Source organism: Tamandua tetradactyla, chromosome 4, assembly GCF_023851605.1.
Source record: "Tamandua tetradactyla isolate mTamTet1 chromosome 4, mTamTet1.pri, whole genome shotgun sequence".
Taxonomy (NCBI): Eukaryota; Metazoa; Chordata; class Mammalia; order Pilosa; family Myrmecophagidae; genus Tamandua; species Tamandua tetradactyla.
The window spans coordinates 13,145,076-13,266,971 of NC_135330.1; the positions used below are offsets into that span (position 1 = coordinate 13,145,076).

The following is a 121,896-nucleotide window of genomic DNA, read 5'->3' on the forward strand; positions in this document are numbered from 1 at the left end:
GGTCGGTGCCCTGCAGTGGGATGAGCAGAGAAAGGAGGAGGGAAGTCTTCAGTGAATTTCGAGCCAGGCAGAGCCACGAGGCAGGCAGGGGACCCGGGCTTGCAGAAAGTCAGTGGGGGGTGGGGGTGAGGGGGGGTGCAGCAGCAACCATGGGGAACACAACTGTGGCCGCGCTGGGCTGTCACTGTGCAGTGACCAGCTGCTGGCTGCCCTCCATGTACTGCCAGGGGTGCACATACGTCGGACACTCGTCCTGTGTTTCACATGCTTATTTTAATTCATTACCCCTCAAGATCATGTGTGTACAAGGCGCTGAGGTGGTACTGAGGTGGCATGACTATCGCTAAAGATAATTTAGACCAACTCTGTATCCCAAAGCAGTTAATCTGGCTGAGATGGCACAGTTAACGGTTGCCATGGAGACAGGGCTATCAGAGAGAGGGACACCTTCATAGATAAGGCACTTTTTTTGACCTGTGCCAAGTACGTAACTCAGCCTCATTAAGTCCTCACCAGAACCTTGTAAGGTTCGTGCTATTAATATTCCCCCTGAGACGCTAAGGGACTTGTCCAACATTAATGGGCTCATTATTGCCCAAACTTGGATTTGAACCTAGGATTGTCTGTGGATTATGTGTTTCTAACCCCTGTTATCCTGCTTCTCAAAGATAAACATCACTGGAAACTAAGTTAAACATGGACACAGCACACACAAGTACACGCTGAGCTGCGGAGGCAGGTGTGGCCCTGGAGACAGGGTGACAACGCCGTCAAATAAACAGGGGCACATACTACCAGACAGACGTATAGAAATGACTCAAACCTGCCTGAAACACTCAGCTTTCTCTTCCCAATATGTGTAAATCCCAGCTTGGTGGGGAGCTAAAGATCACACACGAGAATGACCTGTAATTTTTGTGTGCTTATAAAGCCTTGACCCGTACTGCCCTGATGAGCCATATTTTCCCATCCTCCCACAGGGAGAAGGTTCTCTGCTGCGTTGCTGAGAGGATCAGGCGAAGAAATAGAGGCTGAGGTAGAGCCAAAAACCTGCCCTCACCCTGACCATGTGCTTAGCAGGAACCTGCAGAAACAGAGGTGCACACCTGGGGACCAGGCACACAGGAAGATAAACACACAGACCTGTGCACACCAAACACGCTCACAGGACCACAAACCATCCCTTTCACACACATGCACATACATACATTCACACTCGATCTTCTCCTTCCTTCCTCCCCGGTGGACTCGTGTGTGTGTGTGTGTGTGTGTGTGTGTGTGTAGCTACTCCCTGAACCCACCTCTTGCCCTGGCTGAGCTTACTCTCCAGCCCCAGCTCACAACCCCCATGCCAAGGGGACGGCACAGCAATCCAAGGATGGGGTGCCATGGTGCCACTGCTGGCCATGACCTCTGAGGAATCAGAGGCCCAGCCTGGCCCTGACCTCTGAGGAATCCTATGCCCAGGATTCGTGTTAGCTGCCACCCACTCTGGAATGCCAGGGATGGGTCCCTCTGAGCCAGAACCCCCTTGGCCTCCCTCCCCTGATGAATTCCCCCATCCCCAGCCCCATCGGGCTGGGAGGTTGGGCTCCACCCCAGGTGCTTCCCCATCCCTCTCCTCCAGTCCCAGCCAGGGCAGACGGAACTGACGGTGCAGATATACATCTAGAGGGTGGTACAGGGCCAAGGCAGTCCACACAGTGTGATTTCACTTCTCCCCGAGCCTGGGGTTCGGGGATCAGTCGAGGGCAGGAGAAGGCATCGGTGTGTTAGGGTGATTGATGCGAGGAGCTGTGGGGGACTGGAGGTGGTTAGCACAGCTGCTGCCTCTGAGTCAGTAAGGCTGAGCAAGAGACAGATTCGGGGGCTGGGTCATTTACAGGTTGTCTGCACCCAGCTCCGAGTGAGGTGAGAGGGAAGCAACACTAATTACTAATACTACCAAACACCTACCCTCCACTAGGCACTTCTTAGCACTCGGCACGTGCTCACTCAGTGTTCACAGCAACCCCACGAGCTAAGTACTATTATTATCTGTGTTTTACAGAAGAGGAAACAGAAGCACAGATAGTTATATAAACTACCTAGGGCTACAGAGCTAGCAAGTGGTAGCACCTGCCTTCAAGCCCAAGCTGTTTGACTCCTGAACTTAAGCTCTTAAGATTCTTCTGCCTCTTGCTTCTCTAGCCAGCTCATACTTTCTCACATATGCACATCCACCCACCCACCCACCCACACACACACAGACACGCACACAACTGGTGACTCTGCAAACTTATGAAATAACAAATGTATCTCCAGCTCCTGGCACATCGCGGATTTCCAGTATATGTTTGTTGAATGAATGCAGTGCTGGGTCCCAGGAAAAGAGGAAACAATGCAGAGGTTGCACGTGTGTATGGTGGAATGGGGGGAGGGGGAATGAAGGGAGATTGACAGTAAAGCCCCGTTTACTAAATTTACCTTGGAGGCCTGGGGCTGAAACTGTCTGATGGTTGGGCGCACTTACACACGCGTGTACACACTACACACACATACAGCCCTCTGCTGCAAACGATATAGAAGACTCACTTCTAACTCTGGGGTCCCAGCCCTGGAGGGTGCCTCGGGTGGGGAAGGAGGAATGGAGCTGGGGTGAGAGTGGGTTGAGGTGGGAGAGTGCCTTGACTCTTCTCTCCGATGAGAGCACAGGACAGGGGAGGGGGTGGTGAGGTGGAGCTCTGGGAGGGAGGTCTTGGGGGGGCATCACCTCATCTCTGGAAGCCAAGCTCAGTTCCTCCTGAGTTTTCACCCCTTCCTGCCCCAGCGCTGCAGGCTCTTTCCGCCCCCCTCCTGTCTGCACCTGCACTCCCCAGGAATCTGGCACCCTCTGGCTATTCTGGCTAAAGAGTGGACGATTCTCCTCTCCCTTAGTCCAACTGAAACAAGGGTGGAATTTTTCCAAAGACTCTCTGTGAGGAAAGTGACGGAACAACAAAGCCAGAAATAAAGACTACTAAAACAAAGAAACAGATGGAGCAGTGGGGGTGAAGGAGCTCACCACGGGAGAGAGTGTGAGCACAGATTCCCTCCCCGCCCCGCCCAGCACCCTGACCTCGGGCCTCTGCCTACAACACAGAGTTTCCCACTCTGTATTGTAATTACAAGGTTTGTTTACATCTGCCTCTCTCCGCTGGGAGCAACTCAAGGCTACTTGAACTCCTTTCTGTTCTGCCCCCATGCCTAGCACAGTGCCTGGCAAGGAGCAGAAGTCCAGCAGATATTTGCTGAGAGAGTGAGCGAGAATGAGCAAGTGAGTGAGTGACAAGAGAGGGAATCTACTCCTTTCTCTGGTGGCTAAAACACCTCCATGGTGGGCACTAGTCCCCTCTGGAGTCCATCTGATTCTGGTCATTTCCGTCCATAGCTGGTGGAAACATCTTTTTAGAGTCTGGCTTCCTGGGCAGCCTGGGAAGGGATGAGGTCTGTCCTTTGAGGAGGGGAGAGTGCTGGTGATCACAGACAGCACACAAGGAACTTGCAGTCCCAAGGCCAGGACATTGGAAACCAAGGATGGTAGCTAACCATCACTGAGCACTTTTGTACTCAGAATGACTCTCTGAGTTAGAGATGTTAAGGAACTGAAGGTCAGAGAAGCTAAAAAATCTATCTAATTAATGGTGGACTTAGGATGTCATAACCTGGCATTCCGACTCCATAGCGCAAACTCTTAGCCGTGTTGCCACGCTGCCTCTGTGTAGTGTAAATGGTCACGTAGGGAAGACACGCGTGGCTGGGAAGTGACAGGGTGTGTATGGATCCACCCACCTGGCAGGACAGAGTGATGGTGAGTCCGCGTGAGCAGGCGTGCTCACTCCAGGTCTTCAGAAAGACCCTTGGCATGGAGGATCCCACCTCCTGAACCAGAGCTCCTGGGGGAAGGGGGCTGGACAGAACAAACCTAAAAATTAGGACATGAGGCAGGTTACCAATCCGGAGCTCAGGTGAGGAAATGAAATGGAAGCTTCTTGGTCCCAACTGAGTCAACCATTTGGGGCTGGGATTCCAACACCAGACGGCACGCTTTGGCTTCAAGCAGACTTCTATTTACCCACTGTGTGGCCTGGACCTTGCTCCTGACTTTCTCTAGCCTTGGTTTCCTTGGCTGTAAATAAGAATTATAATAGCACCGGCCTCGTCGTTTTTTGAAGGTTGTCGTGCAGATGAAATGAGAATGTACATGTGCTGGTTTGAAAGGATATGTACCCTAGAAAAGCCGTGTTTTCATCCTGAGCCATCTTGTGGAGACAGCTGTTTCTTTGAATCCCGATTCAGCACTATAGGTTGGAAACTTGATTAGATTATCTCCATGGAGATGTGACGCACATTGTGGGTATTAACATTTGATTAGAGGGAGCTGTGACTCCACCCATTCCAGGTAGGTCTTGATTTGTTTACTGGAATCCTTTAAAAGAGGAAATATTTTGGAAAAAGCTTCAGAGCCACGAGAGCCCATGCAGCCAGAGACCTTGGAGATGAAGAAGGAATGCGCCCCCAGGGAACTTTTTGAAACCAGAAGCCTGGAGGCAAAGCTAGCAGATGTCGCCATGTTTGCCATGTGCCTTTCCAGTTGAGAGAGGAACTTTGAACTTCATCGGCCTTCTTAAATCAAGGTATCTTTCCCTGGATGCCTTAGATTGGACATTTCTGTAGACTTGCTTTAATTTGGACAGTTTCATGTGCAACTTAATAATTCTCCTTTTTAAAAGCCGTTCTGTTTCTGGTATATTGCATTCCTGCAGCTAGCAAACTAGAACAGTATATATCACTGTACTTCACTATGAGTAAAGCTGGGGCATGTGTGCAGAGACCAGGGAGATGGGGCGGGGGGAGGAGAGGGGAGAGCAGGGGAGGGGTTACCTGCTATCTTCTTTCTTCCTTCCATTTCCTTCAGCCCTCTTGAAAATGGGCAACCCATATCCCTGCCTCAGGTTCCTCACCACGCACTCCTTAACCCTTCACAGTCCTATTTCCAAACTCAACACTCTATGAAAATGGTTTTCTCAAAGGTTACACAAGTAACCTCTGAAATGACAAATAAAGTGACCAAAAGTCAATTGTCATTTCCCTTTGGCCTCTCTGCGGCATCTGGGGCTGTTAGTTTCCTGTCCCTTTTAAAACTTTTTCCTCACTCAGCTTCCAGGGCCCTTTACTTGGCCAAGTTCTCTCATCTCGCTGGTTGTCTGCTTCCCCATCGTCCAACGCCTTTTCCTCTTCCCTGGTGTAGGGTTGCCCAAGGGTCTGTGCAAGGCCCTGGGCCCTTTGTCCCCCCCTCACTCCTCTCCCTTGGGGGTCTCCTTCATGCTCCTCTGTGTAGGTGACTCCCACAGCCCCTCCCCACTCACAAGCTCCAGCTGCCCATTCTCTAACACCCACCCAACGCCTTTACCTGGACGCCCTGCCAGGAGCACCGCAAACGCAATAGGCCTCAATGCCCACTTGTGACTTCCCTCCCAGACAAGCTTCTTTCTTCCATACCCTTATTTTAGCTAACTTGTCACCACCATGCTCCCATCTCCAGCTCCTTCCTTTCCTGCATCCCCATATCCAAACAGTTATCAGATCCTGAAATTCTACCTCACGAAGATCTTTCTCACTGCCACTGCCACTCTCTTCCTTCCAACCTTTAACCTCTTGGCCAAATTCTTGCCACAGCCTCCTACCCATCACTTCTTTCCAGTCTAACATCCTCCCTTCCTGCAGTCAAATGAGGCTGCATTTTAATGAGATCACTCCCCTGCTTGGAAACTTTACATGGCTCCATGTTGTTCATGGTGATGTTTCTCAAACTTGCTGGGCAGTAAAAATGCAGCTCCCTGGTCCCTACTCCAGCCCCCATGAACCAGTTTCTCAGAGACAGGCCTGCTATTCTCTATTTTTAACAAGCACCCTGGTGACTCTTTTCATTGGAACTTTTTAGGAAATGCTGGAATTTAGAATAGCGTTCAGTCTGGCATTCAAGGCTCTCTGTGAAATGCCTCCAACATCCATTTCTAGCTCTGGCGTCCGCTTTCCGTGTGCTGGGTGCTCCTGCCCTCTGTGCCTGTGCTTACATAGTTCCCTGTACCTGGAATATGCTCTCCTTTGCCTCTTCAAGCCAGATCCTACCTGTCTGCCAAGGACCGCCCAGAATGGCCTGTGCTGTGCGAAGGCCTAATTCTTCCACCTGAGAACCACCTCTCGCTCTGAACTCCACAGCCTTCTAAGTGTGCTGGTGTGCAACCAGCAGCCAGCAGCACTTGGCTCAAGGCCTGTGCTCAGTGAGGGCACTTTTTCTTTCCCTTCACCGCCTGGGGCACTTGTCGCCTTCACCATTGCAACCTGGGGATCGCTGCGCATGTGCTCCTGGAAAGGACACAGAGCAAAACTTTCTCAGTATCCTTACAGCATGGAAGAGAAGCGTACAGGGTCTGGCATCAGACTGCCTAGGTTTGAATCCCACCTCCCTCCCCTACTTGGTAAGCTCTTTAGGACCTTTGTGCCTCGGTTTCCCCCTCTGTAATGTAGCGTTGTTAGGAAAGTGACACATGCAAAGGGCTAAAGCGTCACATACTGCCTCCTTAACTGGTAACCACGATGAGTAAAAGATGTTAGAGACAATCTAGTGCAGGTGTTCACAAATCTCACTGCCCGTTAAAACAGCTGGGAAGCTTTTAAAAAATAAATACTGATGCCTGGGCTCCACATGAGACCGATGATAATATGATCCCTGGGGGTAAGGCCCAGGTATGAGATGTTAAGATGCAGCTGGGGATGAGAACCGCTAGGTAGCCCAAACCCCTCACTTTACTCATGAGAGGTTAAGGGACTTCTCCAAGGTCACACAGCTGGCTACTGGCAGAACAAGTCCTCCATTGCCAGCCTCTGCCCCCCAGTCTAGCCCAGAGCCATTTCCAGTGTGCCGTGCCCCAGCCATGCTCCTACAGCAGTGGAGTGAGAGAACTGCCCAGGCCCCACCAATGTCACTTAGCAGGAATGGAGGTTGGGCAGCAGGGAAAGCTCAGGAAAATGGAGGGTAACAGTCCCCAAGGGATTTGAGCTCTCCCTGGGGAGACGGGGTCAAGAAATGGAGAGATGTGGTGACTAAATGGCATGAGATTCTGAGCAAAAGAAACATGAGCAACGCGAGGGTGAGAACCTGGTTTGCCTTGGTTGTAACTGTCTCCCCAGCGCCTGGCAAAGAGCACACTAAGCGCTCTACAAATCCTGGTCCAACGTCTGAATGATGTGATACCATGAAAATGTTATTGAGTCAAACCAGCAAGGCACCCACATTCCCCAAGGAGGTAGTGCTGAGAACATCCAGGCACAAGCACAGAGTTGAAAGGGCCTTGGACTTGTAGAGAAACTGAGGCATGGAGCAGGCCGAGTTCCCTGAAGTCCCAAGGAGAGCCCGTGGTGTGGGAGCGAGGCTGTGGCCCTATCTGCCAGATGTCTGAAGGGCATCCTGTACTAGCTAGGCGTCCAGAACGCCAAAGGGGACAGGCAGACAAACAGAGCTGTGTCCTAACCAAGTGGAGGGGGCTTGGTAAAGGAAGAAGCGGGTAGGAAGGGGGAGGCAAGGGGCCCAGCCAGGCCGCCTCTTGATAGGGGGAGCAGGGGGGTGGAGTGACCAGGGCCAGTGGTTGGGTCAGATCTTCCGCCAAAGCAAACCTGCCTCAGGGGGGCTGGGGGGCTGCTCCCTCCCTGCCAGATGGAATCAAAGGCAAACAGGAACCCTGGAGGGCCCAGCTGTGACCCCTGCTCCCCACACTCAGCATGGCCAATTAACTCCCTCCACCCCACAGCCCCTATTCCCAGCCCAAACAGACCCATCTGAATTAGCCGTGCAAATACCAGCCAAGAAATGTTGGGTTGACCCCAGCCACGTCCCAGCCCTGCCTTTCTCCCCAAAAGAGTCCCAACCCCTGTCCTACCACTCACAGTAGCTTTCTGGAAGGAACCGTCGTCTTTGCCCAAACCCTGAACTCTTCCCTGTTTCTATGCCAAGAGTTAAAGGGATTGGGCCCATTTCTGGGATCATACCAAGACAAAGCAGAAGTCCCTATTCGATGTTAATAAGCAGAGAAGGAGTACCTACCACTTTGGATCTCCTCCTGAAGTCAGGTTTCCAGCCGGTGGTTTCAGAGCTAGAAGAGGACCTCAGATATTTTCTAGTCCTGCTCCTTGTTTTTCAGATAAAGAAGCTAAGACCAGGGTGGGGAAGCCTCTAATCCAAGGGCACACAGGTAGTTAGTGGCCTGACAAGGCCTGATCTCAGCCGACCTGACTTGCAGCCAACTGCCCTTCTCATTAGACCACGGTGGGGACCTCGGGCAGGGGCAGGTGGGAAAATAGATGCACAGAGAAGCCCTGGGTCATCATGCTCAAGGAGCAGGGGTTGGCACAGGCCCCCTTTGGTCCCGCAGACTTCTACCTGTGTGTCTAGGTAGGAAACAGAAATGCGGCCGCATGCAAACCTGGAGAGGAGACGTAAGAAGAAGTGGGGATGAAAAAGAGGCAGAGAAGTTGAGGAAAATTCTAGGTGCTTTTTCCCTCCTCTGTGTTCTGAATTCTTCAAAATATGGTTTTAAACATAAAAAGGTAATAAAATAATCTGAGGGAGAGATTAGAGATGATAGATTTAAGGAGAGATGTAGGAAGAGGTTTTCAGAATCTATTTTAGACAGACTTGAAAAGAAGACCAGAAAGACAACAAGGAGTAGATGCCAAGGCAAGGCTAGAAAAGAAAATTCAACATGGCACCTGTGGTCTAGTGGGGAAACTGAGGCAGCAGCAGGATTTGGACAGTTACTGTGCGGCTCTGAGCCCCACCGTGCTACCTCAGGGTCACAATGGGAGGGAAGTGGTGGGGGGCGGAGAGGACTGGAGAGAGGAGCAGTGGGGGCACCTGTCTGGGGTGCTTGTCACTGCCACCCCAGACTGTCCCCAGGGCCCCCTGCCGTCCTATCACCCCGAGACCCCCCTTATGAATGGAGAAATCTCTCACCCACACCCCTTCGAGGCCCTGGAAGCCCAACAGTGGTCACAAGACCAGAGGCCCTGGAAAGGAAGGGAGAGAAGGGCGGGAAGGGGTGGCAGGTGAGCACAGGGAGGGCTGGCAGCTCGGGAGGAGGGGTGCAAACAGGTCCTCGGAGCTGGGCCCAGACATGGGGGGAGGGGACGGGGGCGGGGCGGCGAGGGTGCTGGAGCTTCCCAGCTCTTCCTTCTCTCCCACTCCCCCTCCCTCCCTCTCTTTTATGATCTTGAAACAACCTTCAAGTCTGGGCTGGAGGCCCCAGGGGACCAGTCACTTAGGAAACAAAACTGTTTCTTGGCGACCTTGAAAGCCCATCTGCAGCTGAGCTGTGTCCCCACCCCCGGCCTCGTGCACACATGCATTCTCCCACGGACTCGCACGCACACCCACTCCCAGCTTCACACAGCCCACCCCGCTGCCCCCCCACGCACGCACACACACACACACTCACGCGCACACACGCACGCTTATGCACACCTGTGTACCAACACGCGCTGGCATACAAATAACTGAGTTTTAATAGCTTGACCACACGCTGACATGAGTGCTGCCCCCTCCTCTTTTGAATTGCCGCTTGGTGCGGTGACACTGTCCCTGCGCAGTCCACACAGTCGTGTCCTCCTCGGTCATAACTGGCACACATGCACACACATGCACACACATGCACACGTGCATTCCTCTTTCACCTCACACCTCTTGCTTGGTCTGTCTCTGCTTCTCTCTCTCTCTCTCTCTCTCTCTCTCTCTCTCTCTCTCTCTCTCGTATCCCTACTTCCCCGATGTTCTCATACTGAACAGATATTTGATTCAGAACCACCGCAGCCTCTTGCCCTTTGCTGATCCCTCTCTCATTGTGACTTTGCATCCAACCCACTCCCCAACCGCTTACCCTGGCCTTCCTACCTCCTACTTTCAAGTCCTTTTCACCCTCCCCTTTGCTGCTCCTACCCCACGGGCCTTGGTCCAAACTGGGATCACTGGTTGTGCTCAGAAGAAGCAGTAGCCCCGGCTCAGCACCCCGCAACGGCCTGGTGTTCGCGTCCTGGCACGTGAGCCTCACGGTGGAGGGGGAGGAGCAGGTGGCCTCCCAACGCCTCAACTCTCACCTCAGCCACGAGGGTGGTCAGCACAGCGTGGGTGAAGAATGACCCCTGAGTGTCCCGTCCCCACGCCCCCAATCCGGGCCTCCAGTGGGTGAGCAGAGTGCCCGTGGGGCTGTGCTCGAGCCCCCGGGCAGGGCAGGGCAGGGCAGGCAGCCCCAGCCAGGCTGTGTGGGCAGAGGACGGGCTCCGTCCCTTCCGGTGTTGAGTCTGGCTGCAGGGACCAGTGCCAGGGCCTTGGAAGCACTGGGCAGTCCTGGGAGGTGCCAGCAGGATTGGGGGTAGGGGAATGAAACTGCTAGAGCCCAGTCTTGAAATCTACACACTTTAGGTTCTGGGGCTGCAGCATTCTTTCCTGTCTCCCCTTTTGTCCTGGGAGAGGGCTGGGCAGAAGCAAACCCAGGAATTCTTACCCGAGAGCCTAAGGATCAGGTGCTACCTAAATCCCAACTTATCATCTCATCCATTTCTAGACGCAGGACTAAGAAGCCCGTCAGCCGCCCCACTAGTGGATGCCCCAGCCACCTTTGAGCCTCTCTTCTAGTGACTTCTTCCCTAAACAGTCTCTCCTGATGCCTAACCACAGCCTTCTTACTACATCTTCAGCTGCTTCCCTCTCACTCTTCTCTATCCACAGGAGCTTGAACCTGTATCTGTTTCTCCATCAGCCTTTCCTCCCACTGCCTATTCGCCCCCAGGTCCCGATCCAGGGCGAGCAGAGGAGCCCATGGAGAGCAGCTGCTGTTCCAACCCACTCATCCTTTTTGCCCGAGACTCAGGATGGCAGTAACGGGATGTGACCTGCCGGATCCCCGGAATGGAAAATCCCAACTGCAGGTCCAGAGGGGGGCAGCTATTTGGGGAATTCAGAGCCCTGTGCCCTGGGTGTGGATTTGCTGGAGGAGTGGCCGATAATCCCTCTGCAGGGAGTTCCCTCCGCACCCCCTGGGCCAGAGCCCCCATTCCAGCCCTCCTTCCCTCCTTCCGTCCTCTCTGCCTTTGGGCTCAGGACTCCCAGACCTGCCCACCCTTCCTGGCTGGCTTCCCTTCACTCCATCTCTTCACTCCTGGACACACAGTCCAGGAGAACCCTGTCCCCTGCCTCCTCCTCAGAGTAGGGGCAGGATGTTTCCTTCTCTCTGCTTCTTCTGATCTCTCTTTCTTCTCGTTGACTTTTTGTCAAATGAGCAACCAACACCACCCGGAGACCAGCTGACCCTCTCTGGTCATCTCCTCTATACCAGGTTCTAATTGGTATAAAGTTAAAGGGGCCCCTTTCAGCCCAAGGCAAGACCCCTCCCCACTCCCCAGGAAGCTTCTTCCAGTTTCTCTCATGCCTCCTGCAGAGAAGACTCTCCTCTGTCTAGTCTCCATCCTGGGTGCTACAAGTTTACCTTCCCGGCCCACCGGAAGAAGGAAACATTGCTCTTGTTTCCAGTCCACATGATATTTATCATGACATTGACCTCCACATAAGTCTAACGAGGAGACTTTTCCTCTTTTGTGTTCTCTTTCCACTCCAACCCTCTACCCCAGGAAGAGATTTAGCCCAGAGCTTCTCCATTGTGACAAAGGGAATGCCATGTCCTTTCTGTAAACAGAGGTTAACAAAACCCAGCAATGCCATCACGGATGCCACTGGGCTGGGCCCAGAGCTTCCCTCCTGGTTCCGTCTGGTCCCCTCTGTCCTCCGCCTGCCCCTTCCCAGCTGCCTCCCGAGTTCCCGAAGCCTTGATTCTCCTCTGAGACCTAGGAGAGACTGCATCTGTGAGGACTTGGGGGCCTTCTCCCTTTCACCTCCAGGCTCACGCTGCCTCTTGAATCATCTTGGAGCCCGACCGGTGGCACTAGGAGGTGTCTCGTCTGCAGGGGTGGGCCCTGGGTGCAAACGCCAGTGTCTGTGCTTTAGTGTCACTGCAACCTCTACAGCAGAGGGAATAACCTCAGTTTCTCCTTCTGGGAGGTGGGCTGTAGACTCCGGAACCTGGGTTCAGGTTCTGTTTCATCAGCTCAAACTGTTCAGTCTCTCTGGGCCTCAGTTTCCCCATCTGAAAAACAAGAGGAAGGACCCAGCTCCTTGGCCCCTCACATCCTGGGATTCTGAGCTGACAGCACCCCCCTTCCACAGGTTCCCACCCCCTCCCGCCCCCTCTGCAATCCCCCGCTCCCACCCCCTCTCCTTGCTACCCACTCCTGTGCCTGCCACAGACCAGAGGGAGGTTGGGGGGGGGGCACTCACAGGGACAAGTGGCCAGTTGCTAAAGGGGCGGGAGGGGAGGAGTCCTCTGAGATCCTGTTTCAACAAACGTTTCTTTCCCGAGGAGGGAAAGGGGGAGGAGGGGAGAAGGACCTATTTAAAGCTACCCTGTGGCTTCGCCTGTCTCTGTCTGTCTGCCGGGGTCTCTGGCTGTCCCTGACGGGCTGGTGCGAGCTGGGGGTTCCCCCGGTGGCTACTCCAGCCTTGGTCCCCTTTGCCACACTGCCCCAAGATGGGCCGTGGGGTGAGTATCCCCAAGATCTGGAGCTGCTCTGTGGGGGCGGAAGGGGGGTCTCCGGCCAGCGAGGAAGGACCAGGCGGGAGGGGACGTGGAGTGAGGGGCAGAGAGCAGCTGGCCCAGGCGGGCGGTGAAAGTTGGGACTAACAGCCTCCAGAGGACACACGTGTGCCAGCGTCCGCGGCACCCACGTGCCCAAGCCCCATCTCCTTCACTCTGTGTCCCCCACCCCACTAGCTCTACGGCCCACCACGGACCCCCTCCAGCCCTCCTTCCTCCCCATCCCTGTGTCTCCACCCCCGTTCGTCCCCCCACATCCCAGGACGGTCCCCTGGCTTCTGTCACCGCATCTCTTGTCCACACTCTCGGCCTCTCAGCCAAAGGGATATTTGGTCCTGTTTGTCCTCCCGGCCTTTCTCCCCTCTGGGATACCCAGGCGGAGGGATGGAGGCCCCATCTGAGGTCGTTGGGGGGTCAGTGGAGCATCCTGCTCCCAGGGTCACCAGGCAGTTCCGGACACCAGCCCCAGGGGCCCTGAGTGCCAGGGACAGCTGGGGTGGGGGAGGAAGGGCGGGTGTGCCCCCAGCCCCCAGCCCAGCACCCCCCCTGGATGTCCTAGGTACATTGTCCTCAGCTGGTGAGAGCAGCCTGCCCCCGCCCCCCCGCCATCCAGCGCTGCCCGTGTCGGTGGCATCTGCAGCCCTGGGTGTGCCAGGGGGAGATTAACAACCCCAGGGCGGGCGCGGGGGGTGGGAGAGGCAGCGAGAGGGCTTCGAGGTCTTGAAAATGAAATTTCCATATGGAGAAAAATGACCCAGTCCCTGTACACACTGGGCCTGGCTGCTTTCCTTTTGCGGAATGCTGGCAAAGGAGGGCACCAAGGGAAAGGGCATGGTGAGCAGTGGGCGGGCTCCAGGGAAAGAGAGTGCCTTCGGGGGGCCGTGGGGGAGTCTCTGGGCCCAGGAGAGGTCAGACAAGGACATGTTATTGCACTGAGTTTAGCAGCTGGGAAAACTCTGAGCCTGGACACCAGGGTTCCTGAGCTTGGGTGGGAGCTATAAATAGAAATTGAGTGCGTGCGTGCGTATGTGTGTGTGTGTGTGTGTGTGTGTGTCCGCAACCCATGTGTTCTCCACAGGCTGGAATTTAAACATGGGTAAGCACTTGAGTCCATGTCTCAGCAGGCAAATTTGCAAAAGAGGTTTGCAGAGCCTTGGAGCATGCATGAGCACAGATATGAGTGTGTAAGCCTGTGAGTGTCTGTGAGCCCTTAGGAGGTGTAGGTGAGGTGAAGGTTTACGAGGAAGAAGAGAGCACAACTGTGGGAAGATATGCTGTCTTGGCACCTTCAGTAGCTCCTTGGTTGTCCCCAGGAGAGGGTTTCCCCTGCTGAGGTGTGGTACCTCTGAGGGAGCCACCAGGTCCGACCTGATGGCCAGCTTTCTTCTGCCCCACCCCTAGTGGAGAGAGAAGGAGAGGAGGTGGACCGCTACCCTAGCCCAGCCCAGGACAAGGCGGACCTGTGCAAGAGGTCCTGCCTAGGAAGTGATCTGACCTTGATTTCTCTAGGAGACTCTAAGGTGCCTGGTCTGTTCTGCTCCCCCACCAACCCCTGAAATCCCCTTCACTCCTGCCCCCAGCGGTTATGGGTGAGGCAATTGCAAGGAGGGCAGATCTGGTTAGCTTGGGCAGGGAGGCTCAGTGAATCAGCAGCATGTAGGGCCTAGAGCCCAACCTACCAGGAGACCCCTAAGAGGGAAACACCCCAACCCACATCCATTTCACCTCTTCTTCCTTTTTCCACCACAGCTTCATTCGCTGCAAGGCCTCACTGTCACCCATCACCCTGTGGCCGAGAAGGGCACCGTGGGAGCTGGGGGAAGGGACGACTCTGGTGGGAGGGCGCCTGGTCCTCTCCAGCTGCCACGAGAGGCTGAGGTGGGGGCTGGGTTGGCCGATTTCCAGCTGCCCCCACTCTGTCCCAGCTTCTGGCTTTCTCAGAAAGAACTCTCTGTTCTCCTTCAGCATTCAAGACCCAGAGAGGGGAGCTAGTGGATGGGGGAGGGAGGGGCAGAGGGAGAAGAAGGGGGGTCCTTGCTTCCTGTCTTTCTTTCTGGCCTGGGCAGCCACTGGCCCCAAATCTCTGCAGGCTCCTGGCTGCAGAGCTGGAGATTCTTGCCAGGACAGGAGGAGGGGAAGGGGCAGTAAGTCCCAGGCCCATAGAAGAAGAGAGTGGGAGCTCGGGGAAAGAGGGAGCTGCTTGGTGCTGCTTAGCTCAGCTGCAATCCAGCATGCCAAATGCGCTTGGGCCAGCAATTTTTTTTTTTTTTTTTGCATGGGCAGGCACCAGGAATCGAACCCGGGTCTCCAGCATGGCAGGCGAGAACTCTGCCTGCCGAGCCACCGTGGCCCGCCCGCCAGCAATTTTTTAAAATATAAATATGCTTTTGATCCTAATTTCCATGAACTTTCTTTCACATTTAAATGAGCTTTGCCCTTGGCCCTTTCCTGTATGCATGACCTGACCTTGTCCTTCCCCCAGAGGGCAGGATTAAGCTTGTCCAGCCTGATCTCTGGCCCCTGACCCCTTCATTGCTTTCATCTTTTTCTCAGCTCTGGCCCACCAAGGGAAGAGTTAGTGGTCCCAAAACACCTCAATTCGTTCCATTAAATGAATCCTCTTAAGAAACCAGGGAAGGAAGAAGTAGAACTATTCCTTCTGGTGGTCTCCCCAATATGATCAGCCTTTAGGGAGCTGAAAATATACTTCATTCATAGACGCTTCCGAAGGAAACAAATGCCAGGTTTAGTGGTCACTTTTACTGAGACAAGCACTTCTGAGCAACCCCTCCTCCGAAGGCCCATATCCTTTCAGCATGCTTGTATGTCTGTAACAACACTGTTCACCTTCAGCCACTGCCTCCTGTTTCTGATTTCACAGCTCCGACTTCCTCTACCTCTCAGGGTGCTAGATCTGAGACTTCTTAGCCACAGGCAGCTGCCACACTCCTGGGGTTGCTTCTGACTCTGACGGGAAAAAAAAAAAAAGGCAAACACCTCAGCTATAGACGCTACACAGATATCTACTCTTTATGGAGAAAATTTGCACTATAATATAGAAAAGTTCATCCCTGAAAGCCTAGCACTGCCCTTAGGGTCCAGTGGGGAAACTGAGGCACTGGGCAGAAATGAGCAGCACCTCTGTGACAAGGATACTATGTCCTGGGGGAAGTCGAGGAGAGAGGACTGGAGAGGAAGGAACAATGAGAGGGCACCTTTCTGGGGCGCTAGTCATGTCCACCCCAGTCCTTCACCCAAGCCCCCTGCTCTCCTATCACCCCCAGAGGCCCCACCCTTTGGAGAAATCGTTCTCCCCACCCCCAGAAGTTCCTGGTGAGGCCCTAGAATCTGGACCACAGGCCCTACAGGATGAGATAAATGGGGGCCTTGTGAGGCTACAGTAAAAAAGTTCATCAAAAGAAGACCTAGAAACTTCTTTTGTTGAGAAGCAAAAAAAAGTGCTTTTGAATGTGAGCACACCAGAAAGATGAACGTGCCTTTCATACCACTCTCCTGAGGGTAAGGGGGCAGTGGTGACATCTCTCGGAAATGCCAACCTCGGCATCTCACCCACCCTCAAGATCTGATCTTACCAGATGACCCAGGACAGCCCGGACCTAGGAGCCATATGCATCTTATGTCTAGATTTATTCTCAGAACCAATTATATTTCTTGCATAAATGGGGCCCAGTTGCCTTCTTAGCCAGTTGTGCTCTGGGGCCTCATGCCATGTGAATTGGCTTTTGCCCCATAATGGACAGACCTGCCCGGCAGGTTGCAGAGGGTCTCCAGCACATCTGAGGCTCCCATTTTCAGAATACGCTCCTCCTCTCCAAGTGCTCTCAGATTACTAGCCCTGCTCATTCCATGTCCGCCACTCCACCTCCGTACCCTATTGCTCCCTGTTCTCCTCCAGATACTTCCCTGGTCTCAGCCCCGGCTCACCAAGGACTCTCACTCCCCCAATGGCCTCATCGTCTCTATGAAAAGTAGCCGTGGTGTTGGGGCAAAGGCATTCCGACAGAACGTTTCTACTTCTCCCCATCCACTCCCATCCAGAATTCTCCTAAATAATCAAAGAGGGTGTTTTTGAAACTTTTTGTTTGTTTAACTCTGTATACAGCAGCAAGGCCCTTTCAACAAACAAAATCTTAGCAGAAACCCAAGTAAAATCAGTGAAGAGTGGTGCTTCTGAGTCCTGAGCCCCTTAGCTTGCCCTGTCCCTCCTGTGGAGCCCCAGTGGCTAGGCAAATAGTTTGCAAACTGAGGACCTGGGGTCCCCTCTTCCCTCCAATCTCTCTTTCCTCCCTGGGGATGATCTCTGCCTTTGAACCCACGGACCCCACACTCAGTGCCCGGGCTCCCCAGCTGTTGGGTGGGAGTGGAGGTTGCAGCCCCACTGCCTCTGTCCTCCCCGACTCTCTGAGCTCTCCCTTCCTCCTGCAGGTCGGCCGCGAGTACTCACCTGCTGCCACCACCGCGGAGAATGGGGGCGGCAAGAAGAAACAGAAAGAGAAGGAGCTGGACGAGCTGAAGAAGGAGGTGGCCATGGTGAGGACCTGGAGGAGGACCCCGGAGAGACTCAGAGAAGCTCATGGCCAACCTCCCATGCCCTCGCCTCCGTGCCCTCGCCTGCATTCCAGATGCCTTCCTCCCCAGCCTTTTTCCCCAGAGTAACACTGTTTCCTTCCCCAGGATGACCACAAGCTGTCCCTGGATGAGCTGGGCCGCAAATACCAAGTGGACCTGTCCAAGGTGAGTTGAGGAGCTTCTGGGGAGGGCACCAAGGAGGAGAGAGAATCAAGCAATATAAAGGCAGAGGAGGAAACCAAGGCCCAAGTGACTGCCTACAGTTGATGGCGGAGGCAGAACTCTAACACAGATCCCCTGCTTCCTGGCCCAGAGCTCTTTCCCTGTGTATCCTGGAACCCAGGACTTTTCAGAGTTTCTCAGGGCTCTTTCCTCCTACTCTGAGCAGCTTCAGTGATACACAACCTCTCACAGAACCAACACATAGAACTAGGGAGGTAGCCCATTACTATTATGATCACTTATAGGGCCCCTGCTATGTTCCCGGCACTGTGATAGACATTTTGCCACACATTTCTCTAATGCTTTCCACAATCCTGCGAGGTACTTTAAATCTGTTTATTAAAGCAAGAAGACTCATCGAAGGAAAGTAACTTCCCAAGGTCACATAAATAGTACATAGCATAGCTGGATTACCAAGCTCATCATTTTCCGAAGGAGGATCATTAATCAAAAATTTAATGGATGTTAGTCTCCTTCTACAGGATTTCCCCTACTGTCCTTTCTAAAGTTCCTTGCCCCAACCCTTTACCTTACTATATTTTCCTTAATGACACTTTTCATTATCTGGCATTAATGTGTATTTCTTTATTTGTTCATTGTAGTGTCACTTCATTAGAACATAAGCTCCACGAGGGCAGGGATTTTATTGGTCTTGCCCATCTCTGGCTCCCTAGAGCCAACAATAGTCCCTGGCATGTAGAAGGGGCTCAATATATGTTTATATATAATAAATATATATAATAAATAAATGAATGGACACAAAGATGAGAAGTGGTCCCTGCCTTCAGAGAGCTCAAAGTCTACTATTTGAATGAAATATAAACACAGAATTCCAATGCAGTATGGTGAGTGCAGCTCTAGAATCAGGCATGGGATACAATGGGGAAACAGTCAAGGGGCATTTGAATGAGTCTGGGCTAGGGAAATAGGGCCAGGTGAGGACTGCTGAGGGAAAAAGCAGGTTATTGCCCAAACTGTGTGTCGCTGACTATCAACAATACAAGGCCTGTGTTAGTCAAGGTTCTCTAGAGAAACAGAACCAATAGGAAAGATCTATAAATATGAGGTATAAAGGTGTATTATAAAGGTGTCTCACACAACCTTGGGAATGGAAGAGTCCAAAATCCATAGGGCAGGCTATGAAGCTAGAAGCTCTGAAGAAGGGTTTGGAAGAACTCCACAGGAAAGGCTCGCTGGCTAATGATGCAGTGAAAGAGTCTCTCTTCTTCCTTAAAAACCTTCAACTGATTGGACTATGTCATCGTGGAGGATATGCCTTAGTTGATAACAGATGTAATCAGCCACAGATGCAATCAACTGACTGATGATTTAATACACCAGCCTTCCGGTTTCTCAACTGCCACGAAATATCCTTGCAATGGTCAGGCTAGTGCTTGCCTGACCAGACCACTGGGCATAATCACTTGGCCAAGTTGATACCAGAACTAACTATCACAAAGCCCTTCTCCAATCCTTGGGAAAGTAGGAATCTGAAGTAAGGAAAATGGGGGAGTAACTGGTTGAGGTGTTTTATTCAGGCTGCCTCCAAAGGAGACGCTGCGTCCCTAACCAAAATGTGTCTCAATCTGATGATAATTAGAGGTGGAGCCATGGTCAAAATCCTCTTCAGTAGTAACTTTGATTCTTGAAGATGATTGTATACCTATATAACTTTTACAGTGTGACTGTGTGGTTGTGAAAACCTTGTATCTGTTGCTCCTTTTATCCAGGCTATGGGCAGATGAGTAAAAAAAATAAGGATAATAAATAAATAAACAATAGGGGGGATAAAGGATAAAAAACTGGGTAGATGGAAATACTAGTGGTCAAGGAGAGGGAGGGATAAGTGGTATGGGATATATAAGTTTTTTTTTTTTTCTGGAGTGATGCAAATGTTCTTAAAATGATCATGGTGATGAATACACAACTATGTGATGATATTGTGAGCCATTGATTGTATATACATGGATGGGCTGGATATGTGTGATGATTTCTCAATAAAAATATTTTTTAAAAAATCCTTCTCAACCCTCAAAGGCCTCCAAGTCCTGTCCCAAAAGCTACCTTCTCTAGGTGGCCTCCCCTGGTTGTCTCCCACCCCTGCCAACCAGGTGGGGTCTTCTACCCCTGTGAAGGAGCTGATAGGAAGGGGTGAGGGGCTGGGACGGTTCCAGCAGTGCGTCCACACTTTGCCTTGCCTCCCTCAGGGCCTTACCAATCAGCGGGCCCAAGACATCCTGGCCCGGGATGGGCCCAACGCCCTCACCCCACCGCCCACGACCCCTGAGTGGGTCAAGTTCTGCCGCCAGCTTTTCGGAGGCTTCTCCATCCTGCTGTGGATTGGGGCCATCCTGTGCTTCCTGGCCTACGGCATCCAGGCTGCCATGGAAGATGAGCCGTCCAATGACAATGTAAGTCAGCGCCCCTGACACCTGGACCAGCCCAGGACCCTGCCCTCCAGCCCCAAATCCCTGCTAACGTGTGTGTATGAGGGGGAAGAAGGCAAGGAGAAAGGCCCCAAATCACACCCACAGCCCCCGCACTAAAAGCTGAGAAAGGGTGAGGCTTGTGTTTATATCTGTAAAGTAAACCACTCTACAGACTCACACACACACACACAGACACAGGTACACTCATTAACAAATGATACTGCATCTCCCACTTAGGTGGGTTTGGCTTTTCTGCATCCCTGAGTCCACACTCCCTAAAGAAAGTCAAAGCCCGGGAGCTCTCTAAGCTTTCCCCAGTCTTTACTGTCTTAAGAGGAGTTGGAAGATTACTTAGAGAGTAGGACTTGGTCTTACCACTCTTGACTCCAGTTATAAACAAAGGTCTAGGCTTTCATCTAGGATGTCATTGAATACCCATCCCAAGTCTGAGCTGCCCCTCTGAGTTTGGGAGAAAGCAGGGCCCTCAAACTCTTTCTCCTTATCAGCTCTATCTGGGTGTGGTGCTTGCAGCTGTGGTCATCGTTACTGGCTGCTTCTCCTACTACCAGGAGGCCAAGAGCTCCAAGATCATGGATTCCTTCAAGAATATGGTGCCTCAGGTAGATGATGGTAGGACTGGATCCGGGCTGGGCATGTGCTTTCTGGGAGACTCCAGCATATCCCCTCTCATCAACTTGTGCTCTAAGATGGCAGCTTGGAGCAGAAAAGACTCGCTGGCTCTCAACACCAGGATCTAGTTTTGTTGCTTGGCTAGAGTTGGGGGAGAAGTGGGAGACCAGCAGGACAGGAAGGCAGGGGTAGAGATGAACACTTAATGAGATCCCATGGCATCCCCATAGCAAGCCCTTGTAGTGCGGGAAGGCGAGAAGATTCAGATCAATGCAGAAGAAGTGGTGGTGGGAGACCTGGTGGAAGTGAAGGGTGGAGACCGCGTCCCTGCTGACCTCCGGATCATCTCTTCTCACGGATGTAAGGTAAGAAGGTCATTACAGAGCAATTGTAGTCTAAGACTCTGGCTTTTAGAAGATGAGCAGAGGGTGGCCCAATCAGAGGTTTAAAGGTTGGGAAACCCAGGTCCAAATGTAAACAGCCCCCCATGCCCTCAGCACATAGTGCTTATGCACTGTCTTCTTGTATCTATGCATTAGGATTGCTCTGTGTCCAGGGGTATTTCTTTGACATCCACTTTATAACAATCTGCATTGCATATCAATTGTGTGCCAGTGCCTTATATATATATATATCACATATGCTATCTAATTTAACTCTACAAGAATGGCATAATCACGCAGGGCACTTGTATGTGGCCGCACAGGTTGTGCTCTGGACAACCCTAAGAAGTGCCATTTTCATAGACTACAAGGTTAGTGGCATCCCCTGTAGTTGTGCAATGCAACTATTCTGGTTACATCCCCCATTCTAGAGATGAGTAAATGGAGGCTCTGTTGGTTAAGTAACTAGCCCAAGGTCACGTAATGAGTCAGTAAGAGCCAGCATTCCAAACCAGAGCAGGGGCAGTAGATGAGCAATGCTATAAATATGTGACAAGGGCAAGTGTAATTTTGTCCCTTGTGTCATGGAGATGAAAAATGCGATTGGAGTCGGGAGACAGCTGTTTGTGTGCAAGTGCCTCTGCCAGTCTGATGACTGCACATCCCCTTCCTCCTCAGGTGGATAATTCCTCCCTGACAGGCGAGTCAGAGCCCCAGACTCGCTCCCCTGAATTCACCCATGAGAACCCTCTGGAGACCCGCAATATCTGTTTCTTCTCTACCAACTGCGTTGAAGGTGAGAAGTTAGCCTGCAGGGATGTTCTGCCTCCTAGTTCAAACCCACGGAAGAGTGAATCCTAAATTCCCAGTCAGAGGGGAGGCTGTGGTAGAGCTTACTTGGCAATAGCCCTGCCATAGATGAGGGAATTGAGGGTTCCAAGAGTCCCAAATAGTACAGAAATGGTCTCTTCCAGATAGCAAGGGGCAGCATGACTCTGAGAAAGTTCTCCCTCTATATGAAGATCCTTACTCTGTCTACCTGATGGCTAAGTGGATTCTGAAGCCTTCAGATGTTGGGCCAAGATCTCCACCCACCCCCATACCACCCCTACATAATGATGCCCCAAACCAACCTTGACTCCCAGGAGCCTTTGGGTTTGATAGATGCCTTCCATTCTTCCTGGCTCTGGGACTAGTTGCTTCCTTTTCCGACCCTTTCCTGTCCAGAGCCCCAGGTGGCAGGAGGATCAGGAAAGCTTTCAGGTCAGATGAGCACTTGAACCCTCCTTTAGGCTGTATCTAAGCATGTGCTACACCAAAAGGAATTGTTCCCTTCATACAAGCTGCCCAGCTTGCCCCTTTCCTGCCCTGGGTTCTAGAGATGAACAAAGACTGACGAGAACTCCAGTACTGCCATCACTTAATGGCAAAGATCCAATCATTTCTAAAACCCATAATCTCTGTGGTCACACCAGTAAGCCAAGACAGGGCTGAACTGAGAAGGAGGGGGATCAGAGATGGTGGGACAAACGGACCTAATAGACCACAGGCCTATGAAAATGGGCAAAGGAGTCTTAATATCCCAACTCCACATGTTCCCCTTCCCTTTACTCATTTCTCTTCTATATATTGGGTTTAAACTTTTTATCCTAGTTGGAATTATAATACCACACATTAAATTTTCGTGTACTAACACGCTGAGATTTATTCTTCATTCCCTATACTTTGTACTTATTCAGAAATGCTTGGTAAAACACCCCCATGGCTTCCTCTGAAATTGGCTTTGAAGAAAGGAAAAGGAAGTGAATGGAACTAACATTTGTTGAGTGCCTACTGCATACCAGGCACTGATCTAAGAGAATCACAGCACTAGCTCACTAGATTACTAAAATAGCCTGTCAGTGAGAATTCAAACAAGGATTAAGGCCTAGGTTTGCTGGCTCCAACATCCATGCTTTTCGCATTAAGCTATACTTCCCTGAAGACCCCTGCAGTGTCCCCATGGGTACCAATAATTGTCTAGCTTCTTCTTTAGAGATTTTTGCCTGATGCTGAGAAAGAAAATCTTAATATTATGTAGAAAATCTATAATGAGTGCTTTAGTTCATGCTCATAATATGCTTTTGGATGATATGTATGAGACTGACTGAAAAGATACAGGTGATATTTTGATTTCATTTATTGAATCTCCTCAATTTGAATTTTGAGATGACCTGCAGGCCTTCTTCCTGGGCCTAAGTATAAGAGAAAATAATTTTCTGTTGATTGAGTTGTGCCATTTGTATGAGTGCTGCACCGGCAATCGATGAGGGAGGGTAAGCCCAAGTGAGGTGCAATCTAAGGAACGTGACCTCCAGGATCTGGGTCATTTTACTCTCCGGTGATTTTCCTTGCTTGGGAAGTAGAACCCTCTGACCCTCCAGTGCACCCAGCCCAGTGTCTTCTCCTTTGTTGTAGGCACTGCCAGGGGCATCGTGATTGCCACAGGGGACCGGACAGTGATGGGCCGCATAGCCACTCTGGCCTCGGGCCTGGAGGTTGGGCGGACACCCATAGCCATGGAGATCGAGCACTTCATCCAGCTGATCACAGGCGTGGCCGTGTTTCTGGGTGTCTCCTTCTTCGTGCTGTCCCTCATCCTGGGCTACAGCTGGCTGGAGGCTGTCATCTTCCTTATCGGCATCATCGTGGCCAATGTGCCTGAGGGGCTGCTGGCCACGGTCACTGTGAGTGGGATGGGCTAAGGTGCCATCAGGAGAAGGTCAGGTTAACGTCTCCTCAAAAGTGATGGAGGCACAGTTACTTCCTGCTTTTCAGCAAGTTCTTCCCTTCCAGTCCCTAAAATCACATATATGATGACATACTCAGAAATTAATTAATACGTGGCTCAGAGTTTGAGCCTCTGAAAAATCTATTCTGGCACTCAGTTTCCCTTCTGGAATCTGTGGTCTTCATAGTCACCCTTTCCTCACCACTGTGTCCTCTTCTCCCTGCAATCTGGCATCATCCTGGCCAGCTCTACTGTAACGGTTCTTGCAAAGGTCACCAGGGACTAACTACAAATCCAGTGACATTTCTCACCTCCCATCCTTAGCTCTGCTGCTGAACTCAATACTGCTGCCCACTCTCCTAGACTCCTTTCCTTTGTTGGTATCTGTTACAAGTCATTATCTTGGATCTCCTGGCAGAATCTCCTCCTTCTCCTCTAACACTGATTCTTAGGCCTCAACTCTCTGCACTCCTGCTATGTCCCCTGGAGTGAGCCCATCTCCCTATGCAGCTTTCTGGGCCCCTTCTGTGGGGATGACTCCCAGATCTCCTGCTCCAACTCTGGCCCTCCCTGGAGAGCTAGTCAAATATCTTCGGCTCCTCAATGGACATCTTCACCTTAACATATACCCATAATCTCAATTTGACTTGTCTAAAATTGAATGCATTCACTATTTACACCTTCATCCCACCCATTGGTGTTTGTGTTTAATAAGATCAAAGGAAGAGGGATAGCGCCATGGTCTGGGTGAGGTCACAGGCATCTCCAGCTCCAGGCCAGACCCTTTTTGGATTCCCCTCTCTCTGTGCCAGGTGTGCCTGACGCTGACCGCCAAGCGCATGGCACGGAAGAACTGCCTGGTGAAGAACCTGGAGGCGGTGGAGACGCTGGGCTCCACCTCCACCATCTGCTCCGACAAGACGGGCACCCTCACCCAGAACCGCATGACCGTCGCCCACATGTGGTTCGACAACCAGATCCATGAGGCCGACACCACGGAAGACCAGTCTGGTGATTAAGCCCTCCAGAAGGGTGTGAGGGGACTGACGGGTGCTAAGGGCTCTGCAATGGGGGGAGGGTGTGAGACAGGGGCTCTATAGGACATCCAAGCTCTTGGTTCTCCCTCCTTTCCTTCCAGGGGCCACTTTTGACAAACGATCGCCCACGTGGACAGCCCTGTCAAGAATTGCTGGTCTCTGCAACCGTGCTGTGTTCAAGGCAGGGCAGGAGAACATCTCTGTGTCTAAGGTAGGAGATCAGAGCACAGAATGGGTGTGTCTCTAGGTGTCTCCAAAGCCTGCCCACTTTCTGCTATCACACCCTATGGTTGCTTTGGGGCCTTCAGTGGTCACCTGTGTTGGTACTCCATTCCCTCCCTACCTCATGGCACTGAATTCTCTTCTGCAGCGAGACACAGCTGGTGATGCCTCTGAGTCAGCTCTGCTCAAGTGCATTGAGCTGTCCTGTGGCTCAGTGAGGAAGATGAGGGAGAGGAACCCCAAGGTGGCAGAGATTCCTTTCAACTCTACCAACAAGTACCAGGTCTGGTTGAGGTGCCAGGACAAGGGAAGAGGGAGGATCATGAATGATGGGTTGGGTGGGGAGGGTACAAATCCAAGGAAGAATCACCAGGGAGTGGGATTATCTGAGGTTCATGTCTCCTCACCTCTACCTCTTCCCTCAGGGAAACCTGTAACTACATGTCTGGTTGGCTCTTATCCCCTAACTCCCAAACTTTCATTCCTTACTAAAAACCGATCACCCTCCCGACTCTTCTTCCCATAGCTTCCCATCCTCTGACCCTGTTTTCCTGTCTTCCACCCTTGTATTGAACCATACTTCTGTAATTGCCTGATAAAATCCTTCAGTGTTTACCCTGGGATCGACAATGCCTGCCTGACCAAATGGGGGAAAAGAATTAAAACAAAATAAGGTATCAGTGGCTGAGAGAGTTCAAGGAGAGTCAAGAGGCTATTCTGAAAGCTACTCACACAGCTTCAGCTAGATATTGCTATAGACCATGGTTTGCCAAACTGCAACCAAAACCATTCTTGCCAATCCTAAAGAACACCTAGAGCTCTAGCCGAGCTTCTACAAAAGTTCCATGCACTACGACTATTGTCCAGAAACCTACAACTTCCAGATGAGTTCCTAGGTCAGATAAGTCCTGAAATCCACAGGGGCTAACCTCTCCAGAACATCAGCTGGTTCCATCCTCCTCTCTCATCTTATCATCACCCCTTTCCAACACGAAAAAGTCAGAAAGAATGGGCATAGCCCCAATACCCCTAAAGTTTGGGAGAAAGATCAAAGGAGAAGGAGGAGTCATAACAGAGAAGATGGAATTTAACAAATGAGTATGATTGCTGAATCATTATATCTGTATTTCTTTAGGAGCAGCTAGAAGAAGAGACCTGAAATTGTGGATCTCTAACCCAAACTCTGAAATCTGTTCTGTAACCACTTGTTACAATGTACTTTGAAATTTATTGCTTTTTTGAATATATATTTCACAACCTAAAAAAAATCTTTCAGCCTTTAAACATGTGTTAATGCCACTCATAGCTATGTTATGTACAAATCAGAGAGGTAAAGGAAGATCGGTGTTCCTGAGGCCAGTATGGTGAGGGAATGCTTAGGAGAGAGCCATCCTGTCCCTAACCTCCTGCTTGGCTCTTAACTGCCCTTAACGAGTATTCATTGAATGAATGAGTGAACATCCTATGAGAAGGTGACTAGCAGGTTTCAAGAGTTGGGACCATGAAGTCCAAATACCCCTCTACACGTGGAAATTCTGCTTATGTTGACAACCTTTGATGGAGCAGGGGTTGTTTGTTAAGGGACATTTTCTTGCCAGCTTCTGCTCTGTACCAGGCCCTGTGTCAGGCACGGGGGCAACTGAGATGACTATGTTCCCTCTGGCCTCCCATAACTGCCTGTCCTCTCTTCAGCTGTCCATCCACGAACGAGAAGACAGCCCCCAGAGTCATGTGCTGGTGATGAAGGGGGCCCCTGAGCGCATCCTGGACCGGTGCTCCTCCATCCTGGTACAGGGCAAGGAGATTCCTCTCGACAAGGAGATGCAAGACGCCTTTCAAAATGCCTACATGGAACTGGGAGGACTGGGGGAGCGTGTGCTGGGTGAGTGACCAGAGACAGGAACGGGGCTGAGAAAGGGGCCCCCAAGCCTCCGTGGCATCATCCACGGGGTGAAGGGCTCGAGGGGCGTCTAGACAGCCCCCTCCCTGTTCTCACGTCTCCCTTCTGCCCCCCTTCAGGATTCTGCCAACTGAATTTGCCCTCTGGGAAGTTTCCTCGGGGCTTCAAATTTGACACGGATGAACTGAACTTTCCCACGGAAAAGCTGTGCTTCGTGGGGCTCATGTCCATGATTGACCCTCCCCGCGCTGCTGTGCCAGATGCTGTGGGCAAGTGCCGAAGTGCAGGCATCAAGGTACCGGCCTTCCCCACCCCTCCATCCTATCTTCTCTCATGCCAAAGATGAGGGAACTGCAAGAGTAGCTGCCCTGAGGGTGCCCAGGTCATTGGTGGCCTCCTTCCCACTGACTCAAGGGACAGACTGCCCATGTGCAAGGAAAAATGGAAGCTGACCCCTGCCTTTGAGCTCTCACCCTCATCTCTTTTGTTGAGGGTGATCAGTTTCCCATACCCAGCTCAGCTAATGGTCCCATCTGTATGTGCACCCCTCCAGATTTCAAGCATCCTCTGGTATCCCTATTTTGGAGACCTGTGTTACCCTTTCCAACTACTGTCCACTCTCTCTAACCATTCGGGATGGGATTAGCAAGCTCTTGCTGAGACTACTCACTGTTCCCATAAGCCCTGGAGACTGGCTTTGGTACTCATTACACTCACATGCACCTCTCCTAGGTTCTCTTGTCCAACTGCAATAGCTTCTCATTGACTACTCCCTCGTCTGTGCTATGCTTATTCTTCAACAAATATTTATCGTTTAACAACTGAGTACCAGGTACTCTTCAAACACCGCTTCCATCCTAGAGCTTACTTTCCTGTGTCCAGGACACTGCTCTTTACCTTCTTGCTTAACCTCCCTGGTCACCAATTCTTGTGATTACAATTGCTCCTCTTTGTTCAATATCTCACCTGTTACCAGATCAGTTCAACTCAATCAGCCTGTCTACTGAGGGCCAGGTACTGAGCTAGGCACTCAGGATACAAAAATGAGTAAGATACAGTACCCGGCCTCTGAAGTTTATGATGCCTTTACAGTTAATCACAGCGCAATCAGAATAGCCATCGTCATTGAGTTCCTATTATGGGTCACCTACTGTAATTATAGAAACAGCTAATATTTCTTTGAATTTTTATATGAATCAGGCACTGTTCCAAGCACTAAACCTGTATGATCTCATTTAATCTTCACAACAGTCCTACAATATAATAAGCAGGGAGTATTTTCTTGTTTTTTAAAGAGAGAGGAACCGAGGCACAAAGTAATATGTCCAAGGCTACACAAACAATAGGTATTAGAACCAGAACCAGAACCAAGGCAGTCTGCTGTTTCTTAACCATCACGCTAGAGAACATGGTGCTTTATATGCAAGTAATTTTTGAACTTCTCTTTAAGGTAGACACTATTAGTTCCATTTAAAGATAAAGCAAACAGAATGAGTAAGTACGTTTCCTAAAATAAAACTGCTAGTAAGAGGTGGATTGGGCATGTGAAACCTGGTGCCCTTGTCTGGGGGCCCATGGTCTTCTGCTCCATCAGGTAGCTTCTCACTGTGATGAGAATGCTCACAGAGGCATGGACAACGTACCTCTTTGGGAGCTCAGAGCAGGGAGCAGTTAATTCTGCCTCGGGGAGCTGGACAGTGTTTTCAGAGGGGATGATATTTGATCTGGGCTTTGAAGGTTGCAGGGGACTTTGTGAGGCAACAAGGGAGAGGAAGGCAAGTGAAGATCAGGGAACAGTGTGTACCCTGCTGTGGTTAGACTGTCCGGGTGTGAGTGTGTGTGGCGGGGGAGAGGTGGCAGAGGAACACTGGGAATTGGGACTGGAACGTTGGGTCAGGGCCACTTGGCCTAAGTGCTAGACTTGGGCTGTCTCCTCCTGTCCACAGAGAGCCCCCAGGTATCGCAGGGCTGATTTGGCTTTTCAGATGATACCTGGATGGAAGAGGGCCTGGATTTGGGGAAGGAACAAAGTCAGGGAAACAAATTAGAGGCTATTCCAATAGTTCAGGCAAGGGTGAGGACCTGAACTAAGGCAGTGACAAAGGGAGGAGGAGAAAAGTTACATTCGAGAAATGTTTTGAGAACTTGATGACCTCAACCTGGGCATGAGAGGTGAGAAAGATATAGGAGACAAAGTGACAGAAGGAATAGAGAGGAGAGTATCTAAGGTGGAGAGTAGAAAAGGTTTGGTGGGAGTGATGGAAAGAGACAGCTTTTTTTTTAGTTCACTTTTGCCCTTAACTTTGAAGTGTCTATAAGATTCCTAGGGAGAGATGTTCCAGGGGAAGTTGGGATTTGCTTTAGAGCTCAAGAGAGAGTGTCAGAATTGGAGATTTGAGTCTCATTAACACATGGTGCAAATTAAAGACATACTAGTAAATTTTACTGTATTTACCAGGAAGAGGACATGAGTCAAGAAAAGGAGACTGAAACCCTAGACCACACCAATATTTAGGAGCAAGTAGAAAAAGAGGAACCAGTGAAGAAGGGGGTGGGTGGTAGTACATAGCTAACATTTATTGACCGTCCACCTGATGCCATTTCATTGAGAGGAATAGTCTTCTCCATTGTGCTGAGATTCAGAGTGAATTGACTCATCCAGGGCCCCGTAGGTGGGGTCAGTGTTCAAACCTTGGTCCAGTAGTCTGACTCCAAAGCTAGAGTTTTCCTTACTCTCTTGGCTGCCATCCTGAGGAGGTGGCACTCAGAAGAACATGAAGAGGGGTGGAGAAGAACCAAGGATAAAGGAGCACATGGACACTAGGGGTGGGGAAGGTTTCAAAGAGAGGAGGGTCAACAAAACCCAATGTCTCAGAGAAGTCAAGTAGGATGAGATGCTGCAAAGAAGCTTCTGTTTTCCCATAAGGAGGCCCATGTGGCCTTTGGGAGCAGTTTCAGTGGTGTGGTGGGGATAGAACAGAGGGAAGTAGGGCCCAAAGAGGGCTCCTTCTCAGTATCTGTTGGATTTGCCCCATAAACCCACACATGCAAGTGCTATCCGAATTCAGCTTTGATCACCTTATACTTGTAATAACCTCTCAGTTGTCCTCTAAGATGGCAGTTACCCCTTCTTCCCTCAACCCAACCCATCTATTCTTCAACAACAATGAACATCATCATAGTTAACACAGGAACCACCCTCTTCTGACCTCATGGAGGGATGGCAGAGGCAAGCAAGGTGGCTGGGAGGCAGGGGTGGGCTATCTCTGTCTCATCACTCTTGTTCAGTTAGATGGCCTGCAGCAATCATATTGGACACTAAGAAAAACATGTGCTAGCACTGGGTCCCTGGGACTTTGAGCAAATCACCTGACCTCTGTAAGCCTTGGTTTTCCCATCTGTAAAATGAGGAGATTGTTAAGGGTCTTTCCAGCTCTGAAAGCCTAATATCCCACGAAATCCAAACTCCTAATCTTCAATGCTTCTCTTCAAAGAGGCCCTCATTATCTTGTTACTCTGTCATGGATGCTTTCTTCCTTTTAGGGAAACTATCTCTTATCCTCCGAACCCAACCTGTCATTGTCATTTGCCACACACCCATGCATGGATTCAAGATTTCATTATTTTAGTTGGAATCTAACAGCCTGAGACATCTGAAAGTCTGGATTTTCCTGGTTTTGGGAAAAGAAGGAGGAAGAACCCTAATACTGCTTCCCTTTTCTTTTCTCCTTCCCACTAGGTGATCATGGTGACTGGGGATCACCCCATCACAGCCAAGGCCATTGCCAAAGGTGTGGGCATTATATCAGAGGGCAATGAGACCGTAGAGGACATTGCAGCTCGGCTCAACATCCCTGTCAGTCAAGTCAACCCCAGGTAGGGCCTTTCCAGGAATTCCCTGTCACTGATCAACCCATCCTCACCCACAGAACACTTGAATATCCCCTGCAGATCTGTATTTGGGACCTTTATAAGCCTTTCCTATGATGCCTCAGTGACTGGTTACTCAGCCCCACATTTGTGTCCAGGCCATGGCACTAACTAGTACCACTAGTTAGCTGGTTACACTAACTAGCGTGTAAACTTGGGGTTGTCACTTTACCTTTCTGAGCGTCCATTTTCTTCAACTGTAAAATTAGGATCATATCTACATTGCAGGGCTGCTACAAGAATAAGACACGTATAAAGGACCTAACACATTGCCTTGAAAATTGTGCTTTTGACTGTGATGATGCCCCATGGTGAGAGTGTAGTGTCATTTCCTCAAAGAGAGAAATGAAAAAAAAAGGTCACTGAGCATTGAGGGAAATGAAAATTGAAGCAGTGGGGGAGCCCAACCTCCTGGGGAGACTGGAGCTCTGGAGGTGGTGAGGAGAGGCAGCAGGGCTGGTCCAGGTGCCAGAAATCAGTTGCCTCCGCCCCATCTTCCAGAGAAGCCAAGGCGTGCGTGGTGCATGGCTCTGATCTCAAGGACATGACTTCAGAGCAGCTCGACGAGATCCTCAAGAACCACACAGAGATTGTATTTGCCCGGACCTCTCCCCAGCAGAAGCTCATCATCGTGGAGGGATGTCAGAGGCAGGTGAGCAAAGCAGGTGGGAGCCAGGAGTGGGCTGTCAGAAGTCAAGGTGGAGGGCAGAGCTTGAGGACTTGGGAAAGAGAGAAAGGATAAGGAGCCCTGGCTTGGGGCCAAGGATGTGCAGGGACTTCATCCTCAGGTTCCGCTTGTATCTCCTCCCCAGGGAGCCATTGTGGCAGTGACAGGGGACGGGGTGAACGACTCCCCCGCCCTGAAGAAGGCGGACATCGGCATTGCCATGGGCATCTCTGGCTCTGACGTCTCTAAGCAGGCTGCTGACATGATCCTGCTGGATGACAACTTTGCTTCCATCGTCACAGGGGTGGAGGAGGGTGAGGAGGCTGCTGGGAAGCCCAGCCTATCTGATTCCCCTGCCATTTACCCCGAGTCAGGCTAGAATTCCAGGCATCCGCAGCCTACCTTAGCTTCCTTGACACATAGAATCATCCTCTCCTAGGAGGATGGGGCTGCCACACTTCAGGGGCTGGGGGTGGGGTAAGGTCCCTCTAAGCTCCCTCATGCCCTCAGAACCTCCCCACAGGCCGCCTGATCTTCGACAACCTGAAGAAGTCCATCGCCTACACCCTGACCAGCAACATTCCCGAGATCACCCCCTTTCTGCTGTTCATCATCGCCAACATCCCCCTGCCTCTGGGCACTGTGACCATCCTCTGCATTGACCTGGGCACAGATATGGTGAGGCTGGGGCTATGGGGAGGGGACAGGCAAGGCCATCACTTGGGTGCAGTGGGTGGGGACGGGCAGCAGATGGAAGGAGGGGTGCATCAGGGGCCGCTGACCAGGCTGTGATGGGATTCCTGTTTTAGTTAAAGGGAAGACAAGCATCAGCCTTAATGTTTTCATAAGTGATTGTTGAGTTAGGTCAAAGATTCTTCACTGCTTCTCCTCCTCCTGTGTTTTCCCACGTCCCTGCCCATGCCCTCCTCTCCCCCATCCACACAGGTCCCTGCCATCTCCTTGGCCTATGAGGCAGCTGAGAGTGACATCATGAAGCGGCAACCACGCAACCCCCAAACAGACAAGCTGGTGAACGAGAGGCTCATCAGCATGGCCTACGGACAGATAGGTGCGGCTGGGGTCCTGGGCTTGGGAGGGAACCCCAAGAAGGTTCTTTCCCCAGCTTTTGGAGAGATGAGCCTCCAGTAAAATTCCAAGACAGGGACATGCTCCTGGCATCAGAAACGTCCACTGCTGGCCTTTTGGGGCTGGCACCACACTACTTCTTCCTCTGACCAAGGTCCTCTGCCTTTTGCCTGCTACCCACAGGAATGATCCAGGCTCTGGGTGGTTTCTTCACTTACTTCGTGATCCTGGCAGAGAATGGTTTTCTGCCATCGCGGCTGCTGGGAATCCGCCTCGACTGGGATGACCGGTCCAAGAATGACCTGGAGGACAGCTATGGACAGGAGTGGGTGAGTGCATGGGTGTGAGGGGGTGGGGCAAAGTGCCTGGCAGGAGAGGGCAATAGTGGCCAACTGGAGCACAGAGCTGCGAGTGTAATTCGGTACCCAGGGTTTAAACAACTGCCCTTGAACCATGCTACACTCTAGTCGTACTCCTTTCTTGGACACTCTCATCTCCTCTCCCCCAGACCTACGAGCAGCGGAAGGTGGTGGAGTTCACGTGCCACACAGCCTTCTTTGCCAGCATCGTGGTCGTACAGTGGGCTGACCTCATCATCTGCAAGACCCGCCGCAACTCAGTCTTCCAGCAGGGCATGAAGTGAGCATCCCACCTCCACCGGGCACCCCTACCCAGGCAGAGAATGATCTGGGCACACTCACCAACCCAGACCACCTAGGCTTCCAGATCCAGGGCACCCCAACCCACCCTGGGCCCAGATCTGCTGGGGTTGGGAGGTGGGGGAGACGGAAGATAACATTAGATTTTATTTACCTAGCTGTGCATCCAGAGCCAGGTTGGAAAATGGCCTGGTAAAGAGGAAGTCTATTTCTGTTTTAATTTTGCTCCATGTTAATGGTTCCCTCCTTCCACCTTCCTTCCTTTGCATCTTCTTTCCTTATCTCTTTTCATCCTCCTTCCTTACTGCAACTCGTATTCCAGTGCCAACAGCCCCATCCATTGCCGAGCCCTAAATACAGGCTGTTGTGTGTCCCTGTAGGCTTGGTGGGCAGCGCTGGACTTAGTACCTGCCCTGTGGTGCTGTGTGATCCGTGGGGGGGCTGTGAGCTGCTCAGGCTCCCATCCAGTGGCCCCCTATAGCGGGAATTCCCACAGGTCGGGCTCTGTGTTAAATGCCTGAAAGGCATTGTTTAGCCTCCCAGCAGCCCTGTGAGGCAGATGTTATCATTTTCATTTTATGGCTAAAAGCCCCCAAAGGGTAAACGATGTGCCTAAGTCCACCCAGTTGATAAAGTTTCATCCAGGTTCATCATTACCTTGTGGGGGCTCACCTGTCACTGAGCCAGCACCTCTTAGGTACCCAGTATTTACCGCAGGTGAATGTTGAAGCTGATCATTTCCGTCTTCTTTATTTTCTTCTACTATAAACCAAAGGCCACAACCCCCGACTGAGTTTTGTCACAATTTCTCAGTTTGGAAAAGAAGAAAAAGATGCCAAAACCCTGGTGAAGTTAATAGCATTTAAGATCCTGGGGAGAGGAAAGTGAAAAGTCTGTTAAAGAAAATTAACACAAAGGAAGGAGATTCCAACAAACTAAAGATTCTGATGGGAAAATGCAGTGAGAAAAAACAAGGAGCAGAGAGTTCAAAGACATTGGATACAGTTCTGGGGCCGGGGACTTAGTATGCAGTTCATGGAGATACAGGAAGATGGGAACATACCAAGCTGGCTAAATCCAGTCCTCTGAGAGACAAGTGGGAAAGAAACAAAGTGAAAGTCAGGCTGGGTACAGACAAGAAGCATTCATCCCTACAGCCCCTGTCCCCTGGCAGCCTCAGAGCACCTCAGGTGCCACCTGGGATCCCAGGTCCTTAAGGCTCCTCAGCCACGATATTTGCATTATTTCAAAAAGCTTTATGGAAATCGAGCATTTACCTATGAGAAGTCTCCCTGGTTTACTAAAATTTTACCATTCTTAGACAAAAAGGAAGAAAACATACCACAAACTACAGTATAACAATATTATAAGATAGTGTAAATCATGTGCTGATAATCCTCAAATTCTTTTTGGAAGCTATATATGTTAGTAATTCATTTTAAATGGGGAAGTATATTTATTACTCATTTACAAATGCAGCTTGAGAAACAAAAATCATGTTAAAATGTGGCCTTACAGAAGAAAACAGAGAGGTGTCCTTAGTGGGTGAAAAATGTAGAAAACACCGGCTTACACTGTACCGAGTTGCAGCATATAAGAATATAAAAGTCAAGCAATAATACGGCCTGAGCATTTTCCACGTTCACGTGCTTTCCGTGCATTATCTTCCATGGTTTTCATGGTAATCCTATGACATAAAGGTTATAATCTGCATTTTACGTGAAGAAAAAATGAGGCTCAGAGAAATTAAGTAATATTGCTTAAAACCAAAAGCTAATAAGTGGCAAAGCTGGGATTAGACTCAGCATGTCTGAGTCCGGGAGTTACCCTCATAACCTTAGTCCATCCTGCTTTCCAATTCTGACATCGTGCACATGTGTTAAGCACTTACTATGCAGTGAGCTTCCCCCGTGCTAAGTCCTTCACAAACATTCTCTTCTCCATTGAACATGTACAATGAACAACTGCAAAGGTGTGAGACATGTCCAGGCCCTGCACTGACAGAGCTTCCAAAGTGTCTTGCTGGGAGACACTTTCACAGACCACGTGGTTTGGTCAATAACGTGATTATAAGCTGCATGAGGGCAGCCCCGCACTTCCTCCACTCCTGACTCTGGACAGATGCTGGCTCTGACCATGCTATCCTCAGCACACGGCACCTTACCCAACATGTACAAACATTTATTTAATGACTATGTGCCATAGACAACTATTGGAGGTGAAATCGCTAAGCAGAAAAGGAAAATAAAATCTTTCTTGGGTTACATAAAGCAGGAAGTGGAGAAGACGGAGGATGAGAGCACTTATAGTTCTCCCTTCCACCATGAGGGGTCTCCCTGGCTCTCTCCCTCCTTGGCTCTTCCAAATGGAATGCCCCTCCCATTGGCTTTCCAGGAACAAGATCCTGATTTTCGGGCTCCTGGAGGAGACGGCGCTGGCGGCCTTTCTGTCCTACTGTCCGGGCATGGGTGTGGCCCTCCGCATGTACCCCCTCAAGTGAGTGCCTCCTAGCAGAGCCAGAGGGAGGGGCACCGAGGGCATGGGAGCCCCTTCTAGGAGCCGAGTTCTGGTCTATTTGAATCCTATCTTATGTGGTCGCTGGGTCAACGTCTCAGGCTCCTGACACTCTCTTTCTCCATTTCTTTCAGGGTCACTTGGTGGTTCTGTGCCTTCCCCTACAGTCTCCTCATCTTCATCTATGATGAGGTCCGCAAGCTGATCCTGCGGCGATATCCTGGTGGTAAGCAGCTCTGCAGCACCCCAACTCCAGCAAAGTTCAGCTCCCCCACCACTAGCTACCCTCCCAGGGCTAAACACCCTTCTATCCATGGCCCCAGCTCACCAGATCTGCTTCCTCTCCCTTTTCACCTGCCTGTAGCTACTTCCCTCAGCCTCCCAGGCTTCTGGTCCCATGGAACCGCAACTCCCCAAACCCCATTGGGGATTTATCTCCTACTTTCTTTTAAGCTCACTCTGCAATCCCCCACCCCCAATCTCTCTTAACAGGTTGGGTGGAAAAGGAGACGTACTACTGAGCTCATTGGAAGAAGAACCAGATCCTGGAAAGATGGGGTGCTCTAGAAGCATTGCAGGGATAGCCATGTGGAGGGGTAGAAAAAAATGGGGAAGATTTAGGGAGAAAGAATGAGGCAAACTGGTAGGCTAAGTGGGTGGGGGACAAATAAGCTTAGGGGGATTGCCCCATTGAGCTCACTGTGAACAATCAGATTAGACACTACCTATTAGGGTTCTCTCCCCAGACCCTGCCCTACCCCACCACATCTGTTTTTTTCCTGAGGAATTGAGGGTCACCCCAGTTGCCTCCCCATTCCCTATCCCTTCACCCTCACTACTAGGGATCCTACTAGAACAGACCAACATCCAAAGGCACAGACCTGTCTAAATCAGGAGGTTAGCCCTCAGATCACCAAGTGTCCCTTTATCTCTCCAGCCCTCTCCTTCACCACTCCCTTCACCTCCCCCTCAGATCTTGCAATCACAGACAAATCCTGCTGGTGAGTGCAAGGGTCTGAGGCCAGGAAAGGAAACTCCCTGAAAGAGGCTAGTTAGAAACCTCCTAAAATCAAGAGGAGAGTTGGGCAGCCAGGTGGGTGCTGGGGTACAACCAGAGGAGGAAAACAACAAAGGAAGAGCGACAGAGAAGAAGAGAGAGCCAATGACAGAAGACCATTTGACATGTCTTGAATCTCCAGATAGATGTTGTGGGCTCCAGCTCTGGGTCCTGTCCCTTTAGAGTACCCTGCCATGAGACCAAATTCAAATCTCATCACAGCAGCAGTGGACGCAGGACCAGAAGGCAGACCAAGGAACTCCCTGAGATTCCACATGTGTTTGACACAGAGTTTCCCTCTAAGCCTTGGTTAGTTGTCCATTTAGTCCAGGAAGCCCAGATGTCACAGAAGCACAATCATGTGCTTGATGACACCTCACCCTTTAGAATGCTGAATCCTCAAAGGCTCCCCACATTTTTCCCCTGTGAGAGAGCTGCTAGTTCATTGCCAGCCCTTTTTCCTTTATGCCCATCCTAATGAACCACTGTCATTCCCAGGCATCACCAAACCAGCCCTGGAAAAGGAGTTCCTTGGCCATCCGCTGGAATTGGGTGGAAAAGTTCTTGGAAACTTTCTGTCTTCCAGGGCCATGCAAAATCAGCTTAGGTCATGAATGTTTTCCTTTGGTAAACAAGAGGAAAAACATTGTTAGAAGACTCATCTTTGACTTCTCAGATACCAGGACTGCTTCTCCCAGGCAAAAACCCTTCATGCTGCTAATCATTGTGCCCAGTTTCCCTGCGATAGGGAGCTGGTTTTAGGTCCCTTACCCCCACCTAACACTGTACTCTACAAGCAGCTCTGCCCATTTTCTAGGCCTGACTTAGAAGGCAATGGGAGTGTTCTGCAGAGACCCAGATGAGTTAAACAAGTGACAGAATTAAGGGAAACAGAAGGCCTAAGCCAGAAAAGAAAGAGCACGAAAAGCAAACCTTAGGTCAGACCCATCAGCAGTTTCCCAGGGCTGCTATTTTATTGCACTGGAATTTTGTATTATCAGAAGGACCTTGAAATAAGCAAGTCATTGCCTTGGGCTTGGAAATACAAATGGGAAGCCATGTTAATTTGGACCTGATTCATTTGAGATCATTGTCCGGATGAAATTTTATCTTTGCACAATCCATAAAAATGGTGTTTGTTTAGTAAATTAAAAAGATAAACACTATTGCTAAGGATGGTATATTTAGTCTACCCAAAACACATACTTTTTTGGGCACTTTAGGAATATCCATTTAGAAGTAGAGATTGCATGGGCTAATCATCACTGATCCTTATATATTTGTTAAAGAAGCATCTACAGGACCTTTTCTTGGTGACCGTTTCTAAGAGTAGTTTGAGGCACTACATATGTACTTGAAAATAATAAAGTTGCATTTCTTTATGAAAAAAAAAAAGAAATCCCTTCCATAATTCAGATTCCTAGAATTCATACTTTGCTCCTTCACAAATTGTGGTAAATATTAAAATGTGTGCTGGGGCAGGCATAGGCTTGTAAAAGATAGAACTTGAGGAAAAAAGGTCAGGTTGGAGGGACAGAAGGGAAAATAATCTGGGAGCAGATGATGGTGGAGAAAGTTAAAGGGGAGGAAGCTAGGTTGACAAGTGACCTAGAGAAAATACACTAGAGGCCTCTTTTCTCCTGGCTGATCCCACAGCTCCAGACAGGGAAAGGCCTGTGAGTCCATTTGTGTCCAAATCCATAGGACCACTTATGTTCTTATGTGCCAAAGCAAAATGAGACAAGCTGAGAAGGTGGCCTGAGGGGCACAGTAGTCAACACTGACAGTCCATATTATGTGCAGAAATGAATTCCTGGAAGCAATGTGATAGGCAGTAGGAGACAGAGGGAGGGAAGCTTGTATCTTGGAGATGGAGGGGCAGGTGGACGCCATGCACTCCTCCAGAGGCCTTTGAAAATAGGATAGAGGGAAACACCAACTCACACCACCCCAGGCTAAGGTCTCAGGGTATCGGGCAGACATCATTTCTTGCCTGGGCCATCTCTTGGCCTCTTCATTACGACTCTTACAGCCGCGGCGACAGTGGTGGTATCAACCAACAGCTATAATGTCAGTACTGAGTGCTCACTTTGTGTGAATAATGCTATTATGCCCTTATTTGCATAATCTCACCTCAAAGCCTTTGTTCTTGATGGTTCCTCTGCCAGGAACACTTTTCTCTAGTAAGTCACATGCCTGGACGTCCTCACTTCATCCAGATCTCTCCTTAAACATGACTGCCCCAGAAAGTCCATCCTAGATCACCCCAAATAAAATAGCACCCCTGGCACCCCAACCCCCAGTTCTCTTTGTTTTCATTGGTAAATACTTATTACTATCTGAAATTACATATGTGTGTGTAATACATACAGGTAATTAAATATGTACACATATATGTTTATTTACATATACTTTTTATTTGTTTGTTTGCCTGTCTCCTCCTCCAGAATAAGTTGAAAATGAGTTTTATTCCTTTTGTTCACCTGTATTATCCTCTGCAGCTAAAACAATGTCTGGTGCATGTTAGGTAATTAATAAATATTTGTTGGAAGAGTCCTCATAATAATCGAGTAAGATGGAGACTGTTGTTCTCTCCAATTTATAGATGACAAAACTCAGGCTTATAGTGGTAAAATTACATGTTCAGAGTTTCAGCTGTAATAATCATTAGAATCAAGATTCAAACAATAGGTCACTCTGGCCCCGGAGCGAGACCTCTTAACCCCTGCACCACACTTGTCTGCAACTGTAGGGACAGAAACCCACGGGCGTTGAGGAAACCCCATTGGCCCTGTGATTCAGTGAACTGGGGAGGCTGCAAAGAGAGCCAGGAATTTGTGCACAATGGACATTTGAGCAGTAGGGGCTTAAGAAAAAAGGATAGGAGGAGATTTAAAAATCTGCTAGATGATCTCACAAAACGGTGAGAGAATCTTACTATAGCACTAACCACTAGAAATTAAGGCCGAACTCTAACCCATGTAGGAATACTCTCCGTGGCATTTCCTTTTCAGCTACAGAGTAGGAAATGTGATAACCTATCAGGGAAAGATGCATAAATAAATGTAATACTAAGAATGATGCAAAAGAAATAGGGAAAAAATGACTAGCTCAACATCAAAGACTGAATTCAAAATTAGTTCTTTAAAAATGTCCTTGACTCCAACGAATTCAGTGGAGAAAATTTTCCCAATTCTTCAAAGAACATTCTTATATTACTTAAACTATACTAGAACACAGAAAAGAATTGTGTGCTGCCCAGGAGATTTAAATGCAGTTTTGATAAATTTTAATAATAAAAAATGCAATAACTTGACTGTCACCAAATAGTGGAATGCAGTAAAAGTATTTTTCTCAATGTCCATGTTTATCTCTTTTTTATTGACAAAACAAAACAACAGACAAGCACGAACATTCCTAACGTATGAACATTCCATACTTGATGTACAATCAGTGGCTCACAATATCATCACATTGCTGTACATTCATCACCATGATCATTTCTTAGAACATTTGCATCAGTCCAGAAAAAGAAATGAAAAGTAAACAGAAAAAACTCATACATTCCATACCCCTTACCCCTCCCTCTCACTGACCACTAGTATTTCCCTCCACCCAATACACTTTCGCCTTTGTTCCCCTTATTTTTCCCTCTACCCCTTACCACTCCCTTTCATTGATCACTAGCATTTCAATCTACTAAATTTATTTTAACATTTGTTCCCCCATTATTTATTTATTTTTTATTCATATTTTTTACTCATCTGTCCATACCATAGATAAAAGGAGCATCAGACACAAGGTTGTCACAATCACACGGTCACATTGTGAAAGCTACATCATTATACAGTCATCTTCAAGAAACATGGCTGCTGGAACACAGCTCTACAGTTTCAGGCACTGCCCTCCAGCCTCTCTAACACACATTACATTAAAAAGGGGTTATCTATATAATGAGTAAGAATAACCTCCAAGATAACCTCTCGACTCTGTTTGAAATCTCTCAGCCACTGACACTTCATTTTGCCTCGTTTCTCTCTTCCCCCTTTTGGCCAAGAAGGTTTTCTCAATCCTTTGATGCTGAGTCCCAGCTTATTCTAGGATTTCTGTCCCACGTTGCCAGGGAAGTTTACACCCCTAGGAGTCATGTCCCATGTAAAGATGGGGAGGGCAGTGAGTTCATTTGCTGTGTTGGCTGAGGGAGAGACAGAGAGACCATATCTGAGCAACAAAAGAGGTTCTCTGGGGGTGACTCTTAGACCTAATTTTAAGTAGTCTTAGCCTGTCCTCTGCAGGGATAAGTGTCATGGGAATAAACCCCAATATTGAGGGCTCAGCCTATCGATTTGGCTGTCCCCACTGCTTGAGAGAGTATCAGGAATTTTCCAAATGGGGAAGTGAATTTTCCCCCTTTTTCACCATTTCCCCAAAGGGACTTGGCAAATATTTCTTTATTCACTTTTTCAAACCACTCTGGGATTTATCGGGGCATCACATAGTAAGAGTATTTAACAAGGAAAACTAACAACTATCATTAACTAGAAAAATGATTAGTCATTTCAAAGATGTTGAGGAGATAATCAGTAACCTTCAAATTTTAGTTCTGCTTAAAATGTTGGAGGAAAAAGCATACAGAAAAACATAATCATGTTCAGAAAACAGAGAAGGGAAGTGGTGAATCTAGAAAATTAATAATAAAAGCAGCTAGAGCAAATACAATAGCAGCAACATTTGAAATCCTGGGGAGGGGGTTGTATTCAAAAGATCTAAGGAGATAAACTAGAAGAAATCAAAATTTGCTTTTGGGGGGGTTTAGAATATGATTAAATAACTTAAAAAATTCAAGGAAGTCAGCCAACAAAAGGCAACAGAGATAAAAATATCTTAGAGGCACTGAATTCAAAGTAGCAAATTATTATAGATAATAATTTTAAAAAATTAAATGTATCTCTAAATATTAATTAGTGAGATAGAAAGTACAGTACAAAAAGTTTCTGTTTACAATAGAAACAAAACAGATTACATGTAAGCTTTAGTATGTGAGATATATAATCTTTATTTAAAGAAAATATAAAGGTATCATGAGGGAAATAAAGAGAAAACATGAATACATGGAGAGCTAAACTTGATTCCTGTTTGGGGAGACAGAATATAGTAAAGATAAAATAAGTTACTACAAAGACTTGATCCAATATCAACTAAAATCCTCATTATATAGGACAGTGGTGGCTCAGCAGGGTTCAGAGTTCTTGCCTGCCATGTCGGAGACCCGGATGGCAGGAACAAACAAACGCAAAAAAGAAAAAGAAGATGCAGGAGGCTCTTCTAGTTTGCTAGCTGCTGTAATGCAATATACCAGAAATGGAATGGCTTTTTTAAAGGGGGAATTTAATAAGTTGCAAGTTAACAGTTCTAAGGCTACAAAAATGTCCCAATTAAAGCAAACCAATAGAAATGTCCAATCTAAGGCACCCAGGGAGAGATACCTTGATTCAAGAAGGCCAGTGAAGTTCAGGGTCAACAATGGACTATAGTTAATAGCACAATTATAAAAATGTTCTTTAATGAATTGTCACAGATACATCACACTAATGCAAGGTGCTAATAATAAGGTAGTATATGAGAACTCTATACTTCATGCATAATTTTTCTATAAACCTACAATCTCTGTAATAAAAAAGAAAACAAAACCATAGGATTGTAGCCACAGTGAAGCCTAGTGTAACTATGAACTATGATTAATAGTATTATAATGATATGGTTTCATCAATTGCAACAAAGGTGCCACACTAATGTGGAGTGTGTGTGCAGGATAGTGAGAGGGTATATATGGGAACTCTGTGTTTATGCATGATTTTTCTGTAAACTACAACTTGTTTAATAAAAACTTAAAAATAAAAGGAAAATATCCCATAAATCCATGATTAGTCGGAATGACTGAATAAACTATGTCAATATGGAATGTGGAATGCTGAGCAGCCACTTAAAAAATGAGCTTTACATATATGGCATGTTGAATAATGAATGGAGAGTGTTGGATGATTCTATAAAAATAAAAATGTATCTCCTATATGATATCTATTTGTATAAACAGAAAAAAAAGACTGCAAGGAAATGCAGCATACTGCTATTAACAGTAGCTTCAACTACGGGGAGGCTAAAGCTGGAAGGAGGGGAAGTGGGACATTCAGTTTTTGTTTTACTTTAAAATTTTAAACTTTTTAAAATTTACTTTTAATAGAGAAGAAAAATCCAATCTACTAAAGAAATATACTACCATTTATCCCATCTGGGAAGGGCAAATTTCCATTTCCTAATATTGAAAGAGGATTGCATCAGTGCCAAAACAGATACTTGCAGATACATTCATGTTTTTGAAACACATGCATAACCAAAATGCAATTAAATAAATATCAAAACAACAAAATGGGAAATGTATGTGACAAGCATCACTGAAAATGTATAAATGATTAATAGAACTATCCAGCTGCTTCAGATTCTTTTTTGGAGGAGTGGGAGTATAAATTACACACAAAACATATAAAATCAATACAGTAAAACCACTTACCAAGATGCCAGGGAAGGTGAAAGAAAGAGATATATGTATCCTTTAGAAATGAGGAAATACAGTGTTATCACATGGAAAAGCATATTTTTATTCTCATGAGAAGACCTACATATTAAGAAAACTTTCAAATAGCTTTATTCACAAATAAAATATACTAATTGAAGCTATTTAGTGAATGCATACTATGTCTGTGATCATGGTGCTAAGTGCTTTACAGAGAACCTCTCACTGTAATCCTCACTCTCACCACGTTACAAGGTAAATGGTCTCCCTTTACAGATAAAGAGTCCCAGAGAGGTTAGGTAACTTGTCCAAAGCCACACAGCTGGTAAGCAGAGGAGCCAGGATTCAAGTCCAGGATGAATTCCAAACAGGATGATCTGAACTATTCTTCTATATGAGCTCCTGATATTAATAAAACAAGGCTCAATGCTGGTGAAGAAGTGTGCTTCACTGAAAACATCCTCAAATATAAAGTACCTACTTTATTTTTTGAGTCATCTATTTTGGGGGCCTCTAAAGCTTGGATGTCTGTCTGACTACGGATTTGGTTCTAGTTTTTCCCTCAGACTGAAACTCTCTCTTCAATAGACCCTGCTCCAGGCATCCTCAAAGCCACAGGCTGAGATTCTGGATTCTCTGTTGGAATCGCCAGGATGCCACCATGCCTTTGTGATGACAGACCTGGGCCGTTGCCGTGGCACCCATCAGACCTGGGGCTGGGAGGCCTCCAGGATGACCTGAAGCCCACTCTGGCCTCCTCACTCCCACCCCACTTCCCATCCACTGAGCATCTGTGGCATCTTCATCACTTAGGCACAACATTAGCCTCCACGCTTGCTTCCAGACCCTCCACCTTCATTTCCTCCACTCCATCTCTTCACCCTTCCGCCTTCATTTGAACTCTCCCATCACCCCACGCACCTCCCATCTCGTGGCTCCCTCATTTCTAACGGTTCCTCCTCCCACTTTTTACTGATTTGTCACTTCACTCCCCTCACTCTTTCTCTCACTTGTCTCTCACCTCTGGCCTTTTCACTCCTCTCTCCCTCAGGCTCTCCTTTTTTGCTCCCCTTTCCCTTTCACATCTTTAACACCCGACTCCTCCATTCCCTTCCTCTCTGCCCCCTCTTTCTCCACCATTTTATTCTTCTCATCATCCCCATTTCCTTCACCCCCTTCTCCCTTGCTCCACCATTCCCCCCCTTTCTCCTGCCGCCCACCTTTCACCCCCTCACCTCTTCCTTCCTCCTTTCCCACACCCCCCTCACGGCCTTTGCTTTCCTCCCGCCTGTTGAGCTGGGTCATCTATACCCAGGGGTAGCTATGGGGCAGGGGGTTGGGAAGCAAAGCACTGTGACTCTTCCTGGGAATGAGCAGAATCCAAACCTAAGTCCTAGTGAGGGTATGAAAACAAAGATGAAGAAGAAAAAAAAGAAGGAAGATATGGAGGTGCTGAAGAAGGAAGTCATCATGGTGAGAACACCCAACACGGGTGCTGACAATTGCACTTTGGAAACGCTGCTCACCTTAATAGCTTTACTATTTTTTTCAATTTTAGATAATTTCATTGTTCCCAAGAGAAAGATAACCAATAAACACACCCTCACCAAGCGGGAAAGCTAAACCTCCCCTTAACTCTGGTCCCTCCCCCCATTATTTACCTCTGCTATTTCTGTGGTAGTGCTGATATTTTCTTGTTAAATATAGCCCATAACATACAATAGCCGTTTTTCCCTGTACCCTGGACTTAAACACTCTTTGTACAAGATTCATACCTTTACAGTAGTGCGTGCAAAAACTTATTTGTATTTGTAGTGTTAATCGGTGGGACATATGGGTCTATACAACTTTCAATCATGTTCACCTTCGATATGGTAGTATTACTTGTAGACCCACTAGGAACTGCCTTCACTTTTGTCTATTCCCTTATACTTAAGTTCAACATCATTAGCAGACTGTTCACCCATCTCCAGTTTCCGTGTTTCTCTAGGTCCCCGATATTCTGTATGATAAGCCTCTGATTTTACCTTTACCATGGTCATAAAAGCGGAGTCACATAGTATCTGTCCTTTTGTGTCCGTCTTATTTCACTCAGCATTATATCCTCAAGGCTCATATATCTTGTTATTGGTTCAAGATGGATATTTTACCCTCAGAATTAATCAACAGGCCAGAGCCATCTCTCCTTCCAGTACGTTTCTCCTCCTCCCCCTGAAAATAACCTGAGGTCATTTCATCTCCCTCAACGACTTTACTGTCTTTTCAGGATGATCACACACTAACGTTGGAAAATCTGAGCACCAAATATTCAGTGGACCTGACAAACGTGAGTGAAGGAACCCCTAAGGGAGCCAGAGGATTTCCGACTCTGACTCTGAGGCTACCAGAGCAAAAGTGGAGCCAGAAATCAAGTCTCCTAACTTTCCCCTCTTAAGAGAACAAGAGTGAAAAAAGGCAAATACCAATTTGGCATTATTATAAAAATTGTTCGACGTTGTGGATCCCCTGAAAGGGTCTTGAGAGCCCAGGGATTCCCAGACCGTACTTTGAAAACCACTGATACAGTGGCAAAAACCACTATTACTACTATTTGGTTCTATTGCCACTTCCATTTACAGGAAACAGCACACAAGTTTGGGCACAAGTCTAGAGTAAGACTGTGCCCTCATTTCTTTAGCAAGAATTTTTCCCACTATTCCATGAAAGAGAGAGCCAAAGTGTGACTGTCCATAATGCTATCCACATTAGGTATTATTTTCATCATTATTTTGTCCTTGCACATTGTATTATAAATATATTACACACATTAGATTACTACCTAAAAAAAATAAAGAACACTAGAGTTTGAGCCCCTTAAAGGTAGGGACCATTCTTGGTAGCCTCAGCAACTACCACAATACCGAGATAGGTGCACAAAAATGTTTATGCATCAATTCATAAAGGAAAGATGCTCCAGTGAAGAGCTTCCAGACTGAACTTGAGAGAACTTCTCTGGCTCTAGTTCCATCCTAGGGCTATAAAGAGCAGATCTCAGATTTGATCCCAGGTTCTCCTCCATTGTCGTTTCTTTCTTATTGTTCTCTATCCGTCTCTCTTATTTCTCCACACAGGGCCTTTCCCACCAACAGGCACAGGAAATACTTGCTCGAGATGGACCTAACACACTTACCCCACCCCCCACCACTCCAGAATGGGTCAAATTCTGTAAACAACTGTTCGGTGGTTTTTCCATCCTACTATGGATTGGTGCCATTCTCTGCTTCATGGCTTACGGCATCCAGATATATTTCAATCAGGAGCCTGCCAGAGATAATGTGAGTTTTTTCGATTAATACCGCCCAGCCCTATATCTCAATCCTTGATACTCTTCTGTTTAGCACCTTCACACTCCTGAAGTTCTCTGGCCCAAATCCGTAATCTTCCTAGAATTTTCTAAAGGGAGCTTCTCATCCTCCTTAACCCTAGCATTTTATCTACAAAGCTGCTGGTTCAGCTCCCTGAGATGCATTTCCTCCTGAAACTTGCACCCCTTTCATTATCTTCCTGATTGATCATCAAAGTATTATGTTGTCCCTTTCTCTCTTGCCCTGAATTTAACTCTTTATCTCCTCCCTCTCCACCTCTCCCTTCCCTTCTCTATCCGCCCCCCACTCCCCCATGGATCAATAGCGCCCTTGGAGAGGAAGATACAGTTTTGATCAGGGATTTTGCTGCCACCTAATTATAGCTCAGGGCTCCTTCACTAGGGAGCCAAATGTGCCAGCCCTGCACATGCTTTTATCCTTGCAGCTGATTTTCTGAGGATGAAGAGGCAGAGAAGGACGTGCTGACAAACCCTTTCTCTCCCCACCCCTAGCTGTACCTGGGCATCGTACTGTCTGTCGTGGTCATCATCACTGGCTGCTTTTCCTATTATCAGGAGGCCAAAAGCTCCAGGATCATGGACTCTTTCAAGAGCATGGTGCCGGAGGTAGGGCTGGTGCCATAGGTATACTATGATGCGTGAGCTAACGGAGGTTGACGATAAGGGTAAATTACTCTCTCAAAGGCCTCAAAAGTGCTTAGAAGGCCTATAAAACCCAGAGAAGGACCGAAAATTACCTACAAAATTATTTGTAGGGGATGTGGATAGCTATGGTAGGGGGCCAAACATCAACTTAGGGTTCTGTAAGGATGTGGGCTCAATTAAAGAAAATATGATTTCTCATTCAGAACCTTCCTACAACGCATACCCTGAATCTAATCATGAGCAAACACCATACAAACCCAAATGAGAATATTCTATTCAAAAAATAAAAAGGGCTGGGGAGGGGGCTGGATTCCTCAAAATGTCAATGACATAAAAGTTAAAGAACAGTTGTGAAAGTATTCCAGATTAAAGGAGGCTGAAGAGGCATGACAACTAAATTCAACACTTACCCCTAGACCGAATCCTGTGCTGGAAGAGAAAAAAAAAAAATAATGCTCTAAAGGGTATTATTGGGTCAATTGGTAAAACTCAAATATAGACAGTAGGTTAGATAGAAGTTTTCTATCAGTGTGAAGTTTACCGAAGTTGATAACTGTGGTTATATAAGAAAGTATCATTTAGTTCTTGGGAAATGCACACTAAAGAATTTAGGGTAAAAGACCACGATGTATATAACTTACCCTCAAATGATTCAGAGAAAAGAATATACAAAACAAAACAAAATAAAAAAAATTTTTTAATAAAAATTTTAAAAGTATACACACATACACACGGAGAGAAAGTTAACGATAAAGCAAATTGGATAAAATGTTAATAGGTGAAACTGGGTAAAGGCTATATAAGTGTTCATGATACTATTTTTATTCTTGCAGCTTTTCTGCAAGTTTGAAATTATTTAAAAAAAAAAGTTAAAAAAAAAAAAAAAACAGGACCTGGAAATAACATGACAGTAGATGGGGGCATGGGGCTGGAAACTTGGAAAGAGACAGGCTCTAAAATTTTTCAACTGCATGACCAGGTTATAGCTGATATTTTAGCCTAGCATTTTTGTCTCCCTTTGGTGTCTGCATAACCTAATTCCTTCCTTGAGTAAGAGCTTGGGAGCAAAGTGTTTTGGCTGAATGAACTGTATCAAAAATTGCCTTTTGCTGCCTAAACAGCACCCAAATTTAGCGGCTTAAAAAATCTGATCTGTTGTTCTAGTCTGAGCTGGCCTCAGCTGGGGTTGGATGAGTTCTCACTGGGACAGCTTGGGCCTTTCTCTCTCCCTCCGGGAGGTTAATTCAGACTTGTCTGGGTGGCGGCAGAAGGATTCCCAGCAACAAGAGGGCAATTGCCCACGTGCAAGCATCTTTCAGGCCTCTGCTGTGTGACATTTGCTACTATCCATGGGCCAAAGCAAGCCATGAGGCCAAACCCAGATTCAAGGGATAGAGAGATAGACTGAACCTCTTAATGGGACAAATATCAAAGTCACATTGCAAAGAGCCCTACAAACAGCAGTGGTAGGAATTTACAGTCTACAGAAGAGAACTTGAGGGATGATGTGGTGGGTGACACCGTAAGAAAGGAGGGAGAAAAGGAACAGGAAGTTCTAGGCCAGAAGCAGGATGGGGGAGCAGAAAGCTTTGGAAATGACCCTCTACTGTCTTTCCATAGCAAGCCCTGGTAATTCGAGGTGGAGAGAAGATGCAGATCAAAGTCCAAGAGGTGGTTGTGGGAGACCTGGTAGAAGTGAAGGGTGGAGACCGAATCCCAGCTGACCTTCGGCTTATCTCTGCACAGGGATGTAAGGTGAGGGGGTGTGGATAGCTACGGGAGGGGCCAAGCATCAGCTTAGGGTTCTGTAGGGATGTGGGCTCAATTAAAGAAAATATGATTTCTCATTCAGAACCTTCCGAGCTAATGAGTGTAAAATTCGAGGTTATAGAGAATAAGGTCTCTGGTATATAGATTTAAGTTTTGCTTTGTACAGCAATGATGACATTGGTTTCAGATAAAGATGTGTCATCTTTATAAATGAATCTGCCTTTTCCCCCGTGCTCACCTTACCACCCATCCTGTCTCCCATCCCAGGTAGACAACTCATCCTTGACTGGAGAGTCAGAGCCCCAGACCCGCACCCCCGAGTTCACCCATGAGAACCCTCTGGAGACCCGAAACATCTGCTTCTTCTCCACCAACTGTGTGGAAGGTGAATATCACGTTTTGAGTAGCCTAGATCCAAAAGCAGAGATTGAGACATAAAGATTTCAAGAACTATCTTCTAAGGAAAATGGGGAGTAGCCAAGCACTTAGGAAAAGCATAAAACCATTAAGCTTTAAGACCAAATACACACTAAGGGAGATTGCAACTAGAAAATTAAAAAATACTTATTAAAACTAAAGAAGCAGATTTGATTGGACAAAAAAAATGTGAATGCGCAAGCTTTCTTCAAAAACACTAGATTTCTATTTTTAAATTCTAACAGGCATTCTATGTTCTCAATTACTCTATCTTCCAAAAGCTGCATGACCTTTGGTGAAATGACATCTCAAAGACACCATTTCCACATGTGCACAATGATGGTGTGTATTAAAAGATATGTGTATATATATAATGCTTAGCACAAGACCTAGCAAGGTCTGTAAGTGCCCTATAATATTTAGCTATTATTATTTCTAGCTAGTGAATGGACTCTACTCTGTTAGTTGAAAATGGCAGAAAGGGAGGAGAGTTATTCAACATTTGCTAGCTTATTCTTCTCCTAAATTAAGCCCTAACTTCTGCTTATTCTCCTTTTCAAGAGAGGATATTGGCACTGGAATTTGAGGTACCAGAGGGGTCACTCAGGCTTTGGCTTTGCTTCTAGAATCCCATACATCCTTGAACTAGAAGGTAGTTCTAGCTAAAGTGGTAACAAGGACTCGTCATTATGTCAAACTCTCCTTAATCCTTTCTCTTAAAGGAGACTTGCCAGGCTTCCTAGAATACACTTAAAAACCTTATTCATGCTTAAGAATAAATATTTTGCTGTGGTATAATTAATGCCACTGAATCGTATACTCGAAAGTGGCTAAAATGGAACTTTATATTGCATATATGTTACCATAATACATTTTTTAAAAAATAAATATTTCAGGCATCTAAGATATATTCTTTATTTTTTATTGAATGCCTAATATATGTCAATATATTATATGACATATATGATAATATGTGATATGTGTCAATATCACAGATATTATCTCTGGTCCTCACAACACCAAAAAACAGATATTATGCTTATTTTACATAGGAAGAGACTATTATGATTAGCGGCATCATTTGGATATGATTAAGCATTGTATTCAAGATCCTAACAGAAAAGTGGAGGATCAGGGATTCTTGTTTCTAAAACCCACACTCTTTTCAAAGACCCCAGTCTGGACTAAAAGATTGCTAATGACCTTTCCAGTAATACAATAAGTTAATTTGAAAATACCTTAAAGGAAAAGCATAAAACCATTAAGCTTTAAGACCAAATACACACTAAGGGAGATTGCAACTAGAAAATTAAAAAATATATATTAAAACTAAAGAAGCAGATTTGATTGAACAAAAAAAAATGTGAATGCGCAACTTTCTTCAAAGACACTAGATTTCTATTTTTAAATTCTAAGAAGAAATTTGCTCAGATTTTTCCTTCCAAAGTAGGTTTTTTATCAGCTACGTATATGTTTCAGCTAAGGGAACATGGGAGGAATTGGCAGGGCCATTCCCTCTTGAAAACAAGGGCCTGCTGGGCTGGGGGAGGGCTTAGCAGGAGACTAGGAGGCTGAGGAGTTAAAGTAGGTTGAAGGGAATCAGGAATGCTATATTGAGTAATTTCTGTGCAAATATCACATTAGTGGCGTATCTTTAACCTTTACCTTAGACCCTGTCTCCCAGCTCTCATCACTGTGGAATTTAACAGGACTGCTAGTAAGAACATTTCCCCTGGGGCTTAAGCTACTTCTCTGGTGATATACAGAAGGTATAGGAAAGCACCAGTCTGGCCTGGAACAAGGAATGCTTGGCCCTCTCAGCTTTCCCAAGGTTGATGTTCACCCACCAAGTCTCTAGATACATTGAGATTAGTTTTTAAATCTTGTCTCTCCAAGCATGGGGAAACCATAGCAGAAAAGTAAGAGTGAAGGATTAGATGAAACTTTGGCACAATATAAGCATAGCACCTACCAGTTATATTAGCATCTTCCTTTCTTGCCTGAAGAACACCTCTGGCAACCAGTCTCAGGCTCATTTGTAGAATGCCTCATACTGTGAAACTTTCCAGAACTCTTCCTCCATATAAATGTTGACTTCACCATCTGCTTTATGACTGTGACCCTGCTCTCAGGCTCAGAGCTGATGGTGACCTTAGAAATGAGGCTCACCAGCTGCTCTGTGAGAAGATGTTTGTAGGGCTGATAGATTAGTGCTATTCCTACTAAGTCACCTCTGTGATTTTTTTTTTATCAGTTCTTCTGGAGACTCTAAATTCATAAATGAAAAGAAAAAAGGAACTAGTGTTCAAGTCCCTTTGGTGTGTCCAGCACTGTTTTGATTTCTTTTAAAAACATTCATTTTCTCCTCACAGCTTTGTAGTTGCTTTTATCCCATTTTAAATATGAGGAAGCCAAATTCCAGACAGTTTAAGTAACTCGCCCCAGGGCAAACAAGTAGTAAATTGGAAAGTTCAACTTCCTGCTTTGAGCCTTTCTAATTCTAACATACTACCATAATATGTTGTTTTTCCTAGTGATTCTGATTGTAACATTAGTGGTAGGAACTGCAGTCATTATAGTAGAGCAGGAGGCATTATTTTGAGCAAAGAAATTTGTTGGGCTCCTTAGTTCAAGCCATGTAGCTGAATGACCTGAATTTCTGTTAGAGCTAGACATGATGTCCAATATCCTCTCCTGACCCTGGGGGCTATGCTGGTGGAAAGAAAAGGAGGACTTTGATAAGCACGGAAGCCCAGCTGTTATGGCCTGTGCTACCCACCAGAGGTCAGACTGACTCTAGCTAGAGCAATAGGGGTATGGGTTAGGGTAGGGTTTCTCAACCTTGGCACTATTGACATTTTGGGCCAGAGAAGTAATTCTTTGTTGAGGGGGTAGGGGACGGTCCTGTGTGTTGGGGGTTGTTTGGCAACATCCCTGACCAGCACCCACTTAATGCCACAAGTAAACCCCTACGACTCCAGTTTGACAACCAAAAATGTCTCCAGACATTGCCAAATGTCCCCTAGGGAGCAAGCCACCCCCAGTTGAAAACCACCAGGCTACAGGATAAGGAAATGTTGGAACATAGGACTCTACCAGAAGGGAGTCCGGGATGCCACTATTCTTGGAAGTCTAGAAACTGTTCAGCAGCTGAGCACGAAACAAGAGAAATATGTAGAAAATAGAAGATATTTAGATGCGGTATGATAAAGACCTTGACAGTGAAGGTATTTGAGTATCTCTGAAGAACTCAGAAAGCTAGTCAGAAGTTTTTCAGACGAGGAGAACTTTATCTGTATAAACCAAATATGGGTCAACCTGAAGGGAAATAGAATAGAATTACTTCTCAGAGGGCCTTGAGTTTCCACCTTGGTTTTGACCATTGACAGCTTTCTTTCCATAGGAACCAAACCCAGCAGTCTTTCCCGTTCAGACTTGAAATATGTTGGGTGATGTTCTTTCCGCCCTTGTCCACAGGAACAGCCCGGGGCATTGTGATTGCTACAGGAGACAACACAGTGATGGGTCGCATTGCCTCACTGGCATCGGGCCTGTCGGTTGGCCTGACCCCCATCGCTGTCGAGATAGAACACTTCATTCATCTAATCACGATGGTCGCCATCTTCCTGGGTGTCACTTTCTTTACACTCTCAATCATCTTAGGCTATCACTGGCTGGAGGCTGTCATTTTTCTCATTGGCATCATTGTGGCCAATGTGCCTGAGGGACTGCTGGCCACTGTCACCGTGAGTAGACAAGGTGGAGGTGGCCTCGGGGCAGACAGAACACCCCAGGGAAATGAACTTAATAGTATTTCTTCTGTCATTGAAGCTCCCAAGTGAAGAGTATTCTGACATGTGTACAGTTTGCCAAAAAAATTTAGTTCCCCCAATTACATTGAGTCTCTCATCCATGCTTTCTGGTGCCTCCTTTTTCTTCTCAATGAGAATGGAAGCAAGTTGTGATGGAGAAAGCATTGGATTATGAATCCCAAGAGCTGAGTTCTAGCCTTAGGTGCAATGGCTGGTGAACTTGGCCAAATCATCAAACATGTCCAAGTGTTGATTTACTCATCAGTATATAGAGGAATGTTAACTGAGAATTACAGAAACTTATTATTGCAAAGGACTTCCAAGACCATATAAAAATCTGTTGTAGGAGATTTTTATTTCTATCATGGGTAAGCCCACCACTTTTTGTCTCTGTCTCCTTCATTGGTGGGCTGCTTTTGTTAAATTTCATTGTGTTGAGTGGAAATATGATTCTCTTTTTGACTTTAGTTTTCCCATTTAAAGAAACAAAAAATTAGTCAATTCTCGCTCTTCCATAGACTAGCACTTCCCTCATACTCTCCAGGAGGGAGGTGAAAATAATCTCATTTCTCTAGCCAGTTTTCATGTGACATGGTCTTCAGACCCCTTGTCTTGATGATCATGCATTTGGATTATGTTCCAGTTTATCAATATCCCTCTTAAGATAAAAATGGGCATGATACTCAGGGGGTGGTTTCACTAGCATATAAACATTACATGTTATGTCAATACAATGTAATCCCATGATTAGAATTCTGTACTTATGTAACCATAGGCTAAGTATCTATTAGTTTTTAAAATAGCCTTGCCACACACCTGACTTACATTGAATTTATAACCAACAAAAATCTTTGGGTTTTAGATGATTTTTCAGGTCCATTCCAGTGATACAATATTACTTCCCAATTTTATCACTCTCCTCTCCATTCTTTTTTAAAAAATCAATTGGTATGATGCCTCCCCCACCCACCACCTTCACACATAACATCTCATATCACCATAAAAGTGTAGCTACCTACGTACCTGGAAAGATTAGACTTAAGCAATATGGCCTGCACTTGAATGGAAAGGAGGCTGCTGAATAAAAAAGATGAAAGACTTATGGGGAAAAGGAATATGTCAGGGGGGATAAAGAGGATGAGTCTCTACGATGTCCTCTTCTTTTTGAAACACTTCCATGAAGCACAACCCAAAGTCCCCTTCCTAATTTCGTTTATAGGCACACATGGAATTTCTAAAGGCTAGGAAGAAACGAAAGGGAAATAAGAACCAAAAAAGTGAAATAGTGATAAAAATGATCCATTCTCCAGAAATAAAAGTGGTGCGAATGGTCCACCTTTTCTCTCCACTGATTCTCTCTCTTCCTGTGGCCTCAGGTGTGCCTGACGCTGACTGCCAAGCGCATGGCACGGAAGAACTGCCTGGTGAAGAACCTGGAGGCAGTGGAGACGCTGGGCTCCACCTCCACCATCTGCTCCGACAAGACGGGCACCCTCACCCAGAACCGCATGACCGTCGCCCACATGTGGTTCGACAAGACCACACACGAAGCCGACACCACGGAGGACCAGTCTGGTGACTACGGGGGTGGGTGGGCCACGAGTGGAAGGATTAGGGGGAAAAATGAGCTGAAAGGGAGTGGTGAGTCCAGACCAAGAGAAGACAGACGGGAAGTGGAGTAGAGGGAACGGGAGTGTGGAGGAAAGGAAAGGCTACCTCTAAGAAGTATTTGGATAGGAAACAGGATGCAAATAAGTCTCTGCTTTAAACCCTCCTATCTCCTGCTCAAAATTCATCTGTTTTATTTTCTTCCTAGGGAATACATTTGCCAAAAGCTCTCCTACCTGGTTTATGCTAGCCCGAATCGCTGGTCTCTGCAACCGGACTGACTTTAAGGCTGATCAGGAGGAACTTCCCATAGCTAAGGTGTTATGTCTAAGGGGAAAGGGTACCTCCATATCCAGGGTATAACCTGCCATCTTAAAAAAGAAAGAAATCTCTTTCCCGGTGTTCAGTGACTTCCAGCACACATCCCTTACCCAGTCTGCCCTCTCCTTGTCTCCATGGGTAAGCCTGATGCCCAGGTGCCATGCCTTTAGGACTTACACAAATCCCATCCTGGCAGCGGGAAACAACAGGCGATGCTTCTGAGTCAGCCCTCCTCAAGTTTATCGAGCAGTCTTACGGCTCTGTAAAGGAGATGAGAGAGAAAAGCCCCAAGGTGGCAGAGATTCCCTTTAATTCTACCAACAAGTACCAGGTACAGAACCAACAAAGGTAGGAGAATGGTGGGGGAGATGGGCTCATCACCTGGGGAAACACGAGCTTTGCTTGTGCCTTCAACTTCTTCTCTGAGCAATGGAACAGTGGAGGCAGTGGACAACCATCCTCCCAATCAAGAAGAAGACACACTTCAAGAGAAAGTGACAAACAGGTGAAGACAGGAGTAGATGATAAAGGAAGAGGCGTTCAGCCCTAAGCAGAGCTCTGGACCGGGGCCACTTGTGGAGAGAGTAAGTCATAAAATGCTCTCCAAAATGCCTGTGAGTAACAGAAGCTGGCTAGTGAAAGAGTCATGTTAAGGTCACTTGCAGCTGTTAGGAGGCTTCTGTGTCAGCTGTGAGGTTTGCACTGCTGAATAAGGTTGGATTTGCAAGACACTTCCCCAGAAGCTCCTTATTTCATTAATCATCAACCATTTCCTTTCACTTCAAGCCTGAAATTGTGGTCACTCCTTTCAAGTAACGAGGGGTTTCAATGTGTTTGTGAAGTGTTTCATTTCCCGGGAGCATTAGTCCATGATCTAGAGAGGAGTGGACAAGAGAAGGGGAGATGCTGAGTCAGGTGTGGTGGTGGCATAACAATAAAATCCACGGGAGGGACAGGAAAGACAGTTATTTCTCTCCCGGGTGAGAATCCTAGCAAACTCGGAAGGGGCTTAGGGCAGAAAGTAGGAATGGTGGCGTTAACATGACTTGAGCTCTGCCATGTAAGAGTAGAATTCTTCTGGGTAATCATGGTTTACTTAGGGGAAGTGGATTCTCCAATCCCATACATGATACATGCCAGACACTCAGGTATGGGCTACAGAGGTGAAACAAGATCCCCAGGTAAGTTAGTCTTGCTTTTCTGTTTTGAAAAACATGCAATGAGGTAACAAAATCTATCTGGACAATTTAAAAATTACCTATGCTTTCAAATTGAAAACAGAACAATGAGTTAAAGAAATAGATCTATACTTTCAACAAACGAGCTTTTAGTCCGTGTAATTAAATAGGTTTCCTAGGTCCAAATTGCAATCTTCTTCTCTTTTTTTTTTCCTTTTCTGATGTCCAGTAACCTTACTGACCAGATTGGAATTTTGTGCTTGGCAGGATCAATTCAGGACTTTGAAAAACAATGAGGCGCCTCTTCTTCCATGTGATTCGAAATAAGAGCAATACGAACCCATGACATAAGGGAAGGGACGCCCTTCAGAGTTCTGATGTGCCTCCTTTAGTGCCTTTTCTGAGATACGGGCGATCAAATTCAAGTGGCAAAATCATCCTTTGAGGTGGCACCAAGTGTGCTCAGCCGTTTGGCTGCCGGACCTTGGGTTCCTAGAGGCTCTGAGAAAAGCCCTCGGCCACCTCGCTCTGCTCTTGGACCACTGTCTTAATGAGGTTGCCCTCAGGGTATTTGGAGGCTCCCGCATTTGCAAGGGGCAGCTTAGCCTGCCTAGTCTCTCTGTGTGACTGAAATGAAAGGAAGAAGATTCTTGGTTCTGGCATTTCCAGATTTCTCTCCCTACCTTTTTTTAGCTGTCATTTTCTATCAAGATAGGATGCTCTGTGACCAAGTTACTAGCTATAGTAGGCTTTACTATCACCTCCTGGGCCCTTCACTCATTCGACAAATATTTATTAAGCCCTGAGAAAACTGAGCTTTCAAAATTTTTTTACAGCTTTTTGCTTACACAAGTTAAGGTTTCCCCCCTGAACTATTTAAGCATGTTTTGACCGTAACTGAGCTTTCCTTTATTTTTAAGTTTGTTTTAGAGCAGTTTTACCGACGGTTTTGCACACTGCTGTCCCACCTGGCTTACCCTTTGAGCAGTGCAATTCTGCGCCCCTCCCCACCTCACTGTCATTTCTTTTCAAGGCATCGATTTTGTTACTGGAAATGTTATAAGGAATTTTCCATCATTAGAGGAACCCTATAGATCTTTTTCATAGATCGTAGATCAAGGGGGAAATATAAAACCTAAACTGATTTTATTTCTCTCCCCTTATTATGTGTTGTCCCATCAGGTTCACTTAAAAAATCTGCCCCTCCCCCTCCCTACACCCCCTCCAACGGGCTCCATCTGGACCCTCTCAAGGGACTTTTCTGGCTTTTAGGAAACAGTGACCAAGGGACCAGAAAGACAAATCTATTTTTGAATAGTGCTTCACAGTTTTCCAAGTATTTTTTGCAAATATTCTCTCGTAAAAAAGAAATAAAGTGGTGGTATATGGGGACTGTGTATTTTATATATTTTAGGGCTAATATTTCTGGTAAACCTACAACTTCTCTAACAAAAAATTATTAATTTAAAAAAGATCAGAGATCTTTTATTATTAATTTAATTGATTAATAAAGATTAATTAATTAAACCATTAATTTAATTATTAATTTAAAAAGAACAGAGATTAGCGCCACAAATGAAAAAAAAAAGCAGTTAAGTAAGCAAGACAGAACCTCTTTCATTTTAGTAAAGGAACTAAGATTTTGAGAAGTTAAATAGATTGACCTGAGGTCATAAAGCTAAGAAAGTGGTCCTGCCCAGTCTTGGACTTCATGGGACAGCAGCAGTAGAAGCCTCTAACTCTGAGATGGTGTGTATCCCATGTTTCCTAGGTCAAATTCTAACACTCGTTTACAGCTTCATAGATCAGATATTGAAGTCTTCCATAGATCGGATGTTATTTATATTGGATATTCTGGATCACCTGCAAATACTGGATCCTAGATGGGGGAAGGGTGTAGGTCAGAATGGACATAGAGAAGAGGTTCTAGGAGAAATAGCTACCATCTGTTGGACATGGCTTTATATTAGGCCTTTTCCTGTTGGCAGTTTGTCTGAAAGTCAGCCTGCACCATGCTGAGCTCAATGATCGGTCCCTGGAATAGGGACCAAAGAATGGGGTATAGGAAATTATTATGAGCAAATAGTCACCACATTGCAATATGTTTGAGGTGGTTTAGTTCTCTGCACAGATCGTACTATGGCACATCTGCTTAGGAAAACCAAATTATCTGGATATCACCCCACAGTTGTGTAAGGCACCACGCCATACTGTGGGAGACGAGAGGAGATGGGTGTTCATTTGAATACTGTGAACCCTAAAGAGGGCTGTTGGAAACAGGAATGACTTTGTGGATGTGGTCTAACATGTAGCTCCTCTGGGAGTATATGGACCCCTTAAGCAAGAAGAACTCTCCCAGGGCAAAAGAATTATGATTGTGCCTCCAGGTAGAGAGGAACCAAACAGGTCTTTGGACTCTTAAGTTTGCTTGCTTTTCCTCTCTACTCTGCCGTCTTTCTTTGCTAGCCTCATTCTGCTGTCTAAGCAGAAAGTAAGCAGGGGAAAAGTGAGAGTGCCTGGATCTGCCCTCCGAGAGCTTCTGATAATCATAGGCTGAGGCATTTTGGAAAGGAAGAGAGGCTTGGAACAGCTTTGACTGGGGTTAGAGGGCCAGGTTGGGGCTGGGGAGGTAATGGGATTTTGAAACAGGTTACCTATCTCTTTTACCCTCAAAACTTTTCCCTTGTTTTTTTTTTTCCTTAACCCATGCCCTCTCCTGTTTTGGATGCTTCCTCTCCTCTCCCTAGATGTCCATCCACCTTCAGGAGGAAAGCACTCAGACCCATGTACTGATGATGAAAGGGGCTCCTGAGAAGATCTTGGACCTCTGCTCTACTTTCCTTCTGAATGGGCAGGAGTACTCAATGGATGATGAAATGAAGAATAACTTCCAAAATGCGTACTTGGAACTGGGAGGTCTGGGGGAACGTGTGTTAGGTGAGGGGCTATGGGAGAGGGCTTTGAAAGAATGACACAAAAACTATATTATTTGTGAGGTGGGAAATCTAGGAGGTTGGGGTGAGGGAAATAGAGAAATAGATTAGTTGAATGACAGCTAATCCTTTCTTTTCTCTCTTCCCAGGGTTCTGCTACTTGAATCTGCCCAGCAGCTACTCCAAGGGATACGTGTTTAATATAGATGAAATTAATTTTCCCATGAAGGACTTTTGTTTTGTGGGGCTCATATCCATGATCGACCCTCCCAGAGCTGCAGTGCCTGATGCTGTAAGCAAGTGTCGTAGTGCAGGGATTAAGGTAAAAACCCAAGTTCCACAAGTTGGAACCACTAATGGAAAGCCTTGCACAGAGTGTACTTAATAATGTTGGTTGGATTGAATTGATTTCCACTTACTTGAGCTTATGATGTTTCGTCTTAAGAAGTCTCCAAGTTAGGAGCCAGTTGACCATAAGATGCTCCAACGTACTGTTCCTCCACAGACTATGAACAACCAGCAAAAGCTGGCTGAGCCATCTTCCTCCAAACTCTGGGGGAAAAAATTAGAGTTACAGTAACTAAGTGAGGGCCAAATCAAGAAAACACAGATTTAAAAATGATAGATATTGGGCGGGCAATGGTGGCGCAGTGGCAGAGTTCTCGCCTGTGATACCAGAGACCTGGGTTCGATTCCCAGTGCCTACCTTTACGAAAAAAAAAAAAAAGGTAGGTGAAGCTCGTGCCACCTTTGCTAGCCCCTTTCCCTCCCCTTCTCAGGCATGGCATGGAGCCACCCTGCACTACCATGTGAGTTCCCAGCCATATTCCAAAGGGAGCAGAATAACCCCTATGTGCATACTGGGTAACCATATGCCAGTGCCCATTTATCAAGTAGAAGGATGAAAGACTGAACCAGAAAACCTGTCTCTGGCTGCCCTCCCCAGAACTTGTCCTGTAGGCAAAGCAGCTTTCAGACAGCTATAGCAGCTGAAGAAACAAGTCAAAGCATCCTGGAGCAAAAAACTACCTGCAGTAACATGCAATAGAGCACTCAGTAAGGGAAGAAAACCTATTTCATAGGTAGCAGAGTGAACATTTTAATTCCTATACATGGGAAAATTCCTAAGACCAAGAGCAACCACAAACCAAGGGCAAGAAATAGGCTCCAACAAGCCCAGATAAAACTGCGAGGACTCTGCATTTCACATTTGTCTCAGATGATAGGAGGGCTGAACTCTGAAGAGATCTCCAGCCAAAGCAGAGTCAGTTTTCAAGGCTATAGAAGGTGTTTTTTTGTGTTAGTTTGTTTTTGTGAATTCCTGGCTCTCAAGGAAATCTCTGTCATATCACTAACTGGATACAAATTTAAGGAACAGACAGCTCAGGGGCAAAATCCCAAAGTTAACATGTACAGTTTGAAACAAAATAGTATGAGACAAAAACACAGGGAAAGATGACCTGTGCAAAGGAACAAGATGGAAACCATTAGCAAAGAAGACCAGGCTTTGGACATACCAGAAGGAGACTAAAAAAAAATGATCTTCAATATGCTCAAATAAATAAAAAGAGAAAACATAGAAAAAAGAACTAAAGGATAATAGGAACACGGTGAATGAGTAATATGAGAATTTCAATAAGGAGATAGAAATTTTTTGGAATCAAACAGAATTACTGGAATTGAAGACCACAATAACTGAAGTGAAAAATTACCTCGGTTTCAGCAGCAGATGGGAGCTAGCAGAAGAAAGAATCAGTAAATTCAACCTGAGGAGCAGAAATAAAAAGGAATGAAAAAAAAGTGAACAGAGGGTGCATAGGCAGTTCAGTGGTAGAATGCTCACCTTCCATGTGGGAGGATTGGGTTCAATTTTTGAACCATGCATCAAGGGAAAAAAAATATGTATATATATATGTACTCTTTGGGAGTACCAGAAGGAGAAGAGAGAGAGAAAGGTGCAGAAGAAAAATTCAAAGGAATAGTGGCAGAAAACTTCCCAAATTTAATGAAAGACATAAATGTACACATTCAGGAATCCCAATGTGCTGGTTTGAAATGTTACGTACCCCAGAAAAGCCATGTTCTCTTAATCCTAATCCAATCTTGTGGAGTCAAGCCCACTGTTTGGATGGTGCCTTTTGATCAGATTATTTCCACAGAGATGTGGCCCCACCCATTCAAGGTGGGTTTTAATTAGTTTACTGGAGCCCTTAAAAGAGCCAACACAGAGAGCAGACACAGATGTTTGAAGATGCAGACAGAAATACCCTGAGTGCTAAGCAAGGACTTACAGAAATAGTCAGAACCTGGAGAGAGCCAAGGGAAGATAAGACATGAAATATAGAGTTTGACCCAGAGGAGCTAAGTGAGGGCCCACAGATGCTTGGAGAAAAAATCACTGGAATCAGGAGCTGAAAGCAATGAACTGGGAGCAAGGAACTCAGATGCCAGTCATGTGCCTTCCCAGCTGACAGAGATATCCTGGCTGCTGGCTGCTTTTTCTCCAAGAAGGTATCCTCTGTCGATGACTGTCATGGTCAGCTTCATGTGTCAACTTGGCCAAGTGGTGGTACCTGTTCATCTGGTTGGGCAAGTGCTGGCCTGTCTGTTGCAATGAGGACATTTCATAGAATTTAATCATGATCATGTCAGCTGCAGCCACAGCTGATTCCATTTGTAATCAGCTAAGGGGAGCATCTTCTGCAGTGAGTGATGCTTAATCGAATCACTGGAAGCCTTTTACAGGGGATTCAAAAGAGACAGGCTCTCTTCCTGCTTTGGCTGGCGAGCCTCTCCTGTGGAATTCGTCCAGAACCTCCATCGGAATCATCAGCTTCACAGCCTGACCTGCAGATTTTATACTCTGCATTCCCACGGTCACGTGAAACACTTTTATACATTTTATATTTACGAGTGTTTCCTGTTGATTCTGTTTCTCTAGAGAATCCTAACTAATACAACTTGGTACCAGGAGTGGTTCTTAAGAAACAGAACCTTAAAAATGGGTTTTTATGAATGGCTTTCTAAACTGACTGGACTAATAGGCAGTAAGGACTCTGATTCCCATAATCAGAATGACACTCCAAACCCATGAAATGAGTTGGTAAAAGAGATAGTCAAAATATCACCAATTGATTATCCTAATTCTTCGCTTGTATGAAGCCAGGCTCTGGATGATAATGTTTTTGACACCTTTACAGAGTTTTGCAGAAATAAGAGGTATAGAGATGTTGGCTGTGTTGTTGTTAGATACACTGGCTACATTAAAGAGTGAAAGGGATGGGTTTAAGGCTTCAAATGAGAAGCTTAATCGCCATCTGACAGATGTAGAAGTTTCTGTGAGTATCCTGAAGGAAAATCTTATTTTCTGTAGCCATAGACTTGAGATCTCTGAAAATCAGACTCAGAATCTTACTGTTAGAGTAGCAACTTTACAGCATAAACTGAAATCTCAGTGTTGCATGTTGTCTGCCATTAAAATGAGGGCATTGATTGGAAAGGAGTGGGACCCTGACAAATGGGATGGTGACGTATGGTTTGATAATGATGTCAGGGGTGAGGTTGAAACCCTAGGTCATGCTGAATCTTCTCTAGATAACCCTGTAATAGTCTGCTCTGAGGAGTTGGCCACCCAACCTCCTCCTGAAGGGATTAGCCCTAGAGTGATTAATCCTGTTTCACCAGATGAAACTGCAAACGAAGGCCCTGAAACAAATGGCTTGGAAGATATTTCTAATTCTTTTCATGACCCACCCCCACCACCCCTCATTTCTTCCAGACCTATAACTAGACTAAAGCCCCAACAGGCCCCTAAAGGTGAGGTACAAAGTATCACACATGAGGAGGTATGTTATACTCCAAAGAACTGTGTGAGTTTTCCAATTTATACAGACAGAAATCAGGGGAATATGTGTGGCAATGGATTTTAAGGGTGTGGGATAATGGTGGGAGGAATATAAGTCTGCATCAGGCTGAATTTATTGATATGGGCCCACTAAGCAGAGATTCTGCATTCAATGTTATAGTTTGAGGGGTTAGAAAAGGTATTAACAGTTTGTTTGGGTGGTTGGTTGAAACATGGATCAAAAGGTGGTCGACATTACCTGAGGATGAAATGCCAGAACTTCCCTGGTATAATGTAGATGAGGGGATCCAGAGGCTTAGAGAGATTGGAATGTTAGAGTGGATTTATCATGCAAAGCCTACTCTTACACCCCAGGAATGTCCTGAGGATGCACCTTTTACCAGAACAGTGAGAAATAAATTTGTGAGACTAGCGCCATCATCCCTGAAGAGCTCTGTAGTTGCACTTCTCTTTAGGTCAGATATGACTTTGGGAATTGCTGTCACTGAGCTGGAATCCTTAAACACAATGGGGATGACTGGATCCCAAGTTGGCAGGAGCCAGGTGGCAGCACTTAATCACAAAAGACAGGGTAGACGTGGCTATTATAATAGACAGCAAACTCAAAGCAGGAGTCAAAATTACATGACTAGCAGAGATTTGTGGCATTGGCTAGTAAATCGTGGGGTACCTAGAAATACAATAGAAGGGTAGTCTACTAAATTCTTGTTTGAGCTGTATAAACAAAAGAGTTCTAGGTCAATTGAACAGAAGTCTAACCTGAATTACAAAAAGACAGAGTCACGGCCCCTTAATCAATTTCCAGACTTAAGACAGTTTACAGACCCAGAGCCCCTTGAATGAAGGGGAGGCCAGGTCCCTTTGAGGGAGAACCCTGTTACACTGCCACGAATTCATACTGTTAATCTTCCTCCAAGCTCTCCCCAGGGAGACTGACGGCCTTTTACCAAGGTAACTGTGCATTCGGGAAAAGGAAATGGACAGATATTTCAGGGATTATTAGACACTGGTTCAGAAGTGACATTAATTCCAGGGGACCCAACACATCACTCTGGTCCACCAGTCAGAGTCGACGCTTATGGAGGCCAGGTGATCAATGGAGTTTTAGCTTAGGTCCATCTCACAGTGGGTCCAGTGGGTCCCTCCCCAGACTCATTCTGTAGTTATTTGTCCAGTTCCAGAATGTATAAGTGGAATAGACATACTGAGCAACTGGAAGAATCCCCAACATTGGCTCTCTAACTCATGCAGTGAGGGCTATTATGGTGGGAAAGGCCAAGTGGAAGCCACTAGAACTGCCCCTACCTATCAAAATAGTAAATCAGAAGCAATACCAGATTCCTGGAGGAATTGCAGAGATTACTGCCACTCTTAAGAACTTGAAGGATGCAGGGGTGGTGATTCCTACCACATCCCCATTTAAATCTCCTATTTGGCCTGTGCAGAAAACAGATGGCTCTTGGAGGATGATAGTGGATTATCGTAAACTCAACCAGGTGGTAACTCCAATTGCAGCTGCTGTTCTTGATGTGGTATCATTGCTTGAGCAAATCAATACATTGCCTGGTACCTGATATGCAGCTATTGATCTGGCAAATGCTTTTTTCTCAATAGCTGTTAGTAGGGACCACCAGAAACAGTTTGCTTTCAGCTGGCAAGGTCAGCAATATACTTTCACTGTCCTACCTCAGGGGTATATTGACTATCCAGCCCTATATCATAATCTTGTCTGCAGGGATCTTGATCATTTCTCCCTCTCACAAGATATCACACTGGTCCATTATATTTATGATATTCATGTTGATTGGACCCACTGAGCAAGAAGTAGCAACTACTCTAGACTTACTGGTAAGGCATTTGCATGTCAGAGGATGGGAGATAAATCCAACAAAAATACAGGGGCCTTTCACCTCGTGAAATTTCTAGGTGTCCAGTGGTCTGGGGCGTGTCAAGATAGCCCTTCTAAGGTGAAGGATAAGTTGCTGCATCTGGCCCCTCCTAAGACCAAAAAAGAGGCACAATGCCTAGTTGGTCTCTTTGGATTTTGGCGACAACATGTTCCTCACTTGGGTGTGTTACTCCAGCCCATTTATCGAGTGACCAGAAAAGTTGCTAATTTCAAGTGGGGACATGAACAAGAGAAGGCTCTGTGACAGGTCCAGGCTGCTGTACAAGCTGCTCTGCTACATGGGCCATATGATCCAGCAGATCCAATGGTGCTGGAAGTGTCAGTGGCAAATAGAGATGCTGTCTGGAGCCTTTGGCAGTCCCCTATAGGAGAATCACAATGCAGACCCTTAGGATTTTGGAGCAAAGCCTTACCATCTACTGTAGATAATTGCTCTTCTTTTGAGAAACAGCTTTTGGCCTGCTACTGGGCCTTAGTAGAGACTGAATACTTAACCATGGGCCACCAAGTTACCATGAGACCTGAGTTGCCTATCATGAGCTGGGTGTTGTCTGACCCACCAAGCCATGAAGTTGGGCGTGCACAGCAGCAGTCTATTGTAAAATGGAAATGGTATATACGCGATAGGGCCAGAGCAGGTCCTGAAGGTACAAGTAAGTTACATGAGGAAGTGGTCCAAATACCCATGGTCTCCACGCCTGCCACATTACCATCTCTTTCCCAGACCAGAGCTCTGACCTCTTGGGGAGTTCCTTACAGTGAATTGACTGAGAAAGAGAAAACTCGGGCCTGGTTTACAGATGGTTCAGCACAATATGCAGATACCACCCAAAAGTGGACAGCTACCACACTACAACCTCTTTCTGGGGTGTCTGTGAAGGACAGTGGTGAGGGGAAATCCTCCCAGTGGGCAGAACTTCGAGCAGTGCACCTAGGTGTTCATTTTGCTTGGAAGGAGAACTGGCCAGAGGTGCATTTGTATACTGACTAATGGGCTGTTGTTAATGGTTTGGCTGGATAGTCAGGGACTTGGAAAGACCATAATTGGAAAATTGGTGACAAAGAGGTCTGGGGAAGAGGTATGTGGATAGACGTTTCTGAGTGGGCTAAAAACATGAACATATTTGTGTCCCATGTGACTGCACACCAGAAGTCACCAGAGGGTGACTTCAGCAGAGGAAGTTTTTAATAATCAAGTGGATAAGATGACCCATTCTATGGTTACCAGCCAGCCTCTTTCCCCAGCAACTCCTGTCATTGCCCAATAGGCTCATGAACAAAGTGGCTGTGGTGTTAGGGACGGAGGTTATGCATGGGCTCAACAACATGGACTTCCACTCACCAACGCTGACTTGGCTACAGCCACTGCTGAGTGCCCAATCTGCCAGCTACAGAGACCCACACTCAGCCCAATATGGCACCATTCCCCGAGGTGACCAGCCAGCTACATGGTGGCAGGTTGATTACATTGGACCACTCCTTTCATGGAAGGGGCAGCAATTTGTTCTAACTGGAATAGACACATACTCTGGATATGAGTTTGCTTTCCCTGCACACAATGCTTCTGCCAAAACTACCATCCATGGGCTTACAGAATGCCTTCTCCATCATCATGGTATTCCACACAGCATTGCTTCTGATCAAGGGACACATTTCACAGCAAATGAAGTGCAGGAATGGGCACATGCTCATGGAATTGTCTGGTCTTACCATGTTCCCCATCATCCAGAAGCAGCTGGATTGATACAACGGTGGAATGGCCTTTTGAAAACTCAATTATGGTGCCAACTAGGTGGTAATACCTTGAACAGCTGGGGTAATGTTCTCCAGGAAGCTGTATATGCTCTGAATCAGCGTCTGCTTTATGGTGCTATTTCTCCCATAGCCAGGATCCATGGGTCCAGGAACCAAGGGGTGGAAATGGGAGTGGTACCACTCACTATTACCCCTAGTGATCCACTAGGAAAATTTTTGCTTCCTGTCCCTGTGACCCTGAGCTCTGCTGGTCTACAGGTTTTAGTTCCAAAATGGGGAGTGCTTCCACCAGGAGAAACAACAATGATTCCATTGAACTGGAACTGGAATCTAAGACTGCCACCTGGTCACTTTGGGCTACTTATGCCCCTGGATCAACAAGCCAAGAAGGGGATTACATTAATGTCTGGGGTGATTGACCCTGACTATCAGGGGGAAGTAGGACTGCAACTACACAGTGGAGGTAAAGAAGAGTTTTCTTGGAATATAGGAGATCCCCTATGGTGTCTTTTAGCACTACCGTGCCCTGTGATTAAAATCAATGGAAAACTGCAACAGCCCAATCCAGGCAGGACTACCAATAGCTCTGAAACTTAAGGAATGAAGGTTTGGGTCACCCCACCAGGCAAAGAACCATGGCCAGCTGAAGTGCTTGCTGAGGGTAAAGGGAACATGGAATGGGTAGTGGAAGAAGGTAGTGATAAATATGAACTATGACCACATGATCAGTTACAGAAATGAGGACTGTAATGCTGTTTTGTTCATGTTATACTGTTTAAGTTGTAAGATATCAAGTTTAAGAATGAATATTACCCAAGGACTTGCACACTATTCTGGAGAGACTTAATGTGTTTCCAGGTATATGCAGGACAGTTGAACATTGTTAGGTGAAAGAAAAAATGTGTATTTTATTGCTTTTTATTTAGAAATTAGGTATGGTTTAAGGTGATATGTATATTTTCCAAGGGGTGGCCTGTCATGGTCAGGTCTATGTGACAACTTGGCCTAGTGGTGGCACCTGTTTGTCTGGTTGGGCAAGTGCTGGCCTGTCTTTGCAATAAGGACATTTCATAGAGTTAAATCATGATCATGTCAGCTGCATCCACAGCTGATTCCATTTGTAATCAGCTAAGGGGAGTGTCTTCTGCAATGAGTGATGCTTAATCTAATCACTGGAAGCCTTTTAAGGAGGATTCAGAAGAGACAGGCTCTGTTTCTGCTTCAGCTGGCGAGCCTCTCCTGTGGAGTTCATCTAGACCCTCCATTGGAATTGTCGGCTTCACAGCCCACCCTATGGATTTTGAACTCTGCATTCCCATGGTTACATGAGACACTTTTATAAACTTTATATTTGTGAGTGCTTCCTGTTGATTCTGTTTCTCTAAAGAACCGTAACTAATACAGTGACTTAATTTGGACATTTTCACAGTCTTATAATTGTAACATGTGACTTAAATGTTATGATTTAAGTTACCAATCCATTTCTGGTATATTGCATTCTGGCAGCTTTAGCAAACTGAAACACTCAGTGAAGCCCAAACTGGATTAGCTTGAAGATAATAACACCTAGACATACAGTAGTTAAACTGAATGTCAAGGACAAGAAGAGTTTTGAAAACTGCAAGGAAAAAACAATGTGGTATGTACAAGGCAGCACCAATAAGATTAAGTTCTGATTTCTCATCAGACACCATGGAAGCAAAGGCAGTGGGATGAGATACTTAAAGTGCTTAAAGAAAACAATTGCCAGCCAAGAATTTTATAGCCAGTGAAATTTTCTTTCCAAAAAAGACATTACCAGATAAACAAAAGCTGAGGGAGTTTGTCACCACTAGACCTACCCTAAAAGGAATTCTAAAGGGAAAGCTTCCAACTGAAAGGAAAGCACACTAGATAGTGAATGGAAGTAGCGTAAAGAAATAAAGGCAAAGGTAACTATGTGGATAATTATAAATGCTAGTAATATGTATTGTGTTATTTGGCATGTAACTCAATTTTTTATTTCTAAAGTGTTCAAAAGTGCACATACATAAAAGTAATGAGAAATCTATAGTTTTGGAATACTATGTATGGAGATATAATTTGCAATGAGTCCATCAAAAAGGTGGGGAAATGGAGTGATATAGGACAATGTTTGTGTATGCTATTGAAGTTAAGTTGCTAACATATCAAATGTGGTTGTTATAGATTTAGAATGTGAAATTTAAGTCCCATGATAACCACACACACACACACACAAATCTGAAAAACACATACAGAAGGAACTAAGAAGGAACTCAAAATAGCACACTACCAAAAAAAAAAGGCAGTAATGGAAGAACTCAGGGACAAAAATAGCATAAGATTTAGAAAGACAAAATAGCAAAATGTCAGAAAAATGTCTTGCCTTATCAGTAGTTACTTTAAATGTAAATTGATTAAATTCTCCAGTCAAAAGGCAGAGGTTGGCAAAATGGATATAAAAAAAGGTATGATGACTATATGCTGATTATAAGCAACTCGACTTAAATTCAAAGACACAAATAGGTTGAAAGCGAAAGGATGGAAAAAATATATACCATGCAAATATTAACCAGCTAGGGTAGCTATACTAATATCACATAAAAGAGAGTTTAAGTAAAAACTGCTGTGAGAGACAAAGAAGATCACTATATACTGATAAAGTGGTCAATTCAACAAGAAGACATAATTATAAAAACATATGCACTGAATTGTGGAGCCCCAAAATATATAAAGTAAACATTGACAGATTGGAAGGGATAAATAGAAAACAATTCTACGTTGATAGCAGAAGACTTCAATACACTACTTTCAATAATGGATAGAACATCCAGACAGTTGATCAATGAGGAAATAGAAGACTTGAATGATACATAACAAACTAGACCTAACACACATATATAGAAACTTCACCCAACAGCAGCAGAATACACATTCTTCTCGAGTGCACATGGATCATTTTCCAGGACAGACCATATGTTAGGTAACAAAGACTGTCTCAACAAATTAAAAAAAAAAATACTGAAATCATGCACTGTATCTCTTCTGACCACAAAGGAATGAAGATAAAAATGAATAATAGATGGAAAATTGGAAAATTCACAAATATATAGAAATTAATCAACACGTTTTTAAACAACAAAGTGGTCAAAGAAGAAATTACAAGAAGAATTAGCAAATATCTTGAGGCAAATGAAAATGAAAACTCAACATATCAAAATTATATGATGCAGCAGATTGTGCTGAGAGGGAAACTTATAGCTCCAAATGCTTACATTAAAAAAAGAAAGATCTCAAATCAGAGACCTAACCTCACAACTAGAGGATCTAGATAAAGAGCAAACTAAAATCAAAGTGAGCAAAAGGAAGGAAATAACAAAATTTAGAGTGGAGATCAATGAAATAGAGATTTAAAAAATAATAGAATAAAAAACACAGAAGTTGGTTCTTTGGAAATATCTATAAAATAAACAAATTTTAGCTAGATCAACAAAGAAAATAAGAGAGAGGATACATAGAACTATAATCAGAATTGAAATGTAGGACATCACTATAGACACCATGAAATAAAAAGGATTATAAGAGGATGCTATAAACAACTGTATGATAACAGATATCCTAGATGAATTGGACAGATTTCTAAAAATGCATAAACTACAAAAAAAGAAAGAAAATCTTAACAGATAAATAAAAAAGAAAAAGAGAATGAATCAGTAATCAAAAACCTCCCAACAAAGACCAACCCAGGTGTGGTAGTTAGATTCAGTTGTCAACTTGGCCAGGTGAAGGTACCTAGTTCTGTTGCTGCAGCCATGAGCCAATGACACGTGAACTTCATCTATTGCTCATTACATCTGCAGTCAGCTAAGAGGTGTGTCTGCTGTAATGAATCGTGTTTGATTTGATTGGCTGGTGCTTAAATGAGAGAGTTCAACGTAGCACAGCCCAAGCAGCTCAACATACCTCATCTCAGCACTTACAGCTCAGCCCAGGCCTTTGGAGATATAGAAAGAAATCACCCCAGAGAAAGTTGTTGGAACCCTGAGGCCTGGAGAGAAGGCCAGCAGAGATCACCCTGTGCCTTCCCACGTAAGAAAGAACCTCAGTTGAAAGTTGGCTGCCTTTCCTCTGAAGAACTAATGAAATAAATCCCCTTTTATTAAAAGCCAATCTGTTTATGGTGTGTTGCATTCTGGCAGCTGGCAAACTAGAACACTGGGACTAGAAGGCTTTACTGGTGAATTTTACCAAACATTCCAGGAAAAATTAACACCACTTCTGCTCAAACTCTACAAAACAATTAAAGAGAAGAGAACACTCCCTAACTCATTCTATGAAGCCAACATCACTTTTCCTACAAGAAAAGAAAATTATAGACCAATATTCCAAGTAAATATAAAGGCAAAATTTCTCAATAATATGCTAGCAAACTGAATCCAATAGCACACTAAAAGAACTCTACATGATGATCAAGTGGAACCTATCCATGGTATGCAACAGTCATTCAACATAAGAATATCAATTGGTATAATATACCACATTAATGGCGTGAAGGGAAAAAATTATCATCTAAATGTAGAAAAAGGATTTGATAAAATCAAGCACCCCTTTTTCATTAAAAACTAGGTATAGCTGTATGGACTGTACATGTGTGAAGATTTCTCAATAAAAATATTTAAAAATATATCTCGGGGATATGAGATTTTGTAATTTTCCTTTTTCTCTTAAATTCAGAGAGAGAAAAAAATAAAACAGAGGAAGAGGTTCCCCTCTCCCCTACTTATGGGCTAGAGGTATTGCTGGTGGTGTGCGTGATTGTGTACACATGGTGTCAGCTTTCCGGAAACCAGACCTCTTGCCACAGCAATTCCAATACTCATAATGTTAAATTCACACTCACACATGCACACACACCCAGCATGTTTTACTCTTCAGCTCAGCAAAACTATCCAGCTTCCTGGGCTTTTTCTATAAATGCAAGCAAACAAGGACTCCAGTTTGGTAAGGGAGAATGAGGCCCAGGATAAGAGAACCTATCTATTTGATGCACTGTGGTTGATTAATTATAAACTGCACAGCCTTACCTGGTTAGAAAGTGAAGTCTCTAATGGACTGTCAGCTCATCACTAGATCACTGCCCATCCTATTCTGGTGAGTGATCAGTTGAGGTATTCTTAAACTTTGAACATTTGCCATCTGAAAGATAAGAAAGAAAAAAAACAACTAGGTATAGAAGAAAACTCCCTCCACATGATAAATGGCATATATGAAAACCCCTCAGCTAATATCATGTTTAATGGTTAAAGACTGAAAGCTTTCCCTCTAAGATCAGGAAAAAGACAAGGATGCCCACTGTCACCGCTGTTATTCAGCATTGTACTGGAAGGTCAATCCAGAGCAATTAGGCAAGAAAACATAATAAGAGACATCTAAATTGGAAAGGAAGAAGTAAAACTTTCCCTATTTACACATGACATGATTCCGTATATAAAAAATCCTGAAAAGCCTATAACAAAGCTGTTAGAGCTAGTAATTGAATTCAGCAAAGTGGAGGGATAAAAGATTAACATGCAAAAATCAAGAATATTTCTACACATTAGTAATGCACAATGAGAAGAGGATATCAAGAAAAAATTCCATGGGCAATAGCAAACCAAAGGATCAAATATCTATGAATAAATTTAACAAGGATATAAAAGATATGTACATGGAAAACTACAAAACGTTGCTAAAAGAAATCAGAGAAGACCTAAATAAATGGAAGGACCATCTGTTAGAATGAGATACCAAGAGTTGGGGACCGTCAAGGGGTCTGACTTTGAGTGACTGGCTCCCCTAACAGGCATATGTCCAGAAGAAAGAGCTAGAAATCAAAATGAATTGGTCCAAGAATGAAATGTAGGTGCAGAACAAACCCGTAAGTGGGAATTCCTCTTTGGTTGGGGTGGACTTTGGACTTCATGGGATGCCAGCAGTAGAAGTCCTCTAATTCTGATAAGTTGTAAATCCCATTTTTCCTAGGTCAAATTCGAAGACTCATGTATGGCTTCATAGATCAGATGTTGAAGACTTCCCTGTTTATATCAGATCTGATATAAACCAGAATCGCCTACAGATTCTGGATCCCTGTTTATATCAGACCTGATACATACCAGAATCGCCTACAGATTCTGGATCCTCAATGGAGGAAGGGTGCAGGTCAGAGTAGAGGTGGCATGGAGGTTTCTAAGGAGAACTAGCTGCCATCTATTGAAGTTGGCCATTTATTAGGCCTTTGCCTGTTGACAGTTTGTCTGAAAGTCAGCCTGGACCATACTAAGCTAAATGACTGGTCACTGGAATGGGGACCAAGGTACGGGTATAGGAAATTACTGTAAGCGAATGCCCTAGTCACTGTATTATGAGATGTTTGGGGTGGTTCAGTTCTTTGCACAGATAGCATTATTATAGCACATCTGCTTAGGAAAACCAAGTTATCTTGATATTATCCCAGAATTCTTTTAAGCCACCGCATTATATAGCCTTAAAGTGGGCAGTTGGGATGAGGAATGACATTGTGGATATATTCTAAAACCCCTTTAGCAAGAAGAACTCTCCCAGGGGAAAAGAATTATGATTGTGCCTAGGTGGGGAGGTGCAAACAGAAGACAGAGGAGTTTTAGTCAGAATGCCCATCAGATCAGGATACTTGGTGGCCTGTAGGGGATCACGCTGGAGATGAGAGCAGAAGCAAGAAGCTTCAGTGATTTTTAGGCCAGTCCTTGCTCTGACCACAGGTTTGCAAGTCCCATAATTTCTTACCTTCTCTTGCACCTTAAACAAACAAAAACTTGGCACATTTCGTGAGGTATTTTTGCCTAATTACCACTTCCCTAAAGAGGTTGTTCTGTGGAATGGTTGTAAGACACACACAATAACCATCTTCCAATTCTTGGAGGACCAGTTGTAATTCACATAAAGGAGGTTGTTCCACAGGAGAGACCCTTTCAAAGTCAACTCTGAAATGTGGTTAAGATTTATACAGAGCTGCTGAGTGCTGCAAGGCTGCTGTATGAAATAGATACAGGGTAAGGGTTGCATGTCAGCAAAGCTGTTACAGAGAAATGACAGTGAAACTGGTGTTTCCCAGGTAACCATGCATTCTGGCCTTTGGAATAAATGCCATTAGAAAAATTAAAATAAAATTATCCCATTATATTTGCCACCAACTGAAGCTTTAGTAGCATGAAGATACTTGATCCTTGCTGAAAACCTGGCCCCCCTCCAAGAACGGCAGTCAAGTTTTGAACACCGTCATGAGATCTACAGTAACTTCACCAACACTGAAAAACTCTTAGCTTGGCCTGATGTGGGGGGAAGAGGACATGTGGGCATAGAAGGCAGCTTGCGAGACTGTGTGGGAACACCATAGGTATAGTCAGCACCAAGAAGTTGGAAATGAAATTCCTTTAGTGCTTGGCAAATTCCAGAAATGGCTAGATGCCCTTTACTTCAAAGGGAGCCATTCTCTGTAGAACTGCACTTCTACTGTATGTATGCCTCTCAGTGTTCTGGGAAATTGCATACTAGGAATTCACTCTTGGGGAGATTGACTTTGTGTTTTTATTTCTCCCTCTTGGCATGATGGTGATACTGCCAGAAACTTCAATAGCTTAGTCTATTTCAGTGGCCAAACTGGGCTAGGTGCCAGGAATGTATGAAGATGTTACCACACCTATTCAGTAGGCCCTAGGTTACTATTGGTGAGCCATTGGAAAGCTTTCAGGGCAGTGTAAATCTGAAAGACATCAAAAAAATGGCTCAGACCTCCTGAATGACTCTGGAAGACAGCGTTCCCAGATCCTGACCAGTTACCAGGTGCTTCACAGGCCAAGTTTGGTGAGGATCCAGTGCTTCACAGATGAGCAAATACGCTTGGAAACAGCTCAGAGTGGGATTATACTGAGTCTTTAGTAGCCATAGTTAAGTCAGTACTTTCTTGTGTTTTTTCAAAAAGTCAGGGGTGGGTCAGGGGTATGGAATGCATGATTTCTTTTTATTTCTTTTTCTGGAGTGAAGCAAATGTTCTAAAAATGATCGTGGTTATGAATACATAGCTATGTGATGATATTGCAAGCTATTGATTGTATAATATGGTTGGACTGTACATGTGGATATATCTCAATAAAAATATATTTCTTTAAATATGATGGGTACCAGTGTGGAATGATGGGAGTTGGTTCTTTGGGACAATTCCCTCAAGGCTACTTTCCATATTTTGAAAGTAAATAACTCACCTTTTTAGAAGCCGTGCTCCGGGAAGCATTTGGATAATTTAGTCATAGTCACAGTTTCTCTCTCCCTCCGACCAAAGCTTGAAAAAGTGTGCTTAGAATGCACTTGGGAGCCAGAAGCAGTGCTTCCCTGGAAGTGATTATTCCTTCATTCAGTAATAATTTATTGAGGGCTTATTATGTGCTAGGCATCGTATAAGGCAGGAAATACAACAATGACCCATAGACATGCGGGTGAGCTCTCTCCTCTCACAGGGCACTCAGTCCAGTGGGCGAGAGAGACAAACAACCATTCACAATACAGAGAAGTGATAAACGCTCTAATATGGAAAGAACAGACTGCTGTGGAAGCACAGAGCATAGGCAGCTAATCTTTGGGTAGGAATGGGACAACACTTAGAGATAGTACCTGGATTCCAAAGTGGGTGAAAACCCAGTGGTGGGGTGAGGCAGTGGTAGGAAGAGAGGGAGAGTGAGGATCGAATTGTACCTGGGCTTAGATGAAATTTTGCTAAGCCGGTGGATTGTTCCAGATATGTCTTATTACCACTTGTTCTATGTGTAGGTGTTTTTGTCTTTGAACTTAAGAAAGTAGAGTAGCTTTTGGAACAATTAAATGAAATTGTGATCATAGTAATACATCCAGATCCCTGACTTATTCCTGGGAAATTTAGAACCTGAATGGTCCGATACATTATAGTCCAATGATCCTGATCCACTCTTAAGGGTTGAAGCCACAGAAGCAAAATTTTTGCTCTGTAGCCAAGTGCCTGGGAATGAGCTACTAAAAACCCTGTTGGATGAATGTGGTGGTCTGTTAGTTCTTAGACGAGAAAGGGGGAGGATCTAGAGTCTCCTTGAAGATGGCTCTTGACTCCTCTTCCATCCTCTCCCCAATGCAGGTGATCATGGTAACAGGAGATCATCCCATTACAGCCAAGGCCATTGCCAGGGGTGTGGGCATCATCTCAGAAAGCTCTGAAACAGCTGAGGATATTGCTGCCCGGCTTAACATCCCCATCAGCGAGGTCGATCTCAGGTGAGACCCTTAAAGCACTCGGAGATGCCTCTTTTTTCCTCCATCTCTAGCCTGCCTCACACAGATCCAATTGATTAAAGTTCTAGGAGGTCTCTTCAGAGGGTAGGATGTCCAGGGTTTACATATTACAAAGTAAAACACAATAAGTTGACCACAAGTGAGTGTGTCAGTGGATTTTCAGAAGAAATTGGGCAAGAAGAGGTGTAGAGAAAAAAGGACTGGTTGGGAAAGGGGGGAAGGTACAGAATGTGTCAACTTGGGGACAGTGTATGGCTGGGATAAATGAGGAGATTGTGTTGAAAGGCAAAACAACAAGGAGGTTATAACAAAGTTTGAATAGAGGGCACCAGCACCCCGAATGAACTAGCCACTGGATATTCTTTTCCTTCAGGGATGTCAAAGCCATTGTGGTGCATGGCTCAGAACTGAAAGATATGTCATCAGAGCAGCTTGATGAGATCCTCAGAACCCACGCAGAGATTGTGTTTGCGCGGACCTCCCCTCAGCAGAAGCTCTTCATCGTAGAGGGATGTCAGAGGCAGGTAAGGAAGACAAAGGATCCTTAGGTGGCCTAGCAGAAATCATGTCTCATAACCCAATCCCCAGCCAAGTAGAGGAATATGTAGGCTAGGCCAGAAGAGATTCGGGAGAGTATTCCATCCTGGACCTCTGAGATGAGCTTCAGTTTGGAGACTCCCTGAAAGTTTTAATATCTCAGTACAAGAAGGAAAGGGAAAGGCCAAGAATCTACAAATACATCAAGAAACAAGGGGTGGGGCAAGATGGCAGCAGAGTGAGGTGTAGAATTTAGCTCATCCTCCAGAGCAGCTAGTAAATATCCAGGAACTGTATGGAACAACTGCTGGGAGGGACATCAGTGACTGGACACACAGTGTATACCAGTCTGGAATGGGTGGAACAGCTGAGATCCCACACAGAACTGTAAGTCTCCCCAGCCATGGAGGCTGGCACCCCTCCCCACTGGCACAGCATGCTAATTCCCTGAGGGGAAAGGAAACAGATTTTACTAGTAGCAAAGGCTTTTTAGCTCAGCCAAGCTTCAATTGTGGAATTAATTAACAAATTCTGACTTCCGGGACCCGTATCTCACACCCTATACAAAAGTTAACTCAAAATGGATCAAAGTTCTAAACATTAGGTCTAAGACCATAAAACAGTTAGAGGAAAATGTAGGGAGATATCTTATGAATCTTATAATTGGAGGCGGTTTTATGGACCTTACACCTAAAACAAGAGCACTGAAGAAAGAAATAAATAAATGGGAGCTCCTCAAAATTAAACACTTTTGTGCATCAAAGAACTTCATCAAGAAAGTGAAAGGACAGCCTACACAATGGAAGACAATATTTGGAAACGACATGTCAGATAAAGGTCTAGTATCCAGAATTTATAAAGAGATTGTTCAATTCAACAACAAAAAGACAGCCAATCCAATTACAAAAAGGGAAAAAGACTTGAACAGACACCTCTCAGAAGAGGAAATACAAATGGCCAAAAAGCACATGAAGAGATGCTCAATGTCCCTGGCCATTAGAGAAATGCAAATCAAAACCACAATGAGATATCATCTCACATCCACCAGAATGGCCATTATCAACAAAACAGAAGATGACAAGTGCTGGAGAGGATGTGGAGAAAGAGGCACACTTATCCACTGTTGGTGGGAATGTCAAATGGTGCAACCACTGTGGAAGGCAGTTTGGCGGTTCCTCAAAAAGCTGAATATAGAATTGCCATATGACCCAGCAATACCATTGCTAGGTATCTACTCAGAGGACTTAAGGGCAAAGACACAAACGGACATTTGCACACCAATGTTTATAGCAGCATTATTTACAATTGCAAGGAGATGGAAACAGCCAAAATGTCCATCAACAGATGAGTGGCTAAACAAACTGTGGTATATACATACAATGGAATATTATGCAGCTCTAAGACAGAATAAACTTATGAAGTATGTAACAACATGGATGGACCTTGAGAACATTATGCTGAGTGAGACTAGCCAAAAACTAAAGGACAAATACTGTATGGTCTCACTGATATGAAATGACATTAATGAATAAACTTGGAATATGTCATTGGTAACAGAGACCATCAGGAGATAGAAATAGGGTAAGATCTTGGGTAATTGGAGCTGAAGGGATACAGACTGTGCAACAGAACTAGATACAAAAACTCAGAAATGGACAGCACAATACTGCCTAACTGTAATGTAATTATGTTAAAACACTGAATGAAGCTGCATGTGAGAATGATAGAGGGAGGAGGGCTGGGGACATAAATGAAATCAGAAAGTAAGATAGATGTTAAAGATCGAGATGGTATAATCTAGGAATGCCTAAGGTGTATAATAATAATGAAATGTACGAAGTACAAATTTTAAAAATGTTTAGGCATGAGGAAGAACAAAGGAATGTCATTATTGCAGGGTGCTGAAAATAGATGATAATACTTAAAAATGTCACCTTATGTGTGAGACTAAAGCAAAAAATATTTATTTGTTACAAAATTTAGATCTTGACTAGAGCATTTCCTAATATAACTCATGTAGATAGTTTGATTGAATGTCATAAGTACTTGGAATCTCAGGTAGGACATGAGATTTTGTTGGTTTGTCCAGAGTGATCCCCCGATGAATCCCAGAATGATTTGATGAGTGACTGGAAAAGTATTTGCAAGCCCCCTTCGGGGAATGGTGAGAGTGGGGAGAAATTCAACTTCCCCAAGTTGAATTCTTGATATTCTCACAAGCAGTGTGGACAACCAAAGCTATAGGCTGAGCCCCCAGTCTTGGGGTTTGTTCACATGAAACTTAACCCCACAAAGGATAGGTCAAGTCTACTTAAAATTTAGGCCTAAGAGTCACCCCCAAGAGAGCCTCTTTCGTTGCTCAGATGTGGCCCCTCTTTCCAGTCAACATGACGAGCAGTCTCACCACCCTCCCCCTCTCTGTGTGGGACATGACTCCCAGGGGTGTGGACCTTCCTGGCAACGTGGGACAGAGATCCTGGAATGAGCTGAGACTCAGCATCAAGGGACTGAGAAAAAAACTAGAATGAGCTGAGAATTAACATCAAGGGATTGAGAGAAACTTCTCGACCAAAAGGGGGAAGAGTAAAATGAGACAAAGTGTCAATGGCTGAGAGATTCCAAACAGAGTCGAGAGGTTATCCTGGAGATTATTCTTACGCATTAAGTAGATAGCACCTTGTTGTTCAAGATGTAGTGGAGAGGCTGGAGGGAATTGCCTGAAAATGTAGTGCTGTGTTCCAGTAGCCATGTTTCTTGATGATGATTGAACAATGATATGGCTTTCACAATGAGACTCTGTGAATGTGAAAACCTTATGTCTGATGCTCCTTTTAGCTACTATATCAACAGAAGAGTAGAACATATGGAATAAAAATAAATAATAGGGGGAACAAATGTTAAAATAAATTCAGTTTGAAATAGTGGTAAATGAAAGTGAGGGGTAAGGGGTATGGTATGTATAGTCTTTTTTTTTCTCTATTATCATTTTATTTCTTTTTCTGTTGTCTTTTTATTTCTTTTTCTAAATCGATGTACTAAGAAATGATGAATAGGCAACTATGTGATGATATTAAGAATTACTGATTATATATGTAGAATGGAATGATATCTAAATGTTTTGCTTGTTAATTTTTTTAATCAATAAAAAAAGTTAAGAAAAAAATTTCTGACTTCTGAAAACAGGCCTGGAGCACAGATAAACCTGGAGTAAGCACTAAAGAAACCAGGAGTTTTTGCCCTGGAAGAGGGGGCAGGGCTGATGAAAAAAAGAAAAAAAAAAAAAAAAAGAGGCTTTTTGAGTTGGACAGCCTAAAATACTGGAAAAGGGCTTGACCCCAAGAAAAGTGGGCATACACAGCCTGGTGATGCAGAGAGCCACATACCAACTGAGGCTCTTGATTGGCAAACCCAGGGAGCAGGATCCAGTTCTGAAAAGGCTTTTTGCTCTTTTTTTTTTAACTTCTTAAAAGCTCATTAGATAGAACTGTGAATGCTCTCAGTCTGTAGCAGTGCTCCAAGGCAAAGGCAGAACTAAAGTGTATCTGAGAGACAAAGTAAACTAGTCAGGTGGAAGGGATTAATTCCCTAAAGGGCACATCTTTTCCAAGAAAAGCAGGTGGGGCCCAGCTCAAGTGGAAGCCCTCCTTTAGGGAATTCATGCCCCAGGCTGGAAAACAGAAGCAGCCAAAGCCCATCTGATGCCCCAGCCTTTGTCTCAGCCATACCACTGGCGGGGAGAGGCTGCTGAAATTAAAACCACCACATCACTTTATGCTGGTGGGAAGCTGTGGACACACAGCTACCACATGCTGGGTGGGATAGGAAAAGCACAGACTCTAGAGGCTTCATAGAAAAGTGTGACAACCTGCTGGGTCTCACCCTTAGGGAAAACTGATGCTGACTACTCTCTCCTCCTGAGATGTGGGCCTGTATGGTCTGGGAAAATCTGACTGGAGTTGATAACGTCTGAGAAGACCCTCCTCAAACAAACAAACAAACAAAAAAAGGTCCATATAGGCAGGGCAAGAAATAGAAAAACAAGAACTGAAAAAATCTGATCAGTTAAATAGAATCTATGCTAGCAGTGTAGAATAAATTGAATTGAATGCCAAAGAACACATAGAGAACAATGCCATCTAGCAAGAATATCCTAGGTGAAAGAGTGAAAACAACTTCCAGAATAAACTAATTAGGGAAATCAAATGCCTTGACATCAACAAAAAACAATGTCATACTAGGAAGATCAAAGATATGTCCCAGTCAAAGGAATACAAATCATTACTTCAAATAAGATAAAGGAGTTGAAACAACTAATTCAGGATGTTCAAACAGACATACAAAATCTCATCAAAAATCAAGTCATTGAGCTGAGGGAGGATATAAAGAAGACAGTGGACAAACATAAAGAAGAACTTGTAAGTTTAAAAAACAGAAATTGTAGAACTTATGGGAATGAAGGTCACAATAGAAGAAATGAAAAAACAATGGAAACCTATAACAATAGATTTGAAGAGGCAGAAGAAAGGATTAGTCAACTAGAGGGCAGGACATCTGAAATCCAACATACAAAAGAAAAGAGGGAAAAGAATGGAAAAATATGAGCAGGGTCTCAAGGAATTGAATGACAACATGAAATGCATGAATAAACATGTTATGGGTGTCCCAGAGGAGAAGAGAAGGTAAAAGGAACAGAAAGACTAATGGAAGAATAATCACTGAAAATTTCCCATCTCTTATGAAACACATAAAATTACAGATCCAGGAAGTACAGCATACCCCAAGCAGAATAGATCAAAACAGACACGTTCCAAGACATTTACTAATTAGATTATCAAATGTCAAAGACAAAGAGAGAATTTTGAAAGCAGCAAGAAAAGAGCAATCCATCACATACAAAGGAACCTTGATAACACTGTGTGTGGATTCCTCAGCAGAAACCATGAAGGCGAGAAGGCAGTGGTATGATATATTTAAGATTCTGAAAGAGAAAAACTGCCAACCAAGAATTCTATATCCAGCAAAACTGCCCTTCAAAAATGAGGGGAAGATTAAATGATTTTCAGATAGTCACTGAATTTGTAACTAAGAGACTGGCTCTGTAAGAAATACTAAAGGATCTTGAATAGGGCATGAGATTTTATAAGTTTGTCCAGGTTAGTGTGATGCCCAGATAAATCCCAGAGTGATTTGAACAGTGAATAAAGAAGTATTTGCAAAGTCCCCTTGGAGGAATGGGGAGAAAGGGGGAAAATTCAACTTCCCCATTTGGAGAATTCCAGATATTTTTGCAGGCAGTGGGGACAACCAAATCAATAGGCCAAGCCCTCAATCTTGGGGTTTGTCCCCATGACACTTATCCCTGAAAAGGATAGGCTAGGCCTACTTAAAATTAGGCCTGAGTCACCACCAGAGAACTTCTTTTGTTGCTCAGATGTGGCCTCTCTTTCTCTTAGTCAACACAGCAAGTGAACTCACTGCCCTCCCCCTCTCTACATGGGACATGATTCCCAGAGGTCTAAACCTCCCTGGCAATGTAGGACAGAAATCCTAGAATGAGCTGGGACTTAGCATCAAAGGATTGAGAAAACCTTCTCGATTGACAAGGGAAAGAGAGAAATGAGACAAAATAAAGTGTCAGTGGCTGAGAGATTTCAAACAGAGTTGAGAGGTTATCCTGGAGGTTATAGATATCCCCTTTTTAGTTTATGATATATTAGAGAGGCTAGAGGGAAGTGCCTGAAACTGCAGAGCTGTGTTCCAGTAGACATGTTTCTTGAAGATGAATGTATAATGATATAGCTTTCACAATGTGAAAAAAACCTTGTGTCTGATGCACCTTTTATCTACAGTATGGACAGATGAGTGAAAAATACAGATAAAAAATAAACAAATAACAGGGGAAACAAAGGTTAAAATAATTTGAGTAGATTGAAATGCTGGGTGGTCAATGAAAGGGAGTGGTAAGGGGCATGGCATGTATGAGTTTTTCCTTTTTTTATCTCTCTTGCTGGAGTGAGGCAAATGTCCAAGGAAATGACCATAGTGATGAATGCACAACTATGTGATGATATTGTGAGCCACTGATTGTAACTATTTCAAGAATGTTTGTATGTCTGTTCATTGTTTATAATATATAAAGAAGTCCTAAAAGGAGAACCACAGGCAAGAAAAGACAAGAGAGAGAGGTCTAGAGAAAAGTGAAGAATTGAAGACTATCAGTAACGGTAAAAAGATTAAAAAAAAAAAATTAGACATGGCATATGCCATGGTTGGGTTCATGTGTCAACTTGGCCAGGTGGTGGTGCCCCTTTGTATGGTTGGGTGAGTGCTGGCCTGTCTGTTGCTACGAGGACATTTCATAGAATTAAATCATTATGACTTTGGCTGCATCCACAGCTGATTGCATTTGTAATCAGTCAAGGGGAGTGCCCTCTGCAATGAGTGATGTTTAATCTAATCACTGGGAGGCTTTTAAGGGGGGTTCTGAAGAGACAGTCTCTTTTCCTGGTTTGACTGGTAAACCTCACATTTGGAGTTCATCAAGACCCTTCATCAGAGTCATCAGCTTCACATTCTACCCTACAGATTTTGGACTCTATGTTCCCATGGTTACGTGAGACACTTTTATAAATTTCATATCTATGGATATTTCCTGCTGATTGTTTCTCTAGAGAACCCTAGCTAATATAGTATATAAAATTCAAAAGACAAAATGGTAGAAGAAAGTACTGCCTTTACAGTAATAACATTAAATGTTAATGTATTAAACTCCCCAATCAAAAAACATAGACTGACAAAATGGATTTAAAAACAGGACCTATCTATATGCTGTATAAAGGAGACTCACTTTAGACCCAAGGACAAAAATAGGTTGAAAGTGAAAGGTTGGGAAAGATATTTCATGCAAACAATAACCAGAAAAGAACAGGGGTAGCTATACTAATATCCAACAAATTAAACTTCAAATGTAAAACAATTAAAAGAGACAAGAAGGACATTATGTATTAAGAAAGGAACAATTCAGCAAGAAGACACAATAATCATAAATATTTATGCACCGAGCCAGAGTGCCCCAAAATACATGAGGCAAACATTGGCAACACAGAAGGGAGAAGTAGACGCTGCTACCATAATAGTTGGGCACTTCAATTCCCCACCTCTCATCAATGGATAGAACATCTAGATGGCAAATCAATAAGGAAAACAGAGATTTTGAATAATACTATGGATGAACTAGACTTAACAGACATTTACAGAATATTACACCCCACAACAGCAGGATGCACATTTTTTCTCCTTAACTGCTTAGAAATTATTCTCAAAGACAGACCATGAGCTGGGTCACACAACAAGTCTCAGTAAATTTTAAAACATTGAATCATACAAAACACTTTCTCAGATCATAAGGAATGAAGTTGAAAATCAATAACAAGCAAAGGGTCAGAAAATTCACAAATATAGGGAGGCTAAACAACACTTTTAAACAACCAGTGGGTCAAGGAAGAAATTACAAGAGAAGTCAGTAAATATCTTGAGGCAAATGAGAATGAAAACACAACATATCAAAACTTATGGGATTCAGGAAAGGCAGTGCTGAGAGGGAAACTTATTGCCTTAAATGCCTATATTTAAAAAGAAGGGCAAAAATTGAGGAAGAACTAAAGAAAGAACAGTACACTAACTCCAAAGCAAACAGAAGGAAAGAAATGATTATTAGAACAGAAATAAATGAAATTGAGAATATGAAAACAATCAAGAAGATCAACAAAGCCAGAAGTTGATTCTTTGAGAAAATCAATAAAACTGATGGACCCTTAGGTAGGCTGACAAGAGAGAGAGAGAGAGAGAGAGAGAGAGAGACAGAGAGACAGAGAGAGAGAGAAAGGATGCAAATAAATAAGTGACATAACCACTGACCTGCAGACTTAAAGGAGGTAATGCAAGGATACTTTGAGCAACTATATGCTAATAAACTAGACAATGTAGATGAAATGGACAAGTTCCTAGAAAAACAGGAACAATCAACATTGACTTGAGAAGAAATAGATAACCTCAGTACACCAATCACAAGTAGAGATTGAATCAGTCATGAAGAAGCTCCCAAAGGGAATAGAATTGTAACAAATAAGGTATCAGTGGCTAAGAGAATTCAAACAGAGCCGAGAGGCTGCTCTGAAGGTTAATCTTATACAAGCTTCATCTAGATATTGCTATTTACCATGGTTTTCCAAATCCCAATCAAAATCTTTCCTGCCAACCCTAAAGAATATCTAGGACTCTATCTGAGATTCTACAAAAGTTCCATGCACTATGATTACTTTCCAGAAACTAACAACTTCCAGATGAGTCCTGAAATCTGGAAAGCCCAGACTCTCCAGAACATCAACTAGTTCCATCCCCTTATTCCATATTATCGACAGCCCTTTCCAACATGAGAAAGTTAGAATGGGCATAACTCAAAAACCTTAAAGATTGGGAGAAGGATCAAAGGAGAAGGTGGAGTTATAATAGAGAAGACAGGATTTAACAAGTGAGTATGACTGCTGATTCATTATGTTGATTTTTTTTTAGTTTCCAGTGTCTTGGAGCAGCTAAAAGAAAAACCTAAAATTGCGGAACTGTAACCCATACCAATCTCTAAAATCTGTTCTATAACTAATTATTGTAATGTGCTTTAAAATTGATTACTTTTGACTGTGTGATTATGAAAACCTTGTTCGGATGCTCCTTTTATCTGTTGGATGAACAGATGAGTAAAAAGTATGGATTAAAAATTTATAAACAATAGGGGAAACTAATGCTAAAATTAATTGGGTAGAGGGAAATACTAGTGCTCAATCAGAGAGAGGGGTAAGGGATATGAGTTTTTTCTTCTTATTTCTTTTTCTGGAGTGATGTAAATATTCTGAGAAATGATCATGGTGATGAATATACAACTATGTGATAATATTGTGAGCCATTGATTGCACACCAATTATGGAATGCCTTGGCATCAAATGCCAAGCATGCATGAAAATTCAGCATGCTTTTTTTCATTTTTTAAACTTTTTTATTCTAAAATATAACATATATACAAAGCAAAGAAAGAAAAGAGCAGTAATTTTTTTCATTGCATAGTTGTATATTCATTATCATGATCACTTCTTAGAACATTTGCATCAATTCAGAAAAAGAAAACAGAAAAAAATATCATAAATACCATACCCTCTACCCCTCCCTTTCATTGATCACTAGCATTTCAATCTACTAAATTTATTTTAACATTTATTCCCCCTATTATTTATTTATTTTTAATCCATATGTTTTACTCATCTGTCCATAAGGTAGATAAAAGAAGCATCAGACACTAGGTTTTCACAATCACACAGTCTCATTGTGAAAGCTATGTCATTATACAATCACCTTCAAGAAACATGGCCACGGGAACACAGCTCTACATTTTCAGGCAGTTCCCTCCAGCCTCTCTGTTACACCTTAGCTAAAAAGGTGATATCTATATAACACGTTAAGAATAACCTCCAGGATAACATCTCGACTCTGTTTGGAATCTCTCAGCCATTGACACTTTATTTTGTCTCATTTCTCTCTTCCCCCTTTTGGTCAAGAAGGTTTTCTCAATCCCTTGGTGCTGAGTCCCAGCTCATTCTAGGATTTCTGTCCTATGTTGCCAGGAAGGTCCACACCTCTGGGAGTCATGTCCCACATAGAGAGGAGGAGGGCAGTGAGTTTGCTTGTCGTATTGGCTGAAAGAGAGAGGCCACATTTGAGCAATAGAACAGGTTCTATTGGGCCTAATTTTAGTAGGCTTAGCCTATCCTTTGCAGGGTTAAGTTTCATATGAACAAACCCCAAGGTTGGGGGCTCAGCCTATTGCTTTGGTTGTCCCCACTGCTTGTGAGAATATCAAGAATTCTCCACTTGGGGAAGTTGAATTTTGCCCCTTTCTCACCATTCCCCCAAGGGGACTTTGCAAGTACTTTTTTATTCACTGTTCAAATCCTTCTGGGATTTATCGAGGCATCACTCTGGACAAACCTACAAAATCTCATGCCCTACTCAAGGTTCCATGTACTTATGGTATTCAATTAAGCTTTCCACATAAGTTATATTAGAAATGCACTAGTCAAAATATAAATTTTGTACCAAATAGATATTTTTTGCTTTAGTCTCATACATGAGTTAAAGTTTTAAAATATTAATTGCCATCTATTTTCAGCACCCTGCATTATTGACATTCATTTGTTCTTCCTCATGCAAAACATTTTTAAATTTGTATATTTAGTCACTATCTTTATACACTCTAGGCATTCCTAGATTATACCATCTCAGTCTTTATTGTATATTTTTCCTTCTGATTTCATTTGTACCCCCAGGCCTCCTCCCTCTGTCATTGTTCAGCATACTTTCTTGATTATAAAGTACTTCAAAGGATAGGAATAGAAAGGAACTTCCTCAACATGACAAAGGGAATAGATGAAAAACCCATACCTAACATCATAATCAATGGGGAAAGAATGAAAGCTTTCCCTCTAAAATCAGGAACAAGACAAGGATACCCACTGTCACCATTGTTATTCAACATTGTTCTAGAAGTTCTAGCCAGAGCAAGTAGGCAAGAAAAAGAAATAAAAGACATCCAAATTGGAAAGGAAGAAGTAAAACTCTATTTGCAGATGACAAGATACTATATGTCAAAAATCCCGAAAAATCTACAACCAAGCTACTAAAGATAATAAATGAGTACAGAAAAGTGGCAGGGTACAAAATTGTGTTTCCATACACTAGTGATGAGCAATCTGAGGAGGAAATCAAGAAAAAAAAATTCCATTTACATTAGCAACCAAAAGTATAGAATATTTAGGAATAAGTTTAACTTAGAACACAAAAGGCCTATACACAGAAAACTACAAGAAATTGATAAAAGAAATTATGTAAGATCTAAATAAATAGAAGGGCATGCTGTATTCATGGATTGGAAGATTAAATATAGTTGAAATACCAATTCAACCCAAATTGACTTATAGATTTAATACAATGCCAATTAAAACCCCAAAAACTTACTTTGTAGAAATAGAAGAACCAATAACCTAATTTATTTGGAAGGGCAAGGTACCCTGAATAGCTAAAAATATCTTGAGAAGGAAAAATGAAGTGGGAGATCTCACACTACCTGACTTTTAAGTATATTACAAAGCTATAGCAGTCAAAACAGTGTGAAACAAACGGGCATGAAGGTAGATATACTGACCAATGGAATCGAATTGAGTGTTCAGAAACAGACTCTTTCATCTATGGACAATTGATCTTTGACAAGGCAGTCAAGCCAACCTGCCTGGGACAGAGCAGCCTCTTCAATAAATGGTGTTTGGAGAACTGGATATCCATATGCAAAAGAACGAAAGAGGATCCATATCTCACACCTTTTATAAAAATTAACTCAAAATGGATCAAAGACCTAAATATTAGCATTAAGATCATAAAACTTTTAGAAGAAAATGTAGGGAAATATAAATCTTGTAATAGGAGGTTGTTTCCTAGACCTTAAACCCAAAGCACAAGCAATGAAAAAATAAGTGGATAAATGAGACCTCCTCAAAATTAAACACTTTTGTGCACCAAATAACTTTGTCAAGAAAGTAAAAAAGGCAGCCTACGCAATGGAGGACAAAATTAGAAACCACATATCAGATAAGGGTTTAGTATCCAGAATGTATAAAGAGGTTCTACAACTTTAACAACAAAAAGACAAACAACCCAATTTAAAAATGAGCAAAAGACATGAACCAGGCACTTTTCAGAAGAGGAAATACAAATGGCTAACAGGCATATGAAAATATTCTCAAATTCACTGACTCTTAGGGAAATCCAAATCAAAACTAAAATGGGATATCATCTTATACAGAATGGCCATTGTTAAAACAAACAAACAAACAGAAAACGACAAGTGCTGGGGAGGATGTGGAGAAAGAGGCACACTTATCTATTGTTGGTGGGAATATAAAATGGTATAACCACTCTGGAAGGCAGTTTGGCAGTTCCTCAGGAAGCTAAGTATAGAATTGTCATATGATCCAGCAACCCCATTACTAAGTATATATTCAGAGGAACTGAATGCAAAGACACAAACGGGCATTTACACACCAATGTTTATAGCAGCATTATTTACTATTGCCAGGAGACGGAAAGAGCCCAAATGTCCACCAATGGATGAGCTGCTAAACAAGCTGTGGAATATACTTGTGATGGAATATTACACAGCTGTAAGACAAAATAAAGTCAAGAAGCATGTAACAACATGGATGGACCTTGAGGACATTATACTAAGTAAATTATCAAGAAACAAAAGGATAAATGATGTATGGTCTCACTAATATGAACTAGTATTAATGAGTGAACTTTGAGAGTTAAAGATAAGGACACATTATTGGGAGATAGAAAGAGGGTAGAGATTGGGAATTTGGTACTGAAGGAATATAGAATATACAACAGGACTGATTGTAAAAATTTAGAAGTGTATAGCACAATACTATCTGATGGTAGCACAATAATGTAAGTACACTGAATGAAGCTGAATGTGAGTGTGGTTGAGGGAGAAGTTCTGGGGGCACGTATGAAATCAGAAGGAAAGATAGAGAATAAAGACGCAATGGTCTAACTTAGTAATGCCTAGAATGAACAATGATGGTTATTAATTGTACAAATATAAACTTTTTTGCATGAGGGAGAACAAATGAATGCCAGCATTGCAGGATGTTGAAAATGGGTTGGTGTTCTAGTTTGCCAAAGCTGCCGGAACGCAACACACAAGAGATAGATTGGTTTTTAATAAAAAGGGATTTATTTAGTTAAAAACATATAGTTCTTCAGAGGAAAGGCAGCTGGCTTTCATCTGAGGTTCTCTCTTACACGGGAAGGCACAGGGTGATCTCTGCTGGTCTTCTCTCCAGGCCTCTGGGTTCCAACAGCTTTCCATGGGGTGCTTCCTTTCTGCATCTCGAAAGGCCTGGGCTGAGCTATGAGTGCTGAGATGAGGTATATTGAGCTGCTTGTGCGGTGCTACATTGAGCTCTCTCATTTAAGCATTCAGTCAATTAAATCAAATATCATTCATTGCAGCAGCCACTCTCCCTAGCCAATGACAGATGCAGTCTGACAGATGAGCTTCACATGCCATTGGCTCGTGTCCACAGCAACAGAACTAGGTACCTTCACCTGGCCAAGTTGACACCTGAACCTAACTACCACAGATGGTATACAGGAAAATGTACAATCAATGCAAGCTAGGGTCTATAGTCAACAGTAACATTGTAATATGCTTCCATTGAATGTAACAAAGGTATTATGCCCAAACTAAATGTCAACAAATGGGGGGGATGGGAGAGGGGGATGGATTCTTTGCAGAAGGAAAGGAAATGACTTCATATAGATTGTGGTGGTGAAGGCATGAATATTTACTTCAGTTGGGTTTAGGATGTGTGAATAAAACAGCTTAAAATGAACAGGAAAATAAGTGCTAGAGATAATGTGGAGAAAGAGATGTACCTATTCACTGCTGTTAGGGAAGCTGGGAGGTGCAGCCTCTTGGAAAGCCATTGATAATGTCATGGATGGACTGCACGTGTGTGAAGATTTCTCAATAAAATTTTTTTTTTAAAAGAAAAGAATGAGGAAAAGAAACCAGGGGTGCTGAAATCACACTGGTCTTTGGGACCGGTCCTGAACTTGACACAGTAACCTTTTCATTCCCTCCGTGTGGACTCTCCCCAGGGAGCCATTGTGGCAGTGACAGGGGACGGGGTGAACGACTCCCCCGCCCTGAAGAAGGCGGACATCGGCATTGCCATGGGCATCTCCGGCTCTGACGTCTCTAAGCAGGCTGCTGACATGATCCTGCTGGATGACAACTTTGCTTCCATCGTCACGGGGGTGGAGGAGGGTGAGGAAAGCAGTGCGACCCTGGTGGGAATTGGTCTACATCTTGTTCCTTTTGCCCCTTGTCCAACCTCCATGGTCCTGTAAAGACTGGGAAAAAATCACCCTAAGATAGAGCTTTGCAAATCAGCTTCAGCTGGTGGGTAGAACAGCCCTATTTGGGGCTCTTTTCTGGGGGTTCTGAGGAAGTCTAGGGAGACTGGACTCTTGATTAGCATATTATTTTCTATCTCCTCTCACTGGGATTCAAATGGATCTACAGCATGTTCAAAGATAGAGCCATACCCCTGGAACTCCACAATCCCCCAGGAAATCCTCAGAAGGGCCCCCAGAAATCTGTTGCCTGAATGATGATGCTATATCGATTAGTTGGGACCTGATCCATGAATTCTCTGCATCAGCCAAATTAAGCATGTTCTTTCCCAGAGAGTTCTGAAGAGAGTGTCTATAGGTAAGCAGGAGAGCCCCGGAATTCTGCATCCCAGATGTCCTCCTTTCTACCTGGAGTTGGCTTATTAAAATATGTGACAAACCACATCATCATGATGGTTACCATTTTAGTGAGACTCACCATGATCCTTCACTTTGCTAGGTATTTTATATGCATTCAATTCAATAAGTTATTTTGAGACCAATTATGTGCCAGTCATTATTCTAGATACTGGGGATACGGCAGTGGGAAAAAAAAAAACCCACAAATCTCAGCCCTCACTGAGCTTCATTTCTCATGAAGAGAGACCGAGAATAAAAATAAGTAAATCGTATAGTATGTTAAAGGAAGATAAGTGCCATGGGAAAAAAAATAATAAAGCACGAAGAGCAGGGAGGGCTTATGATTTTTGAAAGGTAGTCAGGGAAGGAGTCAGCAATCCTATAAGGCAGGAGAACTGAAGCTCAGAGAGGTGAGAGATGGCCACGATTACAAGCTAGTTATGGCAAGAAATGGGAGTCCCAAATCCAGACTCTTTCCACTTCAACCCAGTGCTCCTAAAGGGTTTTATACTGACATTTTCAGACATCCCCAGGTAGTAACTAGACCCAACTTTTCCAAGTTCAGAGAACGTGAGCTGCACTGACTCTGAGAGCAAAGAGTTCACAGACATGGCATGTTAATAAGTCATGGCTCTGATTAATAATCGCACAATTTAGAAACAAAGCCAGCACAGCTGAGATATAGGACATGTGGGCCATTTCATGGTCCCTTTCATAACGTTGTCTGTCTGTCTGGGAGCTGCTTTGTAGGAGGTGTGTCCTCTCTGTCCTTCTTATAAAAGATTGTCCATCCTCCCCAGGCCGACTCATCTTTGACAACCTGAAGAAGTCCATTGCCTACACCCTGACCAGCAACATCCCTGAGATCACCCCCTTCCTGTTCTTCATGGTCCTCAGTATCCCCCTGCCCCTGGGGACCATAACCATCCTCTGCATTGACCTGGGCACCGACATGGTAAGGAGCATGCTGGCATCGGCCCGAGGAACTCCTGTGAGGTGGTCGGAAGAGTAGGAAAACTTTGTGTCAAGGCCAAGGGATGGAGTTCAGTTATTTCTGAGCTTCTTTCTGAACTTTGTGCCCCTGTCACCCCACTCTCCATCCTCCAGGTCCCTGCTATCTCTCTGGCTTATGAATCAGCTGAAAGTGACATCATGAAGAGGGCTCCACGGAATCCAAAGACTGATAATCTGGTGAACAACCGTCTTATCAGCATGGCTTATGGACAGATTGGTGAGGACAGGGGGATGAGGCAGGGAAGGATCAGAGAGTGGCTTCACCTCCCTGGGCATCTGAGCCATCTCAGGGAGGTATTTTTCTTTATCAACAACAAACCATGTTAGGCCCTGGAAAAATGAAGGACCATTGATTTCTGAAGTGCTCTTGACTTACAGTTAAGTCAGGAAGGAGCAAACAGATAAAGTGATAGCGTTTTTCCAAGTGCCAAACAAGTATAACCAGAACCTGCTGCAGAAGCACACAACAATCCAGACCACCAAATATAAGGAGAGTCAGAGAGGACCTTCAGAGAAGCTAGAATTCAACTGGGAGTAGGAAGACAGGGCTTAGGCTAGCAAATGTATGATCAGGTGTGGAGACTCAGGAGGACAGGGGAAATTCCCATTGTGTGATGGGAGAAGAGTGAGTAAACCAGCTTGGTGGAGTCCTTAACCCTTAGTCCTGATAAAGGTATAGTGGAAAATAAGTTTGTTGACATTTATTTCAGGGCCAGCCTCAGAGTTCTTTTTTTTATGATCAAAATATTTCCTTTTATTGTACAGTAAATTATTCTTTCATTTCTGATGGTTTGCTTGCAACATAGCTCCTCAAGTTAATTCACTCGGATATCAATTTTACATGTAGTTATTGCATTCCTATTAAATTTTCTGCCTTGCATTTGGCACTGAAAATGTTATAAAAGTCCCATAAGGCACAGTTATTGCCCTGTAAGAGGAAGAAAAGATGTACACAGATAGTATTACAAAATAAGATGTGCCTCAAAGCAAATGAAAATGGCCCAGATAATAGGTGTTATAATTTAAAGAAGCACGAGATAAATGAAATCTAGAGTATTTTGGAAAGGACCTTATAAAGAAGGTTCAAACTTATTTGTTAATTAACAAGTATTAATTCAATGAATAAGGGAATGAGTGATTATCCCTGGAAAATGATAAGGAATTTGAGAAGGCTAAGAAAAAAAAAAAAAAAAAAGAACTCTTTGTGACAGTCCAATATGAGTTTAGAATGAATTCTCAACAAAGTTTTTTGAGAATTTTAAGGAGTTCTTTGGCTTTGAATTGTGAGGTGCAATGGGGTGTTTCAAGGAGGTGAGATCGGGCACAGCAAATATCATCCCAATACCTAGGGGAGGAAATGCATGGAAAAAGCATGAATTTAACAGTCTGACCTATGTTTAAATCCCAATCTCACCACCTAGAACCTGTATAAGCCTGGACAACAACTGAATCTTTTTTTATGCTTCAGTTTTCCCACTTACGAAGTGTAGGAATTGTAAGAAGCAATGTCCACAAGGTACCTACATAGTGCCCAGCTCTATAATTAGAACTAAAAAACTCTAGTTAGTGGACAAAAATAAATGTCAGCTACTGCCGTGGTTCAGGAATGAGGGATGGAGGTTATGACCAGAGGAGAGGCAAGGAGAGTTTGGGAGAGATGTGAGGAGAGGAGAAGATTTGATGAGTATTTGAATGACAGAGGAAATACAGAAGGAGTTAAGACTCTGAAGTCTTTGCAAGTTTTAAGATTATATGACTCAGAGATGACTGGGCTGAGTTTAGAAACAAATGTCAGGACCGGGAGGCAGCAGGATCAGATCTTTGGTGGTGACAGTCTTCAGCATTCTGCTGAGACACACCAGCCCAAGTAGAAGCAAGCCCCAGCTCCCATCCCTTCCGTGTTATTTTTTTTCTTCTCTGAACCATGTCCCCAGCGTTGTGACTCTGTCGCTCACAGGGATGACACAGGCTCTGGCTGGATTCTTCACCTACTTTGTGGTCCTGGCTGAGAATGGTTTTAAACCTATTGACCTAATGGGTGTCCGCCTCGACTGGGACAATCGGTTCTTGAATGACCTGGAGGACAGCTATGGGCAACAGTGGGTGAGTGGAAGGGGTAGGATAGTAGGTAGCAAGAGTTCAGAAGGCAAGAAGGGTATTAGCAAATTGTTGAAGACTGGGGAGAATGAAGGCACTGGGCAGACAGAATTGATAAACTCATCTCCAGTCCTATGTTAGCATTCTAACATTTGGCCTAAATCTCCAATCACAATAGCAAATGTTCTTTTCTTTGTTTACAACACCCTCATTTCTATTAATTCCTATTGCCTGTTGTCATCCTTACCTTCTGGGATCTCTCAGCTCCCGTGAGCCTGGAGGTCCTCTTTGTCATCTGAACTTTTCTGGGCTGATTTATATTCTTCGTGGTTATAACCATCATTGCCCCAGAAATAAATGCTGGAGCCTCCCTTTTCCTGTTAAGCTCCCTTCCTCCATAAAAATTCAAATAATATTCTTTATATATCCCTCCTTGTCATTCTAAACCCTTTTAGACCGATAGGATGCCTCTCTACAGTAGTCTATCCTAACACCCAAGAGGAACACACCCAAATTGCAGCCTTTCCCCCCAACAATAAGTGTTCAGGAATCCTGGTAAGTGTATTTTTTGTGTGTCTGTGAACACTCCTGTCCTAATTTCTTAAGACAGTGGGAGATGTGACACAAATTACTGTTAGAATTAAAGAATTATAGAGGACACATAATCTATTATCATCATTCTGTAAGTGAGGAAACAGCTCAGAAAGGTTTAGTGACTTGCTCGAAGTCCTGCAGTGAATCCTTAACAAAGCTAGGCTAGGTTTCTGGATTCCATATGCCTGCCCAGCCCTTTCCTCATTTCATCATGATGCCTCCAAGCCAAGCTAATTACAGGTTTCTCCAAAGTACATTTGAGGTGAGAGGACTGTGAGAAGAGAGTGGAACAGGAAGCTCCAGAAACCAGTCTCTCCACCAGAACAACCAGTGAACCACCAGGAATTGTCTGAATCAGCTATTTGGAAACTCCAAAATCTAACAGAACACTGCAGTGTCCAGGGAAGAGCAGAAGGAAGAGGCTGATAAATTGTAGTCAATACTAATGAACTGTACTCTCTGGGTATGGTTATTGCCACTTGCCCCCTGCCTCGCAGCAGGCGGGAGGGAGGTACTCAGCCTCTGCCCCTGGCGTAGCTTGCTGGTGCCAAGGCGGGATATAAAGACACAGTTTCCCAAGAATAAGGGGGGTGTGTGGTCCAATCGCTAATCACTGCTTTTGAGGTGAATGGCATGAAAACACAATATACAAAAACCTGTGGGATTCAGAAAAGGCAGAGGGAAATTTATAGTCCTAAATGTTTACATTAAAAAGGAAGAAGATCCCAATCAGAAACTGTGCTGGTTTGAAACTATTATGTGTCCCAGAAAATCCATGTTTTAACTCTGATCCAATCTTGTGGGAGCAGCTGTTTCTTTTAATCCTTATTCAACCTTGTAGGGTGGAAACCTTTGATTAGATTATCTCCACAGAGGTATGGCACAAACCAATTGTGGGTGTGAACTTTTGATTAGATAGACATATGACTCTACCCATTCCAGGTGGTTCTTGATTAGGTACTGGAATCCTTTAAAAGAGGGAACACTTTTGGAGAGAGCTGAGAACAGAGACACAGATGTTTGGAGATGCTTGGAGCCCCGCAGATGTTGCCATGAGAGGTTAGGCAAGTCAGAACCTGGAGAGAGCCAAGGGAAGCCAAGAGATGAAAGCCAGCCCTGGAGAAGAAGCATATTGAAGAACCCCAAAGGAACAGAGGCTGAAAGCAGTGGAGCTCAGGAGCAAGGGACCAGCAGATGCCAGCCACGTGCCTCCACAGCTGACAGAGGGGTTCCAGATCCATCAGCCTTTCTTGAGCCAAGACATCCCTGGATATCTCAGTTTAGAAGTGTAAACTTGAAATTTATTAAATTCCCTTTTAAAAAGCCTTTCCATTTCTGATGTACTGCATTCCGGCAACTTAGCAAACTAATACAAGGGCTATAAAAGGATACTTTAAAGAACTTTATGCCAATAAATAGATAAACTAGATGAAATTGACAAATTCCAAGAAATGGTAAACCACCTACACTGACTCAAGAAGAAAAATAAGATCCCAGCAAACCAGTAATTAAAAGCCTCCCAACAAAGAAAAGACCAGAACCCAATGGCTTCACAGCTGAACTTACCAAACATTCCAAGAAGAATTAACATCAACCTTGCTCCAACTCTTCCAAAAAAGTGAAGCGGAGAAAACACTCCCTAACTCATTCTAGGGGGCCAACATCACTCTCACATCAAAGCCAGATAAAGATAGCACAAGAAAAGAAAGTCACAGACCAATATCTCCAATGAATATAGATGTAAAAAATCCTCAACAAAATAATCCTGAATTCAACCGCACATTGGAAGAATTATACACCATGATGAAGTGATTTATCCCAGGTCTGCAAGGGTGGTTCAAAATAAGAGAACCAATTAATATAATACATTACATTAACAGAACAAAGGAAAAAACCACATGATCACCTCAATTGATGTAGAAAAGGCATTTGACAAAATTCAGTTCCTCATCTTAATAAAACGCACTTAGAGAACTAGGAATAGAAGGAAATTTCCTTAACCCAATAAAGGACATATATGAAAAAACCATAGATAACATCATATCAATGGTGAAAGACTGGAAGCTTTCCCTCTAAGATCAGAAAAAAGAAAAGGATGCCTGTTGTCACCACTATTATTTTATTGTATGGGGAGTTCTGTCCAGAGCAATTAAGAAGAAAAAGAAACAAAAGGCACCCATATGGGGAAGGAAGTAGTTAAACTTTCCCTATTTATAGGTGACATGATCTTACATAGAGAAAATCCTGAGAACCCATAGCAAAGCTTTTAGGGCTAATAAGTGAATTCAGTAAAGTGGTCCAGGTACAAGACCAACACATAAAAACCAATAGTGTGGGCAGGCCACGGTGGCTCAGCAGGCAGAGTTCTTGCCTGCCATGCCGGAGACCCGGGTTCAATTCCCAGTGCCTGCCCAAGCCAAAAAAAAAACCAATAGTGTTTCCATATACTAATAATGAATAGAAGAAAGCAAGAAAAAAATTCAGTTATGATAAGAACTGAAAGAATCAAATATTTAGGAATAAATCTATCCAAGGATGTAAAGGTCTTGTACACAGAAAACTACCTAACATTTCTGAAAGAAATCAAAGACGTGAATAAATGGAAGGACAGTCCATATTTGTGCTAGTTTGCTAGCTGCTGGAATGCAACACACCAGAGATGGATTGGATTTTAATAAAAGGGGATTTATTTCATTAGTTCTTCAGAGGAAAGGCAGCTAACTTTCAACTGAGGTTTTTTCTTACGTGGGAAGGCAAAAGATGATCTCTGCTGGCCTTCTCTCCAGGCCTCTGAGTTCCAACAACTTTCCAAGGGGTGATTTCTTTCTGCATCCCCAAAGGCCTGGGCTGAGCTTCAAGTGCTGAGATGAGGTATGCTGAGCTGCTTGGGCTGTGCTACGTTGAGCTCTCTCATTTAAGCACCAGCCAATTAAGTCAAACATCATTTATTACAGCAGGCATGCCTCCTAGCTGATCGCAGATGTAATCAGCAACAGTTGAGATTCACATGCCACTGGCTCATGTTCACAGCAATAGAACGAGGTATCTTCACCTGGCCAAGTTGACACCTGACTCTAACTACCACAATGTTTAAGGATTGGAAGACTAAATATTAAGATGTCAATTTTATCCAAAAATAGAATTTTTGAGTTTACAGATCCAAAGCAATCCCAATTAAAATTCCAACATCCTTCTTTGCAGAAATGGAGAAGCCAACTATCAAATGTGCGTGAAGTGCAAGCATGCTTGAATAGTCAAAGGCATCTTGAAATAGAAGATTGAAATTGGAGGACTTACACTTCTTAATCTTAAAATTTATTTCAAAGCCATAGTAATCAAAATTGTGTGGTACTTCCACAGGGACAGATGTAGAGACCAGTGGAATTGAGTTCATAGTTTAGAAGTCAACCATCGCATTTATGACCAACTGATTGGGTGTCCCAAGTTAATGGGGAAAGTATAGTCTCTTCAACAAAGAGTGATAGGAAAACTGGATGTCCATGTGCAAAAGAATGAAATGGATATCTACCTCACACCATATACAAAAACCAACTCAAAATGAATCAAAGACCTAAATATAATTAGAACTATGAAATTCCTAGAAGAAAACATAGGAACGCATCTTCAGGACCTTACATTAGGCAATAGTTTCTTAGGCTTTACACCAAAATCACAAGCCACCAAAGAAAACATAGATAAATGGGACCTCATCAAAATAAAAAGCTTTTGGATATCAAAGGACTTTATCATGAAAGTAAAACAACAACCTACACATTGAGAGAAAATATTTGGAAACTAAATATCCAATGAGAGTTTAATACTCAGAATATATAAAGTGATCCTTCAATTCATCAACAAAAAGATGTTTGACATCATTAGCCATTAGGGAATGTAAAGCAATACCACATGAGATACATTTTCACAGTTACCGGAATGGCTGCAATTAAAAAATGGAAAATAGAGTACAAGGGTGGTTCAGTGGCAGAATGCTCACCTTTCATGTATGAGACCTGGGTTTGATTCTTAGACCATGTACCCCTCCCCCCCCCCCCCAAAAAAAAATGGAGAACAAGTTTTGGAGAGGATGTGGGGAAAGGGAAACATTTATTCATGTTGGTGGAAATGTACAATGGTAGTGCTCCTGTGGAATGCAGTTTGCTGCTTCCTCAGAAAGTTAAATATAGACTTATTTCATGACCCAGCAATCCCACTTCTAGCTATCTACTCAAAAGAATTGAAAGCAAGAAATCAAATACACATTTGCACATCTATGTTCTTCTTGGTATTATTCACAATTGTCTGAAGATGGAATCAGCTGGTAAAGGGATAAACAAATTGTATTGTATACATATGATAGAATATTCTTCAGCCACAAAAAGGAAGGAAATTCAATATGGGTATATCCTGAAGACATCGTGTTCAATGAACTAAGCTAGACACAAAAGGACAAATATTGTGTGATCACACTGATATGAAATAATTAGAATAAGCACATTCATAGGGTCAGAAACGAGAATATACATTGCCAGGGGCCAGGGTGGGAATAGGAAAGGAGGAATTCTTAAATTTACAGAGTTTCTGTCTGGGTTAATGGAAAAGTTTTGGTCATGGATAATGGTGATGGTAGTATAACATTGTGAATGGAATTAGCAGCACCGAATTATGTATTTAAATGTGGTTAAAAAGGAAAGTTTTAGCTTATTTATGTGTTACTAGAATAAAAATTAAAAGATAAGGAGTGTACCACACAAAGAGCCCTAATGTACACCATGGACTATAGTTAATAGTAGAATTACAAAAATTATACTATACAATTATAACAAAAGTACCACACTAATGTAAAGTGTCAATAATAGGGAGGTGTATGGGGACTCTGTATTGTATGCATGATTTTTCAGTAAACATACAACTTCTCTAATAAAAAAATGTTAACAAAAAAGTACACTTGAATCTGAGTTGGGGAAAGATACCCGGTTATACTCTGTGTTTCCAATAGCTGAACCCCACGAGGCCATCACACATGGGTGTCCACAGGTACCAATGCCGCTCCAGGAGCCAGTGGTGCTCAACACTGTCCACCCACCAATCCTCCTTAACCCTCAGTTTAGGTGCTTGTTAGTTTTATATCCTAATGCTTCCTCCCTGGTGCCAAGATGCAACATGACATAACATATATTTATAAATTAAAGATCACCAAAATTAAATTGTGATAACAGGTTAAGAATTCCCCTTGTACACCTAAGACAACTTGAAGTATTACAAAACTACCTGAGAACAGTTGCTATAAGGAATAAACTTCATAAAGGTAAGGTCCATATCTCTTCCATCTAGTGTAATTCCCAGACAATGTAGTATAGAGCCACCCACCTAGGAAGTATGGTACATATGGCTAAAGTAAGGATAGCTCCTTATCTTCTAAATATTAGGTCCACCATTGGTGAACTTATCACTATTAAGTCCATTGATTACCACTCATTTATTTGTTCAGCAAATATATATTGAGCATCTTCTATGTGCCAGTTACTTCTATGAGCATCTTCTAGACTCTGGGTATATAGTAATGAACAAAAATGACCAAGTCATTGATGCCATGGAGCTTATAGTCCAGTTGGGGGTGAGAGGTGGAAGGGGAAACATTTGATACACAAGTATATAACATACTGAGGGATAGAAAGATGAAGGAAGATAAGGAACAAGAGCATGGCAGGGATGTTGTTGGTTTTAAGTAGGATGGTCAGGGAAAGCCTCTCTGTTGAGGTGAAGGAATGAGCCACATGGACTTCTGAAAGAGGAAGAGCATTCCAGGTAGAGGGAAGAGCAGGTGCAAAGGCCCTGATCTGGAAATATATTTGGTATCAGAGGCTGAGAAAGTTCAAACAGAGTTGAGGGCTTACTGTGGCTTTAGCTAGATACTGCTATTTGCCATGGTTTATGAAACCCCAACCAAAACCATTCCTGCCAACCCCAAAGAACACCTAGGGCTCTATCTGAGATTCTTCAAAAGTTTCGCACACTAAGATTACTTTCCAGAAGCCTGCAACCTCCAGATGAGTTCGTTCCTAGGCCAGTTAAGTCCTGAAACCCAGAGGGGCCAGCCTCTCCAGAACACAGTTAGTTCCATCCCCCATCCCATAATATTGACACCCCTTTTCAACATGAAAATGATAGAATGGGCATAGTCCAAATATCCCTAAAGATTGGAAGAAGGATCATAGGAGAAGGAAAATTTATAACCGAGAAGACAGAATTTAACAAATGACTGTAACTGTTGAATCATTATACTGATATTTCTTTTAAGTCTCCAGTGTCTTGGAGCAGCTAGAAGGAGAAACCTGAAATCGTGTATCTCTAACCAATACCAAACTCTGAAATCCATGTTCTATAACTACTTGTCACAATGTACTTTGAAATTTATTGCTTTTTTGTATATATGTTATGTTTCACAATAATAATGTTTTTTAAAAAGGCAACTTTGACATCTATCTTGAGGATAGACTGAGGGGAGGTAAGGATGGAAGCAGAGAAATTAGTTCGGAGACTTGCAATAACCCAGTCAAGAGGCAGTGGTGGCTTGGAGCAGGACAGGAGTCAGATAGGTGGTGAGAAATGGATATATTTTGAAGGTGAAGCCCCAGAACTTGCTGGTGGATTGGCTGTAGGATGAGAAAGAATAGCATTAAGGATAACTCCAAGGCTTTGGGACTGAGGAACTAGAAAAGTACAGTTGCCATTCACTCAGATGAGAAAGATTGTAGGAAGAGCAGGTTTGGGCAGGAAAATCAGGGCTACTATCTGGGACATGTTAAGTATGAGATGTCTATTAAGTAGACAAATAGAGCTGCTGAGAAGGCACTTGGACATATGGGTTTAGATTTCAGAGACAAGGCCTCGGCTGGAGATAAAAATTTGAAAATCATGAGCACTTGCATGGTATTTAAGCTATGGGGCTGGATGCCATCGACAAGGAAGTGAGTATTGCTAGAGAGGAGAAGAGGACCAAGGACTGAATATCGGGGAATTCTAATATTTAGCTATCAGGGAAAAGAACCAACAAAGAAGCCTGAGAAGTGGCAAGTAGGAGAAAAATCCAAGAAAGTAGATTCTGGAAGCCAAGAGAGGAATATGTATCAAAAAGGAGGGACTAATCAATATCATGTCAAATATTGCTGATTGGGCCAATAATAATACTGAGAAAATGACCATTGGGTTCAGCAACTGGGAGGCCATTGGTTGATCTTAACAAGCACAGTTCAGAGGGGAGCAAAAATCTGATTGAAGAAGAGTCAAGTAAAAATACAGGAGAAACTGGAGACAGTAAAATCAGGCCGTATATATATATATATATATATATATATATATATATATATCTTTTTTTTTTTCTAATACATGGGCAGGCACCAGGAATTGAACCCGAGTCCTCTGGCACGGCAGGCAAGCGTTCTTGCCTGCTGAGCACCGTGGCCCACCCTCATTTATCTGTTCCTCTTTACAGTAAAGCACCTTTTAAAATATGGCCTATGGGTGCAGGTGGGAGTGAGAGGTGGACGTGATAAGCTTATGTGCATTCTCTTAGCATTGCTTCTACTTCCGCAGTGAAACAGGATGCAGGCTTACCAGCTGCAAGTGAGGAAAGAAAAGGTTTGAGGCAAGGGTCAAAGCTAAGGCATCTGGGAGAGTGGGAGAGAGAATGGACAGGGAAATGTAATGTAAATGCTAGGCAGCACTAAGGGCTCATTTAAAGTACCAGGTCATGAATCTAAAGTAAGACTAGTCAGCACGGCTCTGTATTTTTCTCCAGCCACCTTTGCTTTCTGGGTGCTGGTGGAGAGGACATGTAGAAGGTGTATGTAGATAGAATTAATCAAAGAGCCAGCCCAGGAATTGTAGATGTATGCAAGGGAAGTATTAGAAATGTGGGCCATGAGATTTCAGTGGGGTAAGGAAGGAAGTGAGGCCACTGAGGTTCTGGGAAAAGGTGGTAGGATTGATGGATTGTAGGTCCAAGTGTAGTCCCAGAAGTATTGGTGTTGAGATCCTAGAATGAGCGAGATGGAAAGGTAGAAGATGGTAGTAGAAAAGAGAGGGATGCTTGCAATTGAGAATATGGAGGAATTGTAGCTGTTGGAAAGGACAAGATTCAGTTTAACCATGGGAGTGTACAGCCCAGGCGGGGAGTGAAGGTCAGTGACATTGAAGAAAATCAAGGAACTGTGTTTGAAGGATCTTCAACATGAAGATTTAAATGTCTACAAACAAGGCAGGAGTACTGTCAGAGTGACAATGAGTCATGAGCTTCAGTCTTAAAGAGATGAGGGGAGCGATCAAGGAGTGGTGCCTGAGTGCAATGGGGAATGATAGCGGTGGTGTCATCTGATCACACAAACGTGCTGATTGGTCTCATTCTCAATGGGATGCTCAGCTCATCGATTTTCGGCCTTTATTTTCTGATCATTTAAGGCTCTCTCTTTCCTTCCAAGTACAACTTTGACCTTGTCCCATGAGGTTTTCTATGAGTATCAAATTATTCCTCAGTCCTACATTTTTTTCAAATTTATTTTGATCTATGAGTTATTTATAAACGTGCTGCCTTATTTTTTTTTTTTTAGCTGAGGGCTTTTTTTCCTCTAGTCTAATTTAGATATAACTCATTTGTGTCTGCATGGCCCTCTGTGATCCTTCCTTTATAGCCTATTGTACTCATCTGGGCAGCATATTTATCCTCCCCATTAGATTTGAAGTTCCTATGTGCAAATGTGAATGAAAGAAGGAACAAATGAATGTCTTCTACCTAGTACTACCCTTTTGGCATTTGTATCCCGTATGCATTTATATTCCCCTCTAGCCTACTTGCTTTTCTGACCTATTCCTTCTGGCTCTGCCTTCTTCTCTTACTCCTTCTCTGACACCATCCTTTCATTGATGTAGTAAATATTGATTGAGCACATACAATACGCCATCTACTGAACTAAGCATGAAGGGACGCAAAGATAAATAAGACGTGTCCTTGACCCTTGAGGTGCTCCCCTGCCAAGTAAGAAGAATATATAAACCATAATAAAACATATAAAGTGCTAAAACAGATATGTGTGAAGGGCTGTGAGAGTCTAAAGAGAGGGTCCCAGCTCAGCCTTGGGGATCCTGCAAGGCCTGAGAGGAAAGAAGTTTCTGAGGCATAGCTAAAGCTACAGTGCCTCTGACGCTCTCCCTCTTCTCTGTCTGCCCCACTCCAGACCTACGAGCAGCGGAAGGTGGTGGAATTCACGTGCCACACAGCCTTCTTTGTCAGCATCGTGGTCGTACAGTGGGCTGACCTCATCATCTGCAAGACCCGCCGCAACTCGGTCTTCCAGCAGGGCATGAAGTGAGCGTCCCACCCAAACCCCCAAACTCACACGTGGGGATGTGCAATTCCCCACTGCCTATCTCTCCTTCTCCATCGCCAACACCCCCATAAATGTGTCTGCCCAGAAACAAGGTCCTGCTATTTGGGATCCTGGAGGAGTCAATCTTGGCTGCTCTTCTGTCCTACACTCCAGGCATGGACAAGACGCTGCGGATGTACCCACTCAAGTGAGTGACAGGAGGGGTGCAGGGGTTGGAACCTCAGAGCATGGGGAGAGCATGTGAGAGTGACTGTGGGTTTGGACAACATACCATTGGCAAGGGTCTGTCTGGGTGCACAAGGCTGGCTCGGTGATGGAAGGAGAGAGTTGTCTGTGCTCTGATAAATGCATCTTATTTAGATACTATGACCAGTAGTGGTCAAAACCATGACTAGTAGTGATCAAAACTCACTAAATAAGCACATATAGCAGGGTTTAACAGAGTTGAAACTTTTTAATGATGATTTGTAGTATGGCTGTCCAAGCATACACATTTCACTTGGAACCAAAGGAACCATATAATAACCTAGCCTACGCATGGGTATTTCTGTATTATTTCTGTTGTGTTTAGGCAAATAGGTTTTAATGTGTATATATGTGGATGGGCATATTGAAATTCTTCATGATCTGGTTCCTTGCCATGTTAACCTCCAGGGTTTTTTGTTTGTTTAAAGATATTAGTGCACGCTTGTTGTGAAGCCATTCTATTTAAAAATTTACAGAGGGAAAAGCAAAATTACCACTCTACTCTTCCCATACCTTCCTGCACGCAGTCTCCCCTACCCTGCATAGGGAGCCTCTGTTAACAATTTAGTGTGTGTCCTTCCAAATCATTTCTATGCCTTTACACGCAGCACTCACCTTTACCTCCCTTGGGGTGTTTTCCACGATGCTTTACACACCGTAGTGCAGTACTCAACTAATGTTTAATAGGAGACCTTGACACTGGCTTTAGATGCAAACAGCTGTTGAATCTCAGCTCTCCCATGTATTATTTTTGTGGCCTTGGGCATGTACGCAACCATATGAGCCTCAGTTTTACCTGTAAAGTCTCGCTCATACCTACCTGACAGATTGTTGTGAGAATTACATATAGAAATATATGTGTGATGCTTGGGTCATGACGGAGGCTTTGATCATTGTAGCTTTATTATTGTTGGTATTAATGTCAATATCTAAGTAATAAGAAATGGAGTGAAGCACTATCTGTGTTCCCAAGCACTCTTTAGTATGTGCCTTGACCATAAAACTTAGCATCCAAAATCATGATTGTTTGTTTTGTGCTTAGCTACCTTCATTTTCCTGATGTCCTGGAGCCCCTTGAGTGCCAAATCTATCGGGAAGTCATGTTTTGTTTCCCCAGGCCCTAACGCAGACACACAGCGAACATACAATTGTTGAATAAATGGGCAACCACTGGTATATAAGCACATATATATGCTGGCACGTGTGCAAAAAAATGATGCATGAAAAAAAAATTTATCTTTTTTTTTCATTTAAATTTAAAAACCAACTCAGCAGAAAATATTTTCTATGAAACACTTTTTGTTTTGGTTGGACTACATTTCCCTTTAATCGTTGAAAATAGAATATCTGAACTGAGGCATGCTGTCAGTGTAAAATATTCACTAGGTTTCAAAGGCTTAGGAGGAAAAAAAAGAAAAAGTATTTCATTAATGATTTTTATATGGATGACATGTTGAAATTATAATATTTTGAACATGTTGGGTTAAATAAAATACATTATTGAAATTAATTTCACCTGTTTCTTTTTGCGTATTTTAATGTGGCTATTGGGAATTTTTAAATTTCTTAGTGGCTCACATTGGACAACACCAGTCTCTGTTATTCACAGGAGCATATGGGGGCCCAATTCATCCCTTCTTCAGAATCCATCTTTCTGGCCTCTAATTATAAACAAGATCCAAGAAGTAAGAAATGTCCACATTTTTGCAATGAGGAAGAATGGTTTGATTCCCTGGTGGAATACTCCCATGCTAGGTGTCTGAGGAATGTCTGTAGAGATCCGTCCTGCTAGGACAACCTCCCCTTTGTGGGTGCAAGGGGAAGGGTACCTGGAAAGCAAAGGGGTCTCCCTCAGCGACTCCACGAAAGTCCATATCTAATTTCTATGAACACTGCATGCACCTCTAATATGATGATTGCCATATATATATCATCACTGGCTTTTTAGGTTTGTCTTGCACCTCTCCTGTCGACCCCTTAGGCTCTGACCTCCTCAAAAGTAGGGATCAGCTAACTCCTACTCACCTGGGTCCCTCCACCACCCAGCACGGTCCCTGGCACCTAATGCACACTTAAATGAAATGCTGGATTCTCGTGTGCTGTTCTCTGCACTTGCCCTTCTTTGCTGCCTATATCTCCTGCCACACTGATCAACTTCTTTTTTAAAAAAAGTTTATTGGCATGAATATAACTTTGTTGTTTTCATCACATAGTTGCATAGTTTTCACCATGATCATTTTTAGAACATTTGCATTACCTTAGAAAAAGAAACAACTCATACATCCATAACCCTTAGCCCTCCCTCTCACTGACCCACAGAATTTTAATCTACCCTTTTTTTACCCTTCATTGCCCCTATTATTTATTTATTTTATCCTTTTTTTTTTTTTAACTCATCTGTCCATATCCTAGATAAAAGGAGCAACAGACACAAGGTTTCCACAATCACACAATCACATTGTAAATGCTATGTAGTTATAAAGTCTTCCTCAAGAATCAGGGCTACTGGAACACAGCTCAACAGTTTCAGGTACTTCCGGTAGCCACTCCAATATACCATAAACTAAAAAGGGATATCTATAATATAATGCTTAAGAATAACCTCCAAGGTAACCTCTCAACTCTGCTTGAAATCTCTCAGCCACTGAAACCTTATTTTGTCTCGTTTCTCTCTTCCTACTTTTGGTCAAGAAGGTTTTCTCACTCCCATGATGCCAGGTCCCGGCGCATCCCCAGGAGTCAGGCCCCATGTTGCCAGGGAGTCTTTCTAGCATCTCCTGTGCCCAGTGAGTCATGTCCCATGTAGCGGGGAGGGCAGTGAGTTCACCTACCAAGTTGGTTTAGAGAGGGAGTCCACATCTGAGCAACAAAGAGGTTCCTTGGGGTGACTCTTAGGCATAATTATCAGTAGGTTTAGCTTCTCTTTGCAGGAATAAGCTTCATAGGGGCAAACCCCAAAATCAAGGGCTCAGCTTATTGGATTGGTTGTCTCCACTGCTTGTGAGAATATCAGGAATTCACCAGATGGGGAAGTTGATTATTTCCTCCTTTCTCCCCAGTGCTCCAAGGGGACTTGGCAAATATTTGTTTATTCTCTGTCCAAATTACTCTGGGATATATCAGGGCATCACACTAACCTGTACAAACCAGTAAGATCTCACTCCCTATTCAAGATTCCAAGTAATTATGGTATTCAAGTAAACTGACCATACAGGTTAAATTAAGCAATGTGCTACCAAAATAAGCATTTTGCACCAAACAAACATCTCTCCCTTTCGTCTCACACAGAGATTTGTTTTAAAATACAGATGATATCATCCTTTATGCAGTATTCTAATTTACCTTAGTCATGCTCAGATCAACTTCATTCATATCTCTAGATGAAGTCTGATCACCTTTTCAACTTTTTAGCAGTTGCTATATAGGGTAATGCTGACTGTCATAGCTTCAGTGCTCTAACTCTGAAACTCAGGTGTCACATAAATATCCAAAGTTACTGATCAACTCTTGCTGTCTACAGGATTTACTGGTGGTTCTGTGCCATGCCCTACAGCATTCTTATCTTTTTCTATGATGAAATCAGAAAGTTCATCATCCGCCACTGGCCTGGAGGTGAGGATCACCTAATTGCTTGGTCCCCATCATACCTGGGTCCTCCAGACCCACCTCCTCACTTCCCCACCTGGCTGTCTAGCATCTCCTGGGCCTGGACCCCAGCCCTCTTCTCCTGCACTCAGTCCCCACTGCCCTGTATTCAGGCTCTCTGGCATCCAGTCTTGTCCATCTTTCCCATCTGATGCCTTGCCTGGATGCCTCCCCTGCCATCTTTTGCCTGTTCACTCTGGTCTGTTCTCTTCCACAGGTTGGCTGGAGCAGGAGACATACTACTAAACTCACATGACTTAGGGGTGTCCTGAGAGCTGGGGCTTGGGGATTAAGACATAGAAGCTCAATAAAACATCTGAGAGTACACGTAGGCTGAAGGCAAAGAGACCCTGGGATGAATGGCCTTGGATGAGAGAGACCCTGGGACTGGCTTGAGGGCATCTCAGGTAGCAGGCAGGTGGGGTGGGGCATAGTCCTGTTAAATCAAGTAGCTAGTCTACAGCGTGAATGCCTGGACCCAGCTCTCACCTGGCTGGATATGCAGCATCCGATTCTGGGGAGGGGGTCACTGTGACACTCCTTCCTAGAGACCTTCTCGGCCACAAGGCTGGGGAAGCCGTTCAGGAATCAGAGTCGAGGCTGGGAGGGGAGAGGAATCAAGCATCTGTGCCCCTCAAGGGCTGTCCCCCTCTTAAAGTCTCTCTTCAATCCCCTGGAGATCAAGGGCAAGGACAAGTGAGTGCCCCAAATGCCAAGTTGGGGTCAGGTGAGAAAGAAGCAGCTGAGAGAAGGGCTGCAGTACCCCATGCAGGGCCAGCACCGTCCCTCATCTGCCTCCTGCGTCCTCGTCCCCAGACCAGCCTGTGACTTTAGTGCTGCAAGAGCCTGATTTCGCTGATGAGGCGGCTAGGCCTAGAGAGGGGATTGTCAGTCCCGTGGTGAGTGGCTCTGCTCTGAGCAAGGGAACGGACCTTGGGACAGTGGGGGATGGGGGTGGGGGGCGGGGGATGGAGACCTGTAGGCCGACTGGCCGTCCCTAGCCCTGCCTCCCCTGGTCAGGACGTCTCCACCCCGCCTCATCCCTCAGCCTGTTTTCTCTGGGGTGGCCTTGAAACAGAGGCTGGAACAAGATGCTCTGAATCCCTGTAGCCTTGAGTCACTGCACCCCGTCCGCCTCCCACCCCAGGCTCCACCTGGGGTGAAGGACATACCCAAAAGCTTGGTCTCCATCGAGCCTGGACAGCCCTTTGCCGCATCTTGGTGCATGGGGAGTCCCCAAGAACCTTTCTCTCCCGCCCACACTCCTTCTCAGCAGCGTGTCCTTCCCGCCACCCCCTTCACTCTTCCTTGTGATCCCATCCACCTTGTCTGCCCTGGGGGCCAGTTCCCTTTCAGACCTGTTTAGAGGGCTGGCTGTGCACAAAAGTATACCAGAACTAGAGAGAAACCCCTAAGGAAAGCTGCGGGGAGATTATAGGCTGTTACAAAACACAAAACCCACGCATTAAGTTGACTGTGTACTATGCCTGGTACTGTGACAAGGGCTTTACACACACCATCAATTAATCCACACAACAAATGTACGCTTACCACTCTACACCCTTTATACGCAAGGATAAGGGGTCTGTCTGATTCCAGAACTTGCGCCCTTATCCACTACATAGATTAGTCAGAATGAGGGCTGGGCCAAAAAAAATAAACACATACACAAATCAAAGCCAAAACAAAACCAAACAAAAGAAAATGGATAGTGATGGAAGGAGAGGCATGGATGGGTCTATAGGATGGAGTCCGCCGGTTAGCAAAGAGAGGCCACGGTGGAGTATAGCCGGACACTCTTCTCCACATCAGGCCCCTCTCCGAGGTCCCTCTCCCTCCTTTTCCCCTCCCTCTTCAGCCCAAGGTCTCCTAGGGACAGGGCTGTATCAGTCCGGGGTCCTTGGCGGGGCTGCTAGCCTGGCTGAATTGGTGCCCTGGAAGATGGAGAGGCCGGGGCGTGTGTAGGAGGTGGGGAGGGGGACAGGGAGAGGCCCAGCTCCTCAGGTTTCAGGAGCAGGAGCTTCGGGTGTCTGGTGGGTTAAAAATATAGAGGCCCCAACTCAGGGTCATTTGATACCAGCAGCTGAGGCCCATTAAGCCTACGGGCCTGAAGTTAGGGACCTAGAGGGAAGGGGATTGAGTGGAAAGGAGAGAGAGAGAGAGAGAGAGAGAGAGAGAGAGAGAGAGAGAGAGAGAGAGAGAGAGATGCACGCGCATCAGAGAGAGAAGGGTTGGGAGCAGAGGGGGTGTGTGCTGGTCTGGAAAGGGCAAGGGTGGAGCCGAGCAGAGCCAGAGGAGTGGGAGGAGGAGGAGGGTGCTGGGTTCTGGTGGCCGCAGGAGATGACCAGGAGATAGAGCAGCCCTGAGTCACCATTGAGTCCCATCTCACAGCCTTGGGGGCACCAAAGTTCAGATTCATGTGTCCAAATGTTTTCCCCTCCCCCGGAGTGTGGGAGGAGTGAGAAATCCGACTCAAAGTTATCTAGGGCATCCACTTTGGGGTAGGCCAGACCATCCCTGCCTGCCCCCACCCCCATCCCCAGGAGTCTCCGCTCTTGTCGGGGGTGTTGGGCACATAATCAATCTCCAGGAGATGAATTCCGAGGCCTCTTGAGCTCTAACGCTCTATGCTTTAGGTTGAGTGCTGGCCTTCCCTGCTACAGTGACAGCTGGCTCTCTTGGACCCACTCAGCCCACGCTCTTGAAGTTTTTCTGTGGTCTTCCTGCTCAGCCATGCAAAGGTCCAAACTGCAGCATGTGGAAAAGTTATTCTTCTGTTTGACATAATTTCACATCCCTGCGCCTAGGTGCAAAATAAATGCTGACCCTCCAGAACCGGAGAAGCCTCAGGGTGGGGACAGAGGCCTCCAAACTCAGCCTAGCCTCAGTTTACCAAGCATGGTAAGTAGGCTGGAGCACCATGAAAGAGATTCTTCCTTCCCAGGTACCTAGAGCTGAACTCATCAACTCACCTCCAAGCTGGGATCCAGGAAATTAGTGGACCCCCTTCTCCCGCAGGTGCCTTAAATGAATCAAATCTTTGGCTGAGGGCCCACCTCTTCATGTTTTAATTTTTTTCTTAGTGTTTATACTTGATCCTCTCTGCCTTGCCAAAGACGTAGGAAAGTATAGTAGTTGTTCCCTCTCCTTGGAAGCTTTCAGCCTGAGGATTCCTCCCTTTTGAAATGCGTCCTAGAAAACGGAGTCCCATCAGATCAGAACAGAAAGCAGGAGCAGGAGGCAGCAGCCGGCGGTTTTCCCCAGAGCCACATTCTTCTCATCTTGGGCCCTGGGGGAAGAGAAACCCCACATCTCTACGGGATGGGAACGGCTCCAACATCTCTCACTCACACCCTCTCCTTCGCCTGCATTACCGAGTTAGGAGTGTTGAGTGAAGCAAAGGAAACTGGCTGGAGCTGAGCCAGGTTGCCAGTCCTGGACACGGCTCCATCTTTTATTCAGAAAATGACCTCATCCTTGGTCCTGGTTCTTTAAAGGGAAGTGCAGGGGGTCTCTCTCTTGCAGGTTACATTGCACTTTTATTGTATCCCTCCCCCCTACACACATACACACTTCCACGGGATCAAAGAAGCAGACTTCACCTATGGGGACTCCAAAGTTTCTAGGGCTTGGAGGCAATATCACATTTGTTGCCCTTTTGTCTACATTATTAGTTTAACACTTCCACTTCTCTAGCCCCATCTCCTTCCCTCTCATTATTTCTGCCCACCCCTCCATTCTCCCCATTTACCCCTATGCCTCCCCTCCCCCAATCCCCGTTTCATTTACCTCCGACTCATCTGGTCTTATTTTTAGCCCTGCTGTCTCTCCCTTTTCCTTCCTTAATATGGCGATGAGCTCGTAGGCCGGCCTAGGGACAGGGGCCGAGGAGCCCTGGACATGGAGGGAGGGGGAGGGAAGGAGACGCTGGGAGCCCGGGCCAGAGGTGTAGGAGGTGGGAGGACTTGGGCCCTCGGAGCTGTCCTGGCCTCAGAAGGTTATCTGTCTCTCCTGCCAACCACAGGGACATATTTAGACAGGGCCAGGTGGGGGCCTAGGGCTGCCAACCTCAGGGACAGCTCGGGTTCCCTGTCCACCCCCGCACCTAGTCCTCCTTCTGACCCTCTTTCTCTTGGCCCTGTCGGCAGTTTCCCCAGCACCCAGCCGTGTCTTCTGTCCGCTGCTCGGGGCCGTTCCCACCCCACCCCCTCTCGAGCCCCTTTACTGGGGAGTCAGGACCCTGGGGCCCCTCCCTACCCCAGCTCACCTTCTTCCGGACCAGGAGAACTGACCCAGATCCCACTACCTCCATGAGTGCCACAGACAGGATGGGGGCCAGAGCCGTGCTGCCTCCGCGGCTGGCACTGCTACTGCTGCTAGTGCTGGGGACACGCGAGCCAGGGGTGCGCGGGGAGGACGGGCTGGACTTCCCCGAGTACGATGGCGTGGACCGTGTGATCAATGTCAACGCAAAGAACTACAAGAATGTGTTCAAGAAGTACGAGGTGCTGGCGCTGCTTTACCACGAACCCCCCGAGGATGACAAGGCCTCACAAAGACAGTTCGAGATGGAGGAGCTGATCCTAGAGGTGAGTGGGGAAGGCCTGAAGGCCTGCACAGCACCCCGTGCTCTCTCTGAGATCCTCAACCTTCAGGAAGGGACCACAGCTCTGGGTAGACCTAAGGGTGGGGGCTGGGGGTGAAGGGCAGTGCACAGGACCCCTGTCTTGACCAACAGGACACAAGAACCATGTGGCCTTAGCCAAATGAGAAACAGACACTCGGGATTCCCCAAGGACCACCGTAGGTAGGCAACTAGGGGGTGGCGTGGGCTGCAGGGTGGCTCTCCTCCATGCCATAGGAGGCTGGCAGTGCTAGGTTTGGCTAGAACTGGGGTGTTCTTGGAAGGGAGGGGAAGCAAAAAGGGGAGAGGCTTAGGGTGTTTATTGCTACCCACCCCAGAAATCTACTTTCCTACCCAAAACACGCCCTCTCTTTGTACGCAGTAGGGGTCGGAACCCAAAGAGACCCAAATTGAGTACAACTTTCAATATTATCTTATTTGCATGCCACACATTGAATAGCTAAATGTTCAAATATCTCCTAGAAACCGCCATGCCTCCCAGTGCCTTCTCTCTTCACCCCTCCCCACCCCCACCCTCAGGCCCCCACCCTCCCCCACCGCCAGGGACCCAAGTTCCCTGTCAGTCCCTATTGAGTCAAGGTGGTTGCCCTGACTGGAGAATTCTTGTGGCTGAAGGAGGCATCAGAATGCCTTCTCCATCTTCTCTTCGTGCAGAGAGTGTCCCCACCCCCAAGCAGCTGACTTGATGCCCAAAGGAGAGGGGGCGTTATTGTAAAAGAGAGAAAAAAGTACCTACGTGTGGGGGGGATAATTGAGAGAAGTGTAACCACACACACAGGGCCAGGATGTGTTTGCTTCCACAGCCCCTTTCTCCCGCTCTGTGGCACAGATGGCCTCGGCTTGCCCAGAGCTTGGAGCTTTTCGGGGCAAGGCACCAGGACCGCACAGCTCTCATTTCTGTATGCCCCAGCCCCCCACGGGGACCTGGAACCTGCCATCTGATTAATGAACTGGATATTTTTATCCCTTAGTGCTCAGCATCCCTGGCCATCACCTGCCAACTGCTCCCTTCCCTGCTACCACTGAGAATCAGAGTGCCCAAGTTTGGGTTGGGATGGGGTGAAACTGGAAGAGGCTGAGAGGCTTCTGGGGGAGAAACTTAGGGATGAGCCTGCCCATGGCCCAAGGACAGGCTGAGGGAGAGAGTGAAAGGGGAAAGGCTCCTGCACGAGAGCCAGCCCATGTCCCAGACCCTCCCTCTGGGGTGGTGAGTGGTGGACAGAACCAACCTTCTGGGGTCACTCTGGCCTCCCCAGGCTGCAGCAGCCTCCCCCTCACCATGCTGCATGCCACTGCCTCACCCCCTGCCCTCAGGGTTCTTCCCACTGGGAGTCACTCTGGAAAATCCCGGGCACTGCTAGTGTCACCCGCACGGATGGAAGGCATCAGCCACGCTGAAGCCAGGTTTCTCCGCATCCCGAAGGAACCGGGAAGCATCAAGCAAAAATGCCTGAAAATAAGCACGCTGTAAAGGAGCAATAAATGTTCAGGAATTTAAATCCAAATAAAGCCCAAAAGGGTGAGAGGGTAGGGTCATTTGGGATATTCTGGATCCTCGCATAGGTCAAGGCCAACTCCTATTCCCTGTACCCAACTGACTGACGGAGCTTAAAAGCACGAGATGGGGAATGGAGTTAATAAGAATTCCAGGGGCCAATTTTAACCCTACCCCTCCCTCCAGTTAGCAGCCCAAGTCCTAGAAGACAAGGGTGTTGGCTTCGGGCTGGTGGACTCTGAGAAGGACGCGGCTGTGGCCAAGAAACTAGGTAAGGGAGGGTGGGAGGACCGGGAGGGAGAAGGGGGTGTGAGACTGGGGGGCGGGCCTAGTGTGGGGGATGTGAGGCAGCTCTTGGGAGCTGGGGGCTGGGAGTCCACTGTGCCTATTCTAAAAGGTGGGAATTAAAAACAGAGGTTGGTAGGATTATAGCTGGGGGTTTTGGCCTCTCCTTTATTCCTTATAGACTCATGCTCAAATCCAAGCAATGGATGTAGGTGGCCTCTCTGTATTCTTACCAAGAAACAGGGCTCCTCTTCCACTCTCCCTCCAGAGCCTGGCTGGGTGCCACAGCCCATGGCCACCAGGGGGCAGCACAGACTTGAGACTGGACTCGACGCAGGGATGGGGGAGGAGAGAGGCCAGCCGGATGAAGTCATCTGGTCGGTAATAGCAGAGGATTAAAGGGCTGGACTAGGAATCAGCTACTGGAGTCCTCAGAGGAGGTAGCCTGAATGTCCATCTCCAGTTATGGCAGTCAGAGAGAGAGAGAATTGCTCCTGGAATCTTTATCTCCCTATTCCCTGTCTGATTTCCAGCTGCTACCTGGAGAGGCCCCTGGAAATCAGGGGCGTGCAGGCTTTGGGGCAGTGCAGGCGGCTGAGGCAGGAAAAGGGAGAGGTGGGGGGGTGCAGGCTCCAGGGGGATTTCTGAATGGGGTGCCATTTGGGATTGGGACGTTTGCATCTGCGGGAAGGCTGTGGGATCACCGTTCACGCCTGGGTCATTCCCTAGGATTAACTGAAGAGGACAGCATTTATGTGTTCAAGGGGGATGAAGTCATCGAGTACGACGGCGAGCTGTCTGCGGACACCCTGGTGGAGTTTCTGCTTGATGTGAGAATTTCCCTGGACCTGAAGGTCTCGCTTCAAGAGCTCACGGCCATCCCCTGCCAATCCCAACTTTTCACACACACACTCCCACCCTCCCTCCCTCATCCAGTTCTCGGTCCTCTTCTCCCGGCAAGGACAGAAATTCACTCTCTTCCTCCAATGTCCCTGCTCTTCCAGGTCCTAGAGGACCCTGTGGAATTGATCGAAGGTGAACGAGAGCTGCAGGCATTTGAGAATATCGAGGATGAGATCAAACTCATTGGCTACTTCAAGAACAAAGACTCAGAGCGTGGGTAACCCTTAACTCCACTGTTGCCCTCCCTGGACCCCCATTTCATCTGTCCTTCTACCTCCCCAGCTCATCCACTGTCTCAGCGTCTCCACCTCCTAATTCTCCTGCACCTCTTCCTCCTGCCAAGATCACGTCCATCAGCTGTTCTGATCTCTTCGCCTACTGGGGGTTTCCTAGACAAGCATCCCCAACATCCCACCTCCTCCTACTCCAACCCTACTAGTTCTACCTATGTGCAGATGACTGATGGGGGAGGATCCCTGCATGTACTCTCCCTCACCCCCAGCTCCACCCACCAAAGAAGAGCTGGGGAGAGACACATGATGGGGGGGTGATCTCTGGCAGACCCTGCTCCCCCCAGAGACTGACTGTTTTCTCCCCTCAGATTTCAAAGCCTTCGAGGATGCAGCAGAGGAGTTTCATCCCTACATCCCCTTCTTTGCCACCTTCGACAGCAAGGTTCTCCTCCCTAAGGCTGTGTTAGGTCTCCCTCACTCCCCTAAGTGGCCCTCCAGCCCCCTCTCCCAGAATCTATGGGGAACCTGGTCCCTTCCACACACTGACCCTCCCCTTGACCCTGGGTCTCTCCTACCCACAGAGTTTAGAGCTGAAGGGGACTTCAGATGCTCAAACCCACCCCTTTCATGTTAAACCCAAGCCCAGGGAAGAAGCTTGTTTAATGTTGCAGTGGCAATGACAAGAGTAGGGTCAATGTTTCCTGACTCTCTTCCTGCTATTTGTGGCCCCTAAATACTACTTCTTTCCCATGGTCCTGTGTCCCCTGTTCCACTCTCACCTATCCAACAACCAACAACCCGCCCCCAACCCCCCCACTTCCTCAAAGGTGGCAAAGAAGCTGACTCTGAAGCTGAATGAGATTGATTTCTATGAGGCCTTTATGGAAGAGCCTGTGACCATCCCAGACAAACCCAACAGCAAAGAGGAGATTGTCAGCTTTGTGGAGGAGAACAAGAGGTAGGGCTCTGGGGTTCCTCCTTGGTCTAGTAAACTCAAAAACACCAAGCCCATCTGTGAGGTGGGCACGGGGAATCTCAACCAACTAGGAAGTTGGTCCTGCCTGGAAATAAATGAATTTCGGGGGACCAGTACTCACTGACACACACTTAATTTTGCACAGAATTTTGCACCCAGCACTTAGCCCTGAGGCCTACATACAGACAGTCCTCCATCAATGTTATAGTTCATTGTGATGATGATTATAATTTACATTAGTGAATTCAACAAAGGAGTGCTGGGTGCCTGTGATCTGCCAGGAACTCCTAGGTGCTTTCTACAAACTCTGTTATTATAGTTAATCCTTTCAACAATCTCAATTTAAGAGGTTCCACAGGGAGTAAGCATCAGAACTGGGATTCTAACTCAAGTCTGACCATATTCTTTCCAGTACCCTACCCTACACCAGTGGTTCTCACTGGGAGGCTGTGGGGAGGATTCTACCTTCCAGGGCATATTTGGCAACGTCTGGAGACATTTTCGGTTGGGGGAACTCTATGGGCATTTAGTAAGTAGAGGCCAAGGGACACTACTGAACATCCTACAAATTATAGGACAGGCACCCCAGCAAAGAATTAGCAGGTCAAAATGTCAATAGGGTCAAGTTTGAGAAATTCAGCCCTAAACACCTGTAATTATCTTCCTTCACAGCACTCCACAACTGGAAATATGCATTCATGAGTGTAAACACCACTTACTCTCTTTCTCCCTCACTAGATGATGACCCACTTAATCAGGGTAGGAACCATGTGTGCCTTGTCCAACTCCATAACACCTAGCACAATGCTTAGAACAGATCAGGTACTCAATTTTCGTGAATGAATGCCACATGTCCAGATCGCTCACCCTTCTCCCAGAAGTCTCTGTCCCAGTGCCCTTCCGCTCTTCCACTTGCTTTAACTATGCAATGATCCGGGCTTGGTGCCCAGAGCTTAGATTTTGCCACATGCCTTTGTTCTGAGCTACAAGTTGTCTGTGCCCTGGGCATGACCCAGGGACAGCCTCTGCTGTGGGGACCCCCCAGGAAGGGTGACCTTTTCACACACTGAGTCGTGACCCTCTTCCTGTCTTTTCTAGATCAACCCTGAGGAAACTGAAGCCTGAGAGCATGTATGAGACCTGGGTGAGTGTCTCTGGTCAGGCCTAGCCCTCGGGGGTGCACGGGCGGCTGAAGACTCAAGTTCTAGGAACATCCCACCCTGCTGCTCCTCCAGCCCTTCTTATAGAAAAGACAAGGCACCAGCAAAGGCTGGAGGTTTTCTGTTCTAAAAAATGTGTCAGGAACTGGGAGACAGACATATAAGTGGATGAAGATGGCAAGGCACAGCCCCCCGAGCTCTGGGACTAAAGGGGTTTCCAGAGGTGTGGTGGTGCTGGGGCTGAAAGGGTCAGTGTGGCTGGAGAAAGGGTCACCACCACAAGGATATACCTGGTCCTGAAGCAGGAGGTCCACAAAATTCAGGCTCAAGGAAGGTCTAGGGTTTGTTCTCGGCTCTTCAACTTCCGACAGTAGAACTAAAGTTCCCCCCAACCCCTTAACAGGAGGATGATATGGATGGAATCCACATCGTGGCCTTTGCAGAAGAAGCAGATCCAGGTGAGAGAAGAATCCTGCATTGGATTGAGGGAGGGCATTGGTGGGTTGTGGGGAAGGAGATGAGTGTGTTTGTTGGGGCACAGGGCTCCCTTGAGAGGCATTTCTGGGAATTTGCAAGCAAGCTGGGACTGAAGATGTGGAGCTGTTTGAGGCAGGGAGATAGATCTGAACTCTTATTTCCTTTGGGTCCCTTTCCTCTCCACCTTGCGTTCTAATCCTCACTTGTTTTCCCTCCAAGATGGCTTTGAATTCTTGGAGATCCTCAAGGCTGTGGCCCAAGAAAACACGGAAAACCCTGATCTTAGCATCATCTGGATTGACCCTGATGACTTCCCCTTGGTAAGAGGCCAATACTGGCCCAGACACTGTATCCTAAGGCGGGGCCTTAGGCTCTGGGCTTTATTCTCTGAGGGGGCGTTATTTCAGAGCCCCTAACCATCTCCTGACTAGCCATCTCCTGACACAGTAGGTTATGCCCACTGTGTGCTCAAGGGCGCTATATGCATCAAGGGAATCCTGCGAGAGGGGAGACAGGCTGAAAGTGAACTGCTAGGACATAACACCATTCCCAGAGCAGAGGTGGGGCAGGTACCTCATGTGCCCAGGGATGACTCCTTCTAGAGGAAAGCAGAGTTCTGAGTGGATGGGCACCTTAACTCTGCACGTGGGCACAACCTCATCAGTGAGTCATAGTGCAGAGATTCCATGTCTTGTGGCATTTTGTTCCCAGTTGAATCCCCAACACCTAGCACTCCTTGTTGAATGAGAAACCGAATGAATGAACAGAAACGTGAGGAGCATGAGTGATTACAGGTATAACCACCTTATTTCTGAGGTGTAGAGGGCCAGAGAAAAGTGACTTGCCCACCGTCACAGAGTCAGTTAAAGGTTCAGAACAGGGGTTTCCTATCTAATTTTCCTCAGAAAAGAGGGGCCAGGGTTCCCAGCTGACTCTACAGATACTTTCCCTTTGGGTTTTCCACACTTTTACTGCTTCACTTTACCCTTTCCCACAGCAGAACCTGTGCCCCACCCACTGCAGGTCCACAGTTCCCTCTCTCATTATCTCTGGGCTGACCCTCACTCACCTCCTGGACTCGTCTGCTTCTAGGCCCCAGTAAATTGCTATATTTGGGTCTCTCTGCAGCTGGTCCCGTACTGGGAGAAGACATTCGACATCGACTTGTCAGCCCCACAAATAGGAGTCGTCAATGTGACCGATGTGAGTTTTCTTTCCTCCTTCTCCTCTGCTCTGCTAACTAGAAATTTAGCTTTTCCCAGAGGAAGCAGACAAGCTCAGTCTAACAGTTACATGGAGGGAGAGATTCATGACCTGTCTCTCTGTTGGAAATCCGTTGCTCATCCTTTAAGGTACAATTCAAATTCTCTCTTTTCCACGACGTCTTTCCAGATCTCCCACTTGGAATCATTCCCTCCTTGGCACTTCCAGAGACCATTTGGTATGGTACATGACTTTTATACGGCTCTTTATGGATCATGTCTTCTTCTCTTGGTAGTCTTTGAGCTTTCTGAGAGCAAAAAGTGTCTCATGCACACATAATAACTGCTTCAAAATTGTCTGCTGAGTTGAATGGGATAAGCCATGGTTCATAGAATTCTCAGTCTATTTGAGGAGGAAGACATGTATTCCATTAAGTACAAAACAAGGACGGATCTGATAAACTTTATACATATAAAAAAGATACAAACAAAATGTTAGGGATGCACAGAGAAGAACAGAGCGGTTTCTGCTTGAGAGAACCATAGCAGAGTTTACAAGGAAATTCATTTAAAATGAAGAGTGTACGATGTATGGGATTTCAACAAATGAGGATTAAAGCAAGTCATTTCCAAACTGAGGAAAAGGCAAGGGCAAAGGCCCCAAAATAGGAAAACGGCTATCAGGTTTGGAAAAAAGCAAGTCATTTTGCATGGTTTATGAGTCTAGAGATCACTGAGGATGGTCTTGGAAAGCAGGTTGTGAGAAGCTTTGAATTCTTAAGAGTGCTGATTTATTGCATAGGCCATGAAGTGCCACCAATGAGTTTGCTTCAAGGGTATGAGCTTCTTTAGGAAGCTTAGTATGGTTAAAAGCATGGAAGAAAGATAGAAGGGAGAACGTTCCATTTGTCAATCTATCTTCTCCTTCTAGTCCCATGGTTACTATTCCAATCCAGACCTTCCCCTGAACAGTTTATCTAGCTATTAACAGATGAAAGGAAGGGACAAGACATATAGGGAAGGATAGAGTCCAATAAGTAGGAGGACAGGCCAAAAGACCTCATGCTCAGCCTTCTGTCCCCCTTCTGTCCCCTGTCCACGCCATCTCCTAGGCGGACAGCATATGGATGGAGATGGACAATGAGGAAGACCTGCCTTCTGCTGAGGAGCTGGAGGAATGGCTGGAAGATGTGCTGGAGGGTGAAATCAACACAGAGGACGACGATGACGACGACGATGACGACGACGATGACTAGTCAGTTGCTGTGGCAACCATGTTCCAGGCCCACCTGCTCTTCTCATGCTCCCTCCTGCCTTCCTTGTCCTTTCCTTGAGCTCCTCCAGGGACACAAGACCATTCTCTGCATAAGGCCCACTGGGTCTATATGTTGGGTGCAGAGACAATGACTCCCCATATCTGTTGAAGAAAGGAGCTACTTTTCCCTAGACATCAGCCAAGTCCTCTCATCCAAATTCTGTTTCTTATTTCATAACTTTACTTGTATCTACTCTTCGTTTCTTCCATCGCACCCTATACTTTTTCTTGTGGTTTTCCCAAGAGAACCACAAAGCTACAGGCCCCCCATCTCTCTCCTGTTCCCTTCATCTATGCACACCCTTTCCCAACTCTCTCAGATCCTATATCCTTCTGACTGTCTTATTCCTAGCCAGGAGGAAGGGAAGGTATTGTGGGGCGGTCTCTCAGCAATCTCTTGTTAATGTATTTGGGTCAAATGAGAGCCCTCAATAAAAAGATCTGGGGCAGCATAAGCAAGTGTCTGCTGGTGAAGTCTCACCCCTGTGGCAGGAGGGAGGAGGCCAAAGGACAAGATTTGAGTGTGGGTGCCTTGTTAGGGATGAGCTATGGGACTGCACTAGGAGGGGGATGGGGCTCCCTCCAAGCAGTCAGCCCAAAGAAGCCTGTATTATTTATCCATTTCAAGTCAACAAGGCTTTTCTGAACACATGGTGTTTGTCCAGTGCAGCGGTTAGGCTTAGGGAGAACAGAGAGTGCCAGGCCTGTCCCTGCTCTTGAGCTGGTTAGCTTCACTGGAAAGTCAAGACAAGCACACTAAACAACTGAAGAAAAATACAAAGCAGTATGTAATTAAGTGATTACGTGCTGCTTGATTGCACCCTCCCTGAAGCTCTTTTTCAAACTTTAAGACAGATCCCAAATAATACTTCCTGGATAAGGCCTTCCCAGAGCTTGCCCCATTCCTGTAGCTCCCTCCATTGGGTCCCATGGCACTTTTGAGGCATACCTCTATTCTAATACTTGGCACAATAT

The 121,896-nt window shown here is 45.1% G+C and overlaps 3 protein-coding genes across 8 annotated transcripts; all 3 read left to right on the forward strand.

Moving 5' to 3' along the window:
* Positions 1-12,493: 12,493 nt before the first annotated feature.
* ATP1A2 (ATPase Na+/K+ transporting subunit alpha 2) lies at positions 12,494-39,208 on the forward strand. Its single transcript, XM_077156614.1, has 23 exons — positions 12,494-12,662; positions 17,163-17,267; positions 17,412-17,471; positions 19,736-19,939; positions 20,464-20,577; positions 20,818-20,952; positions 21,649-21,766; positions 23,428-23,696; positions 24,553-24,751; positions 24,879-24,988; positions 25,148-25,282; positions 26,692-26,881; positions 27,019-27,194; positions 30,639-30,775; positions 31,331-31,481; positions 31,642-31,810; positions 32,020-32,174; positions 32,442-32,565; positions 32,766-32,911; positions 33,091-33,221; positions 35,636-35,737; positions 35,890-35,981; positions 36,248-39,208. The coding sequence occupies exons 1-23, from the start codon at positions 12,651-12,653 to the stop codon at positions 36,274-36,276; spliced, it is 3,063 nt and encodes a 1,020-aa protein (XP_077012729.1). The 5' UTR covers positions 12,494-12,650; the 3' UTR covers positions 36,277-39,208.
* Positions 39,209-44,077: 4,869 nt separating this feature from the next.
* LOC143680038 (sodium/potassium-transporting ATPase subunit alpha-4) lies at positions 44,078-108,985 on the forward strand. 6 transcript variants are annotated; one of them, XM_077156615.1, is made up of 22 exons: positions 44,078-44,856; positions 45,650-45,709; positions 46,494-46,697; positions 47,240-47,353; positions 49,013-49,147; positions 49,430-49,547; positions 53,057-53,325; positions 54,768-54,978; positions 55,208-55,317; positions 55,517-55,651; positions 59,246-59,435; positions 59,581-59,753; positions 76,136-76,272; positions 76,664-76,814; positions 90,595-90,763; positions 92,052-92,206; positions 92,359-92,482; positions 94,223-94,368; positions 104,187-104,317; positions 104,425-104,526; positions 108,106-108,197; positions 108,448-108,971. In XM_077156615.1, the coding sequence occupies exons 1-22, from the start codon at positions 44,707-44,709 to the stop codon at positions 108,474-108,476; spliced, it is 3,105 nt and encodes a 1,034-aa protein (XP_077012730.1). In that variant the 5' UTR covers positions 44,078-44,706; the 3' UTR covers positions 108,477-108,971. The 6 variants fall into 6 exon arrangements, with proteins under 6 accessions (XP_077012730.1, XP_077012731.1, XP_077012733.1 ...); XM_077156616.1 differs by having other exon boundaries at positions 54,768-54,966; positions 108,448-108,969; XM_077156618.1 differs by lacking the exon at positions 55,517-55,651 and having other exon boundaries at positions 108,448-108,985.
* A 3,144-nt stretch (positions 108,986-112,129) lies between these two features.
* On the forward strand, positions 112,130-121,376 carry CASQ1 (calsequestrin 1). The gene is made up of 11 exons (XM_077156621.1): positions 112,130-112,819; positions 114,557-114,641; positions 115,385-115,485; positions 115,660-115,771; positions 116,160-116,233; positions 116,619-116,749; positions 117,866-117,911; positions 118,331-118,385; positions 118,624-118,724; positions 119,533-119,607; positions 120,719-121,376. The coding sequence occupies exons 1-11, from the start codon at positions 112,541-112,543 to the stop codon at positions 120,860-120,862; spliced, it is 1,203 nt and encodes a 400-aa protein (XP_077012736.1). The 5' UTR covers positions 112,130-112,540; the 3' UTR covers positions 120,863-121,376.
* The last annotated feature ends 520 nt before the right edge of the window (positions 121,377-121,896 follow it).

Coding starts and splice junctions, on each gene's coding strand:
- ATP1A2 (XM_077156614.1), top strand. Junction 21,767..23,427: donor CTCTACCAACTGCGTTGAAG/GTGAGAAGTTAG, acceptor CCTTTGTTGTAG/GCACTGCCAGGGGCATCGTG. Junction 32,566..32,765: donor CATGGCCTACGGACAGATAG/GTGCGGCTGGGG, acceptor TGCTACCCACAG/GAATGATCCAGGCTCTGGGT.
- LOC143680038 (XM_077156615.1), top strand. CDS start 44,707: ATGGGGCAGGGGGTTGGGAAGCAAAGCACTGTGACTCTTCCTGGGAAT. Junction 76,815..90,594: donor TAGAGGGATGTCAGAGGCAG/GTAAGGAAGACA, acceptor GACTCTCCCCAG/GGAGCCATTGTGGCAGTGAC. Junction 108,198..108,447: donor CATCCGCCACTGGCCTGGAG/GTGAGGATCACC, acceptor TCTCTTCCACAG/GTTGGCTGGAGCAGGAGACA.
- CASQ1 (XM_077156621.1), top strand. CDS start 112,541: ATGAGTGCCACAGACAGGATGGGGGCCAGAGCCGTGCTGCCTCCGCGG. Junction 115,772..116,159: donor CAAGAACAAAGACTCAGAGC/GTGGGTAACCCT, acceptor TTCTCCCCTCAG/ATTTCAAAGCCTTCGAGGAT. Junction 117,912..118,330: donor AGAGCATGTATGAGACCTGG/GTGAGTGTCTCT, acceptor ACCCCTTAACAG/GAGGATGATATGGATGGAAT.